The sequence below is a fragment of the Helianthus annuus genome, chromosome 12 (genome assembly GCF_002127325.2).
Source record: "Helianthus annuus cultivar XRQ/B chromosome 12, HanXRQr2.0-SUNRISE, whole genome shotgun sequence".
Lineage (NCBI taxonomy): Eukaryota > Viridiplantae > Streptophyta > Magnoliopsida > Asterales > Asteraceae > Helianthus > Helianthus annuus.
This window is the reverse complement of record NC_035444.2, coordinates 154,815,539-154,959,717: the sequence shown is the minus strand read 5'-3', so window position 1 is coordinate 154,959,717 and position 144,179 is coordinate 154,815,539. Positions and strand designations below refer to the sequence as shown.

At 37.3% G+C, this 144,179-nt stretch overlaps 2 protein-coding genes and 4 long non-coding RNA genes across 29 annotated transcripts; 4 read left to right on the top strand and 2 right to left on the bottom strand.

The window, feature by feature from the left end:
- Positions 1-34,345: 34,345 nt before the first annotated feature.
- On the top strand, positions 34,346-37,865 carry LOC118484663. Its single transcript, XR_004873840.1, has 2 exons — positions 34,346-36,785; positions 36,850-37,865. It is a non-coding gene; the product is annotated as an uncharacterized LOC118484663 (long non-coding RNA).
- Positions 37,866-39,607: 1,742 nt separating this feature from the next.
- LOC110895973 (protein LSD1-like) lies at positions 39,608-92,033 on the bottom strand. Of its 7 annotated transcripts, XR_004873835.1 has the most exons (7): positions 91,567-92,033; positions 91,370-91,472; positions 88,775-88,895; positions 88,588-88,700; positions 88,415-88,492; positions 40,029-40,083; positions 39,608-39,946 (listed from the first exon to the last, which is right to left on the bottom strand). XR_004873835.1 is itself a non-coding variant. In XM_035980460.1 (6 exons), the coding sequence occupies exons 3-6, from the start codon at positions 88,807-88,809 to the stop codon at positions 87,558-87,560; spliced, it is 378 nt and encodes a 125-aa protein (XP_035836353.1). In that variant the 5' UTR covers positions 88,810-88,895; positions 91,370-91,472; positions 91,567-92,033; the 3' UTR covers positions 86,938-87,557. The 7 variants fall into 7 exon arrangements, 2 of the variants coding, with proteins under 2 accessions (XP_035836353.1, XP_035836354.1); XR_004873837.1 differs by lacking the exons at positions 39,608-39,946; positions 40,029-40,083 and adding an exon at positions 76,155-76,173; XR_004873838.1 differs by lacking the exons at positions 39,608-39,946; positions 40,029-40,083 and adding an exon at positions 76,202-80,282.
- Positions 85,864-87,858, top strand: LOC110895975. The gene is made up of 2 exons (XR_004873839.1): positions 85,864-85,986; positions 86,134-87,858. It is a non-coding gene; the product is annotated as an uncharacterized LOC110895975 (long non-coding RNA).
- A 2,780-nt stretch (positions 92,034-94,813) lies between the features above and the next one.
- On the bottom strand, positions 94,814-97,234 carry LOC110895972. Its single transcript, XR_002567507.2, has 3 exons — positions 96,671-97,234; positions 95,714-96,037; positions 94,814-94,985 (listed from the first exon to the last, which is right to left on the bottom strand). It is a non-coding gene; the product is annotated as an uncharacterized LOC110895972 (long non-coding RNA).
- A 15,667-nt stretch (positions 97,235-112,901) lies between these two features.
- LOC110895970 lies at positions 112,902-116,754 on the top strand. 17 transcript variants are annotated; one of them, XM_022143365.2, is made up of 7 exons: positions 112,905-113,213; positions 113,309-113,361; positions 115,044-115,131; positions 115,248-115,650; positions 115,751-115,821; positions 115,997-116,131; positions 116,582-116,754. In XM_022143365.2, the coding sequence occupies exons 4-7, from the start codon at positions 115,397-115,399 to the stop codon at positions 116,641-116,643; spliced, it is 522 nt and encodes a 173-aa protein (XP_021999057.1). In that variant the 5' UTR covers positions 112,905-113,213; positions 113,309-113,361; positions 115,044-115,131; positions 115,248-115,396; the 3' UTR covers positions 116,644-116,754. The 17 variants fall into 17 exon arrangements, 15 of the variants coding, with proteins under 15 accessions (XP_021999065.1, XP_021999061.1, XP_035836349.1 ...); XM_035980455.1 differs by having other exon boundaries at positions 115,041-115,131; XM_022143369.2 differs by lacking the exon at positions 115,044-115,131 and having other exon boundaries at positions 112,904-113,213; positions 115,331-115,650.
- A 20,780-nt stretch (positions 116,755-137,534) lies between these two features.
- On the top strand, positions 137,535-138,128 carry LOC110895969. 2 transcript variants are annotated; one of them, XR_002567504.1, is made up of 2 exons: positions 137,535-137,638; positions 137,835-138,128. It is a non-coding gene; the product is annotated as an uncharacterized LOC110895969 (long non-coding RNA). The 2 variants fall into 2 exon arrangements; XR_004873832.1 differs by having other exon boundaries at positions 137,541-137,674.
- The last annotated feature ends 6,051 nt before the right edge of the window (positions 138,129-144,179 follow it).

The following is a 144,179-nucleotide window of genomic DNA, read 5'->3' as shown; positions in this document are numbered from 1 at the left end:
AAGCACACACCCCATGCCTGTGTGTGATGCATCGCAGTAAACTACGAATTCTTCTGTACCCTCAGGTAAGGTCAACACAGGTGCGTTGCTTAGCTTTTGCTTCAGTATTTCGAAGGACTCTAGCTGCTTTGGGCCCCAAATAAACTTTTCTTTCTTCTTGGTTAGGGAAGTCAAGGGCGCAGCAATCCTCGAAAAATTTTCAATAAACCTCCTGTAGTACCCTGCTAACCCCAGGAAACTACGGATTTCGGTAGGCGTCTTTGGCTCTTGCCAGTTCATGACTGCCTCTACCTTAGCGGGATCTACTTGGATACCACGCTCACTCACAACGTGCCCTAAAAACTGAACCTCTCGTAGCCAGAATTCACATTTCGAGAATTTGGCGTAGAGTTTCTCACGCTGTAGTAATTCGAGAATGCAACGGAGGTGCTTCTCGTGGTCAGCTTGATTCTTGGAATATATAAGGATATCGTCGATGAAGACTATGACAAATTTGTCCAAATACGGCTTGCAGACGCGATTCATGAGATCCACGAACGCAACCGGTGCATTAGTGAACCCAAAAGGCATCACTAGGAACTCGTAATGACCATAGCGAGTCCTAAATGCTGTCTTATGTACATCCTCATTTCTGACCCTTAGCTGATGATAGCCCGACCTCAAGTCGATCTTCGAGAAATAGCTTGCTCCTTGCAGCTGGTCAAACAGATCATCGATCCTTGGCAAAGGATATCTATTCTTTATGGTAACTTTATTTAGCTCCCGATAGTCGATGCACAACCGCATCGATCCGTCCTTCTTCTTTACAAATAGGACTGGTGCTCCCCAGGGAGATGAACTAGGTCTGATAAAACCTTTCGCCAGCAGTTCATCCAACTGGGTCCTCAGCTCTTTCATTTCCGTTGGAGCTAGCCTGTAAGGTGCTCTTGCTATCGGAGCTGCTCCAGGAATGATGTCTATTCTGAACTCCACTTGTCTATCTGGTGGCAAACCAGGTAGTTCTTTAGGAAAAACCTCGGGGTATTCAGAAATGACAGGAAGATCCTCGATCTTCGGCTTCGGTTCTTCAATTATCACCTGAGCCATGTAAATGACACAGCCCCTGTTCAAACACCTAGAAGCTTTGAGCATAGATACGTCCTCGGGTAATCCGTACTGCGTATCTCCTCGAATGGTAAGTGATTCACCACTCGGAGTCTTTAGTACTATATGCCTTTTGCCGCAAATGATTTGGGCCTGATTATGGGATAACCAGTCCATGCCTAGAACAATGTCGAAACCCGCTAGTTTGAAAGGAAGTAGAGATAGAGGAAAAGAATGGTTCTTAATGGACATTTCACATCCCTCTAGAACAGTAGAGACGGTTTCTATCGTGCCGTCTGCTAACTCTACTTCGTATTTCACATCAAGGGTTTTGATAGGCATATTTAGTAGTTGGCAAAATTTCTGGTCTACAAAGGATTTATCGGCGCCAGAATCGAATAGTACTCTTGCAAATATATTATTTACGAGAAAAGTACCTGTAAGCACGTTGTCGTTCTGGACCGCTTCCTTTGCATCCATGCGAAAAACTCTCGCATTTGACTTCCTTGACTCTTCCGCCTTCTTGGCATACTTAGGGCAGTTACTCTTGATGTGCCCCTTTTCGTTACAACCATAGCAGGTTGCATCCTTGATCTTTTTGCACTCCACAGTCTTATGATCCTTGGACTTGCATAGTCCACAGGAAGGAGTCTTTGATTGCGACTGTGAGTTCGATGCAAATATGCATTTCCCAGAGTGGGGTTTCTTGCAGATTTTGCAGTTGGGCCTTTCACCAGCTTGCCCATCTTTCTTTGTCTCAGCCCCTTTCTTGCCGTCACCGTTTCCACGGTGCTTCTTTCCAGATCTTCGTGAGGTATCATCCTCACGTTTTCTCTTCTCAGCCTCCTTGTTCCTTAGTGTCCTCAGACGGACAGCGTCTAAGGTGAGAGACAAGGAGAGGTCAGTAACTGACCTGAAGGTCATCGGCTGAGAGGCCTTTACACTCGCCTTTATCGCAGGTTCCAAGCCCCCAATGAAACGGGCAATTCTTCGAGGTTCTGGTGTCACAAGGTATGGGACCAGGCGAGACATCGTATTGAAGCTCGTCAAATATGCCTGGCAGTCCAGGTTCGTCATCACCAGTGACACAAAGTCAGCCTCGATCTTCTCAACCTCATGCTGAGGGCAGTAGTTTTCCTTAATGAGAGCAATAAATTCCTCCCATGTCATCTTGTACAAAGCAGACTTACCTGATGCCTGCACCAACGCTCTCCACCACGCCAGGGCCTCGCCCTTAAATGACTGGGACACATACTTCACCACATCCCTCTCTGCACACCCGCTGATGTCCACAATAGTGTCCATCTCATCTAGCCAGGTGATACAATCCACAGCACCTTTCTCCCCTGTAAACTCCCGAGGCTTACAAGATACAAAGTATTTGTAGGTGCAACCCTTAGCATTTGATGCATCAGTATATTCTCTATCGCGATGAACGCTGTTCTCAGTGGACGAGTGTTTGTCGTCATCCTTCTTGGGTTGAGAGGGTGGTTTGGAGTGTGTCTTGGGTTTAGAGGGTGGTTTTGATACAGTTCTGCCTTGGGACTCAGTATATTGACGATCAAGAGCTGCCTGAACAGCATTGTCAATCAGAGCCTTTAGCTGTGCGCCTGTCAGATGCACTGGCGCATTGTCGTAGTCATCTTCATTTGTATGGCTGTTCTCTCCATTGGGATCCGCCATTGTAACTTGAATCTGCTACAGAAGATAACAAAATTTTATTCAGGAGGTTATTATATAATTGTCTTTTATGACAATTTGTCAACCATGGTAACAGAGACCATATTTGGTTAACTTTTTACTTCATTACATATTAGGATTTGAATATATCCTATTTCAGCTATATCAATAATAGTAGCGGCATAAAGCCTAATCACGAGGATGTTTTATACTATTAGCCGAGATTCCAGAGAATCAAAGGCACAGAGATTTGAACCGTAGTCCTTTTATCTCTTTCTGACAGGGAGTCATAGACCACCACTGCCTTTTGTCTTTATAAGACAATTATTATGGCCCATAGGTACTACACCTCTAATGGATGTTTCAATATGGTTGGCCCGTAGGCACTACATCACTAATGGATGTTTTAATAAGAGTGGCCCGTAGGCACTACATCACTAATGGATGTTTTAATAAGATTGGCCCGTAGGCACTACATCACTAATGGATGTTTTAATAAGATTGGCCCGTAGGCACTACATCACTAATGGATGTTTTAATAAGATTGGCCCGTAGGCACTACATCACTAATGGATGTTTTAATAAGATTGGCCCGTAGGCACCACATCACTAATGGATGTTTTAATAAGATTGGCCCGTAGGCACCACATCACTAATGGATGTTTTAATAGGGTTGGCCCGTAGGCACTACATCACTAATGGATGTTTTAATATAACTGATCACTTGCATAGGTGATTTAACCCACGATTTATAAATCATTTAGTTGGGCTTTGAAATCCTTAAAGGATTATTGTATAAGAATGACGTGCGTGATTTTAACGAATCACATCTGCCATGGTTGTTAACATGCTTGCAGCGGTTAACAAGGAATTTGAATCTTTTAATTAAGTCCTACCATCTTGACCGGATCTTAAAAGACACCAGGCTAGGTTTCACTCGTAAGATTCTTATTTAGGCAGATCAATTTAAAAGGATTGGTTTTGATTTATTTCATACATATTAAAACAAAACTCATAACATACATTCCATAATCTTAAATACAATTACATATTGCCCTAAACGGTTCTTTCAAATAGTACATACCTCCATAGAGGTTTAAAATAAGTGATAAGTCCACGCAGGGACTAATACAAGATAGGTGTCCATGTAAGGACTAAAAGATAAGTCCACGTAGGGACTGAAATACGATAAGTGTCCACGTAGGGACTTATTTCAAAGTAGAAATTACATTAGTACAACTATTAAGGGCTAGTGGTCACGTTTCTTCTTTTTGCCCTTTAGTAGGTTCGCTAAGCCTTTGAGAAATCCTCGGTGGCTCTTTTTCTCTTCTTCGAACTCTCTCTCCACACGATCTAGTCGATGGAGTATCTCTTCTTGTTCAGGAGGAGAGAAACGTGGTTGTGGCGCGTGTTGCGGAGCTGGGGGTCTGGGAGGTATTGGATACCCATGAGCTGAGTAGTCCGGTGGTCCCATGTTCCCATGAGCTCCGTCGGGGTAGCGCGCATTATATCTAGCCGACACCACATATGGGTCGCGCTCATAATTATAGTTGTATTGTGCTTGTGACGGTTCGAACGGGTTGTACGCCGTTGGACCCGTGTAAGCAGGTATGGGTTGGTCATACCCAAATGGTGGCGAATTTGGTGCAGCTGGTGCAAAGTTCGCCTCCTGTATAGGACTTGAAGGTCCTTCTTCTTGTAGTGGCGGATAGTGGCTACTACTAGAGTGTCGAGGGGTGCTGAAGTGGATACCCCCTCCTCCTCGTGTGGACATACGAGCATTTGTCCTCCTACGCCTTGGCGGATCAGGCATTACTGGTTGCGCCGGTGGCGGAGGTGGTGGCGTAACTGCCTCAAAGCGTGAATCCTCAGAGGGATCCTGTGGATGTCGCGGTTGTTGCGACGTCTGTTGGGGTGGCGTGTAGTACCACTCATGTCGGTCGAACAACGCTTGGAAACTGTCTGGTCCCTGATAGGGTGTGCCATGGAAGGAAGACCCATCAGAGACTTCTATCGGATGCGTGGGCGTACCACGAGCAGGTTCAGTTGGATCAGTATCTTCATCCATATGGTCTTCGGAGAAGTGATCTTGTGGCCCTAATGGAACAAAGCCTGAAGGTTCCTGTATGTAGTCAGCCGGATTAAACTGACCTATGAAGTATGGAGTAGGGTCGTCGTAATTTCGGTGCGATACCGAACGTTGTAGAGGTATGAAGGAAGGTTGTGGGTTGTTGGGATCATTTTCTGAGTTTGGCCCAAAGGAGTGCCGATAAGATGGCGTCGAGCTGTGCGAGGTGGAATGCCTCGCAGGTTCATACAGATCTCTTCGTCGTTGTGGTTCTTCACTCCGTGTCATTGAAGGATGTCTTGTACCTGATGGTCCAGCTTCGTTATCGTGATGTGTCACGACTTCTCCTCTGCCTCTTCTTCCCCTTCCTCTTCCTCGGAATATAACAGGTGGCATTTTCCTGCTTTATAAAACTTTAAATTCCAATAATAAAAGAAAAGACAAAATTGGAATAACAATTCGAATTTGTCCTAAGTTCTTGTCTAGACTCAAGTATGTGCAATTGTGTCATTGAGATTAAACACAATGCCTAATGTGTTTAATTCACTCAATGTTGGCTCTGATACCAACCTGTCACACCCCGATTTCCACGTGTCTCACCGGTGGGCCCGGTGGGGATTACCGTGACGATGTTGGCAACAATATAGTCAAACCACACAATTATATAAATGCACAGCGGAAGCTTAAAGATAAATATATACTTCAACCTCTGGTTGTAATATCAAATATATTACAGAAGTCGAATATATCCACAGCGGATCAAAATAATAAATATTGTTCATTCAGATGCAGCATCGAGTTTGCGAGACTATGTATGATGCTTAGGACGCCTATACCAGCCCATTTCGTATAGTACCTGCACTTAATCTTTTTGGGGAAAATACTTCAGTTTACACTGGTAAATACATTCAACTGACACATTTGAAAATGTTTATTAAAATTGATTTGAATGCACAAGGCACAAACTCTTTTATAACTTGGGAAAATTATTAAAATCTTGTGAACGTTTTACATGTTCTTTTATGCGTTCAGTAGCCCGGGTCTTGCCGGGTTAAAGATTTATAGACACACCACATTGCGTAAAACCGTAGTATAAAAACCAACGGCTACGTCTTTTAAATTTAATGTCGACAATTTATACCGGGTGTACGCCTACACCGGGATGTCGATGGTCGTGGCCATTTCGTAAAATGATGCCAAGGATATCCGGGACAACGGTCATTAAACCCCCCAAAGGCTTTTAAGAAACAAAACTGTTTAAATGAGCCGATCATATTATTTAATTAACCACCTAAGCGATGGAAAAATATAATGCTCAATCAAGTGGTATTAACATACCGTGACCCAAGCCCATATAGGGGAAATAAGTTAAATATTTACCTTTGCAAGTATATATCCTTAGTTTGATTAAATCGCCGATAGCTTTTACCGGGGCTCCTAATCTGGAACGAAGGTTTTAATTAACCTCTTAGAATCCTAACGGGTCCTTATATTAGCCGTAGCCTAGACCGGTTGGTTCCGATATATATAGATATGGTTTAATCGCGCGAAAAGGCGAAAACCGAGAATGGAGTGTGATTCTGACCCAACAAGTTCAGAGACTTGTTTTATATGGGTTAATGGTTCACACTCTGGATTTTGGGGTTCAAATAATATTATTTGACCCGTATCGGCTAATTTATGAAAACTAGTTTCATAAGCCGAACCGTGCACGCAATCGGCGAAACGGTTTACCATGGGAGTCTTACGCTTATTTCCTAAGTCAATATGCCTTAAAGAGGTTGTGGTATCAGTAGGATACCTCCCGTGATGCCCGTAACGAGTTTAAGTTAATATTACGCCCCGTAGGGACTTTTCGGTCATTTTAAAGACTTTAAAAGGGCTTTTCGAGTTCTACAGGAAATCTGAGTTTCCCAAACAGTTTATAAAGTCTAAATTACTTTATTTATTATTTAAAATCAGTAGCAACTGGAATCGGGTCAAAAGACCTTGTAGAACTCAAGTTTTGGCCGAAAAGGGCATATTCGGTATTTACCGAACCGTAGCCATAACCGCAGGTTATGAGCGAGGTAAAAATTATTAAAAATCTTTAAAATTCCCAAAATATTATTTTAATACAGTGGGTAAAAGTTTTGGTGACGAAATCTTGGTTTAGATAGGCGTTATGCTAATCGCGCCGTTTATTACAAAAGTTTACTTTAATTGCGCTATTTAGCATAACTCTCATTCTAGACCTCGGATTGACGTGAAACTTTAAGGACATGCTTATAATTTAATAAGCAAGGTTCTGGTCCGTTCACGTGTCCGAAATACTCGTTTTATTTTCAAAATGGCGTTACGGTCAACTTTTAGGCGATTAACGGAAACACGTAAAAGACTCGGATAACTCATGAACCGATCACAGAGGTTTATACCAACATGTGACCTGGTCCTAAGAGAGTCCTAAGGTATATCTATACTTCACTAAAAGGGTTAGAACTGAAGTCAAAGCAAAAGTCAAACTTTTGCGACATTCGGCTCCGAACCGGGTCAATATAGCAAATGGTCGATTCAAACGAGCGCAAACAAGTTTATATGCTTAATATCATGTTTTATGAATATCAAAACAAGTTTCATAACGTATACATTACAGATTATGTAGAAAACGGCAAAATGACTTTCTGTTGACTTTTTAAGTGCGCGTTTGACTCGATATTTGACATAGTTAGAGTGGTGATCAGAGGGAACCCTTTTAGGGGTTTATTACCCACATAAATACCAGCTCATAACTACTTTTGATCCGTCATAAGACTGAACCATTTGCAAGTTATTGTAATGACAACCGTTAGTTACGACGGTTGTGTTTATAAGCTATAACTATGAAAATGCAAGACCATATTGATTGTGAACGACTTACAGAAGTTATCTCTTGCTTATAGAGCAGAGATGGATGCTTGGGAGCCTTAGAATGATCAGCGGTGAGTTGTTTGAAGTGTGGTGAACTTATGAGCCAAGTGTGGCTATTTATAGTGTTCAAAAGACCTCAAGATCATCACAACTCAGTCTACATTTGATCATGGATCATGGGCAGGTGTCCCTAAGTGATATGGGTCGAGCATAGGGTGCCCATGCCTCATTTATTGGTTGTTGGTCGTTCAAAGGCTCCAAGAGGCAAGTAGTTACAAGTTTTCTGCATCTGGGCGTCTAATGCGGCCCGCATGGGAGTTCCATGCGTTTCTAATGCGGGCCGCCTGGGATTTAGATATCAGGCGAGTAAAAGAGGAGGCTCGAGGCCCGCCTCAACTTAACCACAAATGCAATGCGGGTCGCGAGGGGCCTGTTTTTCAGATTTTTAAAATCTTTTGAAATGATTACGAAATCCTGGTAATTAATAACGAAATCTTTCGTAATGATTTACCTGACCTTTCGGGTTTGAAGGGGTAACTTTGCGGTTTGGCCCTCGGTTAATTACGACTAAGGACCTCGTGTTATTTACCCGCGCTATTAAGTCCCGGTTAGTTTATTAATTATTCAGAAAGCCTTCACTTTCATTATTGACGCTTTTAACCCTTCTCCTACGGATTCGATCGTGACTTTCTCGTTTCATAACGAAACTTCGCGAAGTTTATATATGATATTTTAGTGAGTGTATAATACCGTTACAAAGACTTGGGAACGTTAAAGGGTCACTCAGAGGTATAATTAAACATGTTGACACAGTTAACCCCTGTAGCTTGTAATCTCTCACTTTCTTTCGCGTTTCGCTTCTGTACGATCTATGATTTATTCGTTTGAAGGTTCAAGCATTATTTAGGGTTACTATACAGTATATTTACCCTTGTTGACATTTATAACCCTCAAATTTATATACTTTCAAGGTTTGTCAAAATTAGTCCTTTATTTAATATCAATGCCACGTGTAAACAAATGACACGTGTTAACACATTATTGGACACAAAAATTCGAGGTGTTACAATATAGGTGTATGTCAGAAGCGAAATCAGGGAGATAGTTCTAGGTGTTTTCTTCCGGTAAGCCACGAAGTGTTGCCGAAGTGTTGTCAGAACCTGTAATCGTTTCAGTGATCAATATAAACAACAATTGAAAGTGAATACGGCTGAAATTGCACCAAGACATTAGTTTCCGCCTCTTGTTTTGGGTAGGAATTCTTCTGATCGACTCATTCAGGGCCGAGAACGATCCTACATACTGTTTTCGTTCCCGTGGTTTGTAAAAAATCACTATTTCAGTCCATTAGTTTAAAATTTACGATTTCAGTCCCTGTGGTTTCACTTTCGTAACCATTTCAGTCCACCTCGTAACCATTTCAGTCCATGTACTTAACAGAATAATGGATTGAAATGGTTACGAAAGTGAAACCACAGGGATTGAAATGGTTACGAAAGTGAAACCATAGGGACTGAAATCGCAATTTTTAAACTAAGGGACTGAAATAGTGATTTTTGACAAACCATAGGGACGAAAATAGTAATTAACTCTTAAACAATTGTGATTTGTGTTGTGGATCTGTTTGAATTCCGGAAAACTTGCTCTTTTGGCTATTTTGGTATCTGTAGGGATCGTATTGCAAATACTAGTAAGATGCAAACCCCTTGTGCCCCGTATGTATACATGCTTAAAGATATTAGCTACCTCATTTACCTGTTTTCTTTCATCGCAACAGGCATGTGTTTTGTACAATAATTGGTAGCCAATGCTAACAGGTACGAGGAGAACTTTAATTCTTGCATATGAATTTAGTGTTGTTGAAAATTCCAATTATTAGAACACATCACCTCACCTGTACTCCTGTGACTAAACCGTTCGGTGACTATCACCGGTTTTCTTCAACTGCTGCCGCAAATCGCGAATCGGAAGGCGTTGTGGAGAAATCTTTTGTAAGTGTGTGTGTTGATTTACAGTTGTGTGTGTTTGTTAGGGTTTTTATTTTGTGATTTGGTGAATTAAGTTGGTCTACATGAAAGGGATAAACCCTAATTTATTGAAAACAAAACGCCTTTTTATTTAGGTAACTTTTATAGCCACTTTTCTAAGCCTTCAGTGTTCTCCAGCTGGCTTCTATTTAGCTTTCACATTTTGTTATCTGAAACGCGTTTGAAAAAGGTTTGTCAGTGGGAAATACTGGTGAGTGAATCCCAATTTAATCAAAACAAGCTTTGATCATTTTAGAGCATTGAGGGCATTCCAACAATTACGTTTGTTTACATCTACTTTAATTACCACCCACGGTACTGTCAATCCTGACTTGTGGTCATGCTACTACTCACAGTGTAGTAACAAGTAATGTATACAAAACCCCAACATGCCGACAGTAATTGTAGAATCACAAATACTCAATCACTGTTAAATATAATTTAAAACAATTGAGGTTTTGTAAAAACAATTTGCAAAAAGAGGAATAACTCACATTGCTAATTTAGAAAATTCCTGGTGACTTCCTGGTTATAATCTATTAATTTAAACAATGCACACGCGTTAGTATAATAACCCAATTTACATTAGCTATATCCCTCTCCCGAGATAGAACTCCAACGACTAAGTCAGGCAGAGCCTTGACATACGTTACGGAGCTCTAGATCAATCGGGCAAAGTAACTAATACGTAACCGGGGTTATAATACTTACAACGAGGCAGAGTTTCGCTTTTTAGTGGGTATAATACCCGGGTATTACTTTTAATATTCAGAAAGTTGAGACGATTTCGAGAAAACGAACGATTTGAAATGAGAGCTGAAGCCCTCCATTTATAGGGCTGATTCGCCACTTTCTCGCACCCCGTGAGAGTTTTAGTGAGGGCCTTCACGGCCCGCGAGGGCTTGTAGAGTAGGCCCTAACTTTGTTGACTCAACCCTAGCTTTGACACGCATCACGACACGTGGCGGCATGGGGTGCGGCCTGGTGTCTAGCTTGTCGCGCCCCACGACAGATGTAGCCAAGGGGTTCGCAGCCCGCGAGCGCCCCAAAAATCTTGTTTTTATTTAATTTTTGTTAAATTAAAGGTATTTTAGGTTCGTTTTCAGTATACGGGGTGTATTTTAGGACATATAGGGATGTTTTAAGGATTTTAGGAGAGTTGTTATATTGTATCTCTGAATGACCTTTTACAGTATTCGTATTTATTAACGAGCCACATGTTGGACATACGAAACCATTTGTAATTTAAATCATAAGTTTGTGGATCAAAGGGTTAAAAGCGTCAACATGTTTAATTTTACCTCTGAGTGACTTTTTAACGAAACCCGAAGCTTAACGATGTTCGATTACATTCTCGGGAATATTTATAACCTATCTCGAAGATCAAAATACCAAATATAAAACTTTAAATGACTTAGAGGGACTTATTACGTCAAAAATGAAACAATATAAAGGTTTTAAGGGACCAGGGACCAAAATTGACATTTTTTGAAACTTGGTGGTGCCCTAGCGCGACGCCACAGCCACCCCCTATCTTGTAGCGCGACGCGATGACCCACTTTTCGCAGAAAGGTTTGAACAGCTGCAGGTTTGAATGCCTTATTCACTAATCCTAATTCCTTCTCTTACAAACTCGAATTCTATGGAACTTTGCTGGTTTTTAAAAACCTCTAGGACATCTGGGGTGATCTTGGAAGCACCCTAACACCTGGCATGATCCAAGGACTTGATGTTCAACTATAAATAGAGGTCTTGGAGAGCCACTATTCCTTGCACCATTAAAAAATCACTCCTTTCTCACTTGTTCTTGCTCTCTTGGAGATTCCTGCTTATAGGAGACTCCCCTTCAGTTCAAGTTATGAGCTAGGACCCTTTTTAAGTGTCCTTAACCACTGGTTTTCATTTTATAGGCTTTTAAATGCCGAAAGTCAAAGTTTTTCGATAAACGCTTTGACTTTCGGCTTAGACCATTATTGTCCAGCCATTGTTCGAGGTGAACATGGCTACGTGATCGTAATTAGGTAAGTGTTAATACCTCAAAAGGGCACCTCCTAATTATCACGTTTGCTTGGTCAATTGTCGGGTCAAAGTTATTAATTTAAAAAGTCAAACGGGTCTATTTTTAAAATAATTCATAACTGATAATGTAGGTGTTATAAAATGTGTTTTATCACTTAAATAACTTGGTAAATCTTATTAGAACATGTGTAAACATGTTCAACCCGACAATTTCGGGTTTAGAGTCGGTTCGCAAGCGAAAGTCGCGAAGTTTGACTTCTTCTTTGACTTTCAGTTCTGACCCGAATTAGTATAGTTTCTTTCTGTTTTAAGGCTCCTTTGTGACCATTTTATATAGTAATCTGAGTTCATTTACTAAGTTCCGTTATTATGCTTAATGTTGACTAATTTGCTCTTTTGTTCAAAAATAAGTGCAACGTGCGCCATCAAAGCGCCACATTGCGCCTCATCGCCCACGCCACACGCGCGTGCGCGCCAGTGCGAGTTAGGGTGCTCCGCAGCCTTTGCGAGTACACTTAGTGAGTGCTTCCATGAAACAATAAGGATGGAGAGTTCTCACTTAAATACCCCTTTAAGTTTCATCTCTCCTCCTATGTGGGACAAGTTGCCACTTTCCCACTTTTTCAGCTTTCAACATTTCAAACACCAAACTTTGAACATCGATATCTCATTCATCTTAGCTCCGTTTTGGACGTAGTTTAGTTCGTTGCGAAGCTCTTCCGACATGGAACACAAAACCACAAATAAATATATAAAACCCGCTCATTTTCTTATATTTATTTCTAGTCTAAAATAGGAAAAAATCATTTTCCTATATTTGTGAAAAATGCTATTTTCACAAATTTCCAACAACAATTTTATTTTATTTTATTTGTTACAAATATAGTTATTATGAAGAGCCACAAATGATACTTGTAGACGAGTACAATTTAATCTCATTTTTTGTGTTTAACTAGTTGATTATCCATCCGCGCGTTGCGGCGGGGACTCAATGACTGCAAAACGTTTGTCAGTAACGGCAAGCAGATACCGAATACCAAAACATAAATAAAAATGTCGTGAAAAGGATAGTCACTCCGTCCTAAAAAAGCGATTTTAAATAACATAATATATAATAATAGGATCCACACATCCTACACGTTGGAAATTCGTGTTCAGTTATTACGGTGCTAACACGTTAAAATATGGATTAGCTCGGTACCGGTAACGGCACCGAAAGTACTGATCCGAAAAATAATCGAAATTAGGTACCGGCACCGAAAATGCTCGGTACGATACAGTATGGTATTTGAAGGTAAAAATCAATAAATACAGGTATGGTGCTAGACCGGCGTCGAACCGAAAGTAACGATTCTAAAAACGCCAAAAGGTGGGTACCAAATTGGTACCGAAAATGATTTGGTATAGTAAATTTGGTACCGATAGGATACCGGTTTGATGACAGGATTTGATACGATTTACTCATCAATAATCTAAATATCCAAGTTAATTTACATGCTACAATTCGTTCATTACAGAAAAAGACAAAAAATAAAGCAAAATAGTTGTTGTGTATGTAAAACCCCATTCAAACGAAATATAGTTCACTTACTGTGTGTATGAAAAGTAATTTAAACAGTGCAATTACTTGCATTGCTACGTTGCTACAGGATTTGATGAGCTCGGTACCAACCGGTACCGAAAATACCGTTACCGAAATCCCCAAAAGTGGGTACCGGTACCGAATATACCTGGTATGATATGGCTCGGTACTGGTACGACACCGGTATTTGAGGGTAAAAACCGACGAATACCGGTGCCGAACCGGCAACGAAAATATAACCGGTTTGGTAAATTTGATACCGGAACCGGTACCCGATACCATTTGCTCATTCCTTAGTGATGTTACTATTCATTCAATTCTATTGTATGAAAAGTAATCTAAACGGTGTAATTACTTGCATTGCTGCATTGCTACATTGCTACAGGATTTGATTAGCTCCGTACCAACCGGTATCGAAAATACTGTTACCGAAATCACCGAAAGTGGGTACCGGTACCGAATATACCAATACCGACCGGTACGGCTCGGTGCCGGTGCCGGTCGGTACTGGTATGGCACCGGTATTTGAGAGTAAAAACCGATGAATACCGGTGCCGAACCAGCACCAGAAATACACCCGGTTTGGTACATTGGGTACCGATACCGATACCCAATGCCATTTGCTAATTCGTTAGTGATGTTAGTATTAATTCAAATCTATTTTTATTATGGTATATATATATTTTTTTATTAATTACTGTTCATTCAGTTTATTTTTAATATATAGGTAATTATGTTTTGATTCTATGAAAGATAATGTTTAAAATTCATTTCATTTTGAATGGTTTAGAAGCTTTTATAGTACACTTTATTCTCATTTATTTCTTTAAAAATACACTTTATTCTCATTTTTGTTATATGTTTATGTTTTGATTCTATGGAAGAGAGTGTTTAAAATAAATTTCATTTTAAATTCTTTTGAAGTTTTTACAGTTATATTCAAAGGGGTTTTGAGTTTATTATACTACATAAAGCTAACATAAATTTAATTCACAATTTGAAAGGGGTTTAGATCAATTTTTGATTGAACCCCATAAACACGCTTAGTTAAATGGGTCGTGTTCAGGTGACGTCCACTTATATACACTTACGTTAACTCGTAACCACCTATGTGTCCTTTGCTCTAACATTGAACTAATTTGTTTCTTTACAAAATGTCACACCCCAACCAATGGCGGAAACATCGGGATGAGACGAAGTGTGAAGATTGCTAGAGACATCATAACGCTATTTGTGACAATATTCAGAAAATCCAAATTTCATTTCATTTCATAACTTCAAATAGTCAACATTACAAGAAATTCAAATACAACAAGTTTAACATAACAACATGATAACATAACAAAATTTGATACAACATATTAAACCCTAACGTCTATATGTGTATCTAGGCATCAACGCTACTTCTTTTCTTAGCATCATCCTCATCAACCTGTAACATGTTTAAAATAATTCAATGCAAAAGCAAAGGCGAGTATACAAGTTTGGTACGTACATAGCATAAGATAAAAATGTGAACAATCCCTCATAGCAAGCATGCGATTCAAGATAAACATTAAATATGGCATGTGTCTAACATATCAAACCAAGAAAACGCAACTTGCTCATGACATAACCAAAGTTTCAGTAGAGGCGGGTCGTTAATCCTATAGCGCTACATATGTCAAGGTTTGGCTCGTACGAAGTTAATGATAAGTTCTACACATAAGAATCACCCAAATTTAAAGTATCAAGCCATCACATATACAAGCATGTTATAGGAATGTTCATGTGTTTAGACAAAAGTTCATGTGTAAGTTTCAATAGGTAAACATGTTACACCCCAAAAGTGATAAAAGTAAAAAGGGGGAATACAAGTATACTCACAAAGTTTGCATATGTTTTCCGATTATCCAATTGTTGACGAGTAGAGATTTAGAGTCCGAATGTATAAGGGTTAAAGTTCAAGTATGTTTAGAGTCGAGATTCGGTGTTTAAAACAACGTAAAAATAAGATATGAGAATAACATGGAAAATAATCATTTAGTACATATGATGCTTGTTCTTGACACTAGGAAACTCGAAGGAGTTTAGATGTTTTCATGGAACAAGGTTCCATTAGAATCGTGACAAGTTATCATAGTCTAGGATGATGTAATCTAGTACCCCGACATATGAACACTAGTTCATCATCAAAGATTCGATTATTCGAATAATATATTTAGGTTATATAATATATGTCCAATAGTTCAAGCATGAGGTAGAAGATTAAAATCTTCATTTTGGTACCTCTAAATGTCATAGAAGTCATGTAGGAGGTAGGAAGATCAAGTCTTCCATTTAGGCACCTCTATGTGTTCACCACTACACTTGATGTAAAAAAAAAACAACCAAGGAGGGTCATGAACATACAATAAAGAATAAGAAATATACACACTAACTAAGAGAAATCATCAAATCATGTGAGGATTGTATGTTTGGACAACCCAAGTTGTTCCATAATCACTCATGTATCAAAGACAAAGTTTGACATGACTTGTGGGTTAAAAACCCTAAACAAAACACCAAGTTTATGAGGTTTAATCCTCTGATTTTAAATGTCTCAACCTTGTTTTTAAGCTTAACCAACCATGGGATAAGTTGTAAGCATTAGGACATAGGTATGAGATGTGTTGGACACAAGTTGCATAGGTTTAAACAAGTTTTTGATGAACATAAAAACAAACAGAAAGTTTATGGACTATTTCGGGGCATTTCCAGGTCTGATTTCTCCAAGGAGAAGTCTAGGAATCGAACCCCATGATTATACAAGCAAGTAGGAAAAAGAATCGAGTGAATCGGATAAGAATTGAGTGAGTTATGCTCATTTTCGTGAAGGGGTGTCAATCTACTCGAACCCTTGCTTTCAGCTACGGTTTGGTGGATGTTTTGTGAGTTTTTAGGGTTGCAAAAGTGGTAGGGAGGCTGGTTATAAGTGGTATTTATAGGGGGAAGGATTAGGGTTTCAATGGGTTGGGCTTTGGAAGTGTTTAGAAGGGGTTACACCTTGAAACTAGCCCACAAAACCCAACTATATGGGCTGAATTTTGCTGAATTGGGGCTGCCATATTTCTTTATTTTTTTATTTTTTTAAAACATTATAATGAGTAATTTTGTTAGTTAAGTTGTGTAATAATGTGCAACAATGTTTCCCCTAACTTGTAACAAGGTGAAATATGAAATAAAACATGATTTAACTAGGTAAAAAGTGTAATGTACAAGTTTTATTTACGAAGCAAGTTCCGTATTTTACAACGATTACAATGAAGAATGGTTATAAGAACACAAGATCTCCAAAGTTAGAATTTCACGTAAGGTTTCTAATGTAGGAAGTTTGAAAACGCAGGGCGTTACAGTCCCCTCTTTAGAAATTTGTCCGAAATTTAGTTAAAGAGACTTAGTGCATTAAAGTTTTGAAAAAGTAATTTTAGACATCAAGGTAGATTTTCATTGATGTTATTGGAAAGAGTATTTGGTATACGGTTTCACAGTATACACCTTCATGGTTCTTATAAGTAATTGAGAAAGGTTTTAGTTTGATGATTCGATTAAGAGTGGAGTCTCTGAATAGTGTGGATGTATAATGTGAACGTGTTTCAGTATAAATCAATTGCTGAAGTCATGGGCAAGAATAATAGTAGAACCGATTAAATTGATAGGTAGGATTCGAATAAGGTTTGGAAATTCGTGTAGTAAAACGGTAAGAGCATGATAGAATCTCTAGTATATGATTTGAGTGAAGATTAGATGTAGATAAAGAAGTAGTTTGATAAACAATGTATTTTGAATCGTATAGGTATTTTGAATAATGATAAATGATTTAGGTATAAAACATGATCGGGTTTGCATAATAAAATATTTTGAAAGAGAAGTTTTGGGTAACGGTCACCTAAGTAAGGGAATCACCCCTAACTCGTTGGTGAGGTCGTTTTAAGGGAAGAGGGGTGGAGTCAATCGTCAAGGTAAGGAAGTCACTCCAATCTCGATGATACCTCTCCACTAGTTGTTACAAGGAATATGAATTTAAATTATATTGAAATCATGCATATATAAATGTATCGAAAAGGTTCGATATGTTGTGCGTGTGAAAAGAGAAATCAAAGGTAAACTCGAGGTTGAAAGATTGCATCGTATAAAATGAACAATAGAAACACATGTTTGACCAAAGTTTGGAGTGTTCCAAACGGAACTTTGACTAACCAAAGTGGTCGAAAAGTCTTTTGAATTTGAGGAGCATGCTTTGGCCTAATAGGTAAAATACTCTCGCCGACAAGTCGGTTAACGGTATTTACCCTTCCGGTTACTACATGTCCCAAATCAATCGAAATTTCGAGACTTGGCAGGATTTATGAAAAAATCAAGGAGTGGAACTAGTCGACAAGGTGCGGGTTTCACCCCTATCTTGACGATTTCGTATCCTAAGTGTGGTTGGTACTCGTCGGGTCAAAATTTAAATTTCGACATGTTGACGAGGGTCCACTAGAATTTGAAATTTGAGATTTGCCATTTAGATGTGGATTTCACTCCTAGCTCAATGGCGATATCTCGTGTAAAAAGAAGAATAGATAGATTGAGAGTCGTTCACTAAATTGTGGGTTTCACACCTATTTTGGTGAATTCGTCTCATTTGTACAATATGAGTGTTGTCGGATTTAGAATAATCGAGTAAAATGCATGAGGGAAGTGTATGTCGAAGGAGATACACAAACAAGTATAAACACATAAGAAAGCATATCAAGGATGATACTTAAATAATGAAATAAAACAAGTATTAACACATAGAGAAATATGTCAAGAATAACACATAAAGAATCGAACAACGAAACAAGTGTTAACACATAATAAAACAAGCATTAATGCGTAAGAATAACATGTCGAATATTACACATGAGTAACATACATGTTTAAAAGAGCATAAATAAGTAACAAATAAGGTATCATGTAGTAGTCCAAGCAAAGCATACGAATAAGGCTCTAAAACTATAGACTAGGTGAAAGCATTCCTACTTTTCCTAATTCCCTATAGTTATGGCTCTGATACCAATCTGTCACACCCCAACCAATGGCGGAAACATCGGGATGAGACGAAGTGTGAAGATTGCTAGAGACATCATAACGCTATTTGTGACAATATTCAGAAAATCCAAATTTCATTTCATTTCATAACTTCAAATAGTCAACATTACAAGAAATTCAAATACAACAAGTTTAACATAACAACATGATAACATAACAAAATTTGATACAACATATTAAACCCTAACGTCTATATGTGTATCTAGGCATCAACGCTACTTCTTTTCTTAGCATCATCCTCATCAACCTGTAACATGTTTAAAATAATTCAATGCAAAAGCAAAGGCGAGTATACAAGTTTGGTACGTACATAGCATAAGATAAAAATGTGAACAATCCCTCATAGCAAGCATGCGATTCAAGATAAACATTAAATATGGCATGTGTCTAACATATCAAACCAAGAAAACGCAACTTGCTCATGACATAACCAAAGTTTCAGTAGAGGCGGGTCGTTAATCCTATAGCGCTACATATGTCAAGGTTTGGCTCGTACGAAGTTAATGATAAGTTCTACACATAAGAATCACCCAAATTTAAAGTATCAAGCCATCACATATACAAGCATGTTATAGGAATGTTCATGTGTTTAGACAAAAGTTCATGTGTAAGTTTCAATAGGTAAACATGTTACACCCCAAAAGTGATAAAAGTAAAAAGGGGGAATACAAGTATACTCACAAAGTTTGCATATGTTTTCCGATTATCCAATTGTTGACGAGTAGAGATTTAGAGTCCGAATGTATAAGGGTTAAAGTTCAAGTATGTTTAGAGTCGAGATTCGGTGTTTAAAACAACGTAAAAATAAGATATGAGAATAACATGGAAAATAATCATTTAGTACATATGATGCTTGTTCTTGACACTAGGAAACTCGAAGGAGTTTAGATGTTTTCATGGAACAAGGTTCCATTAGAATCGTGACAAGTTATCATAGTCTAGGATGATGTAATCTAGTACCCCGACATATGAACACTAGTTCATCATCAAAGATTCGATTATTCGAATAATATATTTAGGTTATATAATATATGTCCAATAGTTCAAGCATGAGGTAGAAGATTAAAATCTTCATTTTGGTACCTCTAAATGTCATAGAAGTCATGTAGGAGGTAGGAAGATCAAGTCTTCCATTTAGGCACCTCTATGTGTTCACCACTACACTTGATGTAAAAAAAAAACAACCAAGGAGGGTCATGAACATACAATAAAGAATAAGAAATATACACACTAACTAAGAGAAATCATCAAATCATGTGAGGATTGTATGTTTGGACAACCCAAGTTGTTCCATAATCACTCATGTATCAAAGACAAAGTTTGACATGACTTGTGGGTTAAAAACCCTAAACAAAACACCAAGTTTATGAGGTTTAATCCTCTGATTTTAAATGTCTCAACCTTGTTTTTAAGCTTAACCAACCATGGGATAAGTTGTAAGCATTAGGACATAGGTATGAGATGTGTTGGACACAAGTTGCATAGGTTTAAACAAGTTTTTGATGAACATAAAAACAAACAGAAAGTTTATGGACTATTTCGGGGCATTTCCAGGTCTGATTTCTCCAAGGAGAAGTCTAGGAATCGAACCCCATGATTATACAAGCAAGTAGGAAAAAGAATCGAGTGAATCGGATAAGAATTGAGTGAGTTATGCTCATTTTCGTGAAGGGGTGTCAATCTACTCGAACCCTTGCTTTCAGCTACGGTTTGGTGGATGTTTTGTGAGTTTTTAGGGTTGCAAAAGTGGTAGGGAGGCTGGTTATAAGTGGTATTTATAGGGGGAAGGATTAGGGTTTCAATGGGTTGGGCTTTGGAAGTGTTTAGAAGGGGTTACACCTTGAAACTAGCCCACAAAACCCAACTATATGGGCTGAATTTTGCTGAATTGGGGCTGCCAAATTTCTTTATTTTTTTATTTTTTTAAAACATTATAATGAGTAATTTTTTTAGTTAAGTTGTGTAATAATGTGCAACAATGTTTCCCCTAACTTGTAACAAGGTGAAATATGAAATAAAACATGATTTAACTAGGTAAAAAGTGTAATGTACAAGTTTTATTTACGAAGCAAGTTCCGTATTTTACAACGATTACAATGAAAGAATGGTTATAAGAACACAAGATCTCCAAAGTTAGAATTTCACGTAAGGTTTCTAAAAGTAGGAAGTTTGAAAACGCAGGGCGTTACACAAAAGTTGCTCTTTTATTATCTATTTATAATTTGATTCATAGATCCTTAGAGAAATTCGTTTTAAATTTCAAATTTGTGGAAAGATTGGAAGGCTGTTGTCGGAAAGAGAGCATAACAGGTAACAACTTCAATTCTTTCGACATTCGTACATGAGAGATACAGGCGATAAGGAATTTCCCGCCTCAATTATCATCAACACGTTTTGTCATAATGGTTGTGGATGATGTGGGAGTACTACTGGATAACATGTGACCTCCTGGTAAGTGTGCTCATGTGGGAGTACTACTGGATACCAGGTGACCTCCTGGTAAGTCTCTATCTGGGCAACCACAAACAAATCCGTGAGATTTTAGTGGACAAAATAAACAATATTGATGTTATGAGAGGTCATATATTGCACCATCACTTTGAATAAACAATATCTGGGCAACCACAAACAATATTGATGTTACTAATTTCATTTTTTTTTGTTGGGTGGGTGGGGGGGGGTTGGGTTTTTTGGTGGTGGTGGGTGTTTAGTTTTTTTTTATTGGGTTTATTTTTAGAAGACTTTATACACTTCTTAGTTTTAGAAGCCTTTGTATTTGATCGTAATCCGTATTTTCAAATCTGAAAACCATATAGTTTAACATAGTATCTCGCCCATATTACAAGTTTTTTTCTCTTTTACTGTACAAATAATAAAATAAGTAGAAAATGTCCAACTTTAAAAGAATTTTCATAATGCAAAGATCCATGGACGCATTTGCCATGTGTTTATCGTTTTCTTCTTTTATTAACCGAAATAAATAATAAGTTACCTATATTGAAAGAAAGAGACATAGCACATGGATTTGCAAATCACATGCACAATATGCATGTGGCATACATATCTCATTTTGTTTTTACCGGAGTATGTATGGGACTATGGAAAGTGGTTATGCAATGAAGGGATAAAGCTTGGGACTTTATGGTCTTAAGTTTGAATTCTGGAGCACACCAGAGTTTTCTATTACAGTGCATTTATTTCAGAGAGTCTTGACTCTTGTGGAGGATGCAACTGCCAGGGATGCCGGTGGGCTGGAAATTTTCTCGGGGAGCACCAAGCCAAACTTTGATACCAAGCGTGAGCCCGATTAAGACAACATAATCTTGTGCCAGAGTGGGGTGGAAGACCTGCTAAGCGGGTGCGATACCTATCGCCTGTTGTAGAATATCATCCTTCAAAAAACAATGTATGGGACTATGGACAAATAAAAAAGCAATCTCCCAAAGTAATCATCGTATATATAATCATCATCAATCAATGTGACAACCCAACCCGGACAGTTGGTGGATGAATCATCATCAATGTGATGTGACAACCCAACCCGGACGTTATCAATGATATTATTAGGCTGGAGGGTATGGAGAGCCTCATTCCCATGGGGATGAGCCGCCACATCACCGTCACGTAAGCGGGGCTTGAAGGGGATGGACCTAGGGGGTGGGGGATGAACCCCTTTATATATATATATATATATATATAGGATTAGGTTCAAACGTGAACATTTTCTCCAGCGTGAACTAATCTGGGCCCTTGATATTTATGATCTTGAGATTAAAGTGAGTGGCATGATGGTAATTATTTGGTTTATTTTTTTCATTTAATTAAATACAAAAAGGGTATATGTGTAATTTCCATCTTAAATTGATTACATAAATCCCATTCTCTCTCACAAATCAAGTTATCAACATATTCAACCCTAGATCTAGAATCATCAACTGCTGTCCACCAACCATCCTGTTCTTCATCTTCTCCCCGTAAACCAGCAACCATAACCGCCGGCCACCTACCATCCGACTGGTTCAGGCCGTTTTTCCGATTCAAGAAAGTTATCCACTCCATATATTTGTGACCTCATGATAATGTGTTTTCGTCAAATGATAATTTATAAATTATGGAATCAAATTTCAAAAGTTAATGGATCATGAAATAAATAACAATCTTATCGTGGGGAAATTATTATATTATCTAATCTATACTTCTTATAGATAATCATTAAATTTGAATTCATTTGATCTAAAGATTTAATCGTATTTTATATTCGTGGATACCATCTATAAATGTAATTTTGATGTGATTCGAACATGTTAAATGTTTGTGTGGTAGAGACAATTTTATAAATTAACTTGAGGAGTAGTATATGGTTATATGTTATTATAAAATATTTTATATGTTAACATATTATATTGTGTTTTATGTTATACATTGTATTGTATTCTATATGCTATCATTTATTTATATATATTATGTTGAATATATATAATAAAAACCAAAGTTAGTTGTTTTATTATCACTCTCATAAAAACATATAAATATGTTTAGATATGACACTTTAGTGTCGTATTCCCCAAATCTCATTATCAAGTTAAAAGGTCATAAGATTTTAGACCGATAAAATTATACGTCTCATATATGTAATTACTTCTCAACTGATGTCATGTGAAGAGAAGATTATTTATGTAGAAAATATGGATAAAAATAATAATATATCACACGTGAGACATGCTCCTGAAGTAGCAATATCATTGAGAGGATATTAACAGGCTGAAACGATTTTATATCCGTGTGGCTGAGTAAATAATGAAAAGCTATCAAGTTTGTCCTGATTACTCCATTCCCTAAAGTAGATGTGATTATATGATGGTCATTGAAAATTTCATGGACATAATTGAGAAATTTGTAATGGCGGTCATGTTAATAATGAGATCGATCATCAGAAGTACTATGATAGCTAAGTTGATAATGAGATTGACCATCAGATGTTATGATAGCTAGGTTAATAATGAGATCAACTATCAGAATTGTAAAAATGTCATAATGATATTGAACACTAGATGTGACAAATTATGAGAGTGATTATATGAGAACGTAATGTGAAGAAAGGATACAAAGTAATAACATGATACTTTCAAATGATAACACATTGTTATCTCACGTTTTATGTTATTGATCATAAACCAGAAGTTTATGGATCATAATTAATTAATTAATTAATTGGCATGACCTGTTAGACCACACCGTGTCAATGATGATGTGAAATGTATTGAAGAACTAGAAGATTCTTCAAGTTGGTAATCGCATGCAATATTTGTTCTCAAGGGAAATTCATTTTTTACCAACCAAAGTAGGGTGAGAATCCCTAGATATTCTGGAAATGATTAAAAGATATGCATATCCCAACATGATACCATTTAGTGTTTTAAAATCGATGCATCGTCTAAATGGTTATCAAATCCACAACCTAAAGTTTGTGCGATTGTGGCTTAGCTAATGTGATAGCAAGCATATTAATCTAGATTAGTATATTTATTTGGTAATAATGAATTTGATTCCCAAATTATTAACGATCATTGGAATAAGTATTACTGTTGAGATGATCACTAAACGTATACTATTGATAACAAAGCCATTGATCATGAGATGAGCAAAAGTTCATTTAGGTACATGTAATTTCACATATAGTACCGTTAATTCACATCAAGCCAATAAGTTATAGTTCTCCCCATACAGTTGGTTTTTGGTTAGGAACCAAAGATGTCTCATCAAAGATTTTGGTTGTGCGACATATATTGAAACTAATCCACCACACCGCACAAAGATGGGACTTCTAAAAGGGTCGAGAATATATGTTGGGTAAAAAAAATTGTCTATGATTAAATAGTTAAAGCCATTGGTGAAAGATTTGCTTACGGCTCATTGGTTTTCACTTTTGTGAATGAATGTTCCCAACATTAGGGGGAGATAACACGCAGTTGGAAAGTGAAAAGTGGAATGAATTATCATGTCATCTTGATCCTCTGACTATAAACGGTGAACCAAAAGTTCAAAGGATAATTCATTTACCAAAATTAAAGAACAAATTACCAGACAAATTCACTGACCTAAATAGAGTGACTAAGTAAGTCACATAATCAACTGCTTATGCTCCAGTTGTATTTGTGTCCCAATAGGACAACCACATATTTTCTAATGAGTCTATTGTACGCCTAAAGCGTGGTAGACTAGTCGATTCCAGTAATACAATTCCTCGAAAATTGGAGCAAGTAATTAAGATGGTCAAGTCAAGGTTATAATAATAAAATCTTTTGGAAAGACAGTAGACATGATGGTTCAAGAAGAACCACAGGTACCTGAAAATAAATGTAACACCCCGTGTTTTCGAATGTCAAAATCAAAGTCAAAGTCCAAGTCAACTTTGACTTTCTTTGACTATAGATAGTCTAATTCCAGTTTTATTTGTATTATGTGGAGTAAGTGTTGTAATCAGAAAGAATCGAAGTAATCGAATGTTTTAACGCGAACCAATCTACGACTGTGAATGGTAGGAAGTAACAATGCGATAAAGTTAACTAATCAGTAATCAAGCCGATCTAACTATCATCGAACTCGAAATTTGAATTATGCGAAACTGGTGTGGTAATACTTACGTGTGCCTTATGTGTTACTTGTGCGTGTTTACTTTATGTTTTGTGTGGTATTCAATCGAATCAATCGAAACTCGAATCCAAACTCGAAAAGCAATCAAACTCAATCGAAACCGACATCGAAACGTGAATTTTAGATGATTGTATGTTAGATATAGTAGTTGGGACTAAAAGTAATTTGACTAGGAACTCTACCGTATTCGTATCATCGTCCATCGAAATCGAAATATCAAGAATCGTCGCAAAACACTCAAAAAGGGGTTCCTGATCGAACAGGAATCACTGATCGAAGAGGCTAGCCGATCGAACATGCTGTTCGATCGAGCAGCCCAGCCGATCGGTTGACACTTTCCTCTTTGGGAGGCCTATAAATAGCCCTGTCATTGTCACTCTTTCTACTTTTGGAAAGCTCTTACCGAACCAGCCCTTGTTCTTCACCTTTTCTCAGATTTCTCTCAACTCCGGTAAGTTTTCACTCTAATTCTTGTACGTTTTTTATCATTACATGATTCTACACCTTTCTATCTTTCAAAACTTGATTTCTAACCGTGAAATCACCAAGATCTAAGTGTTCTTGGGTGATGTCATCATGGTGTTCTTGAAGAACATCATACTTTGGCCTCATTCAACCGTGAATAGCTTAGATCTGACCGATTTCCACATAAACAAACTAGGATTTGTAAGAATCTTAACATTTCCATGGAAGGATTTCCAACTTCTTTCAACTCTTTTACACTCAAAACCTTAAAACCGATAGAAACGAAACTCGAACCAACTAACTTATCATTCTAACAGTCAAGAGGTTCAAGATTCGGATTCTATCTACGAGGTTCACCGATTTCGGGTTAAATGTTAAACTACCGTTCCGAACAACTCACCGGCCGGACTTGGGTGATTCCTGTCCGAACCGGTGAAGCCAGTAAGAACCCACGTTCTATGGTTTAACTCGCTGTCAAAATACCTCGAAATCATAACAAATGATCAAACAGCCAAGTGTTAGACGAAAGGCCGACCAGGTCAGAATTGCTGGCCGAACGGCTAGGCTGTTCGAACGGACAGCCCAGCCGATCGGACATACCAGCCGATCGGCTAGCACATGGTCCCACACTTTTCAAAACTTCATGAAGTATGCTATTGACGAAGTGGTGTTCGATCGAATATGCTACTCGATTGGTAAACATTACTCTTCGGATCATGAGATACTATGCTTCAGCACTTAATCGATTTTACAACTCGTTCGTAGTATGGAGTGCCACCCGATCGAGCATGCTGTTCGATCGAGTGACATTCAACTGAGAACTACTTCTGAAGTTCTTAACCGATCGGCTAAGCCGGCCGATCGAACAGACCGTTCGATCGATCGACCTGAAAGGTAAGAACACTTTAGTGTTCTCGAATACTACAACGAAAACTTTAAAAGTTCAAACCAACATACAAAAACACATCAGAGGAAGAAACAATCCACTCGGATGGTCCAGCCGATCGAGCCTACCAGCCGATCGAACAGGACTGTTCAAACGGACTTTCAAGCCGAACGAACAGCCCGTTCGATCGAACCTGCTGTTCGATCGACCAGGCTATTCGATCCATTTTACACTCGTTTGCATTTCCGCGTTACTCATCATTATGCTATCGAACTATTCAGGCTAACCCTACTCTCAGCGCTCCCTTCAATCTATAATCAATCACTGTGAGTATACTCGAATCCCTTTTTGCTTTTAGCAATTTTGGGTGTTACATACGTTACTTATCAAAATCACTATCGAACACACTACTCAATTTATTTGAACGCTAACCGATTGCATGTATTACGTGACTAAATGTATGCTTGTTGTTATGTTTACACGTGGAATGTTGTCTACCTGCCTTAGCAACGTAGTACTATAGTTTGGACTCAGCACCCGTTCTCACGGGGGTTGTTAAGGACAATTACTTGCATGGATTACGGTGGTTATCATGTATTGCGAACTGTCTCGGACAGTTAACCCGCAGTCGTTGGTATCGATAGGTCCATGTCGATAATTAACATGTATCATTTCCCTCTATGTACGTGCTGGTTATGCGTAAACTATTCGAACTCTATATGCTATTATTAAACTTGTATGCTCACTTTTACATTTTATGTATTGACTTTATTTTAACGTATGTGACAGGTGTTTAAGATGTTTGCTTGCTAGGGAAGTGAAGCTAGAATAAAGCTTTAGAGGCCCCCAACAAATAGTTGTCTGTCAGGAACAAACAACTAGGGCATAGTTGTCTGTAGATCTTGTCAGGCTGGGTCTTTAGGAGCAATTGAACAATATTTATGTTTTGTAATAACTTAAATCTGAGTTGTCGGAACAGAACTACTTGTTTGGGTGTTATCTATAATAATATATTTGTTTATTCGGGATACGGTATGGGACGTATCTTTAACTGGATTATATAGATAGTTGTTATGGAAACTTCTGAACAATCCGTTTCGCTCAGTGCCATGCCCCGATGATTCCGCCATCGGTTGGGGTGTGACAATAAAGATCTCAATAAGTTGTATCATGTCTAAGATATGTATGGAATCGAAACAAAATCGACGTTGTTATACTTTTGTATATAATATAGCGCTTTAAATGATAAAATGACGAGGATCAAGAATTAAGATCTGCCTATGAATGAAAATACATAAATGATTGGCCAAAATGGAAAGACGCAAAGTATGGCAGATTTAAACTCTCTAATGAAATGGAAAGTTTTCGGACCAACAGTCCATACAACTGGGTTTGTAAAGTATGTTGGATATTAATGGGGCTTTTATGCGAATCATGTGAAAATCAAATTAAATGAGATAAGGCAAATATGGTGCACAAGGATTTTCGTAAAAACCCATGATTGATTATAATGAGACATATTCTCTAGTGGTGGATGTAATGACTTTCCAATATTTTATTAGTCTGGTAATATATAGAGAGAATTGATATGCGTCTTATGAATGTCATGTATCAATTGATACTAAAAGTTTACATGAAAGTCCCTCAAGGATTTGAATTATCAAAAATCATGTAAAATGAATTCTCGAGAACGATATGGTCGTTATATACAAATTCATATTTGAATACGTTGAATATAATTGGAACTCCTGATGAGTATCGTAAAGCATTTAAGTGCTTATAAGGTTAGTTGAAACATCTTAAGGATGTAATTCTTGTGCACCAATAACTATACATAAAATCTTGTGCCTGGTTATTATGGAATCTTAATGTACAATGTATAAGCATGGTACAATATGGATTAAATATTCAAGACATCCTTGCATGTGATATAGAAATCAATGAGGAGGTATATGTAATAGAACTCCTAAAGAGTGAATGCACATACATTTTTTTTCAAAGTTGAAAGAAGTATGTATATGATTGCAAATGCCTGAAGCATTGATTTCAAGTCCTCAAGAATGTATCTTTATAAAGTTAAAGATAGTATGAACTAAAATAGTCAAGTTGAGTGTTGTATAACTCATGATATATTCTGATAAAGAGCAATATAAGTTTGATAATATTATCCATATTTATCAAATGTTCTTTCTTAAAAGTTCACTATAATCTCAATTTACATTGATGATGTCTGAGCATCATCAAGAGAAACTGGCGAGCTTTTAGAAGGGGAATTTTTTTAATGACCTTAGCACAGTCTAATTATTACTTGACTTGCAGTTCGAGTATATGTGTAATCATACTTTTATTCATCTATCAAATTACATCAAGAAGATGTTGGTGGGACATTTTAGTATGTAGAGAGCTCAACCTTATAGTATGTTAAAGGTTGTTCAGACACTTTTTATAAGAAATGATTATTATCATCTCCTACCAAAGTAGAGATTCTCATTTCAAAAGTACCATGGCTAAAGTGCAACTGTGCATTAACTTAACTTTCTAGCTATGCATGATAATATATATCTTTTATTTGAATTTATCAACATGATATAGCATGTATCCAATGAGGAGACATTTGAATGGTAAAGCAGATATGTCGATACCCTAAGGTAAGAATGATATGTGTCTATATTTTACTAACCCCTGAAAGCTAGTTCTGTTAGTCTTGTAGATATAAAGAATGTAACACAAATAGTCTTGGACCTTATGTTATTTGTTCACAAGAGGAAGCACTAGAAGTCTCACAATGAGATTTTACAACATTTACTTAATGTAAAGGATTGCACTTCAAGGCATCAAACGACAAATCATTCTACAAAAGTTTTGAGCAACTTTCGAGGATGATGGACACACTTTACTTAAAGGATACATATTATAATGAGGGGGGGGATTTATTCAAGTTGCACTCTTTTTCCCTTAACTAAGTTTTATCCCAATGGGTTTTCTTAGTAAGGTTTTTAACGAGGCAACCAGAAGTATCAGGGGGAGACAATGCGCATTACACGCTGCACTCTTTTTCCCTTAGCTATGGTTTTGTCCCACCGGGTATTCCTAGCAAGGTTTTTAATGAGGTAGCATCAAGCGTATTATGTTGATAACCAAGGGGGAGTGTTATGAATATATTTATTATTAATGTGGTTATCAACACCTAAAATAGATTAGGCTTGTTCCACAAGTTTTCTCAATTATATATAGTCTTGTATCTCTTGTAATATACATCTCAATCAATGAAATATTAGATTTCTTCTTCATATTATTTTCTTCTTCTTTCTTTCCTTTCTTCTTCATATTATTTTCTTCTTCTTAGGCTAGTTTCACAACATAAACATGGTTCTCTTGTTTTACAAAAAGCAAATTTTAATATGGTTGTGGGGTCACTATAATTCATAACCGTCCATGTTTACGTCATGAATCATCTTGATATTTGAAGATTAATCATCATGACTCATTTATTCTTCTTTAGTTTTAATTTTGTTCTTTCTTTTTTTCTTTTTTTTTTCAACGTAATGGTTTTATTTATATATAAAATACTGGCTAACGGGCGAGTTTAGAAGAATAGCGGAGGAGATCAAAGAAACAATTTTTTCATGGTTAAAGCATAGATAAAAAATCCAGGTGTTGTCATGGGACAAGTGGAGAAGACTTAGTATAAATGTTTTATGAAGGCTCTGATGTATGTTATTGATTTTAAGCTTGCCTGACTTTGTATCTTTTTTTGGCTTCCCCGCTTCTTGCTGGGTTGCTGATGTCTTGTGATAATATATCTCGTTTGCCATTCAATATATATATATATATATATATATATATATATATATATATAGAGAGAGAGAGAGAGAGAGAGAGAGAAAGTATAATGTACAAAACGCCTTATCGTACTTCACGTACGCGACGAAATTACGCTAGTGCATTTGAAAATCACGCAAGTTATGAAGTTAAAACCCTAATCACGTTTTGTACATAATCACGCATAAGCTGCATAATCACGCATGGCAAAAGTGTTCAAAAATATAATAACGCACGTTGTAAACTTAATCACGCATGTTGTAATTTCGTCGCGTACGTAATGTACGTTAAGCAGTTTTGTACGTTAACCTTTCTCTCTCTCTCTCTCTCTCTCTATATATATATATATATAATACTGGCCAAGTTACATCAATATCGCAGGTAAGCGATCAACAAGCTGCGCCGCTACCCCTTTCTTAATAGCAAACCCTAGCCTATTAAAGACAAACCCCTGCTCCCTGTTGATGAGCAACTCCTGTGGACAACCTTTAGAACCCTAGTCAACAAACAGATAGCTTCTGGAGCTAGGGAGCCAAAGGTGTCGAATGCGAAGGGGACAAATGCATGTTGGTTATCAGCACATGCTTTAGCGTGTTTATCCACATTTTTAGATTCCGCTTTCCTTATAGCCGGTCCTGCTACAAACCCGCATTCCCTTAAACGAGCTAAGGGGAAGACTCCTGTGAGATCCACACAAGCATATTTCTCTTCCGCCCAGCCAAAGACGAGTAAATCCACACAAGCATTTTTCTTTAATTTTAATGTTTGATTTTATGACAATGAATTTATAAGTAAAAAAAATATGAAAAATAAAAAACACTGTAACTTAAAAAATTGTAACACGTGCTAGTTGACGATATAATTCATGCTAGGATATCCACTTTCAACATGTTTGCCCTATTGAGAATGTGTCATTAAAATTATTATTATTATTATTTAACATATACATAAACCATGGCGGGGAATAGTGTTTCCCTGCTATTGGTCGAAATGGGCGGCTACCCCTACTCTATTGGACCAACCATTTTATTATTATATATCAACTTTAAAATTACGGTTTTGCCCACAGTTTAAAATTACGCTTTTATCCCAACTAAAAAAATATAATTACCCTTTTGCCAGCAGCTCAAAATTACGATTTTGCCATCGGTTCAAAAATTGCGATTTCACCCTCAGCTTTTAATTTATACCCGCTTTAAAATTACGGTTTTGCCCCCAGTTTAAAATTACGTCTTTGCCCCCAGTTCAAAATCAAATTATGCTTTTACCCCCAACTCAAAATTACGATTTTTCCCTCGGTGCAAAATTACGATTTCACCCTCAGTTTAAAAATACTTTTTTGCCCCCAACTAAAAATAAAATTATGGTTTTCCCTACCTCAAAATTACGATTTTACCCTCGGTTCAAAATTATGATTTTCCCCTAGTCCAAAATAAAAATATGAATTTACACCCAGCTAAATCGAAAATACGATTTCGCCCTAGGTAAAAAAATACGCTTTTACCCTCAGACAAAATTACGTTTTCGGCCAAGTTCAAAATAAAACTTTGTTTTCCCCCCGGCTCAAAATTAGGATTTTACACCAATTTATTATTTTATACCCACTTTAAAATTACGTCTTTGCCCCAGACCCAGTTCCAAATAAACCTATGCTTTTGCCCCCAACTAAAATTTACTATTTTCCCCTCGGTTCAAAATTACGATATCACCCTCAATTCAAAATTACATTTTCTTGCCCCCAGTGCAAAATTAAAATATGATTTTCCCTTAGCTAAAAATTAGGATTACTCTCGGGAAAAAATTGATTTTCCCCCAAGTAAAAATAAAAATATGACCTTGCCCTCAGCTAAAAATCGTGTAAAGGAGCTGCCTAACACTCTTTTTACTTTTTCTTTCTAGCAAAACTATGGTACTATTTTTTAATTCTTAAGAATTATTCGGTCATCGCCCCAACGCAGGCGGGGCAACACCTAGTTGATAAACAATTCGAACAGATCCCGTTACTTCTTTTAAAATATTCAAAACAAGTGTTATATAAAGAGCCTTCCAAAAAAAACAAAGTGTTATATAAAGATATATTAGAAAGTTAAATTGGGTAGGAAAGATATAAAATAATCTTGATTGAATAATCAAGAGCTTCAATTAAACAAAAAATGGAGGTGTGTAGGTTAGTTTAGGGTACTGTACTTCATCTAAGTTTTTAATAAAAATTGCCTCATAAAAACGAGTATTTTAAATCTTTAAAACGAATATATTATTGTTATACTTTTAAAAAGAAAAAAAAATCATAAACCCATATTCGTAAAACGCAATGGAATAAAACACATTTTTCCTAAAACACAATGAATTAAAAATACAAAAAAAATGTGTTTTTTTTAAAACGTTATGGACTAAAAACACAAAAAAAGAGTTTTTTTTCTTTCTAAAACGCAATAGAATAAAAACACAAAAATGTGTTTTTCTTAAAACGCAATGGAAAAAAACACAAAAATAAATGTTTTTTTTCTAAAATGCGATAGACAAAAAACACAAAAAATGTATTTTCTTTCTAAAACGCAATACACTAAAAACATAAAAATATTGATGGACCCACAACAAAATATTTCTCCTTATTTATTTTCCTCTTTGCCACATGTCACACCATCATTCCTTCCTTCCTACCTTTCCTACTCAAACCAATCTTCCTGTTAAATCCCCCACAACAATTTTTTTTTTTTTGAACGTTAACTTTCATTAAACACAAGGGGAAGTCCTCAAATCAAGGACAAACACCCAAAAATTTATAACATGTACAAGGGGTTAATACACCAATTCTCCCATCGGAGATCTTTGAAATAGGACCTATTCTTTAACCACAAAAACGAAAGACTTTATACTACCAATCACGCACTTAACCTTTGGCTCCTTCTTAGATTTAATTAATTATGATTTTTTATAACAGTATTAATAATAACAAAATCGACAGTTGTTGAAAGTGACAAAATCGACGGTTGTTGAAAGTGATTAAACTGATATCATTTTGACTCTATGTACCAATCTAGGTGATTAAACTGATAACTCAATACAAGTAACTTTTTATATAAACAAACTTACCAAAACTTTTTTTCACTTATTTACAAGATGAGATTGTTTTCTCAAGCATATAACTTTATATGCTTTACTTTAGATTTTATATAATGAATCTTTACGTTTAGCAAAGAGCTTCAAAAGTGTTATTTCTAGATAAAGTTTATAAGAACAATAATCATTATTAGACCATGTATAGTGGAAGACACAAATAATGTCCTCACCCTTGAGTGTTTTGCGTCATGTGGCAGTCCAGTCAGCAATGAGGCATTATGAAGCGTTTTTCTAAAATGGGTGTAGTCTATAATGGGGATATGGGCATTGTGGGGCATTATGTTAAAAGGGGCGTAAAGAGTTAACAATAAGGAAAAATTACAAGTTTTGTCCTTTATCTTAATACCACTTGTCAGGCGGTGTTCTTTTTAACAAATTTTGACAAGTTTTGCCGTTTACAAGGAATTTTGTTGCACGTTTTGTCATTTAGGCTTAACCCAGTTAGATTTTCTTGTTAAATCTTGTCACCAAAGGGTATTTTAGTCTTTAACCCATTTATTTCAAGAGTCAACCTTAACATATTTTGTTTTATTCTTTTAAATAATATTAAATGAATGGATAAAAAGACTAAAATATCCTTGGGTGACAAGATTTAACAAGAAAATCTAACTGGGTTACGCCTAAAGGATAAAAACGTGCAACAAAATTCCTTGTAAAGGGCAAAACTTATCAAAATTCGTTAAAAAGAACACCGCCTGATAAGTGGTTTTAAGATAAAGGACAACACTTGTCATTGGCCAATAAAAAAAAAGGTATTGGCCAAACAAAAAGTAGAATACCTGTCATTAGCCAACAAATTGAACAAGAGGCGTGGAAAAAAGATCGCTCTAGCCATTTTTTTTTGAAAAAACCGCCTAGTGGTCGGGTGTGGGGTGTGGGGTGTGGGGGGGGGGGTTTCTTGGGGAAAAACGCCCAAAAACACCCTACGGGTGGTGGGTTACCCGATAAATTTTACAACGGTCATTGTTATTGATGGTTAAATATAATTAATTCCGCTGAAGATTTTAACACATGTATTTATATCTACTAAATGTTTGAGTTTACCTTTTTAATAAATAACAATCCAAATGATAAGGTGATGCATATTTTTAATTGCAATCAATCAGTTGGTGTCGGACGACAGCATGGTTTGGCCGGCCCTAGAAGATAACACTGGCCTAATCTCCTTTTAACAACGCCATTATTGTAAAGAAGATAACACTGGACTAATCTCCAATTGCTTAACTTTTCAACACACAGTTAACACTTTTGATCGGCCCACTTCCTAATCTCTATTTGAATTATATGTTGTAATTTTTTATGATGTGTGGTAATATGGTACGAAGAACAAGGAATCAAAAGAAATTAAGGATACTACCACATAACAACATAATTAGAAAAAAGCAGAAAAAACATGCAATGACAACCCACCACTAGTTATCTCATGCATGGCATGCATGTACACGCATAGAATCCATTTGCCTTTTTAACATAACAGCCCAAACAAATGTATTCCATACAATCCTTTTTAACAGCCCCTTTATTGTAAAGAAGAGACCACTCGCCTAATCTCCAGACTCCAAATCCAATTGCTTAACTTTTCAATACACGTACAATTAACACCATTAGTCCCACTTCCTAATCTCCTGCCTATTAACATTTTTCTTTACATGGTTCTTTTCAGGGCCGTCTCCAAGAACGATAACAAAATTTTGGGCCTCGAGCGAAACAAAAAAATTGGGTCCACTTATTATAATATAAACTCATCAGCTATATATCAAGAAACCATAGTACGATGATAATTGTTACAAAATAAACAAAACAAACCAAAAATGGTGTAGTTTGATAAAATATGTTTATACACCCATATATATATATATATAAATATGTGATTCAAATTAGTGATGTTTTAGGCATAACATGTCGCGTAATCTTACTTTATAAAACATTAATATTGTTTTTAGAAAATGAATCGTTACAAAATCATTAACTAAAAATAAAAGTTAATTATGGGATTTGAACTCATGACCTTAAGACTATAACCCTAAACATTAACCAATGAATCATATAATCATCTTGTTAACTAGATCAAACTGTTAATTAATTAAGTGGGTTGATAAATAAAAACGCAAGAGACTAATAGTTGAAAATTGTTTAAATAAAAATGCATATGAGGGGATTAGAAGTTGTGAGCTTGGTTTTCAAATTTGAGTGTCTTAACCATTAAACTAGCTTCATTTTTTGTTATTGAACTTATTTATTAAATATTTAACATAATAGTGCTCACTTAAAAATCTAGGCCTTGAAGTTTTGTCGGGCCCTATAAACCCTTCAGGCCTTGGCATCTGCCCAGGCTGCCCAGCCCTAAAACCGGGCCTGAACACGTCAAACAATAATGTCAATAAACGAAAATAAAGATCTAAAGAGGTTGACGACACACATTGAACAAAATAAAACAATCAAAAGTCAAAACTGAAAATGCATAAAATCATCTCGAGTATTTTCCGTTCTTTGAGGTTGGATGGTTAAATTCCTTGTTGCTAACATCATCCACATCCTTGAAGTTACTTTGAGTTGTAGAATTACCTATAGTTGAGTCGCCTTCAAAGTTGTAAACATCAAGCAGTTTACGCTTGCTTATTTTATTTTTATAAAACGTTAAACAGATTTTATCACCAATGTTATTTGCATCATCATTTTTAACGGTGCTAATAGGAGTACATTTTTTGTCATCTTTATGGATGTTTCCCTAGGACAAATGATAAAAGTGAGTAAGTAATAACCAAATGTTGATTAAATAGAAATATTCAGTAATGTAATAATTTCTTGATTGTATAACTAATACCTCTTTAACCTTCAACTTTTTGAGCTCTTTAATAATTGAGTTATCATCAGTAATGTTTGTAACACCATAAACTTTATGAAAAGTTGCCAAGTTATTACTTGTTATCTCAAACTTAAAAGCAAACATCTTCCCAATCATGTGTTTAAATCAACTGCAAATGTAATGTAATCAACATCCTGAAAAACATCGAATTATAGTATTTCATATATAAAACAATAGTAAAAAATGTAACCATAAAAATCTATTATATAAAATTTAAATATTAAATATTCATACGACAATTGTGTTTTCCTCAATCAATTGTTTTGCAGATTTAAGAATAAATTTCTCAATAAGTTGGTCAGCTGGATGATGAAATGATATTATCGAAACATCAGCACTAATGTCTTCAACTTGAAATTTGATCTTGAATCTGGTGAAATTTTGTAAATAAAAATTATAAAAATACGATTACTTAATATAATATTAAATATGTATAAAAATAAATTACTTAGTATATTAACAAAAAAAAAAACCGAAAAAGTATAGTAATGATTTTAGAATACCTTGCCACCCGGTCTACAATTATTTAGGAGGTTTTATCACTTTATGCTTTAAGACTACACTTAAATGACGTATGGACCCGTTTGACTTTAGAAGGTTTTATCACTTTATGCTTTAAGACTACACTTAAATGACGTATGGACCCGTTTGACATGTCTATACATGTGATTCCTTTTGTTTTAAGCTATATTTTTAAGATCCAACATAACCTGAATTTACAAGTCGATTTTTTCAAATTTGTTAAAGATAAAAAAGTGGCATTTTTTATTGTGTTCAGTTGAAGTGTTCTCTATTTATCCTTAATATTCTGTTAATTAAACTGTTTTCTGTTATTTTGCAGCCATGGTAACTCTCTCCAAATCTTTTTGTTGTAAGATAGTGGCTTGAAATCGGGCTAGTTATAGCCTCTTTTTTCTTCTTATTACAAATCACGTAAAGAAAACAAAACTTCAGGTTAGACGACTACATGCTTGTAATATAGTACTAGAGCTATCATAAGCATCATCGTCATTGTTTAGGTTTACATCTCTTGATGGCTGTATTCCAGTAACAAATACATGGTCTACACCAGGGGCGGAGCTAGTGTATTAAAAAGGGTAGCACGGGCTATCACTCAACCCCGTCTTTATACCGTTTTCGTAGTGTAAAAAAAATCCAGTTTTATACAAAGGATACCCTTAATCCCAAAAAAATGGGATGCCCCTTAATTTTTGGGCTAGCTCCGCCACTGGTCTACACCATGGCCTCAAAGGCTGAACTGGCCTTTCATGAGGATACAGACTATTTTGAACTTGTAACAAATGTCTACAAAGGCCTTGCTATAAACTGTTCAAGTGCTAGAACCGTAATGGATATGAATGCTCGCTGTGACGGATTATTGTTTATGGTATTTCTTCTTATATGCTAATGAGATCAATTCTGATTATATGTTATTGAGCGCAATAACCGGCTCGATAGAAAGCGAGCCTAACTCAGCTCGGCTCAGTTTGACTCGCTCGTTAGCTCGGCTAAGTTTAGCTCAGATTAATTTACTTTTACTATATTTGATTTTTCTGTACATATAAGATATTACAAAAAAAAAAAAAAAAAAAAAAAAAAAAAAAAAAAAAAAACGATTATTATGTACATGCATGTAGAGTGCAAATGGATATTTATGGCATATTTGGGAATTCATCCTAATGAACTTATATTGTATATTTTATTGAAATTTGAAACTTATTTTGTGTTTGGTTGAATTTGATTTTAGTTTGTAATGTATTAGGTTAACTTATTTTGGATATGTTTTTTTTAAATATCTATTAACAATTTAGACTATTGAATTTTCAAAGATATCTTTTAAATTTTCATTTTAAAATCGTTCAAAGATATCTTTTAAATTTTCTTTTTAAAATCGAGCTAAACTAAGTCGAGCCAAGCTATCTCGGTTAAAAACTAAACGGAGCTTGAGCTTCAAGTTTCAACGCGGTTTCAAATATGAGCCGAGCCGGCTCGGTTTATAACGAGTCCAGCCTAAGCTTGCCCTGGCTCGGCTCGGCACGGCTCGTGAAGAGTCTGAAAAATATGTATTTCATCTTTTTACAAGGTAAATAATATGTATAGATTGACATTTTCACAAGTTGTGAACAAACCAGCTCTAAGCCATAAGATCTGAAGTTACATGGGATAAGAACACTGGTGTAGAAATTCTAGCGGCTATAATAGCCCTGGTTCTTCTAGCCGGATGTAATAGCCCCTGGTGTAGAAATTCTAGCGGCTTTTTCACCAATAGCCACAAGATCTGAAGTTACATGGGATAAGAACATTGCGAAATTTAGCATCCCATCAGGGAAATCAGTGGCTTGCCCCCATGTGGCAGCTGCAACAGCTTTTGTAATGTCTTTTCATCCCAAGTGGTCTCCGTCCGCAATCAAATCAGCTCTAATGTCTACAGGTAACTGGTACTTAAATTATGTGTTATGTCCTTGAGTGTGAGCATGTTAGCATATCCTACCCAAGCATAACACTTATTGAGTTGTGTATAAACTAATCTTATCATTATCATACATTTGCATGTAATCAATCTATTATGAGATCATGCCATCAAACACCCACTCATAAATATTAGAGTAGATTGAATCTTATCAATGAACATGTTTGCTTCTTTTTCTATATAATGACTAATTAAAAGATAACCTGAACTGCCATCTCATTCTTTTTTGTTATTGTGTCATAGCGAGTTAAATGCTTCTCTATACTCAGAAGGCCATAGATCCAGGACTCGTCTATTAAAACTTTGTCCAGGAGTATTTTAAGATATGGCGCAACATATCTCAAACTCTAGGAAGTGTGATCCACAAAAATGCTAGTTGCCCTATGAAATTGGCTACCAAAGATATAAACTACCCTTCTATGACAGTTGAAGTAGTAGCGGGGGAGTCATTTGTGGTGTCTTTTCCTAGAAGCGTGACCAATGTAGGTCGAGCCAATTCAACATATGTTACACATACAGAAGGAGACCGCTCAAAGTTGCAAGTTAGTGTGGAGCCCAACACTTTGCAATTCACAACAATGAACCAGAAGAAGAAATTTATGTTAATTTTTTTAATTAGCTTAACATTTGCTTGTCCTAAATTTTTTTGTTAGCTTTAATATCTCAATAAGAACTATTTTTTATCTATACTATATTACTAGTAGGGTGCCCGCGCGATGCGGCGGGGACGACACTTTGCATTGCGGCACTCATTTCTGATAGTTTTCTTATTCGTATAATATTTTTATTATTGTGGTGGATATATGTCATAAGTGTTACACATGTCTAGAATTTTAATTATCAAGTAATTCAAGAAACCATTGGTGTAATAAAGTAACACACGAATAAGAAAAAATAATCTTAAACATAATTAAAAGTTATATAAAGTAGCACACAAATAAGGAAAGATAAGTCTTAAACATAAATGTTGAAAACTAAAAGCTCAAATTTCAAGTACTTGCATCACGAGGTTAAAAATTTAGTGATCATATGGCTTAAACATCTCAAGGATCTCATCCATATTGTCACGCCACCATTTCTCATCATCGAGATCAACGTCCTCTGGAATTTCTTGTATCTCTTCGTGTTTGATTGTTACATCTTTTGGAGGATGAGTTTCTTCTTTGGTCTCCTCTTTTACTGATACATCAGTAGTAGGTGCTGGTGCTGGAGCAATTTGGAGAACTGAAAGAAATGTTAAGTATTTTAGTTACATATGTTTTATCATGTAATTGCCAGTTATATGATATGATAGATAGGTAGATACCTGACACATCTTCCATTTTGCTCTCTGTCTTATCCATAACAAATTCTTAATCAATCTGCAAGAGAAAAATAAATAAGTGAGTAAAAGAGACCAAAGTGTGTAAAATAATAACATCATTTATACTATATTTAGAATGTAATTGCGTTAACCACCAAATGCATAAAAAATCATCACATTCTCACTCACAAGTATTTCATTCGTCACGTAACACCTCTCGATAGACAACATTTGAGGTGTATACCCCGTCTCGTCTAAAGTCTTTGGCAGGATGTAAAAATACCTTTGTATTAGCACGTGATATCCCTCTTGATAAAGCGACATAAAGTTGTCCATACGAAAATACTGAATCCGGAAGATAAACACCAATATGCGGAATTGTTTGACCTTGAGCTTTGTTGATTGTCATGGAAAAACTAAGTCGAATGGGGAATTGTTTTCTTTTTAGCTTGAACGGGAACATGTCGTCTTCAGAAAGACACAAAGGGATTCTTGGCAAAAATACTCTTTTTCCGGCATGTTGCCCGACAGCTATCTCAGCATCAATAACATTACGCTGGAAGCCTTTACATATCAATCTTGTGCCATTACACAAACCATGTGATGGATCAATATTCCGCAACAATATTATAGGGTAATCGATTTTTAAACAAAGTCTGTGAGGCGGCAAACCACTAACAGTTAGTGAGTTTAAGAACTCGACCGGATAGAAGTTGTGGCGATCGTCTTCGACTTCATCGAAACTATAGTAAACCTTTTCATCCCCTTGAAACATGTCAATCATTTGATCATTGATTTCGTCAACACTCTTAGTGGATAATATTGCTCTAGAGATTATATAATCAGAAGAATATACATTACTTTGAATTGACGAAAAGACTGCATTGATCAATTCTTTTATAGAGTTTTCTGGATTACTGAAAGGAATTGTCATGTCGTCTGGTATGCGAATATAGCTTCCTTCGATCGATTCTTCAGACCGATCACCGACTCTTAAAAGAAAATCAGAATACCATGGATCATTTAGCGCTCTCATGTTTATCGTCAACCGCATCTTTTTAGTCAAATGCCAAAGAGGCGACATCCGCAGGCTGGAGTCTACAATCTGTGCTCTAGTTCCGCGTTTAACAACCGGTAACACTTGTCCAAAATCTCCCCCCATAACCATTGTCTTTCCACCAAATGGGAGTCTAACACCTGTAATGTCTTGCAATGTTCGATCGACTGCCTCTATCGCCTGACGTTTTGCCATCGATGCCTCATCCCATATGATTAACCTTGAGGACCTAATTAGTTCAGCTACCCCACTTTGTTTTTTTATGGTACACGTCGAATTGTTATTAACACAAATGGGAATCTTGAATCTCGAGTGGGCCGTTCTCCCACCTGGCATATTATTAGCTGCGGCACCTGATGAAGTTGTCGCAAGAGCAATAAGACCACGTGAACGTACTTGAGCAAGCAGAGCTTTGTACAGAAATGTTTTTCCCGTTCCACCCGGACCATCTATAAAGACCACATCTGGACGATTATTATCCACATGTGCCATGATCTCATCAAACACTCTTCTTTGGTCTGAATTAAGTTCATCTATGGCAGATAAGTGTTTAGGTTCCACAACTATCCTGTACTCCTCTTGCACCTCACTCTTCTTTTGAAATCATCAATATTTTTACCCATAGATTGTAGGATGACCCTGATGTCAGTAAGAACCATATTTTGAACACGTTCCACACTTTCACATTGTAACCTGTGATCTTCAGATAGTGCATCAAAGTGATCATTCCATAGCTTACGAATATCATCAGGTTCGCAGAAAATCATTATTGTTGTGAATAACCTTCTAAGAGCATTGGGAAACTGAAATAGAGACGCTTCTGTGAGACATTGCGATAGACTATTATCATTCTCTATCAAGCCTACCTCAAGAGCTGCTTTTCGAAATGACGTGTACTTAATACCATTAACCGTATAAAGATCTTCAAAAGAAGTAGGTCCTCTGATATTACACAACAGTAGGCGTAAGTAGTACCTTTCCCCTTCGGCTGGATTGGCACTAACAATACGACCTCTTTGTGGCCTAGTACCACGAGGACACCAACGACGTGAGGATGCATTCCATGTGAAGTATCTCGGGAAATCCTTATACAAATATTGCCTTGCCGATTCATGCCCATGGTTATACTAAAAAAACGCAGTCAACAAGGTTCTCTTATCTCTTTCCCTATCAATAATTTCTGACATGATATCATTTTCTCTAAATCTAACCATCTGCTTGTTCGGGAGATGAAGTTGTAAGGCCAAAACAGCAGGATAGATATGAGAAAGAGGGAAAGAAAATATACGCCACATAGCCTCCGAGGGGGATACGTAGCGTGCATCCTGAAACCTCTTTATCTCATTAATAACATCTGGTGCGTCTAGATCAACATGAATAACCTATTTATCATGCCCTTTGTATATATATTTGAACAGATATTTAACAGATTTTATACTCGAGCAAACCTCGACATTCATGTGGCAATTATACATCATTAAAAGCCTTGGGTTATAAGGGACAACCCATCTGTTATCAAGAGTTTTTCCTCGTACGTCCACCGTTATTCCAGTGTTTCTCCTTCGATATAATGGATATGCATCTTCTCCTTGTGTTGTCTACTCATTAAACTGTCTAGGATAATGAAAGCGACATACCTTTGGATCACCCTGCATACAAGGACTCTCTGTCCGTAAATTTCCGCATGGACCATGAATCATGTGCTTGACAACAACCTCGTGTAGTTGTGGATGTCGTACCTTGTCAGGAATTTCAGCACAAATTACCTTATCATAATGGTCTGGATTATTAATTTTGTATGGCGGGTGCATGATAAGGAGGAAATGTGCATGCGGCAAACCACGCTTTTGACACTTAATGACATAAACGTATGCCAAAACCTCTCCGAGTAAATTTTCTTAAAGAGCTGCTCCTAAAGATCCTTTAATTTAGCACGAAATATTCGTGAAACAAGATCTGGACGATCTTGTGCGGTTTGACCAGGTTTCAAATTACATGATATCTCGGGCCATTGAGGATTACACGTCATCGTAAGGAATAAATGATACGTGGTTGAAAACCGGTGTTCGTTATTGCATAACTCGATGTTTTTACATAAGTTTTAATTTCTGATAGCCTACTTCTAATCAAAAATGTATTTTGCAGGTTTGATGGAGTTTAAGGAGCTTTGCGAGAGTTTTACGAGTCACTGGGTCGAAAACTGGAGCACCGGGTCGCGTTACGGATCAACCGGGAGCACAAGAGGTGAAAATGAGAGAAACAGAGATGGAGAGTGTGACAACCCGAACTTTCAAGGTTAGTAGCGCAATCCTAACTCTTCGTTATTCCTCTTTAGCGTGCCGTGCTTGTATCCGTACTTGTATGATTCTGTTTAATGATTGTGGTAGTCTTGTTAGAATTATATGTGTTAGTATAATCAGACCGCAACGTATATGTGTTTGTTTGAGTAAGAAACCCATTGTCATAATTGATCGAACTTGGCCCATATACGGTTCCGCATTATGGTTATAATCGGCCCAAATCACAGTCTTGATCCAAAATCACAGTCTTGATTGACAAACATGATCGGCCCAAATTACCATTTGTTTAGTAAGCATAACCGGCCCAGTTCCTTGTCCGTTTAACTACCTGTACACGCGAATTAAGTGTGATCACAAATTAGAACTAAAACCCTACTTTTCCCTCACTCAAGTTGCGTCGGCAGAAGAGAATCCCACTCCCCCCTCGAAGCATTCTCCTGGTGAATCGAGAGTTTTGGTTAGTAATGTTATTTTATCATTTGTTGCTTTGTTTTGTGGGGCCAATACCTTGTTAGATTGCACACATAATATCAGTGCATGTGCTATGCATTGAAAGTGCAGCCAACTTGAAATTGATCTCTGTATTGTCGGCTAATGTTTCAAATATGCATGAAAGTGTCAGTTGGCCATGTGGCTGTTGATGATAGTAATGATTGATCCATGAGATGTCTTGACTTTTAGTGAACATTACTTGGAAATAGATGAACTAGTCTCATGCTGTGATGATTTATTTTGATTCATGATTTCCGGTTGTATGATAAACTGTTCTCGTATTATACATATTGGTGATATAAAGGTTACATGATAAATAGGATGGTAGAATGATGATCGGGTGATGTAACCTGGTAGTATGATCGGATATGTGATAGTTTAGTCTAGACATATTGATTCAGATTTGTTGCTCATTATGTGGAGATAGTTACGTGTATAACTCGATCAGAATGTATGCAATAATAATTGTAATAAGAACATGCTTCAGTGTCGCCTACTAATATGTTTTGAAGGTGTGTTAGAATCGTGTAACTGATCCGAATGTTGAGGGTATAGATTACTTACACATGAGGTTCTAAGTTCATAAATCACATAACATTATCTTTGACTTGGTGCATGGCAATCATAGTGGGGTTATTTATGAAAGCATGCTCTGATTGTTTATTAGATAGCATGATAGAAATGAATGTGGGTCACTGTTATAAACATGGTGCACATAATCTGGACCTTTTATTTGGACCGAACACTCTAACAGTTACATATATATTGTTTGGATTATTAATGTGTTGAATGAGGTTATAAGTTATTGGTTGGGCTAGTGCTAAATGGGTGGGTTGCATTCGAGTGGAACAGTGCTTAAAGCACAGTTGGGCCGGTTTGGTTTTGGGCTCGGGAACGTAAAATAGTTATGGTCTGCTTGACCCATGTCACTCGTGTACCTAACCCGACAAGGCCGATGGGCCACACCTAAATAGATTGATGGGGTTGTCATGCTTGTTAGCCGATTATGCATAAGAAACAAAGTAACGTGCAACCTGAATAATTATTATGTAACATGTGGTCCATTGGAGATCGTACACTTGTTATGATAAACGGTAGAAATATGTGTCGTATTCATTCGTTGCTTGTGAATTATGTGACAGTTTACGTGATACAATGTGAATACAAAACTGATGTATGATGATAATCATTCTAGGGTTGGTCGGTCAACAGTAAACAAGTAACACGTTTAACCGAGCAAACCAAAAGTGAGTTCACTACATTCGAGCATGCGTCCCAGTGGTTGGGGACAGTCAGTGGGTATCCCGTGGAGGGATAAGTCTTTTGGGTAAAAACGGATATATTGGTTAATATTCTCACCTATCATTCTTGTAAGTCCCTTATTATGTTACCTGGAGGGAAACGGGTATTAGTTGGTAGCGCTACTTAGGTTTGGCACCCTCACACCGCTCCTAGATAGGACGGATGTGAACTAATGACCCAGTCGTGGCCCAGTACTAGATAGGAGAACGTGGGAAGGGCAGTCATGTATTTCAGGAGCCGTCTTGTTCGGAATTGAGATATTAACAATATTACTTGCATTGGTTATTGCACTGTTTTACATACAACTGGTAACAAACGTTTTCTAAAACTGTGAACTCGCCAGCTTTGTCTGATACACTTGTTACATGCTCGCAGGTCGTTAGGTACTTGGAAACAGGAACTTGCTGGCTGGAGGGCGAGAGTGGTCATAGTTGCATTGATGGGTTTATTTATCAAACATTTATTTACCATGGTTGTTTGGAAAGTATTTATATTATGATACGTTAACGCTTCTGCTGAACTTGATGGTTTTCGAATTACTTATGTTTGGATTTTATTACTATTAAATGATGAAACTATATTTTAAACTTATGGATTCAATGTAATTGGTGGCTCATTACTAGGGGTCACACGCCTAACAGGGATACTCCCTAAGTGGTAATTTGAGGGTGTGACAGTTTGGTATCAGAGCCACTGGTTATAGTGAACTTGGTTTTAAAATGTTTTACAAAACCAGACTATAACTGAACTGATCCGACATTGACCATGACACTCAGCTCCAGGAAGCAAGGTTCGTCTCTTGTTTACTATTGCATAGCATATTTAGTACATACTCATGATTAGTATCACACTCAAACGCACACCTGATATTACAATACGAATTTCTATGTTATCGGTCTATGTTACGTGTTTTAAGAGTAGGACTCTTCTTGAACTTACATGCTCTATGTTGTGATGTCATTGATCATGTTGCTTGAATTTGGGGAAACCTTTTAACACGAGTTGGGAGGAACTGAGATAAACATGCAACTTGGGTTATTATTATGGGTGCACACATAATAACAACGTGGGGTGCATGTGAGTCCCAGTAAATCTCGACTAGTGTGAAAAAGGAATTCCGCGTTGTTAGTCAATCTTGTATTAGAACCTCGAAAACTGTGAATACCATAGCAATACTTGGCATCTACTTGAACTTGTCTGTTAAATTCGTTCCTTTTTCCCATATTTATAGAATCATGAACGGATGTGGTGGAGGCCGTCGTGGTGGACGTGGTGGAGGCCGCGGTGGTGGACGTGGCCAAATCAATATGACACAAGCTGAGTTAGCGGATTTAATCAACGCCCAGGTGGCTGCAGCCTTGGCAGCTTATCAGGCTGGTACGACATGTACCAAATACTCTTTCTCTTTGAGTCGTATACTTGAGTCTTACTTGTTGTTATATTTTCTCTCATTAATAGGTCAGCCGGCGCCACAAAATCCGCCTCACCCACCTGTTTGCACGTTTAAAACCTTCATGGATTGTAAGCCGCAGACCTTCAGTGGGACTGAAGGGGCTGTAGGACTCTTGCGTTGGTTCGAAAAGGCAGAGTCCGTATTCGCGATGTGTAACTGCCCGGTTGGGGACAGAGTGAAATTTGCTGCGGGCACGCTCGAAGATGGTGCCTTGACCTGGTGGAATGCCCAGGTTCAGCTGTTAGGCATCAAGGCGGCGAACGCCACTACGTGGGACGACTTTAAAGAATTGATGAGGGAGGAATATTGTCCTCGTGATGAAATACAGAAATTAGAAAACGAGTATTATGATTTGAAAATGGTGGGATCCGAAATTGAAGCATACGTGAAGCGATCGTATGAGTTGGCTGACTTGTGTCCGAATTTGTCTCGACCTATGCCTCGAAGAATTGAGTTGTTTATCAAGGGATTACCTCCACGGGTGAAGGGTTTGGTTACTGCGGCAAACCTTAATAACTTAACTCAGATTGTCCGTTTGGCTCACAAGATCGTTGATCAAGAGGTGGAGAGCAATTCACTACCACCACGTCTTTCTAGTACTACCACAGCCGCTACTACTTCCACTGCACCTGCTACGGATAGCAAGCGTAAGTGGAACGATATGGACAAGGGGTCCAACTCTGCACAGCCTCAGAAGAAGACGGATACTGGCAGCAACCGTAGTTTCAGCCAGTCATCGTCAGTGAATCAAAACCAGAGTAACAAGTCAGGGCAGGGATCATATGCGGGGAAGCTACCTTTGTGCAACAAGTGTAACTATCATCACAAGGGACAGTGTGCTCGGGTTTGTCATCGGTGTAACCGATCAGGGCACGTGGCTAGGGATTGTAGGGCTACACTTCCAGCTCAGCAGCAGCCATCACAGCAGTCGGGTAGACAACAGACTCAGCAGAACCAGGGTACTCAAAAAGGGTGTTCTCAGTGTGGGGCCGAGGGGCACTTCAAGCGAGATTGCCCTCAGCTGAAGCAGAACACAGGGGGTAACAACGGGAATAACAATGCGGGAAACAATGGGGGTAATGTTGCGCGTGGGCGCGGGTTTGTGTTAGGAGCGGGGGAAGCGCGGAACGACGGCAACGTGGTTACTGGTACGTTTTCAGTAAACGGTGTATTTGCTTGTATTTTATTTGACTCTGGTGCCGATTGGAGTTACGTGTCTTTGGGGTTCAGTTCTCAGTTAGGGTTAAGTCCTACACCTCTCGTAATGAAACACATTGTAGAGATAGCAAATGGTAAAACAATCGAAGCTTCGCATGTCCTAGTTGGGTGTAAACTCGATCTTCTGGGTCAAGTATTCGACATTGACCTACTTCCCATTACTCTTGGAAGCTTCGACGTGATTATCGGTATGGACTGGTTGTCCAAGTATCAGGCGGAGATTCTCTGTAAGGAGAAGATCGTACGTGTCCGCCTTCCTGGTGGAGAATCTTTATTGGTTCAGGGTCATCGCAGTGGGACCCCAGTTAGTATTGTTTCAGCAATGAAGGCTCAGAAGTATCTGCGTAAGGGCTATCCTGCTATTTTAGCCCTTGTCACTGATTCACAGTCTGATGAAAGGAAGATTGAGGATCTTCCAGTTGTTCGTGAATATCCTGACGTATTTCCTGAGGAATTCCCTGGTTTACCTCCACATCGTCAGGTGGAATTCCAGATCGACCTCGCCCCAGCGGCAGCCCCGGTTGCTCGTGCGCCATACCGTCTTGCGCCAGGGGAGTTGCAGGAATTGTCAAACCAACTCCAAGAGCTGTTGGATAGGGGTTTCATCCGACCTAGCTCTTCCCCTTGGGGAGCCCCAGTTCTATTTGTGAAGAAGAAGGATGGGTCTTTTCGGATGTGTATAGATTATCGCGAGCTCAACAAGGTGACGGTTAAGAACCGTTACCCTTTGCCTCGTATCGACGACCTGTTTGACCAGCTGCAAGGGTCAAGTTTTTATTCAAAAATCGACTTAAGGTCGGGATATCATCAGGTGCGAGTCAGAGAGGATGACGTTCCCAAAACAGCGTTTCGGACGCGATACGGTCACTATGAGTTCTTGGTTATGCCATTCGGGTTGACCAACGCACCCGCGGTCTTCATGGATCTCATGAACCGCGTGTGCAAGCCATACCTTGACGACTTCGTTATCGTTTTTATCGACGACATTCTAATTTATTCCAAGAACAAGGAGGATCATGAGCGGCATCTACGCCTTATCCTAGAACTCCTGAGGAGGGAGCAGTTGTACGCGAAATTTTCTAAGTGTGATTTTTGGATACCGGAGGTACATTTTCTGGGGCATATAGTTAATGAGATGGGCATACATGTGGATCCTGCCAAGATCGACGCCATTAGAAATTGGGCGGCACCAAGGAATCCTTCGGAGGTGCGGTAATTTCTCGGTCTAGCAGGGTATTATCGTCGTTTTATTCAGAACTTCTCGAAGATTGCTCAGCCACTCACCTCATTAACACAGAAGAAGGTAGTTTACTCTTGGGGAACGAAACAGGAGGATGCTTTCCAGCTTTTGAAACAAAAATTATGTAGCGCGCCAATTCTATCTCTACCAGATGGTACCGAGGATTTTGTGGTTTATTGTGATGCTTCGATTCAGGGTCTCGGTTGCGTGTTGATGCAACGCGAGAAGGTGATAGCTTATGCTTCTTGTCAGTTGAAAGTACACGAGAAAAACTACACGACACACGACTTGGAGTTAGAAGCAGTGGTCTTTGCACTGAAGATTTGGAGGCATTATCTGTACGGCACGAAATGCACCATCTATACTGATCACAAGAGCCTTCAGCATATCTTCGACCAGAAAGAATTGAATATGCGTCAGCGTCGTTGGGTAGAGTTGTTCAATGATTACGAGTGTGCCATCAAGTATCACCCAGGTAAAGCTAACGTTGTAGCAGATGCTCTTAGCCGCAAGGAAACGAAGCCGAAGCGTGTTCGTGCTCTACAGCTTACTATTCACTCTGATTTACCCACACGGATTCATTCAGCTCAGGTCGAGGCCTTAAAGGTTGGAAACATTGAAGCAGAGGGTTTGCGTGGTATGAACAAGAAGTTCGAGCAAAAGTCTGATGGCATTTACTATTTTATGGGGAGATTATGGGTTCCTCTGTTTGGCGATCTCCGCGAACTTGTGATGGATGAAGCACATAAGTCTCGATACTCTGTTCACCCGGGATCTGATAAGATGTATCAGGATCTCAAAGTCTTGTATTGGTGGCCGAATATGAAAGCTATCATCGCAACATACGTGAGTAAGTGCTTGACCTGTGCTAGAGTCAAAGCAGAGTACCAGAAACCTTCGGGTCTACTCCAGCAGCCAGAGATACCCATTTGGAAATGGGAACAAATCGCCATGGATTTTGTTATGGGATTACCGAGAACGCAGGCTGGGAGCGATACTATTTGGGTGATTGTCGACCGTCTCACGAAGTCAGCACACTTTCTGGCAATCAAGGAAACAGATAAGTATTCACAGCTGGCAGCAGTTTATCTTAAGGAGGTTGTATCTAGGCACGGGGTACCAACTTCTATCATTTCAGATCGAGATCCGCGTTTTACTTCTGAGTTATGGCAGGCTATGCACAAATCGTTTGGTTCACGCCTCGACATGAGTATTGCTTATCACCCACAGACGGATGGTCAGAGGTGAGCGCACCATTCAGACGCTTGAAGACATCTTGCGGGCATGTGTGATTGATTTTGGGAAAGGATGGGAGAAACATTTGCCATTGATAGAGTTCTCCTACAACAACAACTACCATACTAGTATCAAGGCAGCTCCGTTCGAAGCATTGTACGGGCGGAAATGCCGTTCTCCTCTCTGTTGGGCCGAAGTGGGAGACAGTCAGATTACGGGTCCTGAGCTTGTATTGGAAACTTCGGAGAAGATTGTTCAGATCAGGAACCGCATGGCAGCAGCGCGTGACCGCCAGAAAAGCTACGCCGACAAGCGTAGCAAACCGTTAGAGTTTGCAGTAGGTGATCGAGTTATGTTGAAAGTTTCACCGTGGAAGGGTGTTGTACGTTTCGGGAAGCGTGGCAAGCTTAATCCGCGATATGTTGGGCCATTCAAAATCCTGGAACGGATCGGTAAAGTCGCTTACAAGCTTGAGTTACCTGCTGAGTTGGGTAATGTCCACGGTGTCTTTCACGTTTCGCAGTTGAAGAAGTGCTTGGTTGACGAAACACTAGTAGTACCGTTTCAAGAGCTCAAGATTGATGACAAGTTGCAGTTTGTTGAAGAGCCTATTGAGATCATGGATCGGGAGGTCAAGGTACGTAAACATAGTCGTATTCCGTTTGTTAGAGTTCGTTGGAACTCAAGGCGTGGACCGGAGTTCACATGGGAGCGAGAGGATCAAATGAAGCTCAAATATCCACATCTTTTTCCCGAAGACAAGACCGAATCTAGTAAGACTGGCGAATTTCGGGACGAAATTCCTCTTCAAGTTGGGGATGATGTCACATCAGAGAAAAATCCGCAACAATTCTAATTATCCTTTCACTCTTTCGTGCCCACTTGTCAAATTTCGGGACGAAATTTCTTTCAAGTTGGGGATGATGTGACAACCCGAACTTTCAAGGTTAGTAGCGCGATCCTAACTCTTCGTTATTCCTCTTTAGTGTGTCGTGCTTGTATCCGTACTTGTATGATTCTGTTTAATGATTGTGGTAGTCTTGTTAGAATTATATGTGTTAGTATAATCAGACCGCAACGTATATGTGTTTGTTTGAGTAAGAAACCCATTGTCATAATTGATCGAACTAGGCCCATATACGGTTCCGCATTATTGTTATAATCGGCCCAAATCACAGTCTTGATCCCAAATCACAGTCTTGATTGGCAAACATGATCGGCCCAAATTACCATTTGTTTAGTAAGCATAACCGGCCCAGTTCCTTGTCCGTTTAACTACCTGTACACGCGAATTAAGTGTAATCACAAATTAGAACTAAAACCCTACTTTTCCCTCACTCAAGTTGCGTCGGCAGAAGAGAATCCCCCCCCCCCTCGAAGCATTCTCCTGGTGAATCGAGAGTTTTGGTTAGTAATGTTATTTTATCATTTGTTGCTTTGTTTTGTGGGGCCAATACCTTGTTAGATTGCACACATAATATTAGTGCATGTGCTATGCATTGAAAGTGCAGCCAACTTGATATTGATCTCTGTATTGTCAGCTAATGTTTCAAATATGCATGAAAGTGTCAGTTGGCCATGTGGCTGTTGATGATAGTAATGATTGATCCATGAGATGTCTTGACTTTTAGTGAACATTACTTGGAAATAGATGAACTAGTCTCATGCTGTGATGATTTATTTTGATTCATGATTTCCGGTTGTATGATAAACTGTTCTCGTATTATACATATTGGTGATATAAAGGTTACATGATAAATAGGATGGTAGAATGATGATCGGGTGATGTAACCTGGTAGTATGATCGGATATGTGATAGTTTAGTCTAGACATATTGATTCAGATTTGTTGCTCATTATGTGGAGATAGTTACGTGTATAACTCGATCAGAATGTATGCAATAATAATGGTAATAAGAACATGCTTCAGTGTCGCCTACTAATATGTTTTGAAGGTGTGTTAGAATCGTGTAACTGATCCGAATGTTGAGGGTATAGATTACTTACACATGAGGTTCTAAGTTCATAAATCACATAACATTATCTTTGACTTGGTGCATGGCAATCATAGTGGGGTTATTTATGAAAGCATGCTCTGATTGTTTATTAGATAGCATGATAGAAATGAATGTGGGTCACTGTTATAAACATGGTGCACATAATCTGGACCTTTTATTTGGACCGAACACTCTAACAGTTACATATATATTGTTTGGATTATTAATGTGTTGAATGAGGTTATAAGTTATTGGTTGGGCTAGTGCTAAATGGGTGGGTTGCATTCGAGTGGAACAGTGCTTAAAGCACAGTTGGGCCGGTTTGGTTTTGGGCTCGGGAATGTAAAATAGTTATGGTCTGCTTGACCCAGGTCACTCGTGTACCTAACCCGACAAGGCCGATGGGCCACACCCTAAATAGATTGATGGGGTTGTTATGCTTGTTAGCCGATTATGCATAAGAAACAAAGTAACGTGCAACCTGAATAATTATTATGTAACATGTGGTCCATTGGAGATCGTACACTTGTTATGATAAACGGTAGAAATATGTGTCGTATTCATTCGTTGCTTGTGAATTATGTGACAGTTTACGTGATACAATGTGAATACAAAACTGATGTATAATGATAATCATTCTAGGGTTGGTCGGTCAACAGTAAACAAGTAACACGTTTAACCGAGCAAACCAAAGGTGAGTTCACTACATTCGAGCATGCGTCCTAGTGGTTGGGGACAGTCAGTGGGTATCCCGTGGAGGGATAAGTCTTTTGGGTAAAAACGGGTATATTGGTTAATATTCTCACCTATCATTCTTGTAAGTCCCTTATTATGTTACCTGGAGGGTAACGGGTATTAGTTGGTAGCGCTACTTAGGTTTGGCACCCTCACACCGCTCCTAGATAGGACGGATGTGAACTAATGACCCAGTCGTGGCCCAGTACTAGATAGGAGTACGTGGGAAGGGCAGTCATGTATTTCAGGAGCCGTCTTGTTCAGAATTGAGATATTAACAATATTACTTGCATTGGTTATTGGACTGTTTTACATACAACTGGTAACAAACGTTTTCTAAAACTGTGAACTCGCCAGCTTTGTCTGATACACTAGTTACATGCTCGCAGGTCGTTAGGTACTTGGAAACAGGAACTTGCTGGCTGGAGGGCGAGAGTGGTCATAGTTGCATTGATGGGTTTATTTATCAAACATTTATTTACCATGGTTGTTTGGAAAGTATTTATATTATGATACGTTAACGCTTTCGCTAAACTTGATGGTTTTCGAATTACTTATGTTTGGAATTTATTACTATTAAATGATGAAACTATATTTTAAACTTATGGATTCAATGTAATTGGTGGCTCATTACTAGGGGTCACACGCCTAACAGGGATACTCCCTAAGTAGTAATTTGAGGGTGTGACAGAGAGCCCGTCGCCGACGGGTCCCAGGCCGTCGGCGACGCCCTCTAAAAAGTACCCGTCGGCCTGATTCTCCGTATACAGCAACATAAGCCGTCTGATGGTTTGCGGCGTTTCAGAGCCCGTCGGCGACGGGGTCAGGCCCGTCGGCGACGGCCCTCAATTTCTTAAATCGCGAATTTCGTTTATTTTGGTGAGGGGAATGATTTTAGTTGGTTTTTAGCATTCAACTCGGGGGTTACACTTGTTTTTTGAAGATTTGAACTTGATCTTGGAGCCACTAATCAACCACGAATCATCACGATTTCCATTCCATCCATCTCTATTCCGTCATGAATCACCAACCTCACCCGAATCATCATCAAGATCATCATCATCGTTTACAACCAATCATCCACAAACCCTAATCCTTCCACCACCATTTTCTCCATCCTTCAAGTTTCAAGATGATCTCAATCAAGACCCAAGCATCTGGTGATCAAGTTTCTTCAACCATGAGCGGCTAATCACCTTGGTTTCACCCCGGTGTAGGTAGTTGTTTAACTTAGGGTTTTGAATTGTTTCTTGCTTCAACTTCGTGACAAATTGTGTTTGATTTTTGAAACCATCGACAATAGTTTACATTTGTTTCGTATTCATAAATTGTCAAACGATGTTAAAAGTTATGACTTTACGAAATGGTTATGTGTAGTTATGCATTGTCGTGGATAGGTTTTACTTGTGTTGATTACAAAGTGCATTCTTGTCCGTTTTTCAAAACGTTGATAGTTATTGGCACCTAAGTCACGGTACACTAAATCCGCTAATCATATGCAATTGAGTTGGATCTAAAAACTTGTAGAAACCCTAGGTTGGCAATTACCGAAACCGGGTGTGAACCCTTTTTCTTATTATTGTTTAGTAATCAATTTTTCTTGCAAACGTTAATCATTAGTCGTTAATCAATTAAATCAATTCCATTAGTTTAAATTCACATCTTTCAACAAAACAAAAATACAAAATATCATAGCAAGCTTCATAATTTGTGACACTTTTTGATAATTTAATCGAATCCATTCACAAACCACATACTCTTCGTGGTTCGACCCCTTGCTACCACTAGCTATTTGTTAAGGGTAAATAGGGCTTATAAATTTTATCTTCGACCAGAGCACGACGCTTCGATCAAATTTTGGCGCCGTTGCCGGGGAGTGCGTGCGCTTTGTGTTTGGATATTGTTTGAATTTACGTGATTAACTGTTTAAAGTGCATAGTTTCTTTTCTTGTACCTTGCCTTTTTCCTTGTTACTTGGGTGTGTTACTTGTGCAGGTTACAGGTAGTGCATGCATACGCGGAACTCCGGGAGGACTTCACCTTTAGTCTACAAACTAGAAATCAAAAGAGTTGCAAGGAGGAATTTAGCAAGCCGGTTAGAGGCAACACTTGCTTATAATCAAACCACCAAAACACCACAACTCACACCGACCATTGAAACCGATTCAATGGCAAACCAAAACTCAAACCAAAACCAAAACCCGAACCAATTCCAATACCAAAGCAACTTCAATCCCGCCCAAAATGTTCAACCTATGCCTCAAGAGCGACCGGGTGGTAATAACAACAATGGACCACCCACACCACCTTTCCAAAACCGAAATCCCAACCACACCCAATGAACACCCCAACAACAAAACCTTCATCGACAAACCTCTTTACCTATCAACCTTGATGACCGAAATGTCAACTTCGACCGTCGAGGAAATCGAGATCGTGGCAATCCCGCGAATGAAGACCCGTTCTTTAATATAGACGATTTGTGGAACGCCATCCCCGATGACGAACCGTATAGTGTTCCTGGTTATCAATCACCGGAACATGTGAGTGTTCATACGGAAAATTCGGACGATGGGGGATATTACCATGATCGGGTTAATGATGACGAAGATTGGGGGTATGTGAATCAAGGTAACATCTACAATGCAAGAGGGTTTGAAGATAACGAGTTTGGCTACCAAAACGCCAATTTTATGGGGAATGATGACTATGGGTACGGGGATAGGAGAAATGACGGTTGCGAAAATAACCGCCAACCACGAAACAACAATCAAAGGAAACAGAACGATGGGTTTTACAACAACAATGCTAACCCTAACCGGATTCCTCGTTTTGTGGGAGGGGGTAATCAAAGGGGTAACCAAGGTGGCAACCGAAGAGGTGATAGGGGAGGTGATAGAAGGGATAATCGAAGGTCGGTTGATCAAGAAGTTAACGGTCCATAACGTCGTCAACAACCTCCACGGGGAGTGAATGACAGTTTTCGACCGGTGGTTACCGATAATGACTCTCCAATAGTGTGCAAAAGGAGAATGTTCGATTGTAAGCCCCATTACATTAATATACTTCCCCACTTCAGTGGGAGGTCTAATGATGAACCGTACACGGATTTGGCGGAGTTTTCCTCCATTTGCAACACTATCGGGGGGGGGACAATTTTGCATTGGAGGAAGTGAAGCTTCGATTATTCCAGTTTTCGCTAAAAGACAAGGCGAAACAATGGTTTCTTACACTTCCGGCGAATAGTATCCCGACATGGGGCGAGATGCAACAAGTATTTCTTGATGAATACTATTCAATGGCGAAGACTGATGATGCACGGGATGAAATAAGGTCGTTTCGGCAATTGAGTGAACCGTTGCATGAGGCGTTCACTCGATACAAAGAATTGATTCGGAAATGCCCATATCACCAAATAGAAAAGTGGGAATTGGTGAAGTGTTTTGTACGTGGGTTAGATGATGCCACGTGGAATCGCCTCGAGTCAACGAGCAACGGGACTCTCTTGAGCAATCATGAAGATGACGATTGGGAATTTCTCGAGCGAATGAGCAAGCGGTCGAAGGAAAAGGAATCGACCAATAGAGCTAAGAAACATCCCGTTTCCCGGTCACTTCCCGATCTTGATTCTAAGGATCGGATTTCTACTCTAGAACGGGAAATGGCTCATATGAAAAAGAAGGAGGTGAATGCGGTCCAATCCGCAGTGTGTGAGGATTGTGGGGATATCGGCCATAGGGCCGATCAATGTCCAATGGGACCCGGTGATTACACCAAGGAAGTAAATCAAGTCTTCGGAGATAGAAAGAATAATGACATGAACTCGAACACTTATCATCCCGGATTGAGAAACCATCCTAACTTCCGATATGGGAATGCCGCGAATCAAATGAACCAGAATTTTCAATCGGGCAATCAAAGCGGGTCATCATATCAAAATCGCCAAGGTGGTAACCAAGGAGGTTACCAACGCAATTACAATCAAGGGTACCAAGGTCGAGATAATAGTTATCAAAGTGGGTATCAAAGAAATTACAACAATCAAGGCGGTAATGGAAGTGGGTCAAACAACCAAGGGGGTGGTAATGATTTGAATGCGAAGATGGATGTGATGCTCTCGATGATGCATGAGTCCAAGAAAGAGAATGAGATTCGAGACAAAGCACATGAGGCATTAGCAAAACAAGTGGGCCAACTCGCGGAGGAAATGGCTCAAATGAGAGGAAGCACGGGAAAGCTTCCAAGTGACACAACGGTGAACCCTAAGCATCAAGGGTCGAGCTCAAGGAACACACGTGAGGTACCAATTAATAAAATTACTTTACATAGTGGTCGAGTCGTAGATAATGGTGTCAAAACACCATCACCCCAGTTTGTTGAAGGGGTGGTGGAAGATGCTAGTGAGGATGAGAATGAGGATGGTTAAACGGGTCAAAATAAAAATGACTTGAAAAAGAACAATAACACTCCCATTGTGACCATACCCGTCCCTAAGGCTAAAGAAAAGGGTGTGGAGGCTAATACCGCCCCTTATCCCGAAGCATTGAAGGGACCCATGAAGAAGGTTGTAAACAAAAGAGGTCCACAACAAGAAGAGTTGTTGGAAATTTTCAAACAAGTAAAAATTAATTTACCTCTTTAGGATGCAATCAAACAAGTACCGTCTTATGCTAAGTACTTGAAAGAATTGTGTACCCAGAAACGAACTCATAAATTTCCAAAAAAAATAGATTTAACCGAAAATGTGAGTTCGATTCTTTCGGGTGCACTTCCACCTAAGCTCCAAGATCCGGGTGCGCCTATCATTTTAATTCAAGTAGGCGATTTTAAAATTAACCGGGCACTTCTAGATCTTGGTGCTAGTGTGAGCATTCTACCGGGTAGTTTGTATGACCAATACGAGTTTGGTCCACTTCAGTCTTCAAACACCATCGTGGTGTTAGCCGATTTGACACCCAAATTACCCCGTGGAATTGTCTCGGATGTGATAGTAAAAATCGAAGATTTTTACTATCTGGTGGACTTTTTGGTACTTGATTATGTGGCCAGGGACCCAACCAAGCAACCTACGGTGATTTTGGGTCGACCGTTCTTAGCAACCGCAAATTCTCAAATTGATTGCAAAACAGGAACGGTTGACATGACATTTGGAAACCGAAGGTTGAGGTTGCATGTTTTTTTCCGGATTGATGAACCCTCCAGTTGATGATGAATGCTATATGGCGGACATTGTTGACACATGTATACCTCTTTGTGACATAGTCGTGGATGGGGAAAACACAATGGAGGATTGTTATATGTTTGACAGGTCATAGGTGGAGATGGATAAGAGCATAGACGAGGTGGTGAAAAGTATGGAGGTGCTTGCGGTTAGAGAGGGAAAACCGACATGGACGCACCAAGTTGAGAGTTTACCGGAGAGCATTGACACTAAATTGAAGTCGTCATTAGTAGAGCCTCCGGAGGTTGAATTGAAAGCATTGCCAAAGCATCTCAAGTATGCTTATGTGGGTGAAGGCAATACACTCCCGGTTATCATCGCATCAAACTTGACCGAGGAGCAAGAAGAAAAATTGATGGGTGTTTTGGTCACCAATCGGGCGGCGATTGGATGGACCATTGCTTATTTGAAGGGTATTAGTCCCTCAGTGGTGATGCACAAAATCATCACGGAAGAAAATGTGACTCCCGTTCGAGATGCACAACGGAGATTGAATCCGAATATGCGGGAGGTGGTGAAGAAAGAAGTGCTAAAATGGCTTGATGCGGGTATCATTTAGCCGATTTCGGATAGCCAATAGGTGAGCCCAACACAGACAGTTCCAAAGAAAGCGGGTATACAAGTCGTCAAAAATGACGCAGGTGAAGACGTAGCCACTCGGCCGGTAACCGGGTGGCGAATTTGTATTGATTATAGGAAGTTGAATACCGCAACTTCTAAAGATCATTTTCCTTTACCGTTCATTGATCAAATTGTTGAGAAATTATCAGGGCAACAATTTTATTGCTTCTTAGATGGTTATTCTGGTTATAATCAAATTGCCATCCATCCAGAAGATCAAGCAAAGACAACGTTTACTTGTCCCTGCGGCACCTTCGCATTTAGGCGAATGTCGTTTGGACTATGTAACGCCCCCGCCACCTTCCAAAGGTGTATGATGAGTATCTTTTCAGATATGGTGGGGAAGTCTTTGGAAATCTTCATGGATGATTTCTCAATTTTTGGGTCGTCATTCGAGGCTTGTTTGGACCAATTGGATAAAGTACTAAAAAGATGTGTCGAAACTAGTTTGGTCCTAAGTTGGGAAAAGAGCCATTTTATGGTTCAAGAGGGAATCGTGTTGGGACACATGGTGTCGAGTCATGGGATAGTGGTTGATCGTGCAAAGGTACAAGTTATATCCACTTTGCCATATCCCACGAGTGTTAAAGGTGTGAGGTCATTCTTAGGTCATCCGGGTTTTTATCGACGGTTTATTAAGGGTTTTAGTGACATAACCAAGACTTTGTATAACTTGTTGTTAAAAGATCAACCGTTTGATTTTAATGAAAATTGCCAAAATGCGTTTAACAAATTAAAAGAAAACTTAGTGGAGGCCCCAATCTTGCAATCACCCAATTGGTCTTTACCCTTTGAAATTATGTGCGATGCAAGTGATTATGCGGTGGGGGCCGTGTTGGGACAACGGGTTGACAAGAAACTCGTTGCCATATATTACGCGAGTAAGACTCTTTCGGATGCACAATTGAATTACACCACCACCGAAAAAGAGCTACTCGCGGTGGTATATGCATTGGATAAATTTCGGTCATATATATGGGGTAGTAAAGTGATTATTTATTCTGATCACACTGCTGTTAGGTACCTCATGGAGAAGAAAGATGCCAAACCGAGATTGATTCGATGGGTGTTGTTGTTCCAAGAGTTTGATTTGGAGATACGGGACAAAAAGGGTACCGAAAATGTGGTAGCGGACCATTTGTCCCGATTGATGGTTGATGAGGATCCTAAATCGTTAGAGATCAATGAGTCTTTTCCCGATGAGCATATTATGAAATTAGATAAGTTACCATAGTATGCTAACATTGTGAATTATCTTATTACAGGTGACTTACCGGCACATTGGGATAGACGGAAGAGGCAACATTTCATGTCTCAAATCAAGTATTACCGGTTGGAAGAACCCCACTTGTGGAAAGAGTGTGCGGATCAAGTGATTAGAAGATGCATAGATGATGAGGAAATTCCAAGCGTGTTAAAGCATCTACATTCGTTTGCATGCGGTGGCCATTTTAGTGGCCACAAAACGGGTCATAAAGTGTTGAATAGTGGTCTTTATTGGCCAACTATTTTTAAAGATGCAAATGAGTTTTCCAAAAATTGTGTAGAATGCAAGAAATTAGGGGGTATTTCAAAAAGGGATGAGATGCCCATACAACCAATCATCGTAGTCGACATTTTCGATGTGTGGGGTATTGATTTCATGGGCCCATTCCCCAATTCTTATGGAAATTTGTATATCTTGGTGGCCGTTGACTACGTGTCAAAGTGGGTCGAAGCAATAGCTACCAAGACGAACGACCATTTCGTAGTTTGTAACTTTGTTCAAACCAATATTTTCTCAAGGTTTGGGATTCCTAGTGTCATCATAAGGTGATGGAGGATCTCATTTTAAAAATTTTCGGTTTGGGAAACTTCTAAAATGGTTTGATGTTGACCATAGAATTGCTACCCCCTATCACCCGCAAACAAGCGGGCAAGTTGAGGTGTCAAATAGGCAAATCAAAGAGATTTTGCAAAAGACCGTGCGGGCGGACCGTAAGGATTGGTCAATCAAGTTGAACGATGCTTTATGGGCCTACCGTACGGCACATAAGACACCCATTGGCACTACACCTTACCGGTTGGTTTACGGTAAAAATTGTCATTTACCGGTCGAACTTGTGCATAAATCATTATGGGCTATTAAAGAGGTTAATGTTCAATATGATGATGCAGGTAAGGAAAGGAAACTTAAGCTTTGCGAGTTGGAGGAGCTAAGAGAAATGCCATATGAATGCGTGTCCAAATACAAGGATGGGATGAAGAAGGCGCATGATGCCAAGTTGAGGAAGAAAGAGTTCGAGATTGGGCAAAAGGTGTGGCTTTATAACTCGAAGCTAAAATTCTTTCCCGGAAAGCTCCGAAGCAAATGGATGGGACCCTATGTGATCACCCGGGTCAGAAAATTGGGTGATGTTACAATCGAGGACCCGATGGATGGGTCACGGCAAACGGTTAACGGTCATCGGCTAAAACCGTTCCTCGAAGGTAATGAAAAAGTGGATGAAAACAAAGAATCGGTAAGCTTCGTGGTAAGCATTCCGATTTATGAGGTCGACTAAAAAGGACTGGTAACATTTTTGTGTAGAGTTATGTATAATTTTTAATTGTTTGAGTGCTTTAGTTGTAATCGTTTTCGTTTCATACTAATCCCTTTTGATTGTGTGAAGTCCGGATGTTCCGAACAAGTCATGAAGACGTAAGGTATATTTTTAGACCTTGTTAAGTGCATGCCATACACGACTTTTGGGGGGATGGTAGGGCCGTTAACGGTTTTCGCGTTTTCAAATTTTAACTTATAAAAAAATCACAATAAGATTTTTAATAATTTTTAGGAATTTTTATTGTATATAGTCCCTTTATAAAAAACTCATATTTTTCTCCCTATTTTCCATAATAATAATAATAATAATAATTTTTAGTTTAAGAGTAGGAATTTGAGCATGTATAACCATAGTGAAGTGATTACACTCGTTATTTACATGATTGAACATAAAGGTGATGTTGAACTTTGTTGAACTTATAAGAAATTGCGAGTTAACAAGTAAAATTGATAAGTATATGATAAAATGAGCGACTTTGGAGGTTTAGAAAGGCGATTTTGCATATATTTGTTAATTAAAACTTCAACATCACACATTATGTTCAAAGTTTGAAAGTCTATTGAAGGTTGGGTTTATATTGATGCTTTGTTTGTTTTGTGATTGTAGTTATGGCCGGTGGGAAAAGGCAGAAAACTACAAGGCAAGGCTCATCATCGGGAGTGGGATCTTTTTCTGGTTTAATACCGAAGAAGTGGGAGCAACTATGCTCCGTAGAAAAGGGAGATGCGAGACTTTATAGGCAGGATTGGGCGTGGGAAAAATTCAGGGATAGTAGAAGCGCTCAAGTATGGGATGAGGAGAAAAACAAACCTTTATCAGCGTATCAAGATAGGAAGTTGGAGGCCAAACTTTGGAAGTGGAAGATGGTCAATGGTGTGACCACTTCGGTGCCGGAAAGGGTGACATGTGAAAGGGTTGTGAATATGGAAGAGTTTAGACAAATTGGGATCGTGCAAATTTTTTAGCGTCAAGGATGGGAAAGAGTTCTTGACTGGTGTGAAGACAACACCTCTCGGGTGTATTTGGCGGAGGTGTGTGAATGGTTGGCGACATTGAGGTTCATGAATAAGGATGGTCCTCCCGCTCAGTGGAAATTGGTTGGTAAGACAAGCCGGGGGAATATGACAATGTCCTTCGAAATGATTAATTGCAAAACGCGCTTTGACTCTTTGGGGGTGCAAGCATATGATTATCCCACCATTGAACAGTTCTTGGATAATCATATGAACAGTGATGATTCGGAGCAAATGACCGTAGCTATCTTACCATACAACGATGGGGGAGCAGCCCTAAGGACCCAAATAACAGTTGAGGGGAGAATTCTTCAAGGAATTTCCCTAGAGAATGTGATGGTGAGGTTTGGTGATAGAGGAGGAGTGAGAGCGAGTGACTGCAGGGTTGTTCATTCTTTGTTGTACGGGACACCCACTTTGTCATGGAGGCATATCATCATGATGAATACATGGACCACCCGGGAGGCATCTCAAAGGCGTTTTATTCCATATGCACGCCTCATCAGTGCTATGATCGTCCAGCAGAATTTTTTGCCCCCGGAATCGCTTTGGGTATCCAAACCTCTAGAAGAATTCAACATAGCAACAATGAAGAAAAATTGGAAGATAGATGTGAAGCTGTCGGGAAACAAATATGTGGTGACCGACAAACTGGGTCACATGTATAATTTTGTTAATCCAGAAGCACAGCAAGGAGCTGGGGGAGATGAGGAGATGTTTGACGAAGAAGACGAAACCGAGCCTCCTGGTCCACGGGGACCAAAACAGAGGTACATGAGGCCACACAGGGAGATTAATGCAGAGGTGGCAGGTTTTGTGAACATGAGAAAGATGCCCTCCTACAAGGATTTTAATCGGGGCCAACAAGAGACGTTTGACAATGTCTCTGCGTGTATAGGCGAGGGCCGAGAATATAATAGGAGGAGATAGAACTGGGAAGAGAAGCACGAGGCCTACACGTAAGAACAGTGGGCCTCCCAAGCATCCTATCGCGAGAGGATGGAGAAATATATGGAAGAGCAACAATTGCAACAAGCACTTCAAAGATCTCACATGGAACGCCTGTTACAATTGCAGGAAGAAGATATGGCCCGAAGACGGGCATGGGAGGAAGACGAGGTAAGGCGTCAAAACGAACACAATGAATTAGAGCGACGCCGATGGAGCGCTTTATATGTCCCTAACCAAATGGCTATTAATAATGCCAAATTCCTCCACGATCAGGTGAGACATCAAAGAGACTATGAAGCCAGCCGTCCTTATGTCGAACACTCGGGGTGGACTGACTACCCCAACCTCCCCGTTCCACGAGACCCATCCGTTCCAGCCCCTCACTGGCCCGAGGCCGTAGGCTCCAGCTTTATTCTGATACCCTATCAACCACCACCTCAAGGAGAGCCGAGCCCACTTTATAACTACAGGGAGATGTTTGAGGCCCTCACTGGTTATCCATACCAGCCAAACCCGCCAGTTGATCCCAACGAGAGATATCAACGGTGAGGGCCAAGTATGTTTTGTGTTGTTGTTGTTGTTGTTGTATACTTTAGCTTCTTTTAGTTTTATTTCTTTATTATTTCTTTTTGCCTAGTTAAATGAACGTTGTGGGTGTGTTTCCTATATAACCCTCACGAGACCTACTCGTCCTCCCAAGCTATTGGGGGGGTTTAAAAGGGCTTGTTGCATACGCTAAATGCAACCGTGATTCCTACGAAAGTGAGTTAGGATTGTTATTGTTGTAAATTAATTTTCCACAAAAATTCAAGGTAATTTAACGCATGAATTGGTAACACTCTAATAAAAATGGTAGAACTAATCACCTAACAAATTTCAATGGTTGTGAGAAGCATGCTTCTACACAAGGGTTAAGATTTGTAGGTACAACATGTTCAAGGGACAACCGTTTTATGAAGAGAAGAAGAAGATATGGGCATTAAGCGACAAAAATCAGGTGCATGCGTTTCTTTTTTTTTACCTTGATTCTTAGTTTAGTAATAAGTGGATTGTATTGTGTATTTTTTTCCCAGGGTGAAACTTGGGGGAGGTTAGTCGTGTCACATCCCTTGTGCGTTTTAAAACTCTAGTTACTACACATTGAAGACAATGTTTACCTCAAGTGTGGGGATGGGGGAGTAGTAAAAGTTTTAAATTTTGACCCATTCATTTAAACACTACATATTGAGGACAATGTTTACCTCAAGTGTGGGGATGGGGGAAAATTTCAAAAATTTTTCAAAAAATTTCTTGTTTCAAAAGCGATCTTAAAAGCACAAGTAACTAAGTGAACGAGGGATGGTACAACCCATTTGGTCTTTTGTCATGGTCAAGTTCAAATTAATAGCATGACGGATATTTAGCGGGTGGTTATTTGGGAATAATTCGCCTAAGGAACTAGCATTTTATGCATATCACATACCATACCCTTATACGTGAGGTTTTGAGCCACTTTTATATCATAGATTTACATATACATGTTTTTTTTTTGTTTGAGTGACCATTAGTCGCGTATTGTAGAACTTGCAACTTTTGATACGTTCGAGACCATAGACCGAATACAAGCACGAGAATGATTAAGGCATTAGGTAAACATTTTCCTTTTACACAATTTTATATCCTTACCAAAAAAAATTATCCCCTAGTAGCCAATTTTGAGCCTAATCCCTTCGTTTGACCACCCTTCAGCCAATAACCTTAAAACCTTTTCCTTTTAAACCCGTGTGATGGAAATTCGATTATAGTAGCAAAGTTTGTATAGTTGTATTTGTTTTTTTGCAAATAAAAAAAAGGAGAGAAAAATCAGAAAATGTACGAAAAAGAATAGAAAATCATTGAGAAAAGAACAAAAATATGTGTTTCTAGTTGTTGAATAAAAGGCGAAAATCATTGCCTTATGCTTGATGTTTATAGTTTATTTGAGTTTAGAATAGTTGCGTTGTAATAAAAATCGAATTTTCATCACCGTAGCTACTCTAAATATCCTATTCCCTACCCTTAGCCTAGCCCCGTTACAACCCTTACAAAGACCTTATGACTTGTGCTTAGTATTCGTGATCGGTGGTGGAGAATGATTGAGTTGCAAGCCTATGCGGGTACGTGTTTTAATCGGTGTTGAGCGATTAATTGTTGAAGTGCTAATACATTATATACATTAGCCAATTTTTAAGCCGAGTGGACAGAACATTGTGAGGGATATGTATGACTTGCTAGGTTTATGGGCGGGTTAATCTTCGATAACCATCATTATATGCGAGTATTCACTTGACCGGTAAATATGTGAAAATTGTAAAGAATTTGAAAATTTGTATGACAATAGACCTTAACCTTTGTCTCGGGAATTAGAAGTGTATTCGTTGTTCGACCCACGTGAAAGTGAAAAAAAAAACAGATTTGCTTGAGGGCAAGCAAAAGACAAGTATGGGGATGTGATACGTGGTTGAAAACCGGTGTTCGTTATTGCATAACTCGATGTTTTTACAAAAGTTTTAATTTCGGATAGCCTACTTTTAATTAAAAATGTATTTTGCAGGTTTGATGGAGTTTAAGGAGCTTTGCGAGAGTTTTACGAGTCACTGGGTCGAAAACTGGAGCACCGGGACGCGTTACGGATCAACCGGGAGCACAAGAGGTGAAAATGGGAGAAACGGAGATGGAGAGCCCATCGCCGACGCCCTCTAAAAAGTACCCATCGGCCTGATTCTCCGTATCCAGCAACATAAGCCGTCTGATGGTTTGCGGCGTTTCAGAGCCCGTCGGCGACGGGGTCAGGCCCGTCGTTGACGGCCCTCAATTTCTTAAATCGCGAATTTCATTTATTTCGGTGAGGGGAACGATTTTAATTGGTTTTTAGCATTCAACTCGGGGGTTACACTTGTATTTGAAGATTTAAACTTGATCTTGGAGGCACTAATCAACCACGAATCATCACGATTTCCATTCCATCCATCTCTATTCCGTCTTGAATCACCAATCTCACCCGAATCATCATCAAGATCCTCATCATCGTTTACAACCAATCATCCACAAACCCTAATCCTTTCACCACCATTTTCTCCATCCTTCAAGTTTCAAGATGATCTCAATCAAGACCCAAGCATCCAGTGATCAAGTTTCTTCAACCATGAGCAGCTAATCACCTTGGTTTCACCCCGGTGTAGGTAGTTGTTTAACTTAGGGTTTTGAATTGTTTCTTGCTTCAACTTCGTGACAAATTGTGTTTGATTTTTGAAACCATTGACAATAGTTTATATTTGTTTCGTATTCGTAAATTGTCGAACGATGTTAAAAGTTATGACTTTACGAAATGGTTATGTGTAGTTATACATTGTCGTGGTTAGGTTTTACTTGTGTTGATTACAAAGTGCATTCTTGTCCGTTTTTTCGAAATGTTGATAGTTATTGGTACCTAAGTCACGGTACACTAAATCCGCTAATCGTATGCAACTGAGTTGGATCTAAAAACTTGTAGAAACCCTAGGTTGGAAATTACCGAAACCGGGTGTGAACCCCTTTTCTTATTATTGTTTAGTAATCAATTTTTCTTGAAAATGTTAATCATTAGTCGTTAATCAATTAAATCAATTCCATTAGTTTAAATTCACATCTTTCAACTAAACAAAAATATAAAATATCATAGCAAGCTTCATAATTTGTGACACCTTTTGATAATTCAATCGAATCCATTCACAAACCACATACTCTTCGTGGTTCGACCCCTTGCTACCACTAGCTATTTGTTAAGGATAAATAGGGCTTATAAATTTTATCTTTAACCGGAGCACGACGCTTCGATCAATAAATCAGGTTTGCCATCATCTTGAACTAAAGTCATAGCATCTAGAAACCGTCGTCGCATGTCGCGAGGCCCTCCAATGAATGACGCAGGCAACACAATCCGTTGTCCAACTCTGCTAGGACGAACCTCACCAGCATGGTCGCAATCCACAAGACCTTGGTATAATTCAGCTCGTATCTTAATTTGGTTTCGTTCACAAAATTGCAAACGTGATGTCTTAAGCTTTATATAAACATCTACAACAAATTGTTGTAGCAATCTACCACCAAGCAAAAGCACGTTTTCGGTAGAGCGAATTTGAAACTTGTAACAGTAGTATTCTCGCATAGTTACGATTGTCCTACCCCCTCGTGGGTTAGCCCCTGAGTTAAATAAAAAAAAATAGATAATTATATTACATTAAAATTTAGGGTATTATTTATGTGCTTGACTTGTAAAAACATAGTTAAATTCTTCCTACCTTCAGCCTCTTCGTCGATGTTGTCGTAATCATTATGAACATTATTGATTGATACTCCATCACGTGGTATGTTAGGATGCCAACCCGTCTCACCATTAGAGAAGAATAAAGGATACGATAATGGATCGTAACATCCATAGTATGGCTGAATAGTTTGAGGGTATTCGGATCTACCGTACACTACAATACTTCTTTTGTAGGAAGTGATATTGTCATTCCCTTCAACCCAAATACCAGCAACCTATATAGATGTGTAGTAGAAATAAGTATAATATATAAATTTTTAGATATATTAACGTTATTTGTAAATAAAATAATGGTAATTAAACCTCGGATGTGGTTGGTCGGTTGTACACCCTCTGGTCAAGTTCAACTGAAGCGTTCAGAGTGACTTTATAGTTGTCTAGAGGACCTAGCTAGGCAAGACTTCGAAATGTCTCGGCATAAGGATTTCTGGAAAGAACAAGTGCCAACTTTTGTGTAATATTTCGATCAAGATTTCGCCATTGGAGTCTAAGATCTAACTCGGTGCCGGGATCAAAAAAAATATAATTGTAAGTACCTAGGTGTGCCATCCCTTGGAATTAATTGGTCAATTCTGTGATATATTCCTTTATGTGCACGAAAAGTATATACACCGTCTCTCATATTGTTTAGCGTATCATCTAATGTCACACCCATTGAGGCGAAAGAAAAATTGGTGTTATAAGTGCGTATGTTTGTCCTAAACATTTTTCCAATATCATCTTGCAATGTGAAAAGTATGTATAATTCAGCAGGAATTTCTGAAGTTGCTAATTTTTTTCCCACTCACGCAACAAAAGGTGGGGAATTCATATTTAAATCGTTTTGCTCCACAATATGGACATGGACTGCGTTCATTTAAGATGAGAGATTGTCTAGGTATACCGTCATAAACAAAAGTATATGGATCATGTTCTATGGTATCGTCTCGTGTGGGTGGTTGATCACTGGTCGAAATATGTGTACTCGGGATACCATTTGAAATAGGTTGACTATTATCTCGACGTGCAGTGTAATATCGTCTATTAGACTCCTGTTGTCTTTCGGCCAAACTACGTGAGACAGGCTCATTGGTCATTCGTATAGCGTGACCACTATTATTAGTTTGTAAAGTGCTTTGCGGTGTCCTTTCACTTGACTGATTAGTCCTACATGGTACGGATGAAGTGCTTTGAGAGGCACTGCCATTACAAACTCTTGGTTCTTTCGTATTCTCTTTCTGCAACCAGTATCGTCTATTATACTCTTTTCTTTTTCCCAGTGACGTAGATGCAGTTGAGGCTGATGCGCCATTACGATCCTTTTATTGTCCGTTACTCATAGTAGAACCATGAATACCTTTTTTATGAATAATAACGTTGTGAATATTAGTAGGCATTATATGAGCTACTACAAACACTTTTAGCAACCATTTAAATCTATACTAACTTAAACAACTAATTAAATAACTAATCTAAATGCAAATAACTATTCATGTACGTTAATGAAAACAAGAAAATAATATACAACTTAAATTCGCTACCATCGATCTAAATATGCATAAGAAGAAATACGGAACACGTCTTTTTTTCATATTCGAATTTTTATAATTTTTGAGTGATATTTATATTTGTTGGAGGTTGATTTGAATATTTCTTAATTTCACTAAGCTATTTTGTGCATCTAAAATTAACATACTACATTGTCTATGTTTAATTTTGTAAGAAATAGCAATATATTTCTTTATAATGAAGTAATAATGTAAGAAAACACCACTACAAAATGTGTAAATGAAATTATTTGAAGTAATCTAAAAAGGACAAGTTTTGGTCAAAGTGAATTAAAAACTACAATAATAATCGAACATTTAAATAGCATGAGACTCTGGCATGTTTGGTTGAATGACAATGGTAGTAAACACAGTTGACCGCAAAATATTGCCTATAAGTGAAAAATGATAAGAGTATAAGTTTCGTTTAATTGAAGTAAGTCTTTAAAAAACAAGTATATTATAACATACTGTCTAAAGATCGAACAAACTTGACAAGAGACACATAGACAATAGATTTTCTTAACATCGCACGGAATTTTTTGACCATTTGAATCTGTCTCGAGTCGTATAAAGATAATTGTATCGTGTGACCGCTGCCACATATTATAATTGAGATAGATTAGTTAACATAATCAAAACTGTAAATATAAACCTATTAAAAGAACATTCTTATTTTTCACACGAATAGTGCCTCACGTAAAATCTTGAAGATCCATAAGAAAATGTCCAAATCGTCTCTCACCCTTGACAATCTTCCCAACGACATATAAAACCAATAATGAATTGTTCTTTATATATATTATGTAGTAATAAAGTAGCATGTCATAAAAGTTTGTATGTATCTAAACAACTTTTACGTACCAGTAATTATTTTTTCGTATCTCATGTCGTCCAAAAGATTTTTTATAGAAGGAACTAATGGATACATACGAAACCCTCGTGGAACATGACTGTTAAATTGAATAAGTTTTGTGTGCTTTGTAAATACAATCTTGAATTCACTCCAAACCAAGAGGTAGTTTTCATGTTTTGGCCATTCTTGGTAATCGAATTTTTCTCTTTGGAAATGCTTAAGTACGAACATGTTGCCCACCAAATTTATATCTTTGAAGAATTGCATGAATGGTGCTGGGACAAAACCGACCAACTTTTGTCTCTAAAAAAATAAAATAGTTATTAATATACCAATTACACTTTTTGGAATTTAATAAGATGAACGGATCTTACGTGTTGGTCGAGAAAAACTACTAATAATTTGTTTTCACCTACAATAGGCAAAACAAAGTCGACCCAAACGAAACACACAGTATACGAAACTCCGTACTGTGTGACTGATGAGAAAGAGTCAATAATGGAATGCAAATCCATGCGCAAGTATACCTTCAATTATAAAAGAAATAAAAGTTGAATTTTGATATTAAAATATAAGAAATGATGTTGCTATTAATTGGCTTTCAAGTTAGGGGTAAAGGGAATTATATAAGTGTTGGCACCGAGTTGTAAATTAAGAAGTTTGTTTTGTAATTATATAATTGTCGGATACACGTGATTAGTTATGTTATATATTAACGTATTTGTATACATGTATGGTTGACTTGGTATTTTTACAGTAAGCTAGATTGATTGTGTTTGTTTTAGCTTATTCTAGTTTGTTATCATATTATGTTTAATTCTTATTGATTAATTTAATTAATTATGTTTGAATTGATAAATTTCGACTTTATTAGCCACTACTGTAAAATGAAATTTGTTTGTATTAATCACCAACACATCATCCACTTATCACTATGTTTTTAGTCCAAAATGAAGACACGTGGCTGTGTTTTCAGCCCACCCACTTTATGTTTTTAGTCCAAAATGAAGACACTTGGCTGTGTTATAACATTCAAACTTTCGCTTGCGGATATTAAGAACGCCCCACCTAATTTTTTGGTTTTGCCTATTACCTGACCGGGAGGCTTCAATTTACTCCGCACACTGTTGTTTCCGTCATTATTACACTTCCTATTACTTGATCAGAAACCCTGATGGAGTAATGGCATACGGCAACTAATCGATTTGGTTTTGATTATCTGCACTCCAAAATCCAATCTTCTTCAAATCTATTGAGAAATTAGGGTGATGATTTGTTGAATCGACAGGGAATCGCTGCTTATCTATTGAAGAACAGGTTATTTGTATCAGGTTTTCTTCTCTAATCTTTAATTTATTTATTACAATTAAAAAAAGATCAGTTTTAATACTAAAACACGAAACCACCTCTTACTTTGTATTTTGTTTCTATCAGTGATGGTGATCGGTAATGACTGGCAGACGAAGAAGTGTCGGGGTTGTGGCCGGTGGCGTTTGATGTTGGACAGTTTATAGCGCTCGGTTGTTGCATTATATATGTATAAAAAGTGGTAGCTCTGATTGAATCAGGTATAAATATAAAATTAGGGTTCCTATGTGCATTTTGGTTATTATTTCTTGATTCTAGGAAGAAAAAAATAGGAGACTTATGCCAGTTAAGTTTTATTTTTTACCAGATATAGGGGATTTTTGTTCATCAAGAATCCATCATTGATGGGCCTTTTGATAACAGTTATACAGCAAGTAACTTTAGTTTAAATTCAAAAGCGGGCTGGGGAGGCAAGTTTATTAGTAAAGTCTCACTACAATAAACTGGAGTTTTAGCGGCGACCTTTGTCGCTTCTAATGATGCCCAAAGTCGTCGCTAAAAGCATTACAAGTTCTATCAAACTCATCCTCCGAAAATAATATATATATATAATAAAATACCCAAAACTGGTAGAACTACTAATTGCATTAATTAATTAAAAAGATGCATGTCATTGAAATAAAAGTTCATAAAACATAAAATACGGGTCGAATAACCGGGAAAAGTAAATATTACTGCAATAAACATAAACTCAATAACTCTTAACAAATGCACGAAACTAAAATCCCGGCGAAAGAATTGTCTCTGTGTAGACGGAACCATGGATAATACGACCAAAAGTAGCAGGACTAAAGAAATCCCACTCATCTGACTGTAAATCAAATTCGATCACTTGTCCCCACTCCGTGATCATAAAACATGAGTCTTTCAAATTGAGATATGTGATGGATGTAATTTCTTGAAATGGAAGACACCTCCTAAAAGGAAAAGAGCACAACAACATCCACGATCCATTGTGAAGCTTCCCATCCACAGGCCGTTCGTAGTAACCGCTAGCAACAAACATATGAAGTTCGGATCTTATGCTGACTAAAGCACCATTAGGTTCCTCACCGGAGGCATTCGAAAATGGTAATTCGGAAAATTGCTTTGTGTTTACATCGAAGAGAATTATCATCATGTGACCTGCAAGCAAATATTGCGAAACCCGGAAGTATAAACCATCACCACTAAAAGTCGCCGAAGACCAGTTGTATGTCTGTCTGGCCATGGTATGGGCACTTTTTAAGGAAGTGTACAGACTTCCACGAGACAAGTCGCAATGAATAGATGTATACCGCAATAGTACCTCGTCTACGTTTTATGTGAACTATATTGTAGTCAAAAGAAGAGTCAACATAGAACCCAATAGCATCGTGTTGGACTTTGTAGAAACCCTGCTTAATAGAGTTTGACAATTTCTTGCAGGCACGGGTTAATGGATTCCATAGAAGTAACTCACATGTGTTTTTAAGGCAAACACAGAGCATGCCATCCAAGCTTGCTAAAAATAACAAATTCCTTGGACGAACATTAAGGGTTATTAGATTTTATCACCCCCAACTATTAGCTATTGGCCGCCGTTACCCTCAACTATCATTTTGACGACCGTCACCCCCAACTTAACACTTAGTGTGTTCGGTCACCATGTCGTTAACTGATCATTAACTTTTGATCCTGTTACTACACTTTTTGGGGTGTTATAGGGATCTTGGGAAGGTTTTAGGGATCTTAGAACACCCCCAAAAGTATAGTATCAGGATCAAAAGTTAGTGATATGGTGACAGAACACACGAAGTGTTAAGTTGGGGGTGGCGGGCGTCAAAGTGATAGTTGGGGGTGGCAGCGGCCAATGGCCAATAGTTAAGGGTGATAAAATCCAATAACCCTTTATATAACTATAAAAACAACTTAGTGGACTTGCTTTAATTGTTTCTTACAGACTTTTTCACCCGCTGTTTGTTATCCAATTGGATAGAACAATGGATTCAAATTTCCGAATAAGAAACAAAGGGCAACGAAAAAAAACAAGGGTCAAAGAATCAAATATGCAAATAACAAATTTGGAATCGAGAGACAAAAGGACTAGAATACAAACAACCGAGAGCGATCATCTTAAAAACGTTGCAATTCTAAAACACAAATCGAAACCCTAGCTTGTGTTTAGTATGTTCATTGAACTTTGCGGATGCTAACTACTTCTTAGCCACCGACGTTCCAACCCCATTTAATGTTCGTCCAAAGAATTTGTTATTTTTAGCAAGCTTGGATGGCATGCTCTGTGTTTGCCTTAAAAACACATGTGAGTTACTTCTATGGAATCCATTAACCCGTGCCTGCAAGAAATTGTCAAACTCTATTAAGCAGGGTTTCTACAAAGTCCAACACGATGCTATTGGGTTCTATGTTGACTCTTCTTTTGACTACAATATAGTTCACATAAAACGTAGACGATGTACTATTGCGGTTTACATCTATTCATTGCGACTTGTCTCGTGGAAGTCTGTACGCTTCCTTAAAAAGCGCCCATACCATGGCCAGACATACAACTGGTCTTCGGCGACTTTTAGTGGTGATGGTTTATACTTCTGGGTTTCGCAAAATTGGCTTCCAGGTCACAAGATGATAATTCGCTTCGATGTAAACACAAAGCAATTTTCCAAATTACCATTTCCGATTGCCTCCGATGAGGGACCTAATGGTGCTTTAGTCAGCATAAGATCCGAACTTCATATGTTTGTTGCTAGCGGTTACTACGAACGGCCTGTGGATGGGAAGCTTCACAATGGATCGTGGATGTTGTTGTGCTTTTTTCCTTTTAGGTGTCTTCCATTTCCAGAAATTACATCCATCACATATCTCAATTAGAAAGACTCATGTCTTATGATCACAGAGTGGGGACAAGTGATCGAATTTGATTTACAGTCGGATGAGTGAGATTTCTTTAGTCCTACTACTTTTGGTTGTATTATCCATGGTTCCGTCTACACAGAGACAATTCTTTCGCCGGGATTTTAGTTTCGTGCATTTGTTAAGAGTTATTGAGTTTATGTTTATTGCAGTAATATTTACTTTTCCCGGTTATTCGACCCGTATTTTATGTTTTATGAACTTTTATTTCAATGACATGCATCTTTTTAGTTAATTAATGCAATTAGTAGTTCTACCAGTTTTGGGTATTTTTTTTATATATATATTATTTTCGGAGGATGAGTTTGATAGAACTTGTAATGCTTTTAGCGAAGATTTTGGGCATCATTAGAAACGACTAAGGTCGCCGCTAAAACTCCAGTTTATTGTAGTGACTTTACTAATAAACTTGCCTCCCCAGCCCGCTTTTGAATTTAAACTAAAGTTACTTGCTGTATAACTGCTATCAAAAGGCCCATCAATGATGGATTCTTGATGAACAAAAATCCCCTATATCTGGTAAAAAATAAAACTTAACTGGCATAAGTCTCCTATTTTTTTCTTCCTAGAATCAAGAAATAATAACCAAAATGCACATAGGAACCCTAATTTTATATTTATACCTGATTCAATCGGAGCTACCACTTTTTATACATATATAATGCAACAACCGAGCGCTATAAACTGTCCAACATCAAACGCCACCGGCCACAACCCCGACACTTCTTCGTCTGCCAGTCATTACCGATCACCATCACTGATAGAAACAAAATACAAAGTAAGAGGTGGTTTCGTGTTTTAGTATTAAAACTGATCTTTTTTTAATTGTAATAAATAAATTAAAGATTAGAGATGAAAACCTGATACAAATAACCTGTTCTTCAATAGATAAGCAGCGATTCCCTGTCTATTCAACAAATCATCACCCTAATTTCTCAATAGATTTGAAGAAGATTGGATTTTGGAGTACAGATAATCAAAACCAAATCGATTAGTTGCCGTATGCCATTACTCCATTAGGGTTTCTAATCAAGTAATAGGAAGTGTAATAATGACGGAAACAACAGTGTGCGGAGTAAATTGAAGCCTCCGGGTCAGGTAATAGGCAAAACCAAAAAATTAGGTGGGGCATTCTTAATATCCGCAAGCGAAAGTTTGAATGTTATAACACAGCCAAATGTCTTCATTTTGGACTAAATAAAGTGGGTGGGCTGAAAACACAGCCACGTGTCTTCATTTTGGACTAAAAACATAGTGATAAGTGGATGATGTGTTGGTGATTAATACAAACAAATTTCATTTTACAGTAATGGCTAATAAATCGAAATTTATCAATTCAAACATAATTAATTAAATTAATCAATAAGAATTAAACATAATATGATAACAAACTAGAATAAGCTAAAACAATCACAATCGATCTAGCTTACTGTAAAAATACCAAGTCAACCATACATGTATACAAATACGTTAATATATAACATAACTAATCACGTGTATCCGGCAATTATATAATTACAAAACAAACTTCTTAATTTACAACTCGGTGCCAACACTTATATAATTCCCTTTACCCCTAACTTGAAAGCCAATTAATAGCAACATCATTTCTTATATTTTAATATCAAAATTCAACTTTTATTTCTTTTATAATTGAAGGTATACTTGTTCATGGATTTGCATTCCATTATTGACTCTTTCTCATCAGTCACACAGTACGGAGTTTCGTATACTGTGTGTTTCGTTTGGGTCGACTTTGTTTTGCCTATTGTAGGTGAAAACAAATTATTAGTAGTTTTTCTCGACCAACACGTAAGATCCGTTCATCTTATTAAATTCCAAAAAGTGTAATTGGTATATTAATAACTATTTTATTTTTTTAGAGACAAAAGTTGGTCAGCTTTGTCCCAGAACCATTCATGCAATTCTTCAAAGATATGAATTTGGTGGGCAACATGTTCGTACTTAAGCATTTCCAAAGACAAAAATTCGATTACCAAGAATGGCCAAAACATGAAAACTACCTCTTGGTTTGGAGTGAATTCAAGATTGTATTTACAAAGCACACTAAACTTATTCAATTTAACAGTCATGTTCCACGAGGGTTTCGTATGTATCCATTAGTGCCTTCTATAAAAAATCTTTTGGACGACACGAGATACGAAAAAATATTTACTGGTACGTAAAAGTTGTTTAGATACATACAAACTTTTATGACATGCTACTTTGTTACTACATAATATATATAAAGAACAATTCATTATCGGTTTTAGATGTCGTTGGGAAGATTGTCAAGGGTGAGATACGATTTGGACATTTTCTTATGGATCTTCAAGATTTTACGTGAGGCACTATTCGTGTGAAAAATAAGAATGTTCTTTTAATAGGTTTATATTTACAGTTTTGATTATGTTAACTAATCTATCTCAATTATAATATGTGGCAGCGGTCACACGATACAATTATCTTTATACGACTCGAGACACAGATTCAAATCGTCAAAACTTTCTGTGCGATGTTAAGAAAATCTATTGTCTATGTGTCTCTTGTCAAGTTGGTTCAATCTCCAGACACTATGTTATACTATACTTGTTTTTTTAAAGACTTACTTCAATTAAACGAAACTTATACTCTTATCATTTTTCACTTATAGGCAATATTTTGCGGTCAACTGAGTTCACTACCGTTGTCATTCAACCAAACATGCCAGAGGCTCATGCTATTTAAATGTTCGATTATTATTGTAGTTTTTAATTCACTTTGACCAAAACTTGTCCTTTTTAGATTACTTCAAATAATTTCATTTACACATTTTGTAGTGGTGTTTTCTTACATTATTACTTCATTATAAAGAAATATATTGCTATTTCTTACAAAATTAAACATAGACAGTGTTGTAGTATGTTAATTTTAGATGCACAAAATAGCTTAATGAAATTAAGAAAAATTCAAATCAACCTCCAACAAATACAAATATCACTAAAAAATTATAAAAATTCGAATATGAAAAAAAAAAAAGACGTGTTCCGTATTTCTTCTTATGCATATTTAGATCGATGGTAGTGAATTTAAGTTGTATATTATTTTCTTGTTTTCATTAACGTACATGAATAGTTATTTACATTTAGATTAGTTATTTAGTTAGTTGTTTAAGTTAGTATGGAGTGGTAGCTAAAAGTGTTTGTAGTAGCTCATATAATGCCTACTAATATTCACAACATTATTATTCATACAAAAGGTATTCATCGTTCTACTACTATGAGTAACGGACAACAAAAGGATCGTAATGGCGCATCGGCCTCAACTGCATCTACGTCACGGGGAAAAAGAAAAGAGTATAATAGACGATACTGGTTGCAGAAAGAGAATACCAAAGAACCAAGAGTTTGTAATGGCAGTGCCTCTCAAAGCAATTCATCCGTACCATGTAGGACTAATCAGTCAAGTGAAAGGACACCGCTAAGCACTTTACAAACTAATAATAGTGGTCACGCTATACGAATGGACAATGAGCCTGTCTCACATAGTTTGGCCGAAAGACGACCGGAGTCTAACAGACGATATTACACTGCACGTCGAGATAATAGTCAACCTATTTCAAATGGTATCCCGAGTACACATATTTCGACCGGTGATCAACCACCCATACGAGACGATACCATAGAACATGATCCATATAATTTTGTTTATGATGGTATACCTAGACAATCTCTCATCTTAAATGAACGCAGTCCATGTCCATATTGTGGAGCAAAATGATTTAAATATGAATTCCCCACCTTTTGTTGCATGAGTGGGAAAAAAAGATTAGCAACTTCAGAAATTCCTGCTGAATTATACCTACTTTTCACATCGCAAGATGATATTGGAAAAATGTTTAGGACAAACATACGCGCTTATAACACCAATTTTTCTTTCGCCTCAATGGGTGTGACATTAGATGATACGCTGAACAATATGAGAGACGGTGTATATACTTTTCGTGCACATAAAGAAATATATCACAGAATTGACCAATTAGTTCCTAGGGATGGCACATCTAGGTACTTACAACTATATTTTTTTGATCCCGACACCGAGTTAGATCTTAGACTCCAATGGCCAAATCTTGATCGAAATATTACACAAAAGTTGGCACTTGTTCTTTCCAGAAATCCTTATGCCGAGACATTTCGAAGTCTTGCGGAGCTAGGTCCTCTAGACAACTATAAAGTCACTCTAAACGCTTCAGTTGAACTTGACTAGAGGGTGTACAACCGACCAACCACATCCGAGGTTTAATTACCCTATTTTATTTACAAATAACGTTAATATATCTAAGATTATATATTATACTTATTTCTACTACACATCTATATAGGTTGCTGGTATTTGGGTTGAAGGGAATGATAATATCACTTCCTACAAAAGAAGTATTGTAGTGTACGCTAGATCCGAATACCCTCAAACTATTCAGCCATACTATGGATGTTACGATCCATTATCGTATCCTTTATTCTTCCCTAATGGTGAGACGGGTTGGCATCCTAACATACCACGTGATGGAGTATCAATCAATAATGTTCATAATGATTACGACAACATCGACGAAGAGGCTGAAGGTAGGAAGAACTTAACTATGTTTTTACAAGTCAAGCACATAAATAATACCCTAAATTTTAATGTAATATAATTATCTATTTTTTTATTTAACTCAGGGGCTAACCCACGAGGGGGTATGACAACCGTAGCTATGCGAGAATACTACTGTTACAAGTTTCAAATTTGCTCTACCGAAAACGTGCTTTTTCTTGGTGGTACATTGCTACAACAATTTGTTGTAGATGTTTATATAAAGCTTGAGACATCACGTTTGCAATTTTGTGAACGAAACCAAAGTAAGATACGAGCTGAATTATACCAAGGTCTTGTGGATTGCGTCCATGCCGGTGAGGTTCATCCTAGCAGAGTTGGACAACGGATTGTGTTGCCTGCGTCATTCATTGGAGGGCCTCGCGACATGCGACGACGGTTAACTAACCTCAAATGCCTCACAATCTTTATTAAACAACTATAATCATACCTTAATGACCAAAGAGATAACTATAGAAGATCGTAAGGTTAACTAACCGTAGAAGATCGTAAGATTGAGCAAACCGTCATGAAAACCTACAACATCATCATGTTTTAATTTATGATAACTTATATATTCGTTGTGTACTTAAAATTAAAGTAGAGTTTTTTCTTTAAATCGATCTGGTCTATTTGATCATACTCAAAAGTAGAAGCAGAAGGTAAAGACGAAGAGTGTTGTACGTTCATGTAAAAAAATTATAATGATTATATATACACCACACTCGAGTATAATAGGTGCGCTACAAACAATATGCTATGGTAACCGGGTGTTTCATGAGTTTAGACGGTTAAAACAACAAAGCCTTTCAAGGAATTACTGGTGTCATTAACCATCTAGATTAAGATCTCATCCCCAAGACTTCATCTGATTATATATCATGTACGTATCTTTGTTTCATCGTCTTTTTCAATTTGTTCACTAGCAGATCGATATCTTTTGATTTATATAATTCATATGAATGTTCGAAATTATACCTTTGTTGCCTCGGTTAGGAAGAGTTGATCTCGCTTTGTCCACAGCGGCTAAAAATTTAGTTTCATCAACACTCGATAGTTGGTCTTGAAGTTGAAAATGATCATTCTATCTTTGTTAAGTTGGGTGTTTGGATGGTTGTGTTTGGAACGATAACCCAACTTGGTCCTTTTATAGGAGTTTGGTAGTAAAAAAACGTTTACTCTTATCAACAAATCACCAAATGCAAGTAGAATATATCTTCGAACTTAAAGAAAAATGAGACTGCCATCCATCCAAAGGAGTATCTACACTTTTTGCCAAAATTAGTCCTTCTTAGCAATTAAGTGGGGCTGAGCAATTTATGGTTTCGAACTGTCAGAACCGAGGAATCAAACCAGAACCTTCAGATCTGAACCGTATTGTTGTATTTAGGGTCAGGTTCCGGTTCTTAAATTTGGGAGAAAATGGTTCCCGGTTGGTTATAGTTATAACGATGGGTCCATTTAAAGAACCGCTAGAACGAGATTGGGTTTAAACTTTAAATATTATATTAAAAAACCCTAATAATTTATTTAAACTTTAAATATTGTATTTAAAAATATGTTTCTAGGATTAAAGAATATAAAGATAGTTTTTACACAATGTTTGAATGAAGTTTTTTGTGATGGTTAACTAAAAGCTTTTTTGGTTAACTTTCGTTTTTTTACATTGTATACTTTCGTTTTAAGGTTTGAAACTTCTTGTTTTGCTACATTTACTTTAAATGGTTTGAACTTTGGGTGTTACAACTTTTAGTTATATGTTTTAAACGATTTGACAACTGGTTCCGACGAGAACCGTTTACACAAGAACGTTTAACCCGGTTCCAAACTAAACCGGAACCGTTAAAATACGGTCCACTTCTAGTTTAGTTCTGACTCGGCTTTGATTCAATTCGGTTCAATTGGATTCTGTACCTTTGCACAACCCTAAAACTAAGTATCTTTCTTAGACAGTTATAAATTACACTACAAGAAAAAAAACCTTATAGGGATGAATTTTTTTCAGCTTATAGGGATGACATGTTGTCTCTATATGCCTTTTTCACCTATAGAGACGACATACGTCTCTATAAAATTTGTCTCTACAGCCTCGTCCCTATAGGTCACAAAAGTCGTTCCTATAGGTGTCGTTGCTATAGAAAAGTTTGTAGAGACGACATGTCGTCACTACAAGTTTGTGCAATAAAAAAATAAAAATTAAACTTAATATTTACTAAATAAAAGAAATGTTTATTCTAATATTTTTTATACCCTATAGAGACGATATGTTGTGACGACCCGAACTCTCAAGGTTGGTGATGTTTAATCTCGTGATTTTAACTTCTAGTTATCCCTCTCTGGTGTTATAAATATTATGTACTTGTACTACCCCGTTAAGCTTTAACTTAAACGCGTGATAACCTTATTATACGATACAAAATTGTGTAGGTGGGCCGCACTTGTAGTATATACTTTTGGGCCACTAACTATTCCATTTTAAATAGCCGGCCCAATTCTTTGTACATGTTGCATGTTACCCTCGGCCCAACACCCCCCCTAAATTATATGTGTACGTAACATGTCAAAGTGTATCACAAGATCCAAAACAAAACCCTACCTCCTTCCTAGTTGCGTGCAGCAGGAGAAACCCCCCCCCCCCCCCCGGTCGAAGACATCAGCCTGTTTATCTTGTCTCTTGGTTAGTAAATTTATATTATGCTAATCCTTAAGTTATTTGATCTTGTTATGATGTATAGCATATGAGTGCATGATGATAGGATCTTATATGTACCAACTATTAAATCTAAAGGTGTGGTTATGTTAGACCTCAAGCATGATTATAGGGCTTGCTTGTGTTAATTATATTGAACATGATCTTGAGGTTTGATAATTGGGTTAATGAGGGTTAAGATAGCATAGTTAAATAACTTGTAGGTTAGCTAATTGATTGTTGTGAATTAAGAATGTACGATGTATGGATTGTGAAGTATGTAACTGATTCCGTAATTCATGACTTAATTAACAAATAATATGTCGACCGATTACATGTTAGTGTCTTTTAAAGATCAAACCACAAGATAAAACATAAACTGTGGCGTGCTGTTGGACTACTTGCACGAGTTGGGCCGCGGGTGGGAACTAATCACTATTTTAGCTGGGTTCGGTTTAATGGGCCGGGTGATACGAACGGAAAAAGGGCTGCACTCCAAGCCCAGATACACATACACACACTGAACATCTTGGGCTGGTATGGCGAGTGGGCTGCAAACCCGGTCTGCGGACCACTTGTTGGGCCGCCGCACACCACCACAAGAACCACAGTGGGCTGTCAATTGTTATTAGGATAGTATGATTGTGATGCAAAACTTCTTGTGATCCAAATGGTTACTGCATGTCATGTGTTAATACTATAAATGTTCACTTGATAAGTTGCACAAATTGCATAAGACATGGAATTCTATGGTATGTGCTGTTTATGATTGACTGAGTTGTTAAAAGTTTAAATGAAACTCAGATTTGTAGAATAGCTTAGTATGAAGCACGAGAACTTGGCATGTTAATGTGTTTTGATGTTTTGATTGTTGGGCCGCCTTACTTTAATGGGCTGGATAAAACCTTAGATGGCAACACACATATATTTAGGCCACACACATATTTAGATCGGACCAGTTACATTGGGCCCCACACCTGTACGGTGCATACTATATATTGGACATGTTGGGCCGGGTAAGAGGGGTAAGAGACACTTGGGTTACATGTTAATCGATTGGGTTCCAATCTCTTGTGATTGGCACACTAGATACAAGTGATAAAACGAAACATGCGTGTACGGCTCTAACTTGCAATGTGAGTATGTATCGGTATGGATACTTGCTACAACTTGTGTGATCGTACAAACTACGCTTATTATGACATACGTGATGGTTATATGTTTGGTTGTTTATTGTTTGAGCAATACGTGTGACAACATACGTGAAGTGTGAATTCATGAAACTGATTGTCTCTGGTAACCACGATAGGATTTGACTGATCAACTGTTTAACGAGCATTTAATCTAACCGAGCAAACCAAAGGTGAGTTCATCTCTCTTCTCTTGAGCATGCGTCCCGGTGGTTGGGACAGTCTTTGGGTATCCCTGAGAGGGATAGGTTTTGGGTAACTTGTTTGGGTATTCCTAAGAGGAATACGTCTTGTTGTAAATCGGTAATGTTGGATAATATACTCATCTTATCACCATTAAAGTCCCTCCGTGTTATTTGGTTACCTAAGAGGTAACAAGGTATTAGTTAGTACCGCTACTTAGGTTTGGCACCCTCACCCCGTACTGAGAGGACGGGTGTGAACTAATGACCTAGTCATGACCAATGCTTTGATAGGAGCATTAGAGAAAGGGCAATGTAAATCAGGAGCCGTCTTGTATTCCGGGTATTATCAACATTAAATCCAATAGATTAACTAAACACTTGGTAACCAACGTTTTCGTAAAACTATGAACTCCCCAGTGTTGTCTGATACACTTGTTGCATGCTCGCAGGTCGTTAGATATCTTGAATTTGGGAAATTGTTGTCTGGAGTAGCTGGAGTGGTCATGGGTCGACTGGAGTGGCTCATGTGATTGATTATGGCTATTATACATTGGATTTGAACAATTTAACTTTGGTTTACTATTTGCTTCCGCTGAACATGTTGGTTTTCATTTAAACTTGATGACATTTTTCATTAATAATTGGGGATTTTATTTATAAACTTGAATGGGTTCAATGTAATTAATGGCTCGTTGTTGGTACGTCACACGCCTAACAGGGACATTCCCTAGGTGGTATTTTGGGGGTGTGACATATGTCGTCTCTATAGGTTCACTTTAAAAAAATTAAAAAAAAAACATTTAAGCCCTATAGAGATGACTTGTCGTTTTTATAGGTTTTTCTTTATAAAAAAATAAAAAAATATTTTCACCTATAGAGACGACATGTCGTCTGTATAGGTTCTCTTTATAAAAATAAAAACATATAAACCATATAGAGACGACTTACCATTTCTATATGTTTTTCTTTATAAAAAAAAAGATTTTCACCTATAGAGACGACTTGTTGTCTCTATAGGTTGTCTTTAAAAAAATTTAGGAAACACTTTAGCCAAAATAGAGACGACTTGTCGTTTATATAGGTTTTTCTTTATAAAGTAAAGAAAGATTTTCACCTATAGAGACCACTTGTTGTCTCTATAGGTTTTTCAAAAAAAAAAAAAAAAAAAAAGATTTTCACCTATACAGACGACTTGTTGTCTCTACATATTTTCTTTTTAAAAAAAGTAAATATTCATCCATAGAGACTTCATGTCGTCTTTATAGGTCTTAAAATAAAAAAAAATTAATTTGTCGAGATGTCTAAACCAAAAAAATCCCAACAATCAAACTATATAGTTAGCTATACAGGCTGCAATATGCGAAATCGTATTCCACTTTGCATTAACCATATTAAACGACGGTGGGTAGTTAGGGTATGGAATTGGGATTGGGTGGGATAGTGAAACTTTTGAGGATAAGAGATAGAGATAGTGGGTGGTTGGGATTCCTTATTTTGGAGCTACTTTTGACTTATTAACTTCTTAGAAGTGAAAAAGAATGTCAAACACCCTCTGAGAAGGACTTTTATAACTTGAAGAATGAGACATTGAGAAGTAAGAAATTATAACTTCTTACTTATGACTTCTTAGAAGGTATTAGTCAGAAGTTAAAAGGAATCCCAAACACCCAATAGTTAGCGGGTAGATTAGAATTGAGAGGGAATGTGAAAATTTGTTAATATCAATATCAATATCATTATCAATAACAATATCAATATCAATATCAATATCAATATCAATATCATTATCATTACCATTTTGCCCCTACGTTTGTAACTTGTTGCCATTTTCATCCAAATACCTAACCAAGTTACTTTATACCTTATTATGGGGTATTTTTGAAATTTATCAATTATAAGGGGCTAACTTGTAAATTATCTTCTAGATATTATATATCAGCCTTTTATAACATACTTTCTTCATAAAACCCATTTACACAGAGAAGAAAAAAACCTAATTTCAACGAATCAGTGAAGAATAACAACGAATCGGTGAAGAATCAGCAATGGCCCAATTGTCTAGTGATTTGGAGCCAGATAATTGGTGTATCAGAGGTGAAAACGCAAATTTCAATCCCGACATTACATATGGTATGTTCTATCCATCATCTGAGAATTTTATATATATATATATATATATATATATATATATATATATATATATATATATATATATATAAATATATATATATATATATTAAGCCCATTAAGTCTAACCACCTTTCAAATCCATCTCCACCGTCGGATCATGCTGAGATGAAATCTCAGCCATTTAAACTCACAAAAAAAAACTGTTGGGGTGGCGGTTTAGGGCAGTTATTAGTAGTTACCTGGATCCCTGTTTTCACTCCCCATGTTCACATCCGTTAAGAGCGGTTATTAGTACTTACCTGGGTAGAGTCGTCAGTTGAAAAGAGTAATTAGAATTTTTTTAGTAGTTATTTAATTTGAATTTGCAGTTCCTATCTCAACTCCTTTGTGACACGTTCCTCCAACCGTTGCCGCCTAAATTTATGGCTATAAACTCCCTTCCACCTCCCTTGGAACGCACCCTGCTGCTTCTCCCCATTATCTTCTCTCTGCTCAAGGATTAAATATACGAGAGAAGTCATATCTGAGTTCAAACCCTAGAATTCCCCACCTTGCTTCAGATGCAACAAATCCTCTTTTGCTCTGCAACCTCTAATAGGAATAGTTTCTTCTCCTACTGCCCCCACCAGATATTACCGGAATTTGGTAACGTGCTTTTAATTTTGAAAAGGATGCGAGAAGGAGATCATCCTGGGAAGAAAAAGTAGCGCATTGAATCGAATTTTTTATGGTCTCTCGATGACATTTTAAACGATGACCACTATAACCACAAGGTTTTTTTATCAAATGTTTTTTTGGGTACTTATACTGCTACTTTATTTACAATTAGTTATTTAAAGGGTAGGAAACCCTTTTGTTTTCTGAAAACTAATGAAGACCTAGCATTAAACCCACTGTTCATTTGATACAAGTTTCTATAGTCATATACTAGATGCAGATGCATGCAATTATGGAAGGGGATCTTTTGTGGAAGACAAAAGTAGTAGCTAAGTATCAAAATCATGGCTTTCAGCAAATGGTCTTATCATGGCCTATTGAGGATACTTTGAATAATGAAGTCTATAAACACCAGGTCTTTTTTAGTAAATGTTTTTGTATAGTTGCATTATGTATTCATTCCTGTTATTTTTTTATTTCATGTGTTCAAATTTCTTTAGTCGGATATGCTTTCCCTTGGCGATGCTGTAAAAATACTTGGATATGCTCATAATCCATCATTGACAAGAAGTAAAGTCTGTCAACTTAATCTGTGTATTTAGAGTTTTGATGAGATAATTAGTGAGTTTTCGTAAGAGCTAAATGTTCAAATCACACACTAGCTAAACTATTGAGATTCAAGTGTTATTTTTCATCTATGATCTGATTATTATTTGTTTCTAAATTTGGGCAGACTACTCTTGATTGCCGATGAAACCTTGTCAAATTCCTTTCAAAGGCCTTGGAAACTGTTGTTGATTGGGTCCAGATGCCTTAGATGAAGGTTTTTTATATTCTCTTTACCTCTAATTGCATTAGATTATAATAATCTTTATTAACATGTCAAAGTGGTTATCTGCAATTAATTTTTGTTTAGCCAAAACATACAAATTTTACTAAAGTGTCTAAGTTGGTTGTAAAAATAAATCTTTTATATTATTTCTAGTTTTTCAGCTAAGTTTCGTAAAATAAGTTGGCATGCAGGTACCCTTCCACTAACAACATCGGTGCTGGCTCTTTCGTCTGCCTGATCATTAAGATGTTTTTTTTTTTATTAATGTTCAATGTAGAGCTAAAGATATTGAATTCTGTTATATATTTCATGTACAGCTAAAGATTGAGACCAACGATGAATGAAATCATCACATCGAAGATGAAAGCTCAGGTAGAATACATAAATTCTTCTAGGCCTGGCGTGGGCCATGCTTCCCGAACTGCTGCAACATATCTTCAATACACTCACAGTATGACTCACTTCAATTTTGTTATAAAATTTTTTTGAGCCTTTTCACCAGCTAACGCAGATGTCACAAGAGATGTCTCAATCTTTGATCTATTTGATTCGGTGACTGATTTATGCTTTTCAAATACAAATCAAAGAAACGGGCTGAAACCGGATGCTGTTGCTAATGCCTCTAGACCAAATGCTTAGCTCATGATCTCAACTCTCGTTGATTTCTTCCATCATGTTATCATTGCTAAAAATATTATGGTTTCATTTCTGTATGATATCCAGAGGGAGATGAAAAACGGTGCAACGAAGGATAGCTCAATGTTGTTTAGCAAAGGAAGAGGTTAGAGAGTTGTGTAGGTTTAAGCTTGGTGCCAATGGTCATGTGGAGGTCATGTGCAGGTGCACTAGCTACTGCTATGGTGACGTTGTTGGCACAATTAGGGTGTTCACTAGCGGTGATCTTGAATTCAATTGTGATTTGTTCCCCTGGTTGTCAAGAAGGTCATCCGTTTTTTGTTCATTCCCTGTACACATTTGCATGTTAAGTTGCTTGTGTATTTTGAGTCCACTTTTTGGCAAAGAATAGTTGATTATCATCACATTGACCTGTGATTTTACAACATTCCAGATTGATAGCTTCAAACATCGAGTATATGGTGATCATACTTTCTTGTGTTTTCTTTTTTGAAAATTATAAAATGTTTTTTTCTTTGCTCTTTTTTTCCTCGAATACATTTTGTGAAATGTGTTCAAAGGTGATGTACATGATTTTGATTATTCTGAGTTTTAGAATCATGATTTTTGTGTTGCTTGACATGGTTGTTTCATGTGCCTGTTTATGCTCTTAAGTTTTAGTGGTCAATGTCTTATAATTATTTAAAGATTTGGTGCAATTAGATTCATTAGAATTGCTAACCTTGCTTTGCTATGTTTTTAAATCTAAAGAGTTAGAAATCAAGTTTAGAATCATACCAGAAAAGGGAGATCATTATCGTCCTTGTGTAATACTGTTGTGACTTCAAAAAAACCCCGATTTAGGAGTTCGATTTGGCCTAATTGGTGCTGGGATAGGGTCGCAGCACGCTAGCCTTTGGAAATCGTCGAATAGGTTTGGATTTTGTAGAATACCTTCACTTTATTCTCTGACCCCCAAAACACCCAACCCGTCTTCATATCTTTGTTTATTACGTTGTTAGCGTAACCCGTCCACAGGACGGGTATTAAACTAGTTGCTTCTAAGCTAGGTTTTAAGGGAAGAAACAGGAACTCACGGTAGAAACAGGGGGCATTGATCCTGATGTTGCGGTTCCATTTGGTCGCACCGGAACCGGCATTCTTCCATTGCTCATCTGCAATAAATTTAAAAAAGAAAGCCCCTCTATCAATGCAAATGAAACTGTCATACTTGAGCAAATAAAGATGATAGATTGGTTATTGTACTCACATTAACATTTGTAATATACTGACATACTGCACATTTAACTGATGGAGCACCGTATGGATACATCAGCGTAGTTCTGCAATTTCCACAATTTACTTGAGCAAGCTGATTGGCAACTGTCGCTCAAATATATACAAAAGCATTAAACAAAATTCTATTAAAAATAAACACACACACACACACGTCATACCTAGTGCGAGATTCACAGTACGACAACAAGAGCATCTGACACTTGTATTAGCAATGTGCGACAACCTCCACAATTAGGGTTATTCTTCACCGATCCGTTGAAATTAGGGGTTTTTTCTTCTCTGTGTAAATGGGTTTTATGAAGAAGGTATGTTATAAAAGGCTGATATATAATTGTTAAATTTCAAAAATACCCCGTAATAAGGTATAAAGTAACTTGGTTAGGTATTTGGATGAAAATGGCAACAAGTTACAAAAGTGGGGGGCAAAATGGTACAAAAACTTCATTTTAGACGAAAATGGCAAATGTATCCAAACCTCAGGGACGATTATGACAATTAACTCTTATTATTTTATTATTATTATTAATATTATTGAATCATAACGAGGTGGAACAGATCCGACCAGAAATGTTGGTGGATTTTACAAGAAACAGAGCAAAATATGAAGAAGATCAGTAGTTTACCACTGTTTCACAGTAACTGCCGATTCAACTACACAGCGATGTTCACAAGTTACATGACTAAGAACGTTTTGAACACAACACGAAACGTATCATATTCATCAGAAATTCCGTTCAAATGCAAGCGAAGTAAGTTAAAGCAAAATAGGAAGAAGATCAGTTTACCACTGTTAGAGCTTGTGAAGAAAGAATTTGAAACTTTGAAGGTGTGTGTGAGAATGAAGAATGAATGAGTTAAGTAGCCCGAGTTTATATAGCGTTCAGTAGACCTAACCATGGTTAAATAAGGTCTTAACTGGCTGGGGTTAGTGTACCATGCAGAAAACGTTGGTGAAGGGTTAAACAATTCCGTTACACGTTAAAGGAAAATATAGCTGAATATGTCATGCAAAGCTAATTGTACCTTTTCTTATACATAATAATAATTAGTAGTTTTACCCGCCGCGCGTTGCGCGGCGTACCCGACTTGCTCCGAACTAAATTCGCGTCGACACGTAGGGTAATTGGAAATACACCAATGAATGAAAACGTATTATATTTTACCCCAGCAAAATCTACGTCAAAAACGTAGACCAACTCGAAATGTACATATATGGTTACCGAGCAAAATTTACATCGAAAGTTAAACCAAATAAAAGATAAAGAAAATGTTCATGTCGTACGTTGCAGCGGGTTTTAACGTAAGCTAACTCAAAGTAATACCATCGTATTGAAACCTATTATTCCAAATCAAAATATTTCCATCTGGGTTTAAACGTAAACTAACTCGAAATAATACCATCGTATTGAAACCTGTTATTCCAAATCAAAATGTTTCCATCTTTGAAAATTATCTTTGCTAATTCCCTACGCCTCTCTCTCCTTGGTCAAACTAAAGTGTTTAGTAAGGGAAGTGGGGAGATGTATTATTTGGCTAATAGAACATATCTCAACAAAACAATCGTAGTCTATTCTCTTCATCTTATATACACTTTCTATTATTAGTTTTTTTTTTTATAGAAGAATAACAGCAAAACTTAGCTCTCATGAGCAGCACAGTTAAATGCTTGGTTGGTCCCTGTGGTTTGTGAAAATTGTAGACTTGGTCCCAGTAGTTCACTAATTACAGAGTTGGTCCTAATAGTTGTAATTTTTGCACTCGGATGGTCCTTATCACTAGCCTTTGTTAGTTTTTTCAGTTAAATACGTATAGAATTACTATATTACCCATGAACAATTAAAAAAAATAAAAAGAAATATAAAGGAAATAGAGACTCATTACTCATCTTCTTCATCACCCCTTTCTCTCCCTTTCAAAAACTCAGCTTTTTTTTTTTTTTTTTTTAATTTTTTTTTTTTTTACACCTCCTTCACAACCCACCTGCAACCACCTTCTCCATCTCCACCACCACCACCTTCGCCATCTGATCAACACCACTTTCACAAACCACCTCCACGTTCACAAAAGCAGGTATGATTTCTGTTTCCGTACTCGATTTCTACTCTTCTATTTCCCCAACCTCCTCAATTTCCGCTCTTATGCTTCTTCAATGAGTGGTTCTTTATGGGTGTATTTTATGTCTTCACCCACTAACACTTTTTGGTTTATCTCTTTTAGATGCTGAGGTTTGGAGCTCCGTTACCCACCGTCACGGCGTCACCTCCTCAACCGCCGTTATCAACCGCCTGCACCTTCTCCAAGTGCTTAGAACACTAATTTAAGTTATTACTAATATGGTAATATACACAGATAATCAGTAGGTACTCCCAGCTTGGTTTTAATAATCATGCTAAAATTGATAAGTGAAGTTTACATTATCGATCTCTGGTTTTACCCTTAGTTCCTTAGCCTTTTCATTTATTTACTTAAAAACCCACCATCTGATTCCGATGTGGTGAATGCAAAGCATGATTTTTGTTTAAAAAATTAAGCTCTTTCTTTAAAGACGTTGTTAGTATTGTTTTGAAAAAAAAAATATATATATATATATAGAGTTTGATAATAGCTTAATAACGTTAGTATTAAGCTCTCCTAAATTCACCTCAAAAACCTAACACACATCCTATCCTATATCTTATCAATTATCAAATTCTTCAAACATCACAACAACACAACCCTAAAACCATCAAATACACACAAAACTGTAACAATACCTTGCAACTCGCTATCAAATCCTTCTCTAACACTATCATCTGCGTGATGATCCAATCACAACCGTTCAAACACGCATCACAAATTCACAATCGGAATTTCAACCTGCAAACAAATTAAACAAAATTCGTAAAAAAAAAAAAACCGTAACAATATCTGATTTCGTTGAATGCAGTATCACATAGATTAAATCACTTACATGAACTGAAAAATTTGTACAAAATTTAGACGAAATTTAGAGAGAAAATGGCCAAAATTTTGACGATTTTGTGAGTATTTTATGAGCAGCCGACGTAAAGTTTCTCTCTCATAGATTATTTGGCTTTTTTGACTGAAAAACGGAGTCGGAAGCAATAATCTTTCCTACAAATACAATTGCCAGATTAAACGGACGTGAAAGAAGCATTGCAATTTGGTTTGATTCGGGGACATAAATCCGGGGTTGGATTCTATGCTACTTACGTGCACTTTACGATCATGGGTAGGGTCCTGTTTAGATTTTTGGTTTGGTATGCTAAGAACGTAGAGACATTGTACGAATCATACATTGATGAGTTTGTCGTTTTGTTTTTGTTTAGATCAATGGACATTAAATGGATGTTTATTTAACTTAGCTAGGAAACTTTTTCGGTTTTGGTTTTACGTAACTATTCGGTTAGATTTGGTTATGGGTCGAAATCTGATTTTTTATAGTGTAGTTTTTTTATCCAATGCTCGACTCTAATAATATTCATGTTCGAATTGTTCAGTTATCGGGTTCATCGGGTCAAGTAGTTTCTGGGCTTGGGGATATTTGTTAGTTATTAATTTTTTTACATACTACAATTTTTTGTCTGAAAGATACCAGCCCTCGTTTGGTTTGCAATGTCAATAACTCAATATAATTCAAGACATAAGAGGCCAAAAGTTGCACTGATGTAGTTCGGATTATTCAGGTTTTTATGTTTAAAAGTCTAACCAACACCCCACCCTTATAACAATTGATTTAGTTGGTTTTCTTCTTTTCAGGTAACAGGTTTGTTCGGTTTAGGCTAGTCGGATACAAGTAAAGTCGGATCGGGTTAATCGGTACGGTTAAAATTAACGTGCCTTCCCAGTCCCCAAAACTATGAATTGGAGGATAAAATTAATAATGCTAACTAGTATTAAGCACCCCCGCGTTGCGGCGGGGCTAAGCACTAATGTCACACTACTGTCAGCAACCACCGACACTAAAGTTGTAGCGTGTTAATGAGAAGAAATTAAACCGAAATGTAAAACACAGAATAAAATAACTAAGTTGATCTAGGACTCGCGCGTTACGATAAATCCGTGTCTTTTTTTTCCTGTTTGACAGGTTCATCATAATCTGTATATTATATATATATATCATTACAACTATACAAATCATAATGCATACATTACAATAACCATTGTATCAATATGTTGCAAATTATATTTATACAAGATTTTGGTTAATTTAATTAGATTATTATAAATAATAATAATTTACAAATAAAACAACACAACTTTGATTGGATCAAACCGATTGAATTTGGTAAGATAATGAAACCATTATTTGATTAGGGTATAATCACTTAAGCACAATTTACAACCATACATGCATACAAAACAGATTGAATTTGATAATGTAATAAAACTATTATTCGATTAAGGTACAACCACTTGAGCATAATTTACAACCAAATATGCATACAAATGTTACAAATTAATAAGATTTTAATTTTAATCTAGTTTATTTAATGACACCAGTAATTCCTCGAAAGGGTTCGCTGTTTTGACCGTCTAAACTAATGAAACACCCGGTTAGCATAGCATATTGTTTGTAGCGCACCTATTATACTCGAGTGTGTGTATATATAATCATTATAAATTTTATATATGAACATTAACATTCTTATCCTTATGAAAACTGTTTTCTAAATTAACTTATTTCCATTGTCTTTCTAAATATATTTTTGTGAATGATTTTTTCTTTTTTTTATACAAGAGTCATTTTATATTATAACTGTTAACATTTTCTATATATTTTTAATTCCTAGTTTTTTAGAGAATTATCTTTCTGGACATTATATTATATACCTTAAGGTGCATAACTTGAAGTAACCGATTCAATTCATTTGGATTTTGACTGCATGCCCTAGAATTTCTTCATTTTGTATAGCCATTTTTCAATTTCATCTTGCACTATTTTATATACCAATCCCCAAAAGTTAATTTGAACCAATGGGGTGGTGGTCTATTGGCAAAGACAAAGCCTTTAAACACCTTGGGAGGAGAAGGTCTTGGGTTCAAGTCCCATAGACGACAAAGAATAAAAGAAATAGGCCTAATGCAATCTTTTTCAAATAAGCTGCATTTGACTCTAATGCAACTTCATTAAACATAAAGGTTGCATTAGAAATTACGAATTTCACTAAAACTTGCAACATTTTTCTTAAAAAGATGCAAATATCAATAAAATTTGCAACATTTTTTTAGAAAGGTTGCATTTTGAAAATTTAAATGCAAAGTAGTATACCATCTAATAAATACATGGCTATTATTGAGAACTGTGACTCAAACTATTTTTGACATGCTTGTTTTGAAACCATAATCGTTAGCAACAATTTTGCTATCGATTTACACTACCTAGAAAACAGGGTATTTCAACTGTTTGTTTGATTGCAAATATTTTTGCAGTGATGTGTGTGTCGATCATTTTCAGAAGGTACAATCAGATATATACAAAACAAATATTGTTACAACAAATTTTCAAGGCACAGCCCTAGTAATGAGGATTATCGTGTATTTTTTTTTCTTTGTTTTTATGCCTTTTTGGGCTTTTTTTGCTTACGTTAAGCAGAAAACAGGCATGCTGGCTAGAGGAGCAAACGAGCCAAGCTACGTGAGATCGGCTCGAAAAAAAAGCTTGAAACAAGCCTAGGCCCGAGCTCGAGCTCAAGCTTAGAAACAAGCTTGTTTAGTAAACGAGCCCAGGACCAAGCTTCGCATATCGAGCTCGAGTGGCTTGCGAGCCTAAACAAGCACAGTATTTATATAATTTTTAATAATATATTAAATATATATTTTAGTAATAAGAATTACTATTTATAAAATAATGAAGAATAACTTAATTATATATAAAATAATGATTATACTTAATATAAACTAATTAATAAATAATAAACTAGCCAAACTCGAGCTGTAGAAACAAAGCTTGGATCGAGCCCAGCTCAAACTTTCATAAGCTTTCAAGCAATCTTTCTTATTGTATTGCATAAATTTATTTTTTTATGTCATATTGGTCAAAAGTTGTTCTGAACAGAGTCAAATCACCCATCTTTTTAAAACGAGTCATTTTGACTTGTACCCGTTTTGGTCAAAATCCGCTCTGATCCAACCCAGAATGACAATTTTTAAAACGAGATTCCTGACCAAACCCACCCTGACCCATTACCCTGCTCAACCAGACAAACTTAGTATCAAGATTAATCAAGAGCAATTACAAAATCAGTATCAGTTCTAATCAATCAAACATATAAGCATACTTTATGAATAGATGATGAAAAGGCGATGATTCTACAGGCGCATACCAAGCGTGTTTGATTGCACCAGTGTTTGATTGCACAAACGCGGCTGCAAAACACAGCACATGTAATGTTCAGAACAAAACTAGAATTGAATATAGAGAAACAGTAACATTTTAGCACATACCAAATAATTGTCTCTTGTGATACAATTAGTCTAGTCACTAGATTCTATAGGTGGCAACATGGGCGGGTCTAACAGATTGGGTAATGGGTTGTTTTCAGTGCGGAACATAACAAGTCAGGTTGGGTTGACCCGCAAACGTTTTTTTGTCTATTTTTATAAGCTATTACTACATCAAATATGATTACAGGCTATTATTACACTAATAATATATTATTTTATACAAAAAATTTACAAGGCTGCGAACATAAAAACAATGGGGTTACTTGTGACCTCTTGACCTTGACCCATTTGTATCATTTCTCTTCTAGTTATTTCTTTTATTTAAACCCCAAGGGATAAAACCATACGAAGAAAGTCAAAGAGAGACAGCTTAGCTTTACGATTAGGTACTCCCATATTACCATATTAGCTTTACTAAAATGATTCATGCCTAAGCGAACTCAGGCACACGGTCTTGTGCTCAGGCTGCTGCATAAGACAAGTCTTGTACAGCGAGTAACCTAGACCCAATGGGCCAAGCAGAAGGTTTAAAATTAAAGGCTTCTATGAGTTGTATTTAAGCCCAAGTTTTTTAAGTTAAGCAAGTCACAATTTTAAACCTAAATTCTGGTACTTTAGGAGAAAACATGGATAGAAGAAGAGTACATTACATGATATCATGTAAGGCTGTCGCCGCAAATCATGAATTTGTGCTCGAGCACAACCAGGTAACCAACCACATCTTTTCTCCGCACAAAGGTGGATATCATGCAAGGGCTATCTTCTTTAGTAGTCCAAAAATCGAATTCGAAAGCCATTACTTGGCTGATTAGAGTCAACACTAGTATTTCTATTGTAAAGTAGCTTTTCTAATGATTTTGACCCCCACCCACCCAAAGCTGAAACACATCACTTCCTTTTGAACAAAGTTAGGAAATTAAATTCCAAAAGTGCAATCGTACGACCTTTGCCCACCGTCTCAACTGTCATTAGACCTGCAATTCACACAAAAACATATTACAATGTATATATTATTTCTAATATAACACGCACATTTAACTGGACACTTTCGTAGCGAAAATAAAGCAATCTAACTAAGAGGATTCATGCCTTTTTGTGGGCCCCATAGCTCGACATGTTTGCCTAGACACTGTGACCTTTCCTTGCTGAAGATCTACTTACTATGCTTGCTGTATACACCCCTATTTATTTATTTGTTACCAAGTATTAGCATACAAAAGATTTAGTTAATTTCGTATTGCACGTTTATAGTTATTAAAAAGTATTATATCAGTCAGTCACATGTGATTATTAAACTAAAAGAATAGTCTACAACCGGTCAAAACTTCAAAGAAACAACCAAAGCATGTCTTGTTTATGCCTAAAAGCAAATGTTTAGGTGCAAACACGCAATCCATTTTATTAGCTCTACCAATCCCTTTCCTTACACCATCCTGATCCTGTTTTCTTTTTATTTTTTAATTTAACTACTATTAAACCATGGTGTCGAAAGATCATCATCGGTAGATTACCGGTTTTAACAAATAGCCTTCGTGTTAATTCTTACCAAACAAACCCTAAACAAAAAAAAAACCCAATAAAACTAAAAGCTGGAATCAAGAACTTACATAGTCAAAACTATGGCTTTTACATCATCTCTCCTCCTTCAACCTAGCAAGAACTAAAAGGGTCAACCCAAAACAAATAATTAATCATTAATATGAAATTATATTGAAAAAAAAGCCAAATTGAAATCCCCAATTAGCAAAGGTTCAAACTTTTTTTCAATGTTGAAACACCTCCACCGTGTCGGCTCCGCCATTGCTAATCGGTGCAGATTAAGTAACCATATAGGGCCAATAATACCTCTATTGAAGATTTGATTCTTTGGCGACGGCGAAATGAGTCATGAATTGAACTGTTAATTTCGGCTGCATAGGGACGGAAGCTACTATGGTGTTTGGTGGCTAGAGTTTATGGTCGATCTACTCCGTCTGTTTTGCATCTCTAGTGAATGAATGGAGGTAGGAAGAATTCTGGTGTGTGAGATAAAGAAAGAAAATGAAAACCTGGTGTGAAAAAGGATGCACTTTTGTTGGTTAAACAGAGAGGCTGACGCATGTTTAGCTGCTGATGAATCATCCACCACCTAGAATAGCCAATAAGGACAAAATGACTCAAAAGCTGGTGCAAACAACAAAGAAACAAAATTGTACAACTCATGATCATAATGCTAACTATTGTGCATGTGTTGTTTTTTTTTTTTTTTTTTTAAAGGTGTGAATTATTCGTCAATGTCGGGAGGTCTAGCATACGTTGTCTTAACCGGGTCCGTGCTAGAGAACACCCTCGCACAATAAATCCCTAATTTAAACTCCTCAATGAGATACCCCTATCATCAAGACTCGAACTTGAGACGTTGAGGGAAAAACTCACCTGAGTCCACCATAAGTGAAACTTAAATACCCGTAACCACCATTATGCATGTGATTATAGTATATAATGAATGAGATATGTATACATAACAACATAGGAAACACAGAATGAATGAGATATGTATGTCACATGCATATTGTGCATGTGATTTGCAAATCCATGTGCTATGTCTCTTTTTTTTAATATAGGTAACTTATTATTTATTTCGCTTAATAAAAGAAGAAAACGATGGCAAATGCGTCCATCGATCTTTGCATTATGAAAATTCTTTTAAAGTTGGACATTTTCTACGTATTTTATTATTTGTACAATAAAAGAGAAAAAAAACTTGTATTATGGGCGTGACACTATGTTAAACTATATGGTTTTCGGATTTGAACATATGGATTAGGATCAAATACAAAGGCTTCTAAAAATAAGAAGTATACAAAGGCTTCTAAAAATAAACTCACTATAAAAAAAAATAAAAAAAAAAGAACAACTAAACACCCACTACCACCCAAAAACCTAACCCTCCCCCCCCCCCACCCACCCAAAAAAAAATTAATCTTTGATTTTAATGTGTTTTCATAATAAAATGGTTACTTATTTATATAATTAGTATCTAAAAGTAAAATGACAAAATTGTCCTCATGTGCACATAATCAGATTTAACTGTAAAAATTAACCGGGTTAGGTCTAAAGGACATAACGTGTAAGATTTTAAAAATAAAGTATAAAACTACACATATGACACCGCCTGCAAAAGGGTATAAAGATAAACGACAAAAATTGCAATTCACGGCTTTAATTTGATTATTGTGTGTGTTTCAAAACCAAAGCATCAAAATGAGGAGACTAAATGTTGGTGCATATCTCTGTCGACTTCGTCTTGTATCGAGTCTTGTAATAGGAATGATAGATCAGGTCACGTAAAACGAGAAAAGTGTGAAACATGTGAGATGGAACCATTTCGCACGAAATGGGAAAGCCATTTCGTACGAAATGGACATTGTCCATTTCGTGCGGAATGCCACCCCTATATATATATACCTGAGCTGCCTTTTCATTTGTAATAGTTCCTGATTCTGGTGCCGAGGTGCTGCTGACGTTTCATTCGATCTGTAATCGTGTTATATCAATAAACAAGACTGTTAAAGTGATTCTGTGTGTGAATCAAGTTGTATTCAAGTCCGTATCATTGAATTCAGCCTTTGATATGGATTAGAACTCTTCTGATAGACTCGTTTAGATCGAATCTCGATCCTACAAGTGGTATCAGAGCTCAGGAGGAAGAGTTCTTGCCGAATTCAGCTTGTTTTCATCCAAAATTCTGTTTTCTACTCACATTCTTCATCATTTTTCAAAATTAAACAAGATTTTACGGTTAAAATGGATTAAATTTCACATATAACGTGCGAAACACAGTTTTAATCAATCCTTGAAAGAATTAGACCTTAATTCAGCTTAAAACTTGATCAATTTGACAAAAACATGGCCGACTGCATGACGTCAGCATCATTTCGCACGGAATGCATAATCCATTTCACGCGAATTGATTAGTTTGACTTCCATTTCGCACGAGATCGTTCCATTTCGCTTGAAATATACTCATTTCGCACGAAAAGGACATATAGGACATCATTTCGCACGAAAAGGACATATTGGTCATCATTTCGTACGAATTGAGACTTCATTTTGCTTGAAAGCTCCATTTCGCTTGAAAACTCCATTTCGCTTGAAAGGTCCACCAAGAATCTTCATTTCGCACGAATTGGTATCCCATTTCGCTTGAAAAGTGCTATTTCGTTTGAAAAAAGGTCATTTCGCACCAAAGTGCGTTTCGTTTGAACTTCGTGAATTTGAAAAACATGTTACCGAAACATGGAAGAGGAATTTTATAACGCTTTTGCTACCCCGACTGCTCCAATTACAGCTGCCGAAACTGTTGAAATCGAAAATGAAACAGGAAAGTCTCAAAAGCCTCCAAAGCTTATATATATCGAGGATTTTAAAGGATGGAAAAATCGTTTTGAAAACTGGGTACAAGCCTATAAGTTTGATGCATGGTGTTCGTTAGATGTAGATTACGTTAAACCGAAAGATGAACGTGGGATTGAAAAAGCTTTAAGTGACTATTCAGCGGTTGAAAAACTGAAATACACCAGTGAAAAAATGATGATTAGTATTCTCCAACAAGTAGTAAAAGAAGATATATTTGTTTTGATTCAACATGAAGATACTGCTAGATCAATTTGGTTAGCGTTGATAAACAAGTTTAAGGGAAGTGCTGATATGATAAAAAAAATAAACGTGCATTACTAAAGAAATCATTTGATATGTTTGTAGCTTTTGAAGATGAAACAACTAAGAAGACGATCGATATATATTGTCATCTTGTTCAGGAAATGAGAAGATTGGAGATCAAGAAAGAAGACGATGAATGGGTTGATAAGTTTGTTGATGCACTACCACAGAATAAATGGGGAACATATTTGTTAATTTTGAAACATATGAGAAAATCTGAAAACATGAATTTGAGTAAATTCATTCAGAAGATTGAAGAACATGAATTGGATGTTCAGAAAACTGTTATCATGAATAATCCAAATGCTCAACAAGATGTTAGTCTATACTATAGAGGAAGCAAGTTTGAGACTACTCCGAGTCCGAAGATCAAGACTGCTTTCAGTGCTGATGGTACTTCAGGAACAAATGTTAGTACTATGACTCAGATCGGTGGATATTCTTCGTCTTATTCAAGTTTCGATCCGAATTTTTCAACACCAAGTTCTCAACGACAGAATTCGACAAATCTGCAATGCAATATTACATTGAATATTCAAAATGGTCAAAACTTTTCTCCAGAAACTGCAAAGCAACACATGGCAGCTCTTGTTACTGTGTTGGAGCCGTATGAAAGTTTGGTTGCTGGAAGAATTGGAAATCCGATGCTCACCAAAGAGGATTATGACCAGATTGATTCTGAGGAACTTGAGTTGATGGATATCAAGTGGTGTTTAGCCAGTGCTGTAAGAAGAGCAGAAAAATTCACACAAATCACTGGTAGAGATGATTTTCGTGATTTTGCTACATCTCCGTTAGGGTTTGACAAATCAAAGGTTACTTGTTTTCGTTGCCGAGAAAAGGGACATTTCAAACGAGAGTGTATAAACAGAGAAGCAACTGGAAGACAAGATCCATTTGGAAACAACGATTATCATCGAAAATCAATTTATCATCAGATTGGTCAACAATCATCATCATCCCAGGCTATTGAAAATGAAAAGAAGAAAACTTATCTTGTTAATCAAGATGATGAAAGATTGCCAGAGGGTTTTAGCTGGGATAAATACGTTCCAGCTGATTCAGCATTTGTTGCTCAAATCTTGGAAGAAGAAGCAGTTAAATCTAAATAAAAAAGAACGAAGATTTTCAGATCATCAGAAAGTGATGAAGATACTGATGATGAGGAAGAGTACATTAATAATGCTAGAAAAAGTTTAGACTCATTCAGTTTTAATTTGTTTTTTGCAGATAAGATCGAGATGTTGAATGAGAAGAAGGCTGCTAGATTGAAGAGAGAGTTGGAAGCAAGAAGGATTGCTGAAGAAATGGCAAAATTAGACGCTGAGAAAGTAAAAGTTGAAGAAAATTCGACAGAGAAGGTCGAAAATGAAGAGTGTGAGGTAAAAGTAGAATTTGATGAAGAACCGATGACTGAAAAGGTGACGGAGAAAATAGTTGAAAAAATTGTTAAAGTTGAAAAAATTGTCGAAGTTGAAAAAATCATCGAAGTTGAAAAGGTTGTTGAAGTTGAAAAAATCGTTGAGGTCACTAAACCTTGTCTAAAATGTTTGGAATCTTGCAAACATTGTGAAGAAAAAGACAAGAAGTATAGTGAGCTAGAAGAGTTGAAAGAAAAATTGTTGTTTGATGTTAAGTATGTGAAAGAGTCGTATGATGTGCTGAACAGAACGGTGGATAATTTGAACAAAACAAACCTAGAAATAGGAGCTGCTCAGACGATGATGAGTTCAACATTAATGACTAAGTAGAAGGTCATCAATGAGTATATTGAAGATTGTGCAAAGCTGAAGCAGGATTTGGAACTCAAAAAGATTGAAAATGAGAGAATCAAACGATTGTTGTTGAGTTATACAACCTGTGATTATTTGATTGATAGAGTTTATCCTACTATTGCAGGTCTTGAAGCTTTTCAAGATAAAAAGACGGAAGATACGGATACTGGTAAGAAACAAAGTGTCAAGTATAACAAGTGTCCGCCTCCGATCTGGGAAAGTTATTCTCCCAGAAAACCAAATGAGGAACGTCTAAAAAAGGCTGTCAACATAAAGTTAAAGTCTGAAACCATTGATGAGTTACCAGACAACATTGACGTCACATTCACAGCGTCTGACACTGATCATGAGACTGAGTTATTAAAGAAAGTGGTCGATCAGGTGTTGGATATGGATGAAGAGTTAAAGTTGGAGTCTAAATCTGAAAGTTCGAGTTCATCAGATAAGCGTCCGAGTTCACCGGTCAAACGGGTTTACGATAAAGAATTTCTGATGTCGAAAAATAATTTGAATGATGAAACATTCAAAGTAGCATATACTTTGAATGATTCTGACAAATTATTTTCTGATGAAAAATTTCCAATAAGAAGTGTCAAAACTGAAATGATAAACAAGGTTTTCAAATTAACAGAAATTAATATTTCTGAAATAAAAGATGTAAATCTTTCTGAAAAACCTAAAAAGTACACTTCAAGAGTTCAACAAAGATTGAACAAGAAAATGGGTTACAGTTCTGGCTATGGTTTTCAAAAGAAACCAAACCATAACAGTAATTTCAAAAAGAAGGGATTAGGTTTTATTCCTCCAGAAAATTATAAAAATGAGAAAACTTATAAACCAAAAACCAAATTTGTTTCAGGAGGAAGTGCTTAAGAGGAACATGAGAAACCATTCTGGAGACAGTCAAACAAAGAGTTTCTCGCTGAAAGGAAAAAGAATATGTTGAAGAAATCTGTACCAAGAGTTGACGGAAGAACCTGTTTCAAATGTCAAGAAGTTGGACACATTGCTTGGAATTGCACAAAGTCCACCAACACAAAACAGGGAGTTTCTTCAAACTCAAGATTGAAAAAGAAATGTGTTGATAAAACAAAACAACCAGTTGAAAAGTTTAAAGAGTTCAAAAATTTGACTTTCGAAGTTGGTGAAAGTTCGAAACGTTTTTATAAAAGAAAAGTCGGTTTAGACAAACAAAAATGGGTTGTTAAATCTGAATCTAGTTCTGACAATGAACATGACTCGTCAAAGTCAGGGGAGTCATTGAGAAAAATGATGAGAATTCCGTTCCAGAAATGAACGATGAGAACTTTCCACCATTGTCAAAAGAAAACTTGAAGTTAAAAGTTGGAAAGATTGAGATCTCAGATCAATTCTTCTCTGGTAAGGAATAATTTGATGCTGAAAAGGCGTTTAATGGAAAAGTAAAACATATTTTTGGGAAGATGGTTGACGGGAAGGTGAAAGGAGCAAAAGAATTTTATTAATAAAAAGATGGTGGGATAAAGATGACTCACAATCACCCAAGGCTAGTCAGGCTTGGATGACTGCATTTTCTACTTAAAAAGCTGACTTGCCGGAGCTCCCAAGTTGGTAATCGTGGAGTAGGAATCGACATCTTTCTTGAGAAATTCACTTTGGTGTTATTTCGAATTTCAAAAGATTAATCAAGGACATTAATTTGTACTTGATTTATCTTTCCTACATGTGGTTTTGTTGTTAAAGCCTGCAAGTGTTAAATTTTTAAGTGGTTAAAAGAACAATGTGATGAATTAAACCCCTAATCTACAAGTGGTTTGTGAAAATCAACAAAACTTATTTTCCGGAAAAACCATTTTGATTTAAACAAACTTAAGTGTTTTGAAATCATAATGGGAAAATAGTTTGTTGTCAGGGGGAGTTCTGATTGTTTATGCCAAGTGGATGGCGAATTGAAGCGATTCGATATCAGTTTGTCACTTTGCTTGTACAGTTTGTTTTCAAATTTTCTTTGAAAATCAAAAATTGAAACATATTTTTTATTTTAGGGGGAGTAAAAATTTAGAAATTTCGAAAATTTGAAAAATCCAAAAACATGATAAAAATCTATAAAAGCCAAAAACATTGACAAAGCAAAAAATGAGTTTTGTTATGAAAAAGAGGAAATGATAGTAAATCAGTGGACTACCACAGCACGCTAAAGATTTGGAAAGTCAAATGTGAAAAACGATCTTACTGAGTATGTGCCAGTAGGTTTTTGCACATTCAGTAGATTGTTTTCGAGATATAAACCTAAAAATCTTTACTTACTTATCTCGTGGGGAACATCTCTCGGATATTTGGGTAACCCCCGAAATCTTGTTTGAAAGATTTTCTATTTCTGACATACTAGGTCTTTGTGCGTGATGATATCTGGGGTATTATACCTGGACTTCTGATTTTGCGGGAGCAATAGCTTAGTCCTTGTATAATACTTTGCATTGCTTTATTCTTAAAGCTCTCCCTGAGCATAAAAAAATGATGAAACGTTGAAAAATGCTAATAATGTGCTATTAAAGAAAAGATCCCCAAACGGGACACACCGAAAGTCGAGCCATCATCTCTCTGATTGAACGGAAGTTCTAGCCTGAGCTCTGATGGTCTCGCGTTTACCCGTTTACAGATATCATTAGTGTACACTCACCTGTAAGACTGAATATAGAAGTCTGGATACGGGAGTATATTCTGAGGTGGGACACACGAATAAGTTTAAGTCCATTAAAACATTAATCTCGTATCTCGAAACAGTTGAACTTTGTGTGAAAATTTAAGTGGATCAGTATACTGACAATCTAAGTGAATCGTTTAGATCTTAAAATGTTTAAAGCTTAACGGTGTTGGTGATTTGTCTCATAAACTGATATGATCCTCTTACATAAACTCACAAAAATATTGTTTGTAAATATTTCGTTATTGCATTTCAATTCTATTCCTACAAGTGGTTTTAGCATAGTATTTTGAAAATTCAAAAAGATTTTAGACAACTGATGTTGAAAAGCTGATTTTCAAAATTCAGAATGCTAAACATGATGAACAGAGGTTTGGGAGAGTTTGTTGGAAATGAAAATTGATTTTGAAACGATTAAAATGATTCATTAATTTGAAACCTAATGTGAATGTTTCGATTGAAAGTGGTTAGCAGAGATTTTAAATTTGTTAAATCTTAATATTTGCGAAACTTATGTTTTGAGTAGAGTATGTGCAGGTCAGCTAGGTTTCGAATCCTGAAGAAATTTTCCGCATAAGCAGATGCAGAATAGAGCCAGGAATCGATCCTGAACCTGTGAAAGCGCTATGCCAGATTACGATCCCGAAACAGCTTAAGGGGGAGTCTGCTAGCAAAAGGTGAGTCTGAAGATGCAAGAGCCAGTTTCTGACCCTGAAAATTTGTTAAGAATAGAGCCAGGATTAAGATTCTGTAAATGAACGAGGGAAATAGGAGATTGAAGATAAGATCAACATCCAAGGGAGAGGTTAGCTGCTGAGAGAGAAAAGAAGATAGATTGAAGGAAGCTTACAGTGTCAGATCTTTAAAGAGTGAAAAGACTGACCAAGACAGAAGACGTACTGAATACTCGTCGACATCCAAGGGGGAGTCTGTTGGTACATATGTCTGTCGACTTCGTCTTGTATCGAGTCTTGTAATAGGAATGATAGATCAGGTCACGTAAAACGAGAAAAGTGTGAAACATGTGAGATGGAACCATTTCGCACGAAATGGACCTTAACCATTTCGTGCGGAATGCCACCCCTATATATACCTGAGCTGACATTTCATTTATAATAGTTCCTGATTCCGGTGCCGAGGTGCTGCCGAGGTGCTGCCGACGTGTCATTCGATCTGTAATTGTGTTATATCAATAAACAAGACAGTTAAAGTGATTTTGTGTGTGAATCAAGCTGTATTCAAGTCCGTATCATTGAATTCCGCCTTTGATATGGATTAGAACTCTTCTGATAGACTCGTTTAGATTGAATCTCGATCCTACACTAAAAAATGCAATTCACCAACCGTTCACTATCCACTTGTACTGTTTCTTATCTCTTTATGTTTCTTATTCGATCACTTGTACTACGTAGTTAAAACTTAACATGTGATGTGTTTCAATTCTCACCTACTTGTACTTTGTTAGTTAAAGCTTAACATGTGAGTGGAATCAACCAAACGACTTAACAAATGGAATTTTTTAAAGTATTGTTTTTTCAAGTAACTTTTGAAAGCAACTAGGAGTTTACCATGCGTGCGTTGCGCCGCGCTTCATGGTCTTTGTTTTTAAAATGAATCCGGTACATCAATATGATTGTTAACATGAGTCACCAAGATCAACTAAATAGAGCCATTTGCCATGAACATGATTTATTAAATGCAGCAAAGTACACCCGTTTGCATATTAATTGCCATATGCATTACATGGTTATCATTTGTTCTTAAACACATCCAATATAGGAACATATGTACAGTCATCACTATTTTGGGCAAAATAGAGCTAAAGTTGACCTATAAACTTAGCTATAGTGATTAGCAGACTGCCGTATAACGTTATACGGCCCGTATACACCATGTGAGAATAAGATGTTACCATGTGAGATTATTAATACCCAATTTAAAAAGCACTTTAGATGCAAGAACATCACGTGATCCCTTTTCTTTCCAATGTTTCATTTCAATCTTTAAATGTCATAACACCACCTACTACCTTCCATAATTTCATTGTTTGAATTCAATCCGATTTATGCTTCTCTCACATCTATTATTTTGCATTCCATATCCCATAATTACATGCCTTTATATCTACAGACTTGAACCCGAAAATCAAATTTCAATTTATAAAACAAGTCCTTTCCAAGTTATCATCTACCAAACGGCACACACATCCCAATGTAATTTCATCTACATTTCAATTTTGTTGTATGTCATATATTTACTCTTTTTCTATCACTAAATGTTCCGTCCTTTTAGCCTTCACGCCTTCTTCATTAACCTAATCCTCTTCCTCACATGTTCAATCTAATTCATTTATTAATTAGGTTATTAATATTAATTTATTTATTTGTTTAAATAATAATTAATATTACAATTAAAATTTTGTTTTTTCTATTTATTTCATAATATAATCTAGTTAGTTTTTAAGGTAATATAACTTAACCAAATTAATCTAGCTAGTTAATTAGATCTTTAAAGTTACGGGACCAATGTGCAACGTTTAAAAACCTTTCATAATCCTCGACGACCCACACTCCTGATATACAATTACTGCGATCCCTTTTCAGAACGAATTATTAACTAAAAATCTTAACTATAAAATTGAATTCTCATGAATGCATTGATAAGCGGTTACGTTCATATAGATTCGGGTCACTTATGTAATATAGAAAGTGGTCGAGCTAACATACATAACTCATATATAGTTAATAGTTGTGCATGAGCTGTATATGAAACGTAAAAGTTTCTACTATCTTCTCAAATTCCATAAATTGTTACCATACGACAAGTAGTGTGACATCCCAACAAAACAATATATTAGGTGACACGGGGTGGAACCGTGATACATTTGTATCACTCGTTGAATACCGTGGAACACCGCCCCGTCTACTTCTATCACTCGTGGTCAAGTATAACGAGTTATGGGTATAACGCGTTGAACTTTGAGGAGTGATAGGGTATGACTTGTACATTGTGCATTAATACTTGTACATTGGAATCCCATCACTAGTGATACCACCCCCCCTACATTTCTATCACTAGTGATAGAAATTTGGTTGATGACATGGCATGATTTTATTGGACAATGGGAGTGATAGAATCTATCACTAGTGAACCACCCCTCATCCCCTTACAAACCCAATTTATTTTTACTTATCATTACTTTTTTTCTACTTTTGTTTTTTTAACCGTAAATTTGGATTACTAACGGACCATTGGAGTATTATTGTGCCACCACCAGAACGACCTCATCATATCCATCTTTACAGCTATAATGCCTATACACCAATTCAGGAGGAAACCCAATAAATATGGGAAAAAAACCCTCTTATGGGAATCGAATCTAAAACCTCATGGTCACTAAGACTTATTGTTAATTTCTATTTCAAACTAATCGCCAGGGATCACGACAAAAACCATCTTCGCCTCCTTGATATAGTAAATTTTTGCTAGCATTGATAAATTTCATTTATTTCTATCGTACTTTTTTGTGAACACGTCTTGGACCATCATGTGACGTGACAAATTTACATGATGAGCAATCTACATCATGTTGGAGTTGATAGCATAGGTATTCATCATCTATCATTTTGATTTCTTCAAATATATAAATAATTACGTTTAAAAACTTAAAATACAGTCTAAAAACTTTGAATTTAATTCTTAAATTTTGAATATGGGTGGTTTATTTTGATATTATGCTTATTTGTACATCACTAAAGTTAATAATTTGATCACTTTCTCTGATACGAAATTTATGAGTTTGGGTTTAGTCTAAATATGTTCAGTTCGGTTTTGGATCAAACTGTGAATACATTGAGCAAAACGGGTTGTGTTTAGACAAACCTAGTAGGTCGGGTACTCAGGTTTTAACAACGCTGGTTATGTTAGAATTCAATAAAGTATATAGCCAAATAATAAACAAAATTACATGATCGTATTTCAAGAAGTGTAAGAAGACATTATAAAGTGACAAGTGTCCAAGAGTCTAAAACCTAAACCCATTACACAACCACTCAAAACCTAAACCCCCACCCAAAAAAAAAAACCTAAAAAAAACCTAACCCCCCCCCCCCCCTCAAAAAATAAATAAATAAATAAAATAAAATAAAACCCACCCCCGCTCCACGACCACCCAGAAATAAATGTAATGGGTTTAGGTTTTAGACTCTTGGACACTTTTCTACTTTTGTTTTTTTAACCGTAAATTTGGATTACTAACGGACCATTGGAGTATTATTGTGCCACCACCAGAACGACCTCATCATATCCATCTTTACAACTATAATGCCTATACACCAATTCAGGAGGAAACCCAATAAATATGAGAAAAAACCCTCTTGTGAGAATCGAATCCAAAATCTCATGGTCACTAAGACTTATTGTTAATTTCTATTTCAAACTGATCGCCAGGGACCACGACAAAAACCATCTTCGCCTCCTTGATATAGTAAATTTTTGCTAGCATTGATAAATTTCATTTATTTCTATCATACTTTTTTGTGAACACGTCTTGGACCATCATGTGACGTGACAAATTTACATGATGAGCAATCTACATCATGTTGGAGTTGATAGCATAGGTATTCATCATCTATCATTTTGATTTCTTCAAATATATAAATAATTACGCTTAAAAACTTAAAATACAGTCTAAAAACTTTGAATTTAATTCTTAAATTTTGAATATGGGTGGTTTATTTTGATATTATGCTTATTTGTACATCACTAAAGTTAATAATTTGATCACTTTCTCTGATACGAAATTTATGAGTTTGGGTTTAGTCTAAATATGTTCAGTTCGGTTTTGGATCAAACTGTGAATACATTGAGCAAAACATGTTGTGTTCAGACAAACCTAGTAGGTCGGGTACTCAGGTTTTAACAACGCTGGTTATGTTAGAATTCAATAAAGTATATAGCCAAATAATAAACAAAATTACATGATCGTATTTCGAGAAGTGTAAGAAGACATTATAAAATGACAAGTGTCCAAGAGTCTAAAACCTAAACCCATTACACAACCACCCAAAACCTAACCCCCCCCCCCCCCAAAAAAAAAAAAAAAAACCTAAAAAAAACCTAACTCCCCCCCCCTCAAAAATAAATAAATAAATAAATAAATAAAATAAAATAAACCCCACCCCCGCTCCACCACCACCCAGAAACCTAAACACCCCCCCCCCTTTTTGTACCCTTCTCATTTTTAAGAGGCTTTGTATTTAATGCTAAACCGTTGAGTTACATGTCATAACATAGAAAACCGTTTCAAAATAATTATCACCAGCTCAATTTGTTTTAAGCGGTTTCATAAACCGAACTGTGAACAACCCGTTTATTGGATTGAGATTTCATTAAGTTACGGCCTCTCTAATTGGTTATGTTGTAAAAGAGAATAAAAAAGTAGGCACATTTTTAATTAGGTGCTGACCTTTACACTCTGTTCTCGAGTCTCATTTAACAGGGGGAGGGGAGGGAAAAAAGATGGAAATATGAAAAACCATGTTCCTGAGTTCCATTTAACAGAGGGAGGGGAGGGAAAACGGAAGAAAATATGACTAAATATGACTATATATTCATCCTCCCAAATTATAGTTTTTCTTTTTTTCTTTAATTATGACGGACACTAGAGATTGAACATGATACGAGCCCGATCCCCTCTGTCCTTTTTATTCCTTTAATTGGTTCAACATAATCCAAATATGAAAAAAACCCATGCGATGAAACAAGGACCAAAACAATTGTCGAATACAACTTAATGCTTGTATGCTTTGTCTTATTGTGATTGCTAATCACGGAGGTCCCGAAACCATTCCATGTGCGCTAAGACTAAAGGGTATGGGGGCCGGCTTAGGCCCGGCCTGGCCCGGCGCCGGTCCCCCACACCGCCCCCGTCATGCCCGGCGCGTCGTCTTCGTCCTCTCCAAGCCGGATTCAACGGGCCTCATTCCTCTCTTCTCACACACACACATCTATACATACACATATATATATATATATATATATAGGGGAGGGTTATCTTGAGAACGCTAAATATTGCGAGAACCGTGAGAACGAATGAAAAAACCAATCAAACCCAAATTTTTTAATACAAACCTCATTGTAATTAAGATACTATATCAAAAAAAGAATTTATAACATCAAATAATTCATTTCTCCTTTCAAAATCACTCTTTTTTGATTTTTTACACATGCGTAAATTTGTTATATTTACACATGTGTAATTGGCAAACTTACACATGTGTAAATTTTCTTTATTTACGAATTCACGTAAATTCAAACGTGCAAATTAAATTTCTAACATTGTATTCGAATAATAATGATAAGTGTAGGAAAAATTTTTGAATTTAAATTGTTTTTGACAAAGTTTTCGCGGTTTTTTCATTTGTTCTCACGGTTCTCACGATATTTAGCGTCTCATTTAAACCCTCCCCTAACCCCATGCGTGAACTGATCTGGACCATTGATTTTCTTTTTAGTTGTTAAGGGTATGACTGTAATTATATAAAAAATTAAATTTAAATCATTATTTTAATAATTGAATGAAGTTACATCTTTCCTATTTTAAATTCATTATCCACATTATCTTTAATTTTATTTTTATTTTTTAGATTTCGCCACCAGAATTCGGATTATGATTATTAAGATTCACGTAACCTTCATATTTCAACGGTATACACATGTGTACTTTGATATGAATTGAACAGTACACATGTGTACTCAGCATGGTACATATGTGTAATTAGCTACATAATACATACATATAAACAAACAAAACTTGTAAACCTATTTTATATTAAGCAAATAACAATTTCCATAATGTTTGCCAAACCAAAAAAAACATACAATTACAAGTTCCAGTTTCGTGAAAACAATAAACGCAACATAATCGGAAAAATAAAAATGACATAGTCTTTTACAACTATTCGCCGCGTTGTATGCTGAATCATCCTTATCGACAAAGCAAACAAACATACGTGAATCATCCTTATCGACCTCATACGTGAATCATCCTTATCGACCTTCCATCTCCACTTTCCTTGTTTACGACGTCTCCTATAATAACACAAAAAACTCAGCAATTAGTACTTTGCATAATTCACAAGTGTATATCAACAACTTTACACATTCAATACAAAAAAAAATGAGATATCACAAAAACAGACGCTATACACATGTGTACATCGCATTAAAAACATAGCAAAACCAGAATACACATATGTACAGCGCCTTAAAAACAGAGCAAAATCATAATACACATGTGTACAGCGCCTTAAAACCAGAGCAAAAATCAGATTACACATGTGTACAGCGCCTTAAAACCAGAGCAAAAATCAGAAAACACATGTGTACAGCGCCTTAAAAACAAGCAATAAACTTGACTCCAAAATAAAATTACAAAAAAAAAAAAATCAACTTGAATTTAAAAATATCATCATTTGAGAGAGACTGGTTAACATTTTAACTCTTTTGCACCATCATGCATATCAATAAACTACACATTCAGATTTTTTGGATTTTATAATTGTTAACAGGTCTCTCTCAAATCTCAATAAACATTAACTTTAAATATTATTAATATAGAGAAGATCACCAAAATTTAGAATCACAAAAATATCAATTTGACTTAAAAAAATCTCACCATAACCATTTTTTCTAGTTTCTTCTGGAATCACAATCCAAAGAAGTCAACAAAATTGTCTTTTAGACAATCCAATAGCAAATGACGTCAAACACAGAGAAACACATATTCTTTTTGTAACAAGTTTAGCGATCAGAATAATGAAGGAAAATAGGTGTTCTTACCGGAGAAATTGCGGCTGCCGTTGATGTTGATTCTCACCGAACTGACGGCTTCGCCGTCAGTCGCCGCCGCCGCGCGACCCCCTCTTTCTCCCTCTCATCTCTCCCGATGTTCTCTTTCTCTCTCCCGTTCTTCTGCCGCTCGATCTCTCTCTCATCATTGGTTCTGAGTTGTGTGTGTGCAGTATAGGAAGGAGGGTTGGGGTTGTGTGGAGTAGCTAAAAGACTATGAATATTGTTAACTTTTAGGCCATAAGATGTACTCTAACATTTTGGGTGTTAATGATGACATAACATGTTAACCGAGATTGCAAACACTCCCTTCTAGTATTAAGGGGCATTAAATGAGTTGTATGTTAACATGTTAACCGGGTGTTAATAGATCGAATTAATTATTCTTTTATTTTTTTTTTTCAATCAAAAACTACACATAAAACACACAATGACAATATTACATACCTCATGGTGGATGCACTTGTTATTAAAACATAAATACAGCAAAACATCAAGGTATGTAAAATATATATTTTATTTACCGGAACAAGTTCATATGTTTGAAAACCTATTAGTCCAAGCATTTTAATTAATCTGTTCAGCAAAAACACGACTCCAAATAAGGTGCCATGTACATGATCGTACCTATACTAATCATATAATTATTGTTATTTTATTATTTGGCATAATAAAGAAGAAGCAATATTTAATAATCGAAATATACACATTAAACTATAACACGTGGCACATAATTGGTGTATTGGGAGCAATATTCAGCAAATCTATTACTTATATTAAAACAAAACAATTTTGGCCACTTGGCATTTACTTAAACCTGTTTTTGCCACCTGTCAACTTAATATTCCACACAAATCTTCTTTGGGCGGCAATCCATTTCTCTCTCTCTCTCTCAAATTACCAAGAACCTAGATCCAGATTTTCTCTTTCTCTCTGTCTTTCTTTATTCACCCTTAAATCAATGAAGAAGAACATCGTTCCATTTGGTGATGTCGATTCAAGCCTAAATCGCCACAATTTCTGCTCTTACATCTTTCTCCTTGATCTAGGGTCCAGACCATAGACCATTAAAGGAGGCCGACTAAACTAGGGTTTCGACTACTGATCTATTTCTGCACGTATGTTCTTCAGACAATCAAGGTAAGGTTCTTTCATTTTGAGTTCGTATTTCCAGTGATTTTGTGGTTTGGGGCACAGATCTAGCAAAGGTAGATTCATGTTATTTGGGTTTTAAGGTTGTTGAGGACTTATGAGGTGATTCCATGTGATGGTATGGTAGACAATCAAGGTAAGGTTCTTTCATTTTGAGTTCGTATTTCCAGTGATTTTGTGGTTTGGGGCACAGATACAGTTTCTAATTTTAGTTAGTGTATTTTTATTAGTTTTTATTATTTTCTTCATGTGATTGTTATGTTTTGTATTAGACTATGAATCTTTATAGATCAGTTTAGAAGTAGGGTTTTTTATGTTTGTATAACTGATCACTACAAGGGTTTTGATTTAGATTAGTAATCGTCCTTTTTTAAGTCAATGGTTGTTTTATTTTGATTTTGTTTTGAACCCTAAGTTGATTTACTCCCCAATTTCTCACACACCACAGATGGGTGCCCTTGATATAAATACTTTTGTACATAGAGGTACATTATCTGATTTCAAAAAGAAGATTGTGGCAACTGAAAAGGAAGCCAGTTTTTTTTTTTGATCGAGCTATTAAAGTAGAAATGGAAGTTGAGAAGCTTAGGGAAGTAAAAGATGTTCTTGTGGATAAAGATTAAAGATTACCGGCTTCAGTAACGAGAGTAAGAACCGATATACAAACTGGCGGTTTGGGTCGGGTAGGAATCGATTTGGGTCAAACCGATTTTAGATGTGGTATCGGGTCGGGTTAAGAACCGGTTTAAATCCAAACTGGCTTTTCTGTACATCTCTGTGCTTAATGTTGATGATGTATCCAGGACCAATGTACATCTCTGTGCTTAAGGGTCAAGGTTGGAGTTCAGAGTGTTTTTGGTGTTTGCTTTAATTTCTTTTTCTGGTTTAATTCTTGCCCTGTAATGATAAATGCAAGTACCCCTCTTTACTTGATGGCATCACGTGGCTGATTGGACAATGGATACTTCTATGCCAAAATCAATTCCCATATGGAAATAGTATGTCTCATTATTTGTTTACTTACAGGAAACTAGGCCAAGTAAAAAATAACAATGAATTTTTTTTTTTTTTTTTTTTTACAAAAAAGTTGTGATTTCATTACCAAATTTATAAAAATGAGGTTATGCTTGACCTTGTGAAGTCAAAGGAAGAAACTTTCAAGTTCAAATTAAACTAATGCACAAACAGATTTGAACCAATAATGGTACACATGTGGTGAAGCCAAACGAGCATGGAATAAAATATTAGAAACTCGAGATGGGTTGTCGTTCGTAATAGACATCATAATTATATCTGATGTCAGTCGGCGCACCCGCCGCAACGCGCGGGCATTCCCACTTTTTACATTAAAAGCAATTTCATTCTCTTTGTAAATGCTTATATAGGCATGCTAAATGGGCTGTGTTTGCGGGTCGCAACCAAATCGTGGATACGACATGCGTATCTGCAAGTTGACATGAACATGATTCTTTAGCGTGGAATTTTTTTACTTTATTGTTTTTACATATTAATTTCCTAGAATTACAAATTTAAATGTGTATTAAACTAAACAATTATTTTCAAACTATTATAGATGATGCTGGACTTTTTAACCTATTAGTGAGGACTTTTGAACTATAAAAGATGATGCTGGACTTTTAAACTATAAAAGATGATGTTGCTTTCTCTTTTATATTTTAATACGTAGTATAATATAATCAATCAATTTAAGTTATGACATAAGCGAGCCCAATCCGTTTAACTAAATGTGTGACATGGGTTTGACCCGAAACCAAATCATAATATGATACACCGTTGACATTTTGTTTCCAAAAGTAGATTGATGTTTATTCGTTTGGGGTGGTCATGTGGGAGCTGCTAACTGGAGACGAACCTTATACAAATATGGATTGCGCTAACGTAATTGGTACGCATTTATAGGACTATCCAGTTATAGTTTTAGTGTTTTACAATGCTGCTTAAGATCAGGGAATATGATATATTTACATTTATATGTATTATGGTTTGTTTGTTTATTAACAGGATGAACAACACATTGCGTCCTACAATACCAACTTGGTGTGATCCTGAATGGAAATCATTAATGCAAAGTTGTTGGTCTGCAGATCCTCAAGAAAGACCATCTTTTTTGGAAATTTCTAGGAAACTAAGAACCATGGCTGCAGCAATCAATGTCAAATGATATGCATTATGCTTTAAATTTGGGTGTTAGAGTAGCTCTTGCAAATGGTATGAATTGGGATGATTTAACTCGGATGGTCAAAGAGGAGAAGAAATATGGAAATCCCGTTGTAGGCCTTATTGACAAATTACATCTTGAAACAAATTCCATGAGTCTGCTTTTGAATAACAATCTTGATGAATGGACGATGATGAAATTACTCAACCCGTGGAAAAGGTTTTACTTGAAATTTCTATCATCCACGTATTCTTTTCTATTACCCACTTTCTATAGCCTCTATTACTTAAGTAGCTACCGATATTATTAATAGCCCTCATGACGTATATGCGTGAATTTCATTTAGGTGGTTGATTGTTTTTACGACTCAAGACAAAGAAAAAATGATTTGCCGGAAATCCTTTTTACTTCCATATCGTAAGTTTCCTTTTTCTTTATTCTATTGTGTTTCATTATGGATGTTAATTGGCTAATAAGGGTTCTTACTATGAATGAATCCAATTAATAGTTCAATTACTCATTATATCCCAACTAGCAGGTGACTCTAATATATCACATCTCAATTAAAAAAGTTTTACTCAATTGGCTGTAGAGAGAGTGGATACAGTGTTGATGCAGAGAGGAGATGAAGTTGTTTCCGTCACCCACCGTCTCACCAAACACCGCTTCACCTCCATTGCCATGTCTACAATCTCTGTTCCCACGTTAACATCAGTATACATCGGAGGTATTGTTAATTTTAATTATTTATATTTTTTGCAATTCACATAAGTTTTTTTTTAATATTTGTTGTTGTACCCTTTCTGACATTTGACATTTGAAGATTCGGTTATCCATCGATGTGTGTCATCGAATGTGGCAAGTTTATGTTTATGCACTTAAGGTGTTTGATAAAATGCTTATGTGGGTTTAGAACCACATTACCAAGTAAACTTTCTTAATATCTTTTTTTTTATTTATATCTTTTTTATTTAAACCTTAGTGTCATTCGTTTAGCGCCTAGCACAAAAGCTGCTTTCTTCCTCGCAAACACAAACTATGGCACATAAAACATCAACATTTAGACATATTAGATGTTAAAGTTATTATCTTCTTATTGTTTCTTTTGATTTTTCAACACGCTATTGATTTTTTGGTAAGCAGGTTCTAATTTTCTCTCGGTGGACTAAAATTTCAGATATTATGCATTACGACTTTACTAAAAAGGCATGCAAGTATACAGAATTGATGACAGTGTGAGAGGAGACAAGGCAACATATAAAATTAGTACCTTTATGTAGATGAATTCATTTGTATTATGTATTACTCTACCTTCATTTCTTAATGTAATTTTTTATGTTCACACTGCCGGTGCAAGTCATTTTTATAAAAGGATGAAAACATCATAATGAAGGTTTCATATACAAAAACTTAATGTCTAACGAACATCATATAGATGTACTACTGGGACGTGCTCAAATCTCTCAAAATATTAGGTTTAACAAATCACATTTTAACGCTTCTATGTTTAAATTATTTTATATGTTTAGTTGGTGTTTAGCCACCCGCGAAGCTCGCGGGGTCTTAGGCTAGTAGTTTATAACATAAAACATAAAGATATTTAACATAAAACATAAAGATATTTATAACATAAAATTAATTTTGCAATATAACGTTAACATATTAGATTATATTGCTCCAACCAGGGGCGGACCTAGCTCTTTATGAGCCGTGGCACGGGACAAGGCTCAACTTCGTGTCGGTAGTGTATATTTATATATATATTTTTCGGTTTCATAGAAAGGATACTCTAAACAACTACGAGGACACCCCTAAATGTAGGTGAAAATGAGATGAAAATAAATTTTCTGGTCGCCGGAAATGAAAAATCTGGTCGGCAAAACCTTGCAAAGAAGATGAATTTTATTAAGGTCTTGAAGGGATAATACTAGCGATATCAATTAGAAAAAGAGTGGAGATAACTTTAGTGCAAGAAAAACGAGCTAAACGCTAGGGGATCGAACCATTTCGAAGTTGTCGATACTCCGCCGGAATAGTCGGAGAAGATGAACTGAAGAACGGGTGTTTGTTTTATTTAATTTTGAAAGTTTTGATATTGTACAATATTAGTCCCTGTAATTCTTAATATATTTAAAACAGGTTAGGAACTTTAAATCCCTATATATTTCTAAACTTTGCCGGTCAATACCTAGTTTTATAACTAAAAACTGTTATGAATTTGTTTCTTTAACTTGTCAAGCGAAAAAAAAAACTAGTTCTTAGATTCTATTTATAAAATTATAAAATAGGATTCCATTTAATTTTATAAAGTTAGAAATTACTTATAAAAAACTGAAAATTAATAATTGAGTAATGATGAGGTAGGAGCTTTATGAATACACCCTCTAGTTATATAACACCCCTCTATGACGTGGCGTGCCACGTGTCGCATAACGCCCCCAAAGGGGCTTTGTGACTACGGATGGCCTATGAAGATGAAGTTTATTGGGATTATGAACGAAAAAGCAAAATAGTTAAAGCAGTGAATATAGTCAAACTTCATTTAAAATGGACGGTGTCGATTATATCTTGTAGCACATTACATTTCATTAACTAAAATAATGTGTTGTTTATCGGATAGTGAAGCTAGCTTTGCTTTTACCGGTTGCAACCGCAACCGTTGCACGGTGAAAAAAAAAATTGGGACACCCCTGAATTAACATTCTAGTTCTGCCACTGGCTCCAACGTTATAAATTTTTTATAACATGCTTATATTCGTGACAAGGTTGCTCATCGTACACCATATGTACGTTATCATCAAATAAGGCATGTATGTAATATTGTAATACATCGTGATGACAATATTTTTTTTCAATCATATGTTTAATTTTCTAACAAGTATAAATAATATATATTTTGAAACCTATTTACATACCTTAAAAATTATTCGAATGACCAACATCACCGGAGCAGCAACCAACCAATATCTTTTTCTTTCCACTGGTGTAAACAAAACTTTCGCCAGAACTCTCCATGTATCTCACAAACTCAAGAAGGGTTTTGGGTATGACGAGTAACAAGGTTAACAAGGTTGGGGTTATGATTTTCAACAGAGCAATGTTGTGCTGATAACATGTTGTGAAACTAGCCTAATAGGAAAGAAAGAAGAAGAAAATAATATGGAGAAGAAAGGAAAGAAAGAAGAAGAAAATAATATGGAGAAGAAATCTAATATTTCATTGATTGAGATGTATATTACAAGAGATACAAAGACTATATATAATTGAGAAAAACTTGTGGAACAAGCCTAATCTATTTTAGGTGTTGATAACCACATTAATAATAAATATATTCATAACAGTTTATAATTTAAGTTGCAGTTACTTTTATTTTTTATACTTTCAAAATTTAGGTGAGTTTAGACTGCGGGGTATGGTGGGGCGGGGGTTGGGCTTGGATTGGGGCATTTGTTGACACATGGCTTGGTGGCAGACATGGGGCGACCCACATTAAAACAGGGTATGGTGAGGTGGGGGTTGGGGGCGTGGGTTTGGTGGGCTTCGCTAGGCTGACCCGGCTGGGCTCTTTGGGCTCTTTATAATTAAAGAAAATTACATAAAAATTAAAGAAAATTACATAAAAAAAATTACATAAAAAAATTTCCTAACGTTTATATTTGTTTTTTATCTCTTCTCTCATCTGCAAGACTATTTCCAACTCGTCATCCTTTAGGTGATCAATCGGCTGGGATAGAATTTTCAAATCCTCCCGTCTTTGTCTCTCGGCTTCTCTAGCGGCCTCTCTAGCTTCTTTGCTCTTCCGAATTTCGATCCTTTGTTGTTGGAAGACGTTGAATGTATCCATCTTGGATGAAATGGCATCCAACTGGTCACTGTATATTCCTCTATGCAAGAGCGAACTCCCAGCTGAAGGTGATGCCGTAGCAGATCTTGATTTTTGAGCACGCCTTTTTGTGGCATCTCTTCCATACTCAGGCCGGTTTGGGCTTGGCGAATCATCAAAAAGGTCCTCAATCTCTTGATCTCGTGCATCAGATTGGGACGAGGCCCTCGACCTTTTGGAAGACGTGTTGCTTTCGCTACCACTGTGGATATTCGCCCACTTTGGATAAAACTTACAAATCTCCCAACAATGCATGAAACGGAAGTCGGTCCCCACATTTGTCTTGAATTGAAGCAATGCATTCGTCACAATGTCGGCTTCGGTTTCACCACTTTTTGGGTTTTGTTTTGCTTTATTTAAAAAACCACTATATTTTGTAAGTTGGCCGCTTATCTCGGTCCACTTCGAGGATAAGCTATCGTTTTCACGATAAACCTCTTTTCCCAATTCTTCATGGAATATTTTACTAACCCCTTGCCACAAATAGGTTCGATGTTGAGAATTTCCTGTTTTTATAAAAACAAATTTTAATATATTACAAAGTTATATAAAAAAATATCAATAAAAACAAAGTTTAAGAATACCTAAAGTTGAATGTTGAGATTGTTGAAACCAACCCCTCGCCAATGCAAGTTCTTCAGGAACGGTCCATTTTAGTTGTTTTCGCTTGATGGTTTCAAGTGCTTTATCCGCCTCGGTTTTTTTTCTTATGGCTTCTCTTTTTTATGGGTTGGGGTGCTGAAGGACCATCGTTGGGTGGTTGAGTTTCGGGGACGGTTTCGTTTTGTGAAAGGTCGATGGAGGTTGGTGAAAGGTCAATGGGCGATTGTGTAAACGGGGTAGGTATCGAATCGTCGGTGTGTGGGAAGTTAGTAAATAAACGATTCCCGAGATACGATGCATAACCCGCCATGTCGGGCACAGGAGAGTGTATGAAAAATGGACGAGCCATTGGACGAGTGGGTGGTGGGCTAGGATTATTTTCTTGGAATGCATACGGGTTGTTCGGGTCAAAAGGACGGTTATGAGGATGCATTTTTTCGTTTTGTAGATGGAGAATTGAAGATGAATGTGGTAAAAAAATGGAAGAAATTGTGAGGTTTTATAGTGGAAAAATTAAATTTATTAGTTTTTTTTTAAATAGCCGTTGGCCAACGGCTAGCCCAACGGCTTCTTTTGGTTTGTCCAATTAAAGCCCGCCATGTCAGCTTGGCCAGACCGCCCCACGCCCGGCTTGAAATGTAACACCCCCAAAATTCCACCTGCGGAAACCTCGCGAGGCGTGTTACGCATCAGAGTTCGAGCCACCAATCACATTGAACCAATGATAGATATTAAATAAGTCATGACATTAACTATTATAAAATGTCAACATGTTATCAATTCTCAAAAGTTGTGTAGCGGAAGCATGTATTAATTCGTTTAGTAATAGTTTCATGATAACATTCAAAATCAATGTAACGTTTATAAATCACCCAAGAGTCTCGATCCATGACCACTCCAGCACTCCCAGATAGCAAGTCCATGTTCCAAACGATAATGACCTACAAGCATGCAAACAAGTGTGTCAGACTACGCTGGTGAGTTCAAAGTGTTGCTTACGTGTTGTGTTACCAGTTATATGTTAATGCGATTCAATGGTGCGTTACGATGTTGCTCAAGTTAGTTACCCTAGGGACTACGCCCTTACGTAACCGAGGAGTGTGCCTCTTAGCAACCCACTATGTTGTCCAGTTAGTTACCCTAGGGGAACCGCCCTTACGTAACCGAGGAGTGTGCCTCTAAACAACCATAGTGAAACCCAGATAATTAGTACCTAATAGCGCTATCAACTAATCACCCCCATTGCCCTCCAGGCAATAACCAAAACCGATTAAGTTATTTACCCAATGTTTCCCTTCCAAATGTTTACCAGTTGTCCCAAACCACCGGGACGCATGCTTGAGAAAAGTGCAGTGAACTCACCTTTGGTTTGCTCGGTATGATTAATTATTCGTTTAACAGAAATGATCAATCGAATCCTACGATGGTTTTTACATAACAGTTAGTTCACATACAAGCTTAGCGCATATTGTTTCACATGTATTCATAAGACAGTACATTAACATTAAACAGGTTGTGCAAGTCATATCAGTCAATCAACAGTGTCCATGTCTCACATAAGCATTTATTAACTCATGTCATCTACGTTGTTACACGCGTAAATCACCAGCACTACTCAACACATTGCAACTACTCGCGTCCTGTTCATATTACCATTTCCCTAGCCAACGTGATTTATCTTATCATGCATAACATAACCTTCTGACTACCACTGCAAGCTCACAAGAACTACGTGATACTTGCAATTACATACATGCGTGTGAGTAGCCCATAGGACCCAGGTTTAGTTTATTCACAACAATATATTAATTCTAGTTCCACTCTTTGAGTTATAACAGTCAACTATGTTTCGACCCACAACAGCCCACTAGTACCTCCCAGGCTCCCGACTCGCCATGGTACGGTCCAAACAACATTGAAGTGGGCCTGTTGTCTGTCGAGCCCAAGTGCCCCTGTGAAGGCCGCTTGTTTTGCTTACCATTATTACTAAACAAATGTTTATTCAATATATAGGAGCATAGTGATTATTATATCTTTTTCATGTTTTTTTTTACACTGATCAAATCATTTGATTTTTAAAAGTTGTTGATCACACAAGCCGCCTCCCCCAATTGGACCTTGGCTCGGTCCACTAAGCAATCAACACATGGGCCACTCTACTCATCTCATCAAGATGTCACATGCATGTTATAACACACTGGCCGATATATTAAGAATGGGTCTTTTACAAATTGATTACACATGGCCGCCCCCCTTACATATTAGTCAACCCTCAATCACATATTATTGGACCTTACAATACAAACATGTTTGACTACCAACTGACTCTGATAGGACCGATCTAAAAGTGGCCGATCATAAAGCTGCCAACAATTAACAAGTTCATGCACAATTAACATCATATCACAATTAACTATCCCCCATTGGACCTTTGCTCGGTCCAATAGAGGATCGACACCTCAACATGGACGGCCACATGATATTATGAATGTTTTCTATCTGACTACACTTTCAACAATACACACGCACATGACTCAACTTTATTAAATGAACAACTTTTATTAAATGAATATGCAGCCATGATAACCCAGTTCAATAAATATAATAAGATACTAACCGGAAGCCCGATCAAACAAGATGTAAACTCGAAGGGGGTAGATCTCCTGCTGCCGTGTGTCGATTTGAGAGAGAGAGATATAGAGTGGAGTTTGTTATGATTTAAGCTATGCAGGATTCGCTTTAGAGTATGATACGTATTAATAGATATAATAGATATAGGATCTTGGGGGCGGTTGTTTATCTTGACCGATCTGGGCCAAGCCCACACACTTGACTTCCGAAATCATATATTAATGGGCTTGAATCAATATATATTAAATGGGTTGGATTTAATCAATACATATTAATGGGTGGGCCTTAATTTAGTTGAGGCTTCAAATATTTGGGGTGCGGCCCTAGGCCCAATCGTGTATAGCTGGTACTCGGCCCAACACCTATGATTTCCGTTTACGTCTAAGCGTAACAAGTAACAAACATTCACCGAAACGTGTGGTAACACATTGCGTAAACGGAAAATACAAGATTAAAAGTTACGAGGTTAGACGACACTAACCTTGAAGGTTCAGGTTGTCACATCATCCCCAACTTGAAAGAAATTTCGTCCCGAAATTTGGCAAGTAAGCATTGAGGAGTGAAGTGAGGAAATCAAGATTGCTGCGGATTTTGCTCAGTTGTGACATCATCCCCAACTTGAAAGAAATTTCGTCCCGAAATTTAGCAAACAGTCGCTGAGGAAGCTAGTTTTGTTAAGCGTTTTCGCGGGGTGTCACAACATCTCCTACTTGAAAGAATTTTCATCCCGAAAATTGGTCTAAAATAATGGCTTGAAGTGAGTTCCAACGAACTCGATCTAGAGATACTTTACAACGCCTGGGGCTAATCTTGTGATCGGTGAAAATCATGCACCGGGTACCGTACAGGTAGTGTCGCCATATCCTAAGCGCGAAAACTGCAGCTCCCAGCTCTAAGTCGTGTGTCGTGTAGTTCCGTTCGTGATTCTTAAGTTGGCGCGGAGCGTAAGCAATGACCTTGTCACACCGCATTAATACACATCCGAGACCTTGGATGGATGCGTCACAATATACTACGAAATCGTTTGTGCCCTCTGGCAAAGAGAGAATAAGTGCGCTGCAAAGCCTATCCTTCCGGTGCTGAAGAGCAGTCTCCTGGGGCTCTCCCCAACGATAGGTGACACCCTTCTAGGCCAGTAGTGTAAGTGGCTGCGCAATCTTCGAGAAATCCTTGATAAGATAAACCGTCTGTAGTAACCTGCCAAACCCAAGAATTGGCGTATCTCCGTTGGCGTACATGGTGCAGGCCAGTTCCTGATCGAGTCTACCTTGGATGGATCGACATGGATCCCATCCCTGTTCGCTACGTGGCCTAAGAAGTGGACTTCACGAAGCCGGAAGTCACATTTCGAAAACTTGACGTACGGCTGTTCCTTTCGAAGAAGCTCCCAAAATAAGGCGTAGATGCTGCTCGTGTTCCTCCTGACTCTTGGAGTAGATTGGAAATGTCGTCGATGAAGACAATGAAGAACTTGTCTAGTTAGGGTTTGCACACCCTGTTCGTAAGGTCCATAAATACGGCAGATGCGTTCAATAATATCAAACCATCCATCATATCAAACATAAAGTATAGTAGTTAAAATAATTCATAAAACCCAATACGGTTGATGTTCAAACCAAACTTTGTTTGAGTAGCGAAAACATAATAATGAAAACCCAAAATAAGTTATAAGTTCAAATATCGTTCATCGCGTCCCCTTGTCCTAACACGAAAGCTCGACCTCTTGCCTCGTTGCCATTGTTGTTGTTTCCAGCATTGTCGTTATTCTGGCGGTTGTTGTTGTTGGCGTTCTGGTTTAACTGAGGGCAATCCCGTTTAAAGTGACCCTCATCACCACACTGATAGCACCCCTTCCTGAAGCCCTGGTTCTGCTGGGGTGGTTGCCCCTGTTGTCCTTGGTTTTGCTGGTTCTGTTGCTGCTGGTGTTTGGGTTGTGAGGCCCTACAATCCCTGGCCTCATGGCCTGACTTACCACATTTGTTACACGTCTGACCACACGACCCCCAATGATGATAGCCACACCTGTTGCATCGTGGCTTCCTCCCTGCATACGAACCCTGGCTGTGGTCGCTTCCATGGCCTGGATTGACAGAAGACGACTGGCTGATGTTGCGGCTGCTGTTGTCTGGCCTTTTCTGAGTCTGGCCAGCACTAGATGCTTTGTCATGATCACTCCACTTCCGCTTGTTAACATTAGCGGACGCAGTGGCAGTGGGTGCAGCAGCAGTAGCGGCCGAAATACGCGGAGGTAACGATTCGCTTTCCACCTCTTGGTCCACAATCTTATGAGTCAAACGAACAATCTGTGTCAAATCATTGAGATGGGCTGCAGTGACCAAGCTCTTCACACGCGAGGGCAACCCTTTGATGAATAACTCAATCCTCCGGGACATAGGTCGGGATAAGTTTGGGCACATGTCGGCCAGTTCATACGATCGCTTCACATACGCTTCGACTTCAGATCCAACCATCTTCAAGTCGTAGTACTCGTTTTCCAACTTCTGAACTTCATCCCGAGGACAGTACTCCTCCCTGATCAGTTCTTTAAAGTCTTCCCAGGTTGTCGCATTCGCTGCCTCGATGCCCAATAACTGTACCTGGGCGTTCCACCACGTTAGGGCACCATCTGCCAAGGTACCCGCAACATATTTCACCCTGTCCCCAGCGGGACAGTTACAGATAGCAAACACAGACTCTGCTTTCTCGAACCATCTTAGGAGTCCCACAGCCCCTTCAGTCCCGGTGAAGGTCTGTGGCTTACAGTCCATAAACATTTTGAATGTGCACGCAGGCTGGTTAGGTTGAGGTTGCGCTTGTTGACCTAGATGACGGAAGGGAACACATTATAGTGGTGAAAAGACATGTACGTGGTATAAGAGTAAAAAGTACTTGGTACATTCCGTACCAGCTTGATAGGCTGCTAAAGCCTCAGCCACGCGAGTATTGATTAGGGTAGTCAACTCAGCCTGAGTCATGGTGATGTTACCACGTCCGTGTCCTCGTCCGCTCATGTTTCTATAGTTGGGAATAAACTGATTTAGGAATCGAAACGAGATAGGAGTCAAGTATCATACTGGTATTTACGTACTACCAAGTTCACACATAGTAAGGCAGAACCCTTCTCACGCTCGATAAGCCTCACTGGGACTTGCATGCACCCCGCGTTATTATTAAGTGTGCACCCATAATAATAAGGCAATTTGCATGCTTATCTCAGTGCCTCTTAGCTTGCGCTCAAAGCTTCCCCTCGTTCAAACAACACAACAGATGATATCACAGTTTTATGGTTTACATGAGTCAAAGAGTAGTGTCACACTATCGAGTCACTATGGTGTTAAATGTTTCAGTTCATGTATGCTGTGAGTGTGTGACTGCTAAGCAAGTAATGCATAAAGTGAGAGAGAGACGGACCTTGCAATCTGGAGCTGAGTGTCATGATCGATTTTCGAAGTTGTTCGGTTATAGTCTGGTTTTACAAAACGTTTTAAAACCTAGTTCACTATAACCAGTGGCTCTGATACCAACTGTAACACACCCAAAATTCCACCTGCGGAAACCTCGCGAGGCGTGTTACGCATCAGAGTTCGAGCCACCAATCACATTGAACCAATGATAGATATTAAATAAGTCATGACATTAACTATTATAAAATGTCAACATGTTATCAATTCTCAAAAGTTGTGTAGCGGAAGCATGTATTAATTCGTTTAGTAATAGTTTCATGATAACATTCAAAATCAATGTAACGTTTATAAATCACCCAAGAGTCTCGATCCATGACCACTCCAGCACTCCCAGATAGCAAGTCCATGTTCCAAACGATAATGACCTACAAGCATGCAAACAAGTGTGTCAGACTACGCTGGTGAGTTCAAAGTGTTGCTTACGTGTTGTGTTACCAGTTATATGTTAATGCGATTCAATGGTGCGTTACGATGTTGCTCAAGTTAGTTACCCTAGGGACTACGCCCTTACGTAACCGAGGAGTGTGCCTCTTAGCAACCCACTATGTTGTCCAGTTAGTTACCCTAGGGGAACCGCCCTTACGTAACCGAGGAGTGTGCCTCTAAACAACCATAGTGAAACCCAGATAATTAGTACCTAATAGCGCTATCAACTAATCACCCCCATTGCCCTCCAGGCAATAACCAAAACCGATTAAGTTATTTACCCAATGTTTCCCTTCCAAATGTTTACCAGTTGTCCCAAACCACCGGGACGCATGCTTGAGAAAAGTGCAGTGAACTCACCTTTGGTTTGCTCGGTATGATTAATTATTCGTTTAACAGAAATGATCAATCGAATCCTACGATGGTTTTTACATAACAGTTAGTTCACATACAAGCTTAGCGCATATTGTTTCACATGTATTCATAAGACAGTACATTAACATTAAACAGGTTGTGCAAGTCATATCAGTCAATCAACAGTGTCCATGTCTCACATAAGCATTTATTAACTCATGTCATCTACGTTGTTACACGCGTAAATCACCAGCACTACTCAACACATTGCAACTACTCGCGTCCTGTTCATATTACCATTTCCCTAGCCAACGTGATTTATCTTATCATGCATAACATAACCTTCTGACTACCACTGCAAGCTCACAAGAACTACGTGATACTTGCAATTACATACATGCGTGTGAGTAGCCCATAGGACCCAGGTTCAGTTTATTCACAACAATATATTAATTCTAGTTCCACTCTTTGAGTTATAACAGTCAACTATGTTTCGACCCACAACAGCCCACTAGTACCTCCCAGGCTCCCGACTCGCCATGGTACGGTCCAAACAACATTGAAGTGGGCCTGTTGTCTGTCGAGCCCAAGTGCCCCTGTGAAGGCCGCTTGTTTTGCTTACCATTATTACTAAACAAATGTTTATTCAATATATAGGAGCATAGTGATTATTATATCTTTTTCATGTTTTTTTTTACACTGATCAAATCATTTGATTTTTAAAAGTTGTTGATCACACAAGCCGCCTCCCCCCATTGGACCTTGGCTCGGTCCACTAAGCAATCAACACATGGGCCACTCTACTCATCTCATCAAGATGTCACATGCATGTTATAACACACTGGCCGATATATTAAGAATGGGTCTTTTACAAATTGATTACACATGGCCGCCCCCCTTACATATTAGTCAACCCTCAATCACATATTATTGGACCTTACAATACAAACATGTTTGACTACCAACTGACTCTGATAGGACCGATCTAAAAGTGGCCGATCATAAAGCTGCCAACAATTAACAAGTTCATGCACAATTAACATCATATCACAATTAACTATCCCCCATTGGACCTTTGCTCGGTCCAATAGAGGATCGACACCTCAACATGGACGGCCACATGATATTATGAATGTTTTCTATCTGACTACACTTTCAACAATACACACGCACATGACTCAACTTTATTAAATGAACAACTTTTATTAAATGAATATGCAGCCATGATAACCCAGTTCAATAAATATAATAAGATACTAACCGGAAGCCCGATCAAACAAGATGTAAACTCGAAGGGGGTAGATCTCCTGCTGCCGTGTGTCGATTTGAGAGAGAGAGATATAGAGTGGAGTTTGTTATGATTTAAGCTATGCAGGATTCGCTTTAGAGTATGATACGTATTAATAGATATAATAGATATAGGATCTTGGGGGCGGTTGTTTATCTTGACCGATCTGGGCCAAGCCCACACACTTGACTTCCGAAATCATATATTAATGGGCTTGAATCAATATATATTAAATGGGTTGGATTTAATCAATACATATTAATGGGTGGGCCTTAATTTAGTTGAGGCTTCAAATATTTGGGGTGCGGCCCTAGGCCCAATCGTGTATAGCTGGTACTCGGCCCAACACCTATGATTTCCGTTTACGTCTAAGCGTAACAAGTAACAAACATTCACCGAAACGTGTGGTAACACATTGCGTAAACGGAAAATACAAGATTAAAAGTTACGAGGTTAGACGACACTAACCTTGAAGGTTCAGGTTGTCACATGAAACCCATGCCCCAAGGGCCACGCCCAAACCCATGCCCACCCGGGGTGGTGACTTGGGCGTTTTCAGCCCACCCACGCCTAAACCCCCGCCCCATACCCCGCAGCCTTAATCGGTTCCTTTTTTTGTTCTATGTTTATTCTTTTTATTTTTATGAAAATAAAGTAGAATTCTCATATCAATTACTAGGCAAATTACATTACAATAGCAGGTAGACGAGCAACAAACTGCATCGCCATCCACTTCTGAATAAAAAACTCCAATCTACTAAAAACAAAGGCTCGCCCTGAGGGGTCGAAAAGTTGTTGTGGACCACATGCTGAACTCTAGCCAAGAACCGAACCACCTCCGATGCCATGGAGCCGAACGTGTCAAACGCCAGGAAGACAAAGACATACTAATTATTCTCACAAACTTTAGCGTATTTTCCACCTTCTTTGACTCTGTTTTTAAATCCAACATAATAGTCTAGTAAAAAATATTAAGCTAAGATGTTAGAATAAAAAATATTATCACTAATTTTTTTCGAAACTCTGATTAGTCCAAATATGTGGAAATACTAATACACTCATTTCTTCGAGTGAGTTCCATTTTTTTTAACGAAAAATTAGAATCACTGACGGAACATTGGAATATCATCGTGTTATCAGCGGAGCTATCTGATCATATCCATCTCCACTAGGCTATAATTCATATACACTAATTCAGGAGGAAACCCAAAAATCTCAGAAAAACCACTTTGTGAGAATCAAACCAGGACCTCATGATCCCTAAGCTTTATCACACCCCAAAATGCAACTATATTATAAATCAAGTGAGTTCCATTGATATACAAATTCAAGAGTATCATAAGAACACTTTACAAGTCATAAACCAATCACGTAAGATCATTTTTAGCAAGGGAATAATATCTATAAGAACTTAAAGGTACATAAAGCCAGGTTTGGTATATGTATTTACTTAAAGTTCTACTCACAACTTTACTTTTGGTTCCATCACTTATTAATTTGTCATTATGAAGCTTATGTTCATAATTAGTACGAGAAATATGAATTAGTGACTATCCACATCGTCATTTGGATTTCTATAAAACGTATTGAGTAGATTCATACTGAGAATGAAATATTGTTCTTATATAATGTATTGAGTAGATTTATTGTCATGATAGTGACAATGGAAAATTGTTTTTATACGAGTAGCTCTAGTTTTTGTTATAGAGTTGTGTAGTTGAAACGTGATTACTGAAAATATATTGGATTGAAAAGAAAGAGTTTGGCAAATATATTAAAATCACCTTTTTCTTATGAATATTTTGAGATAAAAATAGAGTCGTGCAGTTGAAACGTGATTACTGAAAACATAGTGGATTGAAAAGAAACAGTTTGACAAATATATTAAAATCACCTTTTTCTAATAAATATTTTTGGAAAAAAATATAATAAAAATTAAAGTAGTAAATTTATAAGGTTGGACCGGGTCCAACTAGAGGTGCACAAAATAACTGGTTAATTAAGCGTAATTGATTATTAACCGAAACCGTAACCTGTTAATAACCGATTTAGAAATAACCGGTTAGTGATTATTTTTAACCATAAGTTAATAAGCGGTTATGAGTATATGGTATAGGAACAGGTTTTCTATCCGATAGACCGGTTAACCGAAAAAAAAAAAAGCAAAATAACCGGTTAATTAACCGAACCGATTAAAGTAATTAACTGATTAAAGCACTAACCAGTTAAAGTCAAATTAACTTGTATAACGGGTTATTAAAATTAACCGGTTTATACACCTCTAGATTCAACTGTCAATGGCTTTTGAAGTGGGCTATTAACATTACATTTAACTATGGTCTTTTGAGGTGGGTTATTTACATTAAAACTAGCAAAAGTTAGACCGAGTCAAAGAAAAAAACAAAGATAATTAATTATAAACTATTATTAAAAGATTTAATCAAGAACTATTTAGATCTGTTAATCCACTTATTATAAGTAACCTGATTATTATTTGGGTAGGTATTTAAAATTGTATCAAACTATGAGGTTTATATATTAAACCATCTAAAACTAAGGGGAAAAACTGAAACATGTTACCCATGTATTAGTAGGGGTGTCCAAAAAACTCGTGGCTCTCAGCTCGCTCGAAAAAAGCTCGACTCGAAATTGGCTCGGTTGTAAACAAGCAAGCTCGGTTTGGCTCGGTTTGTAAACGAGCCGAGCTCGAGCTTGGCCTGGCTCGGCTAGTGAGCCAGCTCGATAAGGTTTACATCCTTCATTTTTTTGTCCCACATCAAAACTAAGGGAGTATTTCCCCTATAAAAGAAGGTAAATAAAATGTACGAAGTGAGTTAACTATTTATACTTGCATATTTAACCATTTGGTTAAATTAAATTTGGTTAAATTAAATTGTATATATGGCCCTTAGTATATGAAAATATTTATTTGGGGAATTGGCCTGTAATAATCCACCTAGACCTTATTGACCATTAATAATCCTACCTCAGAATATTCCCCCTACCAGTCCCACCTTTCACCTATTTTTCCTACAACGGTTCCTAGTTAAAAAAACTTAACGGAGTTAAGTTTTTTTTCCAAATTACAAACAGATTTTTAGGACTTTTGATCAGAACGATGATACGAGTCCATCGATGTAAAACTTACTTCGAAATGGTGCTCAAAGTGACTTGATTTTGGTTAATTGGAAATTTAAACACCCGAATTAAAGCGCCCTTTTCATCATTTGGAGCACCGTTTCGAGGCAAGTTTTACATCAATGGACTCGTATCGTCGTTCTAATGAAAAGTCCTAAAAAATCTGTTTGTAATTTGGAAAAAAGCTTAACTCCGTTAAGTTTTTTTTTTAACGGGGGACCATTGTAGGAAAAATAGGTGAAAGGTGGGACTGGTGGGGGGAATATTCTGAGGTGGGATTATTATAAGGTCTAGGTGAGATTATTACAGGCCAATTTCCCTATTCATTTTTTTAGGGTTTTTATTTAGTAAACTTTGCGGTATTTTGTTAGTTCGAGATAGATCGAGCCAAGCCGAGCTAACTCGAATTTTAAATAAGTCGAGCTCGAGCCTGAAATCCCAGCTCGATTTGAATTTCGAGCTCGAGCCAATTTTAATACAGTATTAGAGTCAAATGCCAATTTAGTCCCTGTGATTTGGGTCATTTTGTCAATTTAGTCTAAATGTTTCATTTTTCGCATGTGGGTCCAAAAAGGTTTTAGCGTTGTCATTTTAGTCCATTGGGTTAACTTCATACATTTTTATGTTAACAAGAAGGGCAATTCGGTCATTTTATATGCAATTCTGTTAACTAGGAGGGCAATTTGGCCATATAAAATGACCGAATTGCCTTTCTTGTTAACAGAAAAAATGGATGAACTTAACCGAGTGAACTAAAATGACAATGGTGAAATCTTTTTAAACCCAAAGACGAAAAATAAAACCTTTAGACTAAACTGTCAAAATAGCCCAAAGCAGACATTTAACTCTATATATTATATGGCAAAATGGAAAGTTGTCTACATACACCACAAAACAAAACTATTACATGAGCTCTGAGAAAACCACTTAACGCTGCATCCGCACCTAGTTGTTGTTGGTTGTAAACCTCCCCCAAGCTAAGCTATTGGTTTGGCGATAACTAACACGTTCGTTGGATTGTTAAAGTTAATCACCATAAGATAAGGTAAAGCTACATAGTGACATTGATGTTTTTGGAATGTGACATAATTTGGTGGCATCTGATTGGTAAGATTAGGCCTTTATAATTTCTTTAAACTAAGATAAGGGTGTAAGGGGTGCTCACCTATGAGGTGAGTCCCCTCTCTTACGCCCAACCAATCCTCGTGTGCCACGTCAACTCCCCTTTTAAACTCCCCTAACACCCTAAATTGATGGCGGCACTCCCCTCTTAGGTGAATTGGTTTTTTTTTTTTTTTTTTAAAAAAAGAAAAGCATTGATTGGTCACTCCCTCTCTCTCTCCTCCCTCTCTCTTCGGTGAGCCGCCACCGGTTCTCTCTCCTCTCTCTACCTCACCGCATGGATGGCGGTGTTCTTGCCGAGCGGGAAAAGGGGTCACCGATGGGAAATCGGTGAGCACCCCGAGTACCCTAAAGGGGCCCCGTGTTGCTTATGTAAGATAATCAAACTGTACGTCATTTCTTCTAGAAAATTATACATGTGTTGTACGGGTCTTTCTTTCGATAGAATGTTTTTATTATTACAGACGTTTTATCCCACTTTCATTAAGGGACTCATGTGTATACCTGGCCTCTTCTTTTAAAGTTTGTCATAGGTGTGACATCGAATTGTTTGGCAATCAATCGGGATGGATTTATAGCCCGACCCATGTTAGGGAGTACGATCGACTTGAAATGAAATGTCAAATTGTAAGTTTTTTTGTATAAAACGTACTCAATTGTGATGCAGGTCCAAGTGTAGAAGATTATGCTATGACATTTTTGGAGGCCCATAATCGAACTGTCAAGAGTGATTTACGAAAACGACCATAACTCTGGCTACGGTGTCCGTTTTAGACGTTCGGTCAGTCAAATTGAAGCTTGAAACGAGGGGCACAGACAGTTTTGTGTTTTTTTTCATGTTTTATGCACTTTGTTTTTGGGCTTGTGTTTGGCCCATGACCTTTTATTGACCCGTTTCGAATTTTTTTTTCTTTTTTATGTTCTTCTCATGTAATTCGGATGGTCATTCATCAATTTTGCAATAAACCATCTTATCATTTCAAATTCTCTGCCCTTTGGATTGAATTTGGGGGTTTAGGGAAGATTATCACGGGTATTGATGTGTGTAAAATGCAACATATAAATTACATCAAATGAGACATAAAACTAACCCTTTTTAAGTACTAATGTTGGAAAAAGTGTGCTTTTGTCTTCCTTTTGTATTTTCAGGGTTAAAAGAGCTTAAATGAACAAAAGAAGCAAAAATGCAGCCAAATCCAACATAAATACAAAGAAAAGGAAGAAATGTGGCATGCCCGACTCCTCGACAGCATCTCACAAAGCAAAAACAAGAAGAAAGCAGAGCATGGGGCTGTGCCCAGCTGAGCATGGGGCTGTGCCCAGCTGAACATGGGGCTGTGTCCAGCGGACACGGGGCGTGTCCAGCTCAACACGGGGCCGTGCTCAGCGAGCATGGGGCAGTGTCCAGAATGGTCAGCCCTGGCACAAAAGACAAAGTGGTAGAAGCTTCTATTGCCCACCACGGGGCTGTGCCCAGCGGACACGGGGGCGTGGTCAGAGTGCTGCAGGTGCATTTATTGTAATTGCGAATTACAATTAATGAAGAGAGAGTGTGTCAGACGGGCACGGGGCCGTGTCCAGCGGACACGGGGCCGTGCCCAGGCTTCTGTTCAGCCTATAAATAGGAGTGCTTGGAGCCATTTCAACTCATCCCTTGGCACACCACCTCTCTCACACTTCATCCACCACCCACCACCACCATAACACCATCATCCACCACCATCATCCATTGTCCATCGTAGAGTGTGTGAGTCGTCTCGGGATCCAAGATTGATCGTAATAGTTCTTGACAATCAAGGCCATGTTTGCCTAAGTCTCTTACATCACTTGGTGAAGACAAGTGTTTAGTATAATACTTTTTATTGTCAATCTTTTGCACTTTTTATTTGGTTTTGTATTAATGACTTTAATAATTAGTTGCTTATGTTGAAGGTGATCTTTCCTTATCGTTTGTCCGTGGTGTCTTGGCATTATTTTACTGTCTATATAAAATAAAAGATTTTCACCATTCATATCTCCACGGTCTATATGGAGGTATGTTGGCTACCTGGTCGGGGGTTAAGGGAACGGTTTGGTAAGGGTCTTGCCCTTGTTCAGCGTTTAGAGGTCCTGCTTGGGACCTGGGTCAAAATTTAGTAGGATCTCCTTCAATGCCCATAGGTATTGGATGGCGGGGATCCAAACTCTTTGACCCCCTCATAAGTTAACTACTATTAATACTATAACCCGGCTATTTAGGACTGTATCCCTGCTGACTCAGACTACTTAGCCGAGGGTAACGTCACCGCCGAAAGCGGGGCCTACCACAATTTGCATTAATAACTTAATTCATTATCTTTCAATAATCCGACCCTTTAGGATTGTATCCTTGCTGACTCAAACTACTGGGTTGAGGGTAATGTCGCCTTCAAAAGAGGGGCCTACTACAATAACTAAGATAATCTCTTAAACAAGTGCAAAAGTGCGAAAATAATCAAAGGTTATACTAATACACGTGTCGGATCCAAGTGATTCATCTTGTCTATCTGTTTTTTTTATTTTATTTTATTTTTCAGCATTTAGTTAGTTTTTATTTTCTTAGTTAAAAACATTTTCTTTCACTTTTTGATTTGATTAGACGTTGAGGATAAACCGGTATTAAAAGCTCTTGTGTCCTTGGACGACCTCGGTATCTTACCAACACTATACTACGTCCACGATGGGTGCACTTGCCCATATGTGTGTTTAGTGTTAGTAAATATCGTGTTTTATAAATTTAAAACTTGGCTAAAAGTGTAAAAGGGGCTTAAATATACATAAAAAATATAACACACTTCACGCACATCAGTATCTTCGTTATCATTTCACACGCTACATCAAATTGCAACTCCGATTAATATATATATATTCTAGATATTAGTTCTTTTAATTTGCTAACTAAGATTAAGATTTGCTTAAGCTTAAAGTTGAGCTTTTGATCGTGTGAGAATGTCACACAATCTTTTATCCGAGTGAGGGACCACGTACAAATAACAACCAATATTCCTAAAACAATATAAGAAACAATAAATGTAAATACAGATCGATACAACTAAGCATATATACAAATTAATGACATCCATCCTAGGTAGGTAGGTAGCTAGCTCCATGAGTGAATATATGACCTTAGATGTGTTGTGTGTTTGTTGTGGTCCCGGTTTTCAGGTTCGGTGTGTTTTAATAAAGTTCTCGTTAAAAAAAAAGTAAATGCATAACGTGGTCTTGACTCTTGATGTCGTCGTCATAGCACTTGCAAAGACACACCTTGAGTGAATATGAGTAGTCCGTGGGGTATGGCGGGGCGTGGCTAGCTCGCGTGGCTTGGCAGATTTATTAAAATAAAAATAAAAAAAAAACAAAAATTAAAAAATACACACAATATTTAAAAAAAAAAGCCTAACATTTTATTAAATTCCTAAAAATTACAAAATTCTAGAAAAAAAAGATTACAAAATAAAAAAAAACCTAGAGCGTTAGGTAGATTTCGAAAAGGGCGAGCTTGTCGAACGGCTTCCGCTCCTTGCCCCGGAACTCGATGTTGGCCACCGCCACCCGGTCTTCGTGACTTATCTCACCGGCCGGGACACTGTCGTAGTAGGCTTTAAAACGATCGAGCTTCAGTCGTAGCTCGCGCCATTTGTGTTGGCACGCGTTTAAATTGTGTCGGTCGTTTCCCACGTTATGCCGGTAGCTAGCAAAAGCTTCCGGCCAATAACGTGTCTCACCGGGTTGGCGGCCCTTCATTACGTCAACGACGCTCGTGACAAGAGCTAGCTCTTTCTCGTGTGTCCAAGAGGCCATCGATCAAATGTGTGTGGGTAGCGGGTTCGATCAAGTGTGTTTGGGTTGGGGTAGCGGTGGACAGCCGGTGGTGGGGTTGGGGGTTATATATATAGCGATGTGGACAGTTGGGTGGATGGGTGTACCGCTTGGCTTAATTGGCCAAACGGTTATAATTTGAATTTTAAATGTAGCCCGCTATGACCTAGCCAAAAAGCGAATAGGAGCCAGCCACGTAGTACCGCTAGGCATGCCCAACGCCCGGTCTTAAACTCCCGCCCCTTGGGCCACGCTCAAACCCAAGCCCACTCGGGATGATGACTTGAGCGTTTTCAGCCACCCACGCCCCAACCCCCACCCCATACCCCACATTCTTAACTACACCTTTTCATTATCAACTATTGAACATAGCATAACTAAACCATTGGGTGTCAGTCCAATGGCCACCAGCCCGCATTCTAACCTGGATGTGATGGGTTTGAGTCTTGCTCGTTTCTAATGCCCCTACGGTAGCGGATTTACCCCCAGACTCAGGCTTGTTGGGTGGCGGTCTGCGAGGTGGGATCACCTCGACGATTGGGAGGACCGTGGAATAACCCCACATAGCATAACTAGAGAAATATGTCATATTAATTAGCTACTCAATTCCAAACTTTTTTGAAAGTTGGATTTAATAATTAAATATAGACCAGGAAGAATAAGATTTCAACTCAAATATAATATTCATTACATGTCCATTTATACTAACTTAATTAAATTTCTTATGTTAACTTAATCTTCCTAATTAATTAACATGAATCATCTAAAAACTTTATATTATGTATATATTTAACGTAACGAAACAATGAAATTAATGAACTTATATATTATATAATGTACAAGTATTCAACTCACAAAAAAATTGTTCTTTATAAATCGAATCGTTTAAACCGTTAAAATTTGAGAGGTTCGAAAATCGGACCGGACTGGTACACATTTATTATTTAGTTTTAATTTTAATTTTTGTACCAACTATGTAAACCGAAAAGCTGATTTTGAAATCAACATTACCGATTGTATAAATAAGACCAGATCCGACTAATACACACTTGTCTAATACCATGAATTCAGTAAACCCTAACCATAAGACCATGAACTTTTGTCAAAAGTAGCCGAACCAGACCGTAGTCGATCAAAATTTTCGTCAAAACCAGTGAACGGGAGTGATTTTGGATTCAAGTGGTTGAGTGGGGATTTAGACGTCGTCTACGTGGATACGACCAAGATCAATTTCATGAATACCAAGTAATGCTAAAAATAGAAATTGTTTAAAAAATATATATGTGGTTGATAAAGTTTTGATCGGATTGATCTGGACCGTCGAATGTAGTAAAAGAAAGTCTATAAGACCACCTCCCTATTCCTACTCTTGTTTTGTCCATCTCTCACACAAGCCTCTACACCAATTTGTCTCGTAGATACAATCTCTCTCTCTCTCTTCACTTTCTCTCTCTAAAGATGGAGTCTTTTAGCATATCTAAGAAGCTGGTTGTTCATCTCTCTATCTAATTTCAACATGAAATGGTTTAATTTTTTTTTATCATCTTGATCATAGTGCATGCTCGATCGTGTTTGTGTGCTCATTTTTTTTATATCTATAAATAGTAGAATAAATTCTTCAAACACTCATATTCCGGCTTTGGTTCGTTGATATTGATCTCCCTCCTTTTGTGGTATAATGCAGTATCTAGCAGGTTTACTAGTTATTACGGTGGTGATGATGGCATCACATGAGGCTTGCCATATATCTGATATCGAGGATTGTCCTCTTGACGACAACACACCACCATCCAAATTATGTTGTGGTGAATTACGTCTAGCATGCTTTTGTTACTATTACGATATGTATCATCAATATGTAACGAGAATCTATGATGCTTGTAAGAAAGATATCGGGGGTATAGGTTGTGAATAGTTGTGTAACAGTTTCCATATGTATTAACTAAAAAATAACATATACATTAACTAATTTCCTTTAGTCATATTGTAGTTTAGTGGTGCGTATTCTTGTCATTACCATTGGTGTGATTTTTAATATTCATATCGCTATTTCCTCATCGTTTTAGTTCATTTCTAACTTAAACATACATAATAATAAAATCACATTAGAATAATATACTTTATTAAAATATGGATATACTATAAGACAATTATGGTGAAATACAGAATATGTAAACGTCAACAATCTGCATTACAATCATTTACGATTCTGTCAAACCATAGACAGTATAATCCATAGAAATGACAACAACCCAGATTTTTCCCTAAACTTTCACAACAGTCGGTGTTTGGACCTTCGTAGTTTTCACAATGACACGCCTCAACATCTTTTATATGGCATTGCAGTAGTTGTGGATGTACTTTACTCGTTAAGAGTGCCAAAATTGACATGGTAATAACTAAGGCACAAAGAAACTTCATTATGTTATAGATGTCAAACGGTATGATTTCTCAACAAACACAAGAAACAATACTAAACACAAGAGAAGCGGCAAAACGGTGACGTAAAACTTTTATTGATTACCCAAACCAAAAAACCACCCAACCAATACCCTTGATCTTACACGAAGTAAGATCTGCTATACAAACGTTTAGATCGACTGATTAATCAGTTGATCTATAAAATACAACGACAGAAAAGGAACAAGAAGGTATACAACCTGATCTACACAGCAAGATACAACAAGACGAACAATCTCTCAGATGAGATTAATAATGGAGAGAACCCTTCTGGAAAGAACTTGTGAGTGAATTTTTATGGGGAATATCACACTTCTGCGTAAAGGATACAATCTTATATATCTCCAATATATACCAAATAATACACTTCAGTCCAAAAGAACTTGAATACCCAAATAATACACTTCAGTCCAAAAGAACTTGAAGAGATGATCGGGGTCCCTCTCAAGTTTCATTCTGCCCCCTTGAATTATATGCAACCTGCCACACTAACAAACCGACTTAAAACAACCATAACAAACCATAAACAGACAAAACCCGGCCCATTTAGACCTATTTAGAATAACCCAATAAATAAACATATGAATTAAACTTTTTCTTTCAGAAAGGGAAAAATATCTAAGAAACACAAAAAGAGTGAGTGTTTATAGAATAATTGTCTAGTATTTATAGATGTTAGACTATGGGGTATGGTGGGGTATGAGTTGGGTTTGGGTTGGGGCATTTGTTGACACGTGGAATGGGAGCCCCCCACCACTCAAACCCACGCCCATGGGGTATGGTGGGGCTTGGGTTGGGGGCATGAGTTTGGTTTGACCATTGAGAGCCCGCCATGTCACCTTACTAGCCTTACTAGCCCGCCCCACGCCCGGCTTCAAACCCATGCCAATGGGGCCACGCCCCAAACCCACGCCCCAACCCAAGCCCCCGGGGTGGTGGCTTGGGCGTTTTCAGCCAACCCATGCCCCAACCCAAGCCCCATACCCCTTGGCCTTAGGTATGCCGGGGTGGTACCGTTATTCTATAACGGAAATATAATCAACGCGTGATGGGCCGCCGCCGGTTCTTCTTCAACGCGTTATTTTATAACGCAAACCCCGATTTCGTGATGTATTCAACGCGTTATGGTTTATTTTTGTGAGGGTATTTGTTGGTTGGGGGGAATTGTTGGGTGTGGTGGTGAGTGATGACCACCCCCACTAAAAATGGTTGTGAGTGATGGAAAAATGGTCAATGACATGGCGAAACTTGATTGGTGCTTGTGAGTGATAAATTCTATCACTAGTGAACCACCCCTAGTCCCCTTAGCGGAGTGGAGGTGGTCACTAGTGATAGAATTCTATCACTCACAATATCCAATCAACTCCTGCCATGTCATCACCCACTATTCTATCACGAGTGATAGAATTGTAATGGCGGTGGTCATCACTAGTGATAGAATTCCATCACTCAATTTTTTTTTAGTTTTTTATTTTAAATTAGAAATTAAAAATAAAACACTAAAATTATAAATTTCAATTAAATTAAAACATACTACTTCAATTTAACATACTAGAAATATTTTTTATCTAAGAAGGTGGTTGTTCATCTCTCTACCTTTCAACATGAAATGGTTTAATTTTTTTTTTTATCATCTTGATCATAGTGCATGGATCGTGTTTGTGTGCTCATTTTTTTACATCTATAAATAGTAGAATATATTCTTCAAATACTTTAAATCCTGATGGATTCAACAACTTATATGCTATGAAACCAGTGATATTGACTATGCTGCGAATTTGTACGCTATGAAACCAATGGAGCAAACGTTTATTAACGTGGGTTACCGTTACTCGTTCGGGTTGGCCCAGATGTTATTGTTTATGACTCTTGGATTGTTTTTGCTAGATGTTTAAATGTTTAAGTTGTTGTTGATATTTATGATGTTTAATCTTTACTTGATTTGTATGGCTCATGGTTATATGAAAATTGATAGTTTAATGTGAGTTGTTGTTATGTATGATGTTTTGTAATTATGTTATCGTTGTTATATCGTAAAAGATTGATAAATGATGTAATAAAATCAAAAGTTAAAATTCATGTTTGGTGATCTTACAAGTTACAAGTTTTACGATTATCATGAGAAATGCATCAGCGTTATAACCGATGCATTAATTGAACCGCGGTGATTTTATAACTGAACCGAGGTGATTTTATTCTGTTGGTTTATCTAATGTTTCAACTTTGAAATAATTTCCTTTTGATTATTCTTACTTTTCTATTTACATCAACGTAAAGTCACCAAAAAAGGTTTACAAATCCATTGTTGGTACATTTTTTCCCCTTTTTTTCATTAGAAATTTCAAAGTTACCATTAGAAGATAAATGATATCATCAATAGCTTCAAATATATTAGTTGGGAATAATTTTTGTATAAGTTCAATGTATCACACTTATATTTTAAAGTTTTATTTGAGAACTTGTCTACACCACTCTTAATTTGTGTTTTGATTTTGAGACCTTGACTTGCTTAAAACAATTGAGATAAACCATAAGAGGTAAATTCATCTTGTGTATAATGGGCAATACCTAAGGTGACTATGTTATCACCAAATGAAAAATTTAAAAGATTCTGAGTTGTGACCAAATTATCTTCCCTTCTTAGACCCGTGGCAGCACCACCTTCTTACCATCCTCCTCTCGAACCCCGTTCGTCCACTTCTAGCCCATTGGGGCACCCATGGAGCCCAACGTATGGAGATTCGCTAGATGCGGAGAATCTAAGTCTATCGAGTTTGAAGGATAATTTGTGAACTTGCTATATGCGGTTTTTTTTTTTTTGAACGGCAAATTTGGATCACTGACGGACCATTGGAGTATCATCGTGCCACCAGAGGAACCACCCGATCATATCCATCTCCACTAGGCATAATACCACACCAATTCAAGATGAAACCCAATAAACATGGGAAAAACCCCCTTGTGGGAATCGAACCCAGGACCTATTGGTCTCAAAGCTTATCCAACCACCAAGATGCCACTAGGATATAAAGCCATGGGCTGCTATATGCGGTTTTATTAGCAATTATCACTAAATCATACAGCTAAATATTATGATCCATTTTAAATGAACACAAAATCCAAAATATGCAACAACTTTATGGAAATAACTTACATTTTAGCATCTTCACTTGCCGTGAGTACGTAAAAGAACTAAAATAATTAACAAGATTGTATGTGATTAGGTTGTAATGAACAAAATCAGCCAAAAAACATACGACTTTCGATCCCTACATCATCCCCGTTAAATATTATACAAAATCGTCTAATGATTAAAAAAATAAACGATATAAAACATTACACATGTAACGCTTTTTAAAAAAATCAAGAGTAAACTTCCGTTTTGCTCCCTGTGGTTTGATCACTTTAACGGTTTTGCCCCAAACCTTTCAAAATAGCCATTTTACTCCCTGATGTTTTGGTTTTGTTGCCAGTTTGCTCCCTGCGGGGAGCAAAATGGAAACACAAACAATTTGGATAGAGTTAGAGGCGGGGAGCAAACTGGCAAACAAACCAAAATATCAGGAAGCAAAATGGCTATTTTTAAAGGTTTTGAGCAAAACCGTTAAAGTGACCAAACCATAGGGAGCAAAACGGAAGTTTACTCAAAAATCAATAAGGCTACTAGAGTTATTGTATTCGTCACTGAGCCTATCTAATTTATACACAACATGCTATACACGCTGCCTTAACACAAATCAAACTATGGAAATGATCAATACATGCAATTAGGCAATTTTAATTACATTTAATTTCATATGGACAATTATGTGTACACTTAGCTTTAGAAAGCTTTCCTTATTTATAATTTTGGTAAAACGAATCAAAGTTAAAGTAAACTAAGTTGGTTGATATTATATGAAATTTGTCCAATAAGAAATCAACAGAGATTTATAACCCTGATTCTTGATGTTATTGCTTTAAGGATCCTCACCTTAGGTTCAAGTCACCAACATCATTATTGATGCCATCCATTATTTGTCTTTATCTATTTATGGGAATGTTAAAATAAAGGGTGCACATGTTAATTCATGTTGCAACATTTCATAAGTTATTTTATAAAGTTGTTACAACAGATTTGTAACTAATTGTGTGTCATAAGTGCAGTTAATATTCTTGAAGGGCTAAATCGTAACATCTGAGGGGTTAAGCTGTACAAGTGTGATCTAGAAGGTTAATATTGAAAATTAAGATATTTTCAATATAAAAGGCTTCAACAGTTGATTGTTAGCTTATTCTGGAAGCTGCTGTTTCTCTCTCATCCATCAGGCGATTAGGGTTTGATCAGATCAGTTGTGATCTGTTGTGTTTGTGTTTGATTGATCTCTTGTGAGATCTAATCTTTGTATTGTTCAAGTTGTATAGATCAACTGATTTACATCAGTTGATTATCTTCATTGTTGTACTGTTACAGATCTCACTATTTGTGAGATCTAGGGTTTCTGGGGGTTTTCTTTGGTTTGGGTAACAATAAAAGTTTTGTCACCTTTTGTCACTATTTCTTTGTGTTCTTGATTTGTTATCAGTTTTATACCATTTTTACATGGTATCAGAGCTTCGTGCTCTTGATTTTACGTTCTTCCGCTGTGGTTTGATTATCTCTGATTGTTGATTGATCTTGGGTTATTGTTTGTTTTTTTGAAGGTTTCTTATCTCAGAAACTATTGTCTTGTGAGTTGGTTAGATCTGACGGTTGGAAACCCTAAATTTGGGTTGTGGTGATTGAAGCTCTTTTGCTGGAATATTGAAGATCCGTGTTGGTCTCTGTAACCCTAGAAGGATACAGAGCAAACTGACCGGTTTTGTTGATACCCTCTTGTCTTCTGATCTGTAACTATAGCCCTAAGTGAAGGCTGTAGTTCAGATCTTGCATTGGAGTATTTTTGCACCCTCTGTAAGATTGTTTCAACTCTGTCTTTGTTCTTTCTTATTGATTGGTTGGATAGTTGAAGTCGGGGTAGTGAGGACCGGCACTATTGATTGTTTGTTGTTATTTGTATCTGTTTTGTGTCTGTTGATAGTGGCTTCTGAGTTAAGGCATGTCCAGGCACCTGTGAGTGATGAACCTGGAATCTTGACACTGGCTCAGTTTCGCCGGTGTTTGAGTGTGTTAGTTTTCTTAATTTCGTGTGATTACTTGATTGTTACTTGTTGTTTGTTATCTGTGATATTCTTGCTTTGGATAATTGATTGTGTGTTTCTTGTTTGAAAATGACTGGTGATGCTAGTACTTCTCAGACTTTAATTGGAAAGTTGGATATAGGTGATCCATTATACCTTCATCCTAGTGATTCAAGTGCTTTGACAATTGTTAGTGTTAAACTAAAAGGAACAGAAAATTATTCTGTGTGGTCTAGTGCCATGAAGTTGGCTTTAGAAGCAAAAAACAAGTATGGTTTTATTGATGGAAAATGTGTTAGGTCTGAGAGTGATGTTGTTTTAGCAGGTCAGTGGGATAGATGTAATTCTGTGGTCCTTACCTGGTTATTAAATTCTATATCTGAAGAGTTGTTTTTAGGACAAGTGTTCT

Coding starts and splice junctions, on each gene's coding strand:
- LOC110895973 (XM_035980460.1), bottom strand. CDS start 88,809: ATGCTCTTGTTGTCGTACTGTGAATCTCGCACTAG. Junction 88,493..88,587: donor AGTATATTACAAATGTTAAT/GTGAGTACAATA, acceptor AATTTATTGCAG/ATGAGCAATGGAAGAATGCC. Junction 87,750..88,414: donor CAATGCCCCCTGTTTCTACC/GTGAGTTCCTGT, acceptor GTAAAATCACAG/GTCAATGTGATGATAATCAA.
- LOC110895970 (XM_022143369.2), top strand. CDS start 115,397: ATGTCAAATGATATGCATTATGCTTTAAATTTGGGTGTTAGAGTAGCT. Junction 115,822..115,996: donor ATCCTTTTTACTTCCATATC/GTAAGTTTCCTT, acceptor AATTGGCTGTAG/AGAGAGTGGATACAGTGTTG. Junction 116,132..116,581: donor AACATCAGTATACATCGGAG/GTATTGTTAATT, acceptor CTAAAATTTCAG/ATATTATGCATTACGACTTT.